We start from the raw sequence: 144,179 nt of genomic DNA on the forward strand, positions 1-144,179 counted from the left end.
TGAGTGGAGAGCAAACTAGGAGAAAGAGAAGGGTAGGAGAGGAAAGCATGTGGGACTAGGGAGATTGAGGCAGTGGAGGAATAGGAGAGAGGACAGAGAGAGAGAGAGAGAGAGAGAGAGAGAGAGAGAGAGAGAGAGAGAGAGAGAGAGAGAGGAGAGAGTAAATCAAAGGCTTCAGATTACCATGGGCCCCATGGTTCCTCCAACCCAATAGCCTGACTGCAGAAAAAAGGGGAGAGAGAGAGAGAGAGAGAGAGAGAGAGAGCATAAAAGAGGGAGCCATTATAGGTTTGAAGAGAAATTTGAACTTAAAGAAATGTCCAGAGACCTACAAGACTGACCCCAACTAACAATTTGAGAAAAAATGGAAAGGCTACCATAAATGCCCTTCCCTGATGAGATCAACAACTAACTTATCCACCATCATGGAGCCCTCATCTAGTAGCTGATGGAAACAAAAGCAAACACCCATAACTAAACATTGAGTCGAAATGGAATCCAGATGCAGAGAGGGAATCCAGATGCAGAATCCAGGCTGCAGAAACACATAGAAGACAGCTTACCTGAACAAGGAAGAACTAATGAACCCCCAGACTGAGAACTGGAAATCCAGCATGGGACTGACTCAGGCCCCCCTGAATATGGGTCTCAGCCAGAAGGACTGAGCAGTCTAAGGGTCTTCATACAGTGGAACCAGGATGTATTCCTGGTGCACAAAAGGACCTTCTGTGCACATCCCCCATGGAGGGATACTCCCTTAACCTAGAGACAGGAGAGAAGTCCTAGTCCCTACTCCAAATGACTTGACAGATTTAGATGACCCCTCCTAGAAGGCATCATCCTACATGTGGAGTGGGGGGATGGGGGAGGGTGGGAGAGGTACATAAGAGGGTGGGAGAGAGGGAAAGAGGGAGGGAGGGAGGGAAGAAGGGAGGGAGAGGGAACTGGGATCAATATGTAAAATAAAAATAAAAAATAAATTAATAAAAAAAAGTCAGAGGATCATAGGAGGGCATAAGAATCATCATCTAAAAACCAAAAATGGAGACCTCAGCAGGAACTGAATTTTCTTGCTTGACCTCATGCTTCTATCCTCTAAAAATGTGATGGACTGACTATCTGGTGCTTAAGCCCCCAGTTTGTGGCATTTGGTCATGCAGCCCAACATAATAAAATGCCATCCTTGATGCACTTACTAACCTATCAGTAACTATGCCCTCCATCTCTCTCCTCCTTTGACCACACTTCCTGCACTTGAGAAATATTCTCTATCTGGGTCTCCACAAGTCTGTAAACTCATGAGGGCTAAGATCTGCCTAGCTTCTCACCTCAGGCACAGTGGCACACAGTGCTCCAAATGTGTCATTCCATGAGACAGCCCAAAGGATGCAAGAAAATAAATCATGAGCTAACTCCGGACAGCACTATAGAAATAGCTCACAACTTTTTGCAGAGTTTGCTGTTTCTCTGTTATTTCAATTGGGAGAATTGATTCGAAAGCATCTCCTAATTTGCTGTCTATAAAGATGGCTTATAGCCTGTAAACAAAACTAACTCATTAGTAGATTATTCTGTGTGACAATCCAGAACAGTTTGATCTCTAAGCCTTCCAGGTGGTTCCATTTTCCTAAGTACTCCCAGTGAGTCATTTGTGTATGAAAGTTTTACAGAAGCTTTGCAGCATTCTGGAATACCTGTCCGCTTTTGCATTGACCTCAACAGTCTCTCACTTTGCTTAACTGGCAAACTGAAACTCCGCATTCAAGGTCATCAGTTTGCAAGAGGAAGAAAGTCTAGGACACAACTCTTCTATATATGAATCCAGGATTTGCTGGAAGGAGAGCATACAGAATTCAGAAGTCCTTGATCTAAATTATAGAACACTTCTCTCCCATTAAAATTGAATGCATACAAATATAAATATTTTACGGTTCTATATAGGAAAAGAAAGGATGGTAGAGAAAGTCCGGGAATTTTTTAGCAGCAATTTTCTATCTTTAAGTGTATCCCAAAGTGTCAACTACTTTATCTAACATCGTTAACATCAGTACATGACATTTCAGCTGTACCAAACTGTCATGTTGAGTCTTTGGGAACTATGAATTGCCAAGTTCATCTGCAGTTCAACCAAATTCCAAGGGCACTGGCTCCATATCTCACCTATGGAGATCCAAGTTACTTCTTTGCAGACATGGATGCCATCTTGATTGACAGGTTGAAACTTGAAGTAAGATAAGGAAAGACATGTCCCTCCTATTGGATCTGCTACACCAAGCCAAAGGGTGATCTTTTCTGTCTAGTCACTAAGTGGTTCTCAACCTGTGGGCCATGACCCCTTTGTGAATCACAATATCAGATATCCTGCAAATCACATGTTTACATTATGATTTATAATAGTAGCAAATCACAGTTATGAAGCAGCAATGAAACAGTTTTATGGGTGGGGGTCACCACAACATGAGGAACTGTATTAATGGGTTGCAGCATCAGGAAGATGGAGATGGTCTAGTGCCTGAGCTAACCAAACATTCAGGAGATAGCAGCAAGCCCCAAATACTTCTGACAGCATCAACGCTTCTGGCTACCCATCTGCATGGAGGCAAGTTCAATGCCAATTATGCCATCATGTAAGACGAAAAGGTGTTCTCCTAGCCAAATACCTCACTCTTTCCCATAACTGGTTTCCTGGCTTCTTCTCACAGTAAGTCTTGGGAAGCAGTTGTCAAGTGTCAAAACTCAGTTAGAGGAGACACTTTCTTTGTGTGAGTGAATCCACACATAGGAATATCAGAGACACATGGGCTAGATTTCCTAATTGTGGCCAAGTCTAAGAATCTATGCAGAGACATAACGCACAACAGTAGGGAACGAAAGGGAGAGAATGGTAAAGAAAGCAATTTTCTAGCACTGGCACACTGCCTACCATGTTTTCAACATGGCTGTTTGTTAATGGTTAACTGCAGCTTCACCCAGCCCTGTTCCAGCCCTGCATCTTTGATCATACATTCCATCACTGATGGAAGATTTTATCTGGGTAGGATACCACCTTCTTAGCCTGACTTTAATAGCCTCAGTGTCTTCATAACTCCTGCATGTATTCTCTAGCCCTGGCTTCGTCTGAGTTCAAGAGTCGTTTATTCAATGGCAGCATCTCTGCTTGCATCTTCTGGAGACATAGAGACAATTTTTAAATTCAACATTTCCAAGCATAAGATCGGGATTTCTTGTTCTGCTTCCAAAAATCTTCCCCTCTTCAATTCCAGTAAAAGGAAAGCCAATGCATGCATCCTATCTTTCTCTTGCTACCCACACCCCAAATCTTTTCATGCACACATCCAATTTGTCTCCTAGACCCATCAGCACATTCTCCAAAGTAGACCAGGAGCTTCTTAATTTATGTCCATCTCTCTGGTTACCCTCCTAATCCTGGCCATCATCATATCTCCCTAGACTGTAATAAACAAGTTGAATGGGTCTCTCTGCTCCCATTCCTGCTTTCCTGTGATCCATTTTCCACCAAGCAGCCAGACGGATATTTTAAAACAAAACTCAAATTCCCCACCAGCTTCTCTCTCATATGAAATCCTGAAGGCTTTTCACAACACTCAGAAAGCATACTTTTTCTTCTGTCTTTGTATCATCTAAGTTCCAACATCTCACTCCAGGCATGCTCCCCTCCTTTCCGGTTCTATCATTATTCTTTTAGTTTGTTCTTTGTTTTAATTAGTGTTATCGCTACCAAGAATATTCAAGAATATTGATACAGCTCTCTCTAGCTTTCAACTACCCAATTCTTTGTCAGCCTTAAGGGTCTCGATATCAATGTTAGCTGCTCAGAAAAGTGTTCCTTGACCACCTTGATGACAATAGCATCCTTCATCGTTTTCATCATTAGACTTGGTGCCCTCACAGAACTTCATCATGGCATGACATGGCACCATCCTCAGGGTCTAGAATGGGACTGGGCTGGTGGTATGCTAGGTGCTCAGCAAATAATTGTTAAATCACTAACAATCCTAGTGATTATCTCTCATAAAATAAGTAAGTTGTAAAAAGACATTCAAGCAACTCTGAGAGACCAGTAGAGTAACATTTGGGACACACAAGGCTCTGACTGGGCTGTCTTTTGTTATCACTTTTGATAAATTCATGCAATATAAAACCTCTTATCCAGCAGATTTTATGAAAAGGTTGGCAAGTTCACATCCTTAAGAGGGAGTCAGCACCAGTCTGAGTTGGGAAATTATTATATTACTTTCCACCAATCACAAATGACTACAAGCTCCTAGATTCACACACACACACACACACACACACACACACACACACACACACACACACACATTATTTGGGAGTTCTGGAGACCAAAAGTCTGGACACGGCTCTTATGAGCTAAATCCAAGGTATCCTCAAGATTACCTATGTTCTTTGGTGAAACTGCAGGGAGCATTTGTCTTCTTGGCTTTTTTTTTTTTTTTTTTTTTTTTTTTAATCTCTCCTTGGACTTTGACCTGGTTTCCGTCTTATAAAAACCCTCAAGGTTACTATAGGCCCATCCACATAATCAAGGATCATCTAATCTCACAGTCCTTAATCACACATCAAAGTCTCTCTTTTAGTATGTCATGGCAATGCCTTCCAGTCCAAAAAAAAAAAAAAACTAAGAAATCCAAGAAGCTTTGTTTATTTGAATTATAACTATCATTTTTTACCATATTAGAAACTTAATTTTTTAAAATTTTAAACTAACAATAATAAACGTAACACATGTTAAACCAATACCCTATAGATCATGAAAGGTAGCTATAGTTTCCAAACTAAAATAAATGAATGGTATAAAAGAACAGCATTGTTCTGCATCCTTGCCAGTCTCTGAAATGTCTGGCCAGACACAGACAGCTAGATTTTCATCAGGCTGTGCATGTAATCTGCTGTGGGATCACACTTCATATAACATTCAAAAAACCCCATCTTAAACCTTAAACCCACGAGAGAACAAGACCTCATGAATCTCTGACGGCGTCTCGGGGGTGCCACAGACTGTCTGCAATTTAAACTCATACACAGTGCTGTTTTTCTTCAAGCTCTCCCATCCTTAACTGGAAAACTTCTGTTTACCCTTTAGAACTCTACTTCTGCTCCCTCCCAAAAAGCATTGCCTGAGCCCAGCAGATGATGCTCACCCTAAGGCCCATAGAAGGGTGGATTCCTTTTCACTCCACCCACCTTGATTGCCTTGTCTCAAAGGAGCTGGTTTTCTGCTTAGGAATCCAAAAACTCACTTCTCCGTGAGCTACACTGGGATTAAAATCATGATCTATCCATCTCTTTGCCCTCACACCAGTCACTCCATCTGACTCCTCTTCCTTCTCTCCTGCAACTGGGATCAGACCTGCGTCCTGGCTGCCAGTGGCTTCAAGCTATTGCAGTTTCTTCTTGGATTTCCCTGATACAGACATTTCTGCTAAGGGTGCCCTTGTATGTTCTATTCCTTTTTTTTTCTACTGCTTTTTAGGAATTATGGATGAAAACACAGACACCTGGGTGCCTGCTGTGGAATATTAATTAGTTGATGATGTGTTGCATTTGTTCATGCTGTGGAACATTTGTTTAATGATGCAAAGTTGTGTTGCTTTTTTATTTTTTTCTGCTGCAGTTGTTCAACTGTGAAGTTGTGTTACTTTGCCTGCCTAAAACACTTGATTGGTCTAATAAAGAGCTGAATGGCCAATAGCTAGAAGGACAGGGATAGGAAGAGCGGGCAGGCAGGGGAAATAAGCAGAAGGAGAAATATGAGAAGAGGATGGAGGAGCAAAAAAATGTAGAAGGGATGGAGGATTCCAGGGGCAACAACCAAGCTACACAGGAAGCCATGGAGAAAGAAGTAAAGGAGAGGGGCAGTGGTGGCGCACACCTTTAATCCCATCGCCCAGGAGGCAGAGGCAATTGGATCTTTGTGAGTTCGAGGCCATCCTGGTCTACAGAGTGAGTTCCAGGAAAGCTACAGAGAAACCCTGTCTTGAAGAAAAAGAAAAAAAAAAAGTAAAGGAGGGACTATAGAATAGAAAAAGGTAAAGCCCAGAGGCAAAACATTGTTAAGAAAAGGTGGCAAGAAATAAGCCAGTGTAAGGCCAGGCACTTATAAGTAAGAATAAGACTCTGTGTATTTATTCAGGAACTGGGTGGGGTCTCCTCAAAGATTAAGGAAAAACAAACAAACTAAAGGGCCTTGGTCAAGAAATGACATCACTCTGGTAAATAGAAACCCGGGTTATTATTCAAGATCTCTCCCTTTCTAGTTTTTCAGCACATTCCTAAAATTTACTTTCCTTCAGTTTGTGAGTGAATTGTCTGGTTGGATATCTCCAACTTCTATTACCAATCCTGCAGCTTGGACTGCATAGCTCCCGTGTTGCAGAATAGCCAACACTAAAGGAAACCCTTTGTCCACGCCTGAGATACCACAAGTGAGGAAGCCCAGCTCTCAGCAAGTAGTTTATCCATGCCCTGCAGCTACTAGAGAAATGAGAGGAAGACCCTTCTAAACTGCTATATTATAATCTCCAGGATAGGGGCAAACCTTGCACACCAGAATGAAGACATTCTACTGTCTCCAGGAAGACATGTGGAAAGTGGGAACTCTTGAGCCTCTTTTGCATCTCTGCATCTGGCCCTCACCCCACCCTCTGGCCACTCACACAGAACATTCACTTCACAAAGACCTGAGAGTTTGATACCTGTCAAGTCAGGTCAAAATCACTGCTGAACCAGTAATAGACCACATTATAGGAGTATAGCAAGATAGTGTGAAAGAAAATCCAAATTAACAAGAGCTTTAAAACTCTAGATATGGCCAGGTGGTGGTGATGCACATCTTTGATACCAGCACTTGGGAGGCAGAGGCAGGCAGGTCTCAGTGAGTTCCAGGCCAGCCTGATCTGCAAAAGACAGCCAAGACTGTTATGCAGAAAAACACTGTCTCAAAAAATAAAATAAGCAAACAAAAGCCCTCTAGATATGATTTTCTCATAATAAGTGAGTCTACTATCTGGAGACTATCAAGAACTCAAACATGACCCAGGTTCCATTTGCCTTTCCACTCCAGTCTCTGTTCCAAGACGACTGCTAGAGCTCCAGCCACCATACCTGTATTCCAGACTATAAAGTGAACAGAAGGGGCCACTCCCTCCCCTAGAGCAGCTTGTCTATACTAGTCCTCCAATACCTCCCACTGTTTCATTACCCAGAATACAGTCTCAGAATCATCTCTCTGCAAGAAGGCTGGAGAACAGAGTCTGAACAGACTGCAATGTGCTTAACTGGAAAAATAAAACAAAAACAACAACAACAACAACAAAAAACCCCAAGGTTCTTACTGAAATAAGATCAGAGCTAGATATGTGTGGGTAACTGGCAGCCTCCAACACAGATGCTTAGGGGAAAACATACCTAAACAAGTGATAGGAAGGGGTCCTCATAGAGAAGGTAGTGGGACAGACACAGTAGAGACAGCTCGTCCATCATCCATAGGACCATAGTTTCATTGCTATGTAGCTTTTAAAAATCAATGTTTTCTCTCTAAAAACGTGGGTAGCTGGGTGGTGATGGCACAAATGTTTAATCCCAGCACTTGGAAGGCAGAGGCAGGTGGAGCTCTATCAGTTCGAGGCCAACCTGGTCTACAGAGTGAGTGATAGGACAGGCTCCAAAGCTACACACACACACACACACACACACACACACACACAAAAACCTGTCTCAAAAAACCAAAATTAATAAAGAAAATTTAAAAAAAAAACATGTATGTTGTGCAATGTATGTGGTTACTTCAAGTCTCATTTTATATGATGCTATCATCCAGGCAGTTTGAAATGTTTTCTCTGTGATGATGTAAATGATGTTAGCCTGCTTCTCTGTGTACCTTCCCTGCTACTCCTTTATGCTGATGCCAGTGTAAACAATGCTGAATCATTTAAATGCTCTGTCCTCCAGTCCCTCACCTGCAAAAGGTAGATAGTAACTCCTATAGGATGTGCAATAATGACAATTAACAAGAGAGTTTGCAAAACACCTATTGCTAAGTCCTGTTCAATAAAGCCTGTCATTATTTCTGCATCTTCATGGGACCTGGACCTCACTGTAAGAACCATGCAAAACCCTCATGTCCAGTGCTCTCTCCCTGGAAACACTGGGGAGAGTAAAGGATTTGTGTCTGCAGTCGTAGATCTGGAAGCTATGGGCAATTCTGAGACAATTGATATTATGGCCCATTCTTCATACTTGAACTATCAGCTGCCTTGTTCCTTTCCTGGCTTCATGACAGCAGCAGAAATGGCAGCTAGGCAGTGTAATGATCCTGTGGTGTTGCTCTAGGAGTTGTGGAAGGCCCAAGCCATTCCCCTAGCATACAGCAATGTTATGAGTGCCAAAGTCCCTTTTTGACTAAAAGTAGTGAAAACAGTGGATATTGTCTGGAGCTAAATCCTGTTTGACAGTGAAAGGCAGGACTCTAGGGCATTAAATGGATTGCCCAAATTTCACCCCAGATTCAAATGGGTGGCAAGAATGAAAGTGGTACCTTCACCATGACATCTGTGCAGGAATGACATCTGTGGGCAGAGCAAATGATGCCAAGCCTAAGGAAATGCCTTGGGGTTAGAATAAAGATTAGTGCCCAGTCTAACTCCCCAGTTACTCCCTCCCCTCTGGGTTCTTTTTTGGTTGGGTTGGTTTGGTTTGGTTTGGTTTGGTTTTCAAAATAGGGTTTCTGTGTGAAACAGTCCTGGCTGTCCTGGAACTCACTCTGTAGACCAGGCTGGCCTCAAACTCACAGAGATCCACCTGCCTCTGCCTCCCAAGTTCTAGGATTAAAGGCGTGTGCCACCATCATGCAGCCCCTCTAGGATTTTTGTCTAAGAAAATATCAAATGAACAAGTATTAAATACAGTGTAGATGACAAATGATAAGTAGATGAATAGATGATAGACAGTCAGATAGATAGATGTAGCTAAATGATAGATATAGATAATAGATAAATAGATATAGATAGATATAGGTAGATGATAGATAAAAGATATGGATAGATGGTAGATATAGATAGATGATAGGTATGCATTAGAGAGAGAGAGATTGATAAGATAGATAATAGACAGACAGGTTCTATAAAAGTATAAATCCAGCCCCTAATAGTGCCATGAAGCAGGGTTTCTGCAGTAGTCTGGTGTACATGAAGCTCCCAAGCTTCTCTCCTCTGCAACATAAATGATTAAACTTGCATGGCAAGCCCCAAGACAAATATCTCTTAAACCTCGCTAATGCAATAACTATATAGAGTAGGACCTTCAAGACACTTCCAGCTCTTGTGGGAGGAAGCAGAGAAAGAATGAAAACATCTCCATGGCTGTCTTAAGCATTCAGACTAACTTCCTCTCTTGTATGGATAGGGTGGGCAAAGGAAGAATTCTGCATGCACTTTGGGGTAGCAAAAATATAGAAAGAAGATATTTGCATATTCCACCCAACAGAGGCAGCCTTGATAGAAACTTCAGATCTCACAGTCTAAGGTACTTGGAGAGCCAAGAGAACTTGATACCATGCTTTTCAAGAACTGGAAAAGAGTGTAAGAAGCAAAATGATATTAGCAAGGTGTGGAATATCATAGAGACCTTTGTTTTCCTTCTACCGTTCTGCTCAAGAATCTTTCAGAATGTAGAACTCTTCTGCCATATTGGCTGTAACAACACAGGAATACATGGAACAGATGACCATCTGGTATACCCAATGAAAAAATGTAAATGCCCCTGTCTCATGCTGGGCCAGCTCAGCACCATTCCCTTCTAAGTGAAGCTTGTTAATAAGACAGCATTCATCTTACTCTAGTGAGTTTATTTTATCACAGACTCACTGAGAAAAAAAAAAAAAGAAAGAAAGCACTGGAACCTACCACAATAAAGTAAATATCAGAAGATAAATGACAATGTTGGAATGGAGTCCACTTAGGGACTCGGCACGGTCAGACACAAACAGTTTCAAGACTATTAGCTGTTAAAGGTTATGCCTTATGTCACCCAAAAGGGTTTCTCCCTAGATTTATAGTGTGATCTCATGGAAGATTTATTGCCATCTTAATTTTTTCCACCATTTTAACTTTATGAACAGTCAGCCTGGAATTTTTCCTTGGTCGTTTAGGAATGAAGAGTTGCTGCTTTTTAAGAAATGCCTTGTGGTGCATTTTTGCAGCTTTAATAGCTTTATTATGACTCAGAAAACAACCAAGCCATCTTCTATGTGCCTGTACAGTGAATTCACTGCCTTTTTCCATTCTGTTTCTTGTCCCAGGAAATTGGCATTAAGGATCGCAGAAGAATCTCCCATGCATTTAACTTCTAATGGGGTTTGGGCAAAGGGCAAATATATCAGAAGTGGCTAGAGGGGAAAGGTGGGCTCCGGTGAGCTCCATGGAGGAGTGTGCATTGACTGACAGCACTACGCTCCATGTCTCCGCCCATCACCCACCCCTGCTGTGATAGGCTGAATCAACCCATCACAAGTACTTACCTGCAAGGTACAATGATCATTTCACTGACTTTTAATTTGGCCATTTGCCTTATTTTGGTTCATGGAATGTGAGCATAGATGACTTCTACTTCATCAAAGCAGAAGTTTTTAACACCTTCTGGATGCTTTGAATCTATTCCTCTTTTGACTGCTGTCTACCATGAGAAAAGCATGCCCAAGGAGAAACAGTTTTCAAATGAGAAGACACATGCAGCAATGGCATGATCATGGGTAAACAGCCAATCTGTAGCTCTCATAGACCCTGTCAAGTGTTGAATGTTACTACAAGCCACTGACCTATTTCAGACTTTTCAGTATTCACATCAAAAAGAGACTGAAACCCCCCTTGCCTCCTCAGACCTATGAATAATCATGACTACTACCCCTACGTTCAGAGTTTTGTTATAGCCCTGGTGGCTTCCCTGTGCGCTCTATAATCTTCATAATTTCTCCCTTCCCTGTGGACTCTTCTTTATAATTTATTTTTATTTTATGTTTGTTGGTGTTTTTCTTCCATGTACATCTGTGTGAGGGTGTCAGAAGCTCTGGAACTGGAGTTACAGACAGGTGTGAGCTGCCATGTGTGTGCTGGTAATTGAACTCAGGTCCTCTGGAAGAGCAGGCAGTACTCTCAACTGTGAAGCCATGTCTCCAGCTCCTGGGCTTTTCTCTTTACCTAAATGTGAAATGCCATTCCTCTTTACTAAAACCTGACTGATAGGTGTCATGCCTAGAATGGTGAAAATTATGATGGATACTAGAGCAATGTTAAGCAAGCACTCCCTAAAAACACACAATCTGTAATGGTATCCATAATCAGGAGAATGGGAGTAGAAAGAAAGGAAGAAAGGAAGAGAAAAGGGATGTGGAGGAAGAAGATGACAGGAAAAGAATAGGAAAACAGAAAGGAGAGGTGGAGAGAGAAAAAGCAAGGTGTTCTTGAGGATTAAGTAGGTACCTTCTCTGTTCTAGAATTTGAACATGATGTCACTCCATCCTCACAACATCCCTACATGCTATTCCTTATGTCCAATTTGTAATGAAGAGCTGGACAAAGAACCTTCTTCAAGGTCACTCAGAAAATCTGCACTGTAGCCTCCAGTGAGAGAGCATCCGTCCAGATGAAATCAGTTGACAACGGCACTATGAGTGATGCAGGATGGTAGCAGCATTTCTATTCACATTGTTGCCCCAGGCACACCAGAATGCTTTATCAGGCGCCAGAAGCACATGAACAATTTGACCGATACCAAGAGATTAGCTAGCCAGCACTTGCTTTCTGTAAATGTGACAGTGTCTAGGTAGCTCCAGACTTCATTGAGAATCGGTGGCTTTTGGAATCATCATAAAACTGACAAACATGAACCCAGTATGAGCATCTATGGTGTGGGGTTCATCTACCACAGGGCAAAAGTGAAGTGAATTGTGGTGCTCTATTTGGGATGGAAAAATAACATATGCCTCTTGTAGGACTTGGCTTCTTGTTTCAAGGTTGTCTTCACAGACATGACTGATGAAGGCTGTCCTTCTGTATATATTGGCTCTTATTGGCTGATGAATAAAACATTTATTGGCCAGCAGCCAGGCAGGAAGTATGGCTACCAGACAAGGAGAAAGATGGGGAGAGGATGCAGAAAGAAGCCATCAGAGCAGATGCCATATAACTGCTGAGGGAGCAAGATTCTCCAGTAAAATAACAACACGTGGAAATACTTAGATTAATGGGAATGGGTTAATAATTAAGAGAGAGCTGGCCAATAAGAAGCCAAGCCACCAGCCAAACAGTTTAATAATTAATATAAGTCTCTGTATGTTTATTTGGGGCAAAACAGCTATGGGACCAGTCAGAATAGAAACTGCAGTCCCCCTTGCACCTGACCACCCAGGCACCTGCTGCCCATTCAGTCAGCTGTTCTGTGATTCAGTTCAAGTAAGACTTTTGGAGGAAGGCACAACTAACCAGCTCTGCATTGTGGTTGTCTCCGCCACATGCTGCCAGACAATGTAGCTGCTCATACCATGATCCAACACTTCTTCAGCCTTAATTTCTTTGGTCCTTTGTTTCTCCTTCCTTTTCTTCTAAGGACTTCTACTATGCATCTGTCATATACTTTCTCTTCAGTTGGAGCCCAGACTCCTCCTGTGACAATGAGGCTGAATGGGGGTAAGGCTGGTGTGGCAGAGGACTTCTGCTGCTCAGGATGGATGCCTGGCCTGAACCCAAGGGGCTGACTTACCAGCTGGCCAGTTGATTTCTCATTACCTCAACATTTTTTAAATTGTGAATGGTGGTGGAGAGACACATGCCACAGTACGCAAGTAGAGATGAGAGGACCACCTGAGGGGTTGATTACTTCCTTCCACTACATGGATCCCATAGGTTGAACTGAGGGCATCAGTCTTGGGGCCACCTCCCCTGCCCTCATTACTTCATCTTTCAAAGTCCTCAGAGTCACACATTGATTACCAAGTCAAAGCATGTAAAAACTCCTCAGTATCGAATAACTATCTGGAACCTAGCTCTTCAGGCTGTGGTAAGAAACAAGTGAGTTAAGGTTAATGCCTGCACTTAGGGAAAGTGGTGGAAATCAGTGCTGTCCTTTGAATACAGCTCCCAACTATGTTAATTTGGTGTTTGTCTTGCTAGTTAGACTTAAATGAAACCCTTGAAAATTCCTGTGTGTGTGTGTGTGTGTGTGTGTGTGTGTGTGTGTGTGTGTGTGTGTGTGTGTGTTTGCTGCTGTGTTTAGAACCCAGGCCTCATTTATGAGACAAGAGCTCTATCCACACCTATGAGAAGGCAAGAATAGGAATCACTTAGCCACCTGGGACTTTGCTCCATTTGGGCTATGAAAACACCTCTTGGGCAGTCAGTCCTGTGGCAAAAAGTCTCATCCCAGACAGCAAGTTCACCCGTTTCACTTAACCTTGTTCACAGCCTTGTTTTTTCCAGAAGCATCTTTTTTGCACCCAGCAGTAACCACTAGGGATACGTCACAGAAGTGCCCCTGCCTCTGAGGAATGCAGACCTGGTGCTTCTGTATCAGGGCTATGCAAATTAAAATGACACGGAGATTTCATCTCACCCCAGTCAGCATGGCAGTCATCAAGAAAAAAAAAAAAAAAAAAAAAAATGAAGCCACTGAGGACTCACTTCCGTGGCCTACTGTCAATCTTCACAATGCATTCCTCTAACCTACACTGTAACTTTGACCCCAGTAGAGTAATCTTGCTTCTCTGGAAAACACAATGATGACAAGAAATGCTGGCAAGGATGTGGAGATAGAATCGTCTCAACACTAGTGCTAAGAATTTAAACTAATATAGCCAATATGGAAAACTGTGGAGGTTGCTCAAAGAACTAAAAGTGAACCCACCATATAACTCAGCCTCACCACTCCTGAGTATTTACACCAAGGACTCTCAGTCAGTATTCCACCAAGATACTTACATATCCGTGTTTATTGTGCCTGGACTATTTGCAACAGCAAGGAATTGGAACCAGGTTATGTGTCCATCAACAGACAAGAGGATAAAAAGTGTGGTGTATATATACACATGGAATTTTATTCACCTATATAGATGAGTGATATTATGGAACTCACCGGAAAATGGATGAAGATGGAGAACGGTGTGTTAAACAAAAAAGTGTAGACTCAAAAAAGACAAACATCACATGTTATCTGGCATGTGAAATCTGGATTCATTCATGTTTATGTATGTGTGTGTGAATATGTATGTGTATGAATGTGTATGTGTGTGTGAATATGTATATGTGTGTATTTGTGTGTGAATGCATGTGTGTGTGCAAATGTTCTGTGTATGTGAATATGTGTGTGTGTGTGTGTGTGTGTGTGTGTGTGTGTAAGTATAGAGGAGAAAGGAAACTAGAGGAGATAAAGGTCTGAAAGGAAGCTAGAAGAAGAATACGAAGGCAAAAGAACGTGTATAACACGAAAGCCTAAGGAGGGACTGTTTGTGGGGAGAAAGGGAAGGGAAGGCCATGTGGGGACAAATAAGAACCAGGTATAATGATCTAGTAACTAGATTCTAGTTGCATGAAAACAAACACACAGTGAAAGCTATTTTTTGTATGCTGGACCAAAACCAAAATTCAATTTTAAGAATTGTTTGGCTTTCATTTTTAAATCTTGATTTTCTTTTTTTGTTTGATTTTTGGGTTTTTTGGTTTTGAGGGTGTTTGCTTGCTTGCTTGTTTTTGAGACAGTGTTTATAGACCAGATTGGCCTTCAACTAAAAAAATCTGCTTGCCTACGCCTCTTAAGGGATTAAAGGTGCACCAGCCCAGCACTACTTTTTGATTTTTTTTTTTTTTTGTTGTTGTTGTTGTTCGTTTTTTGAGACAGGGTTTCTCTGTAGCTTTTGGAGCCTGTCCTGGAACTTGCTCTGTAGACCAGGCTGGCCTTGAACTCACAGAGATCCACCTGTTTCTGCCTCCTGGGTACTGAGAATAAAGGTGTGTGCCACCACTGCCTGGCAGCTGGCCATTCACACCAGCTCATTCCTGACCACCCTCACCTCCCTAGATCCATCTCTCTCCCCAGCCAATGAGCCATTCTGCCTCTCCCTCTCTTCCATCTCCTACCCTGTTCTCTCTCACCACAGTGGTACCTGACCACCCAGCATCAGGGTTCCTGATTGACAGGTGGTACAAGGAGCAAATCTTAATGGCTTTGATTTTTATGCAAAAGATGTCAATTGGGTTCCCTTAGAACTGTATTCTCAACCTGTGAGTCACAAAACCTTTGGGGTCAAACAACCTTTTCCCAGGGGTCACACACCAGTTAGTCTACATTTCAAATATTTAGGTTATGATTCTAACAGTAGAAAAATTACAGTTATGAAGTAGGAACAAAATCCTTTTATGGCTGGGGGGGGGGAGGGGAGGTTCACCACAACATGAAGAACTGTATTAAAGAGTTGCAGCATTAGAAGTTTAAAAAACATTGCCTTACAAGGTATGCTTTTGGAGTCAAGAAAAAACAAACACTTTGCCAACTTGGTCTACAGCTCAAGTTCAACACAATCTCCAAAGCTACAGAGAAACCCTGTCTGGAAAAAATAAAAAATAAATAATAAACAAATAAATAACCTTTTCTTTTTCTTTTGTTGTAGCTTTTTGGATTGTTTGCTGCTTTTACAATACTAGGGCTCGAAGCTGGAGCATTGTACAAGCTAGGCAAATGCTGTACCACTGAGCTGCATCTCTCACCCAGTTTTTAATGTTGTCCGTAGTGCCACGAAGACTGAACACAGGCCCTGGTGTTCTATCATGAGCTTGGTTCCCACCCCAGAAAGAACAGCACCAGCGAAAGAGAGTTTTAGGAGACCCCAGAGATACGAGGACAGTTTGTCCGGTATTGCGATGGTTGATCTTGTTCGCCACCTTGATGAGATTTGGAATCACCATGGAAACAAACCTCTGGGTGTGTCAGAATTTTCTAGGTTAGGTAAACTGATGTATGGGCAGTAGCAGTCTTAGACTGAATAAAAAAGGAGAAAGTGAGCCTAGCAACAAAACACCCCCCCTTCCCTCCCACTCTCTTCCCTTCCCTCTCCCACTTTCTCTTTAGCTCCCCCATTCCCTCCTTCCCCCCCTTCCCTCTGTTTCTCCTTCTCCCTCATCCCTCGGCCCCACGAAGGCAGCCTTCCATTCTCCCTGCCATATACTCCTCTGTGTCTCTGGAGTCCAGTGTGCTTCTCAGATCTCTCCCAGGAAGCCCCTCTGAACTTTCCCAGTCCTCTGTGGTACTGTGATGTGACATGACTGCCTCTCCTGCACAGCAGTGAACACGGGTGTCGATACTGAATGGCTGTCTCCCCTGGAGGCCGTGAACGATAGGTAAGCAGTGTGGCAGCCTTCCAAAATGTGCCGTGTGGGTCCCCCTGCTGTGGAAACAGCTGCCCTAGCCTGATGAGCTTTGCATCCATAGTCGCCTGTTCAAGGCAGTGGCCCCCAAGAGCTTCCTGGCCTCTTAGTACAGCAGTGAACACAGGCCCTGTGGACATCTACAGGCTGCTTGCTTGTAGATCACCTGCCATAACTTCCCAAGATCTGGGCTGTAGACCAAGACTCCCCCTTCCACTCCTGGCCTAATCTCCTTCCCAAGAACGATCATGTGACCATTCAAAGGCTTTGCCCACTCCACCCTCTACCCACATCCCTTTTTTTTTTTTTTTTTTTTTTTTTGAGGTCACCGTGGTTTACATAGAGAGTTCCAAGACAGTCAAGGCTAAGCAGAGAGAGACCTTGTCTCAAAGCAAACAAACAGAAACCTACTTATGCAAATATAAATTCTATCCCTGCCACCCTGCCTCCACAGAAGGAAGCCAACGTGGTTAACACACAGTGTGAAGTCTTAGATCCGGAACAGGGAGGTTCCAGCCAGCTAGCTTTCCCATCACCTGTCACCACAGACCACCTATAACATTTTTGCTGAACATATGACACACATTTACCGTTTCCTCACCACCCTGGCAACCCATGGTCAGCTGGCTTCTGGAGCTGTGGAGTGCCCCGTTGATGATGCACTGCTATTTGTGAGGACAGCTGGCCTTCAGTTCCCCCAAAGATGCACCATTTGACCACCTTTAGCCTTCATCTTACCACTGTGATTTTGTCCACAGCTGTTTGCTCCAAGTCGGGCCTATCTCCCTGCCCTGGTCCTTTTTATAGTCTATTTCAATAAACATTAAAATTATCTAGTTTCCCAATAATTTTTTTTTAACTTATCACAGGTAACAATGCAACATCAGTGGGGCCTGTTGAATGGACAGATGGGAGCAAATCCCAAAACAAAAAGGGGGTTGAATTTGCAGAACACAAAACTGTAATTGTAAGCACCTAACACTCCAACTCCCAGCTCTCTGCTGTTTTTGGAGGAGGCAACCTTGTGCCCCTAAGCAACAGCCCTGTTCCTGCAGGGGAGAGTGATAGATACAGTGACGGTTTATTCCTATACTGCAGGCTCCAGCTCTCAGCTCTGAGGCTGCCAAGCTCTTAAGCGTTTGGGTCAGGAAGCTGCATCTGGTTTCCCGATCAGAGCCCCTCCTTTGTCAAAGCAACACAGACACAACACCCTTCCCGCAGCAGGGCCCTCCAGTCTTCCCAATCTGTCTTAACCTTAATTGGAGTCCTGGGTCTGAGAAGTCTCAGCTGCCCTTGAGACGAAAGCATCCTGGGAGAGAGGCTTTGGTCCAGTTCCTAGGGCCCACCGGCTGTGCTGGCCCGAATCCTGCCTTCAGCTTCCAGCAGGCTGTGAGCCCAGCCAATCCCATAACCCTTGCACTACCTCAGTTTCCCCACCCATAAAACACAGCTCTGGGACTGGGGAACCTTAATGAGCACTGGCCTTTCCTGGATTAATTAACCAGGTGCCGGAAACAGCTGCTGCTGGAAGCTGCATGATTCTTCCAGAGAAAACTAAAGTCTCGCAGGCTGCTGAGCCCTTGACTATCACAAACACCAAGATCTTTGCTCATGTAGATTGCTTTTGCCATCCTGAGGATACCCAGGAAGAAAAAATACTGTAAACAGTATTTGCAGAGTCATGGAACCCTTTCCATTTAAATCATACAACAATTTTCCAAAAGGAAACCACCCCCAGAAGAATGTGTAGGCTCTGTACAGACAGGACAGAACTGGTCTTATTTATGACCCTATTCCCAAGAACAATGATGGTTGTAATTCCTGCTATAAAAAGTAATGATCTTCTATAGATAAAACCATAGATTTACATAGGCTTTGTCAATGCATTTTCCTCTATGCTCTATGCTAAGCCACCCCAAAAAACCAGTTAATTAGGCTTCAAAGAAGTTATTTTGATATGGCCAGTGCCAGAATTGGAACCCAAGAAAAGGGGTCTCCGAAGTCTCAGTTAACTAATGTTCATACTCACTCATTCCCTTCGCTCCAGCCAGGGCAGGGAAGCCACAGCAGGCCTGGCCCAGCTCCAGAGCCAGTTCGAGACTGCAACTGACACCGGGCATTTCTGTGCTATCTACAGCGGCCTTCTGACTGTCCCAGAGCTGACCAGCTGCTTCCTGAATAGCCTAAAACAATCTATGGCCCCTTCGGGAGAAAGGCTGCTCAAACCCTGCTCTGCAGCCCCGCTCCCAGGAACCTCCCATCAGCCCTGGGGACTCCTGCTAGCTACCAGGTTCTGTGGTTACTTGTTCACACAATCACACCCTTTAGTGGGTGCTTTAATTTAATCCTATAAGACTTACGTTATTGCACACCTTCTAATATGACACAATAAGGGGACTGACCCCAACCAAGTGATAGTGTCATCTTTTTATAGATCAAACATGACAATTTCATGAAAAATCAAGCTAACGCTATCGTCTCAGAGTTGGAGAACTGCAGGAGAGGAGAGGAGAGAGCGGCAGGGGCTGTGGCTGGCAGCAAACAGTTAAAAGTGAAGGAGCTCAGGTCCAGACCTGCCCTATGTCTAGGTCAGTGGTTCTCAACCTTCCCAATACTGAGACCCCTTAACGCAGTTCCTCATGCTGTGGTGACCCCAAACGTAAAATGATTCTTGTTGCTACTTCATAACTAATTTTGCTACTGTTATTCATGGTAATATAAACATTTATTTTGGAGCTAGGGTCTAGGGACACCCACCTTACCCTGCTGCCTCGTTTAATAGGGGCATGCTTCACTTTATGGATAGAATCTTGGTAATTTTGAAGATCACTGTCCATCTTCTACTACTACTACTATTACTACGAATGTGTTTGGCCAGGAAAGTACCTACCTATCCCTGCAAAGTAGCACTGACTCAGGCATAGTGGACAAAAGCAGCCCCTGCATTTTAGAACTGTTTAAGGACTGTCCCCTCTTCCCATCAAACAACCCACAGTGTTGAGGTGCTGCCATCAAACTCCCTGGCACCAGTGGTCCCCTGCTTCCCAGAAGACCCATGCACGTGCACTGTGGCATGCCCAATTAAAAACATACCATGCCTCGATCCACAAGCAAAAGAAACGCCCTTTTCACTGAAATAGCCACGTCGTCCACGCTATTGCTGTGGGCTAATGCCATTTACAGGAATAATGAAGCTCTAGCCTAGTGTGGTGAGATGTTACTTTACCCTTCCCACACCTCAAATCTGTGATGCAAATGAGCTGAAATCTTCCATCAAAACTGCCCCTTGTCCTCTAAGTATGTGCCCTTTTAATTTATGTGCCGAATCAGTTGCAGGCTTTTTTCCAACAGTGGTACAGAAAACTGAGGTTGCCTTTAGTCCAAGTCAATTAAACAACCTGGTATATAGTTAGTGCCCACCCCTCTCCTTTGCAAAGGGAAGAACATTTTTTTTAATATGTAAAGTTTTAGCTGAGTCCTGTTTATAACTTTTCTTTGGGAACAAGGTCTTAATCTGTTGTGTTTTCCACTGCCCCTGCTAAAGCATTTACTTGGTAAGCGGGTTCAAAATCCATCACAGCCAATGACAGACATCCACACACAAAAATAGCAAGGCTCGAGTTGAAGATTTTGTTGCCATATTTTGAAACAACTGGCTGAGCAGCTGCTGCTGTTCTCTTAGTTACTTCCATTTTCCCAGAGCCTTAAACACAAGCTGTAACAAATTAAATCGAAATTCCTATATGCTCTTTTCCAGAAAGATCATTATCAGAAAGTGTCACAAAAAAAAGTTGGAATGGGAAAGTAGAAAGGGACATGGCAGAGGAAGACGAGCAGTCCATTCCCTGCACTAGGGGGATTGTTTCATAGCCAGAAGCTATGCAGGTTTGTGCTCTTGGTACAGTATCAATAATACCTAACTACATGAGAAATCCTTCAGAGGACTCCAATATTTTGGAGGCATTTCACACACACACACACACACACACACACACACACACACACACACACACACACACAAAATACTATATATCCTGGTGGAATATCAAAATTGAGAAAAGTATGATTTTTTATCAACATAAAACCATATTACAGAAAGAAAGACTCTGATATGTGAATATATACAAGCAGGTGTCAGGTTTCTCAGTCCACCATGTGAGTCCCATGGATCAAACTCAAGAGTGTCAGGCTTGGCAGCAATCATCTTTACCCTCGGAGCCACATCACTGGCCCTCTCGTTACAAAGTGCAAGGCTGTGCTCACAAATGCCATGTTTTTATTTTAGCTACAAAACTCCACATCTTCTAGTCTTTGTTTTTACCTTCTGGTTTGTTTGGTTTCTTGAGTGTTTGTTTTGTTTTGTTAGTTTTTTGAGGCAGCCTTTTTCCTGGAACTCACTCTATAGATCAAGCTGGCCTTAAACTCACAGAGATCCGCCTGTCTCTGCCTCCAGAGTGCTGGGATTAAAGGCATGTGCCACCACCCAGCTTCTTCTTGCTGGGTGGCCAGTTGGGTTTCCTTGCCCAGGGCACGTCTGTAGCACATGAGAGAAGGAGAAGGGAGAAGATAATCTTTCCAAGTGTGCTTAGTGAAAGCAATGACTCACTGCTAACAATCATATTCGGCCCTATGCAGGAGTTGTCTTGTCAGCCTCTAATCACTTCATGGCAGAGCCCACCCCCATCCCACCCCCCCAAAATTGCTTCAGTCCCTCAGTACAAAACAGGAGACCATCAACCATCATCCAAGATTTGCCTCGTCAGGGCTTCATTACCATGCAAAATCAACACCTTTCTTTTCTCTTTCCTCTCCCCGTTGAGTTCTAATTGCTGTACATTTGTGGATTCAGAGACAGAAACAGAATGACAGGCGTGTGTCACCAACGCAAATGCCTTTGTTTCAGACAAATCATGCCAGTTTCTCTTCTCTGTGTCAGGGAAGGGTCTCTGCAAACTCACCTTAGGAACTAGGGCAAAGGGGGATTCTGGCTACCCAGGGCTCCTAAACACACCCACCCCCCAGGGTTTTCTCCCCAAGGCTGATTTTTACTTCCCTAAAACTGACATCTGCATCTCTTGAAGACATACTTCACTGTCAAGAGTGTGGCTGAATGTTGCTTGCTTGAAATGTTTTCATCTCAGACCGAATTTAGAATCCCCGGCCACCTGTTTATACCGCCAGTCTCCAGCAAAGCAGTCACAGCTCATCTCTGCTATTCACTTCCCAGCTGGAACAGTCAAGGTGATGGGAGATGGAGGTTTAAATTCCATCTAAGCCCTTGCTCCTTTGAGTGTCCCCACTCCAGGGCTCAGCAGAGGAAAACTTGCAGATAGAAAAGCTTAGTCGTGGAAGGGACAGCATTTGGGCTTAGACATATGCTGTGCCTCAGGCTCATAGAAAAGGGTGAGGGACCTAGGATGTATCAGAACTGTCACCAGAGCTCTAGGGACCCATTTTTGCCTCTGAATGTGTGTGTTAGTGCTGGCAAAGACTGGACCAGGTCTCCCCATAATCTCATTTGATTATCTCATTCACTCTTAAGACTGTATCTTTCCAGCTGGGCGGTGGTGTTGCACACCTTTAATCCTAGCACCCAGGAAGCAGAGGCAGGCAGACCTGTGTGAGTTCAAGGTCAGCATAGTCTACAAAGTGAGTCCCAGGTTAGCCAAGGCTACTCAGAGAAACCGTCTTTTAAAAAATTCTTCCCAAATTTGTTGGAGCCTACATTAGCAGTCTCAAACAATGAAGTGCTGCTGGTGGTTTTTCTTTCCCAGCCTGGGCCCGCAGCTGCTTCAAAATAAGCACACGGACACTATATTAGTTATAAAACTGTTAGCCAAATGGCCAGGTCTTCTTACTGGCTTGCTCTGCCTTAATTATTAACTCATTTCTATCAATCTATGTATTTCCATGTGGTCTTTGCTTACCAGGGAGAATGCCTGGGCCTGTAACTCCTTTGGAGGCTACTTTTTGTCTGTCCCTGCCGGGCTCGCTCCACCTACCTTTCCCAGAATTCTCCTCTTCTCCTAGCCCCACCTATCTTTCTGCCTGGTCAATCAGTGTTTTATTCATCAACTAATAAGAGAAACATAGACAGAAGAACATCCCCCATCAATGAGGACATTGTTTTTGAGGTTGAAAGTAAAGAAACCAACTCAGTTGCTGAAGGGGTAAGTTACCAAGAAGATTCTAAAGCATTTTGGTGAAATCCAAGGACACAAATCCAAGGGCAGCTCTTAAGGGGATACAGCAAGCCAACTGTTAGGGAGAGCCTGGGTGCAGCAATCCGAGGTGGACTCAACGATCTGCTTGAAGTCTGCTTCCAGCATCCCTGAGCAGGGCTGGCATCTCAGTCCCTCAGTATTCTCTGTACCAAGGGCATTTGCTTCATAATGTATCCAAACAGGAGAAAATATATAAACAAGTACTTTGTAAATTGTAAAGGGACGTATCAATGGAATCGCACCTAAAGCTATCTCAAATACAATGTAATCTGTTCCAGTGCTTTCTCCTCCAAACTTGGCTCTTCTGCCTTCAGAGCACTGCCCTCCACATGTATGAAGCATCACAGACTGCAAGCCTCCCATTAGAACATATTTTATCTAGGCAGCACATGCATGCTGTATTTCTTTGGCCCAGTGCCTCCTGAGAGTGCACTTCTGTGGAAGTCATCAGCTGCCATTCTTCTCTGTATCTCATTAAAGGCCAAGTTTCCCGTTAATGCACATGAAGACCTCTCATTAGCCATAATGGGAGCTGCACGCCTCACAGAGAAAGATAGCCCCTCACCATTGTGGTATAGATGAGGTTATCGGGATACTCGCCTACCTGATGGGAAAATTAGAACATTCTGAGATGCATGGTTAAATCAAGGAACAAACTAAAACCTTTGTGACTATTTTTAAAATGTATGTGTAGCGCGCGCGCGTGCATGCACGCACACACGCGCGCGCACACACACACACACACACACACACACAATTTTAAAACCTCTACATGGAGAAGGGCAAGAATCTAAACCAAAGAATCACTGGCAGATTGAAATTAGGAATGAGTTGGGCCAATGAGAGCTAAACGACAAGCAAAGGTGAGGAAAGACTATCCAGGACTGTTTGACAAAGTAAGCATCCTTTCCAACTCAAAGATGCCGCTTCTGTATGGCCAGTCTGGGTTCTACCAGTAGCTATGGAGCCAACATTAAGATGCATTATAGGGGGGTGCACATTTTCAAGTCTCAACAAGAATGCCTACAACAGTTACAATGAACAAATTTCCAGGTTCGCTATCCTTTTCATTATCTCCAGAAGTTTGAACCAAGCTCATGCCCAATCCAACAAAAAAGTTCATACACCTGATATGTGAATACCTGTCCAGTAAATGCGCTCTAACACCGGCCTACGCTACAGGACATCACTGCTTCATCACTGTATTGCCAACATGACAGTCTCAGCTGTACATCTGCCCCTACCCAGTGTCTGAGTGGAAGCGAGATGACCTGAAGCACTCTCTAAGGTACCAAGGGCACCCATCTTCCTCTCTTGGGTCTTTTACACAAAGCTCTTCTGACTCCTGGACCAAGTCCAGGGGCAGAGTCTGTCTTCTCTTTTTCTTTCTAATAAGCACCTGATACATAGCAGATTTGATAAATATTTATTACATGAAAAGCAAATAAAAGAATTAGTAAAGGTTAGAACTTTCATGGGGAAAATGTTCAGTGAAAAGGAAAAGGAAATGGGCTATGATTTATTACATTAAGTGGGTTACGAATTGTTTGCTATAAAGACAGGACTTACAGTACCAGCAAATGAAGCTGACCTAAGTTTTCTGCAAACACAAAAAACATGCTATGAACAATGTAGTAACATTTAGAAGGTAGAAAAACTTTATCTCAATCCATGAGAAATCATACTAACGTCTATTATCATAATCACATTTCCACCTCTAAGCTTCAAAAAATGAAATATCCTTTAAACATTTGATCTAAAAATAAGGGATATAAGTCTTATGTCTGGATACTAACCAAAAGATTTGAAATCAGTGATGCTCACCCACAACATAGATTTAATCTAAGTGTACACCAATAGATGAGTGAATAGACATACTATGAAAAATATGTACAATGAACACTATGTGGAAGAAATGCTGTCATTTGTAACATGGATAGAATACCAGAGCATGAATTGCTCTAAGTCACACAGGCCAAATACAGATCAAATGCTATGTGCCCTCGATATTTCTATCTGAAACAATTAAGCTCCTGGAAGCAGATACAGTGATGGAACAAAGTCTGGCAATGTGGGTGGCACAGCATAGGGAGATGATAACCAAATGCTGGGCAGAAGGAGTGTTTTGAAATGTTAGGAAACTTGGTTGCTAAGCACTGAAACATGCTACATCTCAAAATTACAGAGTGGATCCCAACTGTTGTCAGGTTATCAACTATTGGAGGTGATAAATAACATGGTTTGCTTGATGTGGTCATATTATATTCACAAGCCATGCCACTTTATGATATACAAATGCATGTAATTAGTGTAAACATAAATCTTGTATATGGGAGACCAGTGTCTATGTACATGTGCCCAGGCCACTTGGGATGTTCTAAATCTTTCACTGTCTTCCTCCTTTTGAGATGGTGTCTCACAGTCAATTGAAGTTAGGTAGTCAATGAGCCAGGTGATGCCCCTGCCTCCACACCCCACAGCACTGGAAGTTACAGACCATACATGCACCACATTCACTCCTGCCCACTAAGCACCTCTTCAGCACTACACATTTTTATGAAAAAAGGTACTGAAGTTGCTCAAACATGTTGTAGCTCTCTCTGGTATTTAAACATTAATGTAATTAAATGTTAATGTAAAATATACTTTAATTCCTTAGTACTTAGCATTCAATTTTCTATCAGATCAACACACTAGATTTTCCTGCCTGTTTTTAGGTAAATAAATGACTGTTAGATCTTGTACTAAGTTCATGGGCCTTTGCATTTCAAGTTAAAGAAACCACAAATATTTATGAGTGACATTCATTGGTCTGTGAAAACATTTCAGTGTAGTACTGAAACTGAATTCCAGTCTGAAGCTTGTGGTGGTATATTGTTTATGATCTAGTAAAGCTTGCCTGGAGATCAGAATGCAAAGCTAGTCACAGCCACAGAAACCAGGCAGTGGTGGCACACACCTTTAATCTCAGGACTCAGGAGACAGAGGCAGATGGATCCCTGTGAGTTCAAGGCCATCCAGCATTACACTAGAGTGAATCAGTCTAAAAGAGAATCAGTCTAAAAGAGATCACACCTTTAATCCCAGCTCTAGGGAGGTGGAGACTGGAGTGATATGGCTGGGCAGAGAATATAAGGTGTAAGTAGACAGGAACTCAATGCAATCTCAGTCAATCTGACCAGCAGAGCAGTGCAGTCTGGAGCAGCCTGAGGCTCGGTGGATCACCCCTTGGGTCTGAGCATTCACAGAAGTGAGAACTCTCTAGTGGCTGGCCGCTTTGCTTCTCTTCAGCTTGAAGCCCAATATCTGTCTCTGGGTTTGTTCTGTTGATGCTACAGAAGCTATTCCCCAGCACTACATACTGTGACAGAGCTTACTTAGGAATTATTTCTCACAATAGTTCCCAGTAAGAAATCACTGGTCTATTTAGCAAGCATTCATGTTTTACTGACTTAGTGGAATGTAAACATAGGAAGGACATAAGGATCAGAGCTCTAGAAAACACAGGGTCAATACTAGTAAGGTTATCTTACACCATGAAAAGAGCAGTAGTAATAAAGAGGATGTCTGAGCTGACTGTCCTCCATTTCTCTCTGATACCTCAGGAGTAATAAAACTCCAAGTCCAGGCAAATAGAATACAGGGAAACAAATCAAGAGCACTCAGTGTCCTTCCTTCAAATGTCTTAAACAAGGGGCCACCAGGGGCAGGGAGACCAATCTACAGAACATTTCCTTCCCCACCCCCAAATAAGGACTGAGCCCAGGGCTTCCTGCATGATAGGCAAGTTCTCTACCTGTAAGCCTTGCAGAACCCCATTTGAAGACAATTTGGACAGATATTTAAAATTTACAAAAACCTCTTGGCCAACAGGCCCATTTTTAGGAATTTATCCTAGGCAAATAATGACATACAAAACATAGAAGCAAAATTAGAAAACTGGTTGATCTCTAAAATGTTCAAAGTTCTAGAACAGTTTTAAGTTAAAACTCTACCACACCCTTCACTGACTGTTTAGAATATCAATATTCTCACAGATGACTAATTTCTTCACAGCTGGATAATTCTGGGATTTATACAAATGTGGGATCTTCAATACTCTTTCAAATATGTAGCCAGCACACACATGAGCCTCCTGCCTCAGTATCCTCAGCACTGAGATAATTCACAAGTGGGTGTCACCATGCTTTGTGTATAAAATTATTCAAGTATGTTTGTTCCAACACACTATTCTCCTATGTTTTCTTCCTCCGTGTATAACACTCAGTGATAATACAACACTTTGTGGTATAGGAAGATAAAAGTCCTAAAGAAATATACAAAAGATGAATTTGATCATCTGATAAAATGACTTTTTAAAATTCTCCTACTTGGTGTTCTATGAGTATGGAAACTGGTGCCCATCAATTGAAGAAAAAGGATACCTCTGAAGAGTATATGAAGTGCCCACAGGCAAACAGAGCAGAGGATAAGGGAGCCCAGCTGCCCAGAAAAGGAGGTGCGAGGTGGGAGGGGATGGGAGTGGAAGCTTGTGAAAGGACAGATGGACAGCAGTGAATACCACAGAAGCTGAGTGCCTGAAGCCAGAGCTTGTGAAGCCTCTGGCCGAGACCTCTTTCATCTTTTTGGAAATAAAGAACCGAAACAAAACACAAAGGCAAGTGAACAATCAATCAAGGTTTTATTATTGGCCAGAAAGACATTGGAAATCCTCTCCACTGTGCAGCACAGAAATATGTTTCCAAGAGTCACTCTGGTGGAGTCTCAACCATCTTCTCAACTTTCCCTGCAAACTTCCTTTTCTTAGTTATTGTATTCTTGAAGAGCCTGGGCCATGAAGAGCTTGCCTAAGTTTTGGGCAGTGAACTCCTTGATGTTCTGGCAGTAAGTGTTAATCTGGCCTGCATATTTGAAAAAGAGAATCATAATTAATGTTCAACAAACTGCAAAATGGCCTAGAGTGTTGAAACCAAAATCACCTGTATTTTAAGTCAAGAATTCAATAAAGAAAAACAACCCAGTGATATTTTTCCACAGGAGATGTCTTTCGTAAAGAGCCTATCTCCCACTCTTGGCAACATAAAGGAAAAACTCATCAACCACAGGCTGTCCACTGACAGCTGACTATTCAGATCAGCTCCACATTATGTTCAGACAACTGAGAAAACAGCACAGGCTCTCCCCAGTGGGCAGGAGGATTAACAAAATAAAACCACAACCTGCAACTCAACAAGATTCACTTCACCAGGCCCACATGTGAACAGCCACCTTAGTTTGGAATATGACTTTTGGATGTACTAAGAGCCCTTCCTTTGGGTTATAACTAAGCAAGAGTCCAGACCCCTCGAAGGTCTGGGGGGGGGGGGGTTGATGTCAGAAAGCTAGCACAGCTACACATGACTTAAATACAAGCACCACAGACCACTCGAACTTGACCTAAAGCAAGAGCATATGTTTCAGTTCCTCTAGTCTAAAAACTGCAAAACATTTATTTAAAACAAAAACTTTATGACAAATTTAAAACCCATGGCAGTCCCCTATTCCACACATAAATATGGACGGACCACATGACAATTTTTTTTTTTTTAAAAGAGCCCACTGCAAACAGTAAAGGGGCCAGTGAGACTAGCTCACTGTGGAAAAGTGCCTGCAGCCATGGCTGATGAGGAGTTCTATTCCCAGGACCCCCCTGGTGGAAGAGGAGTTTTCACACAAAATACATACAATTATAATCCTAAGAAGAAAACAATGAAAAAAGGTGATGCAATTATTTATACTTATGAGAGAGGAGCTTCCTCATGCAGACAATGCATTGTCCCATAAGACTCTCATGATCCAGGCAGGATAAACCATGACTCTGTAAAGGTCCTAGGGAGATTCCCTTGTATGCCACTGGTCTTTTAGAGTCTTGCCAATGTTCCCATCTCATTTTCAACACAAAGTTCACTGAAAAGCTGCTCCGAATGTAATGTGACATCACAATGTGGCCATCTACTGCACTGATCACAGGTGACTGAACTTTCAATGAGAATACATAATCATGAGCCTGGATGTCACAGGAGTTAGAATGTAAGAACTCAAAAGTCCTATTCATGAAGAAGGACAGCCATTATCAGTCAGTTGAGACTGTAGATCATCTACTATGGGCCACCGTCTCAAGAACTTTGACTTGGAGCCAGGTTGCAATACAAGTTGTAGATACCTGAGGAAGACCATGAATTAACAAAAGGCACAGGGAGCCCGCCTAGCACACAGACTCCTTTACCATGGTGCTCACAGAAACCATCAAGTCTCAGGGTATATTAGAGCTTGAAGGAATCTGATTTTCACCTTCTCGATTAGTAAACTGTAGAAAATGAGCTTTTATGTTTTCACTCTAATAGTTTCCAAAGACACTAGCTGACGGAAGAATCACATTTAACAAAACCTCCATAGAAATATTATAGCCAAGAGCTGGGCAGTGGTGGTACACACCCTAATCCTAGCACTCCGGAGGCCAGCAGGCTACACTGTGGGATCATACATCCACCAAGACAAATGCAGCCACTGAAAGATGCCAAAACTAAGTATCCACTAAGAAGGTTCCTTTCTGCATCACTACAGTAGAAGAAAAGGCAGTATTTTCCTTACATCTAAGTCCTTTGCAGTTCCTCATGAGGAGAGCTGAAAAGGGCTTCAATTACACAGTCTTTTCATTATGAGCTTATAAACCCTTTTTTTAGATTCCCACGAATGGCATCTCACATAAAACCTATTCTGGAAAGCTAATAATGCCAGCTCAAAAGTGTTTATACACATATACCAAGTGAAGCCCTGCAAGGATCCAAGACACAAAGGGGTTACAAATGCTTAGCCACAGAAACTGCAGGTGCTAGACACAAATTAAACTCTTCCATTTATAAACACTACTTTTTACAACTCATTATCTATGAATCCCTGAAGAAAACAAGAAGCCACATGTGTCCCCATGGCTAGCAATACCTGCAATGAGCAGTGAATCCATCCTGGCAGGGGCCTGGTGGGGCTTGAAGAGTTTGGAGAGGTCCTCCTCGGGGAGCGGGGGCTCCCCTCGACTCTGGCGCTGCATATTTTCCTGTTGGCGACGCTGCTGATACTAAATTAAAAGGGGAAATGATTTAGTTACTTTTATTAATCAAGAAAACAAAGACCCTGCATGTGTGTGTGCACACACGTACATAGACACCCAGCAAACCTGGCAGCTCTGAATTCCAAACAGAGTTTCCATAAATGACAGTTCTTAGTAACTGGCTTCTGTGACGCTCAATGGAGCAGTGATATAGAGAGCTCATTTTCCATCAACTCCAGTTTCACTGTGTGCTCTAAGAGGTTACTACTGCTTCAGAGGGCAGCCTTGGCGGCAAAGGGCCTTAGAGAATTATGATTCACCATTGATGAGTTAACACTTTGGACAAAGGGTTTATTCATCCCAACATTAACAACCCACTAACAAACTACTGACCCAGAATAACATCAACAGTAAGAAAACCATCAAGGTAATTCTGCTGCAGCTGCCTTCTTGTTACTCTATTGTTCCTCATGCTCATCTGTGTCTAGCTCATACCACCTCACACATCCTTCTAAAACACATACTCTGAATGCCTAACTGTAAGGGTGGTAGTAATACACTCAAAGACAGTGACTAGAATAAACCCATATGCCAATTACAATGAAGACAGTAAACTTTTAGATGGCTTATTACAGCAGCAAATTTAAGGTCAAGTAATGCAGACCACTGTGGAATAACACATGCTTCCAGTGCTTGGATCCCTAAGAAAACCAGTGGGAATTATTGTTCTAAAGAAGCACAACTGGCTTTGCTTTGCAGAGGTCTCACCATACAGGAGAAGGGACACTAGAACAAACCGAAAAGGGATTCTGAACAGTGTCTGTCACAAATCACAAACATCAATGTGAGACTTCAGTATACTAAAACAATGAATTCATTTAGTGTACTGACACCCCATGTGAGTCCTTTCCCTGCTGAAAAACAAGCAAGAAAATGAAACAAAGCCGGGGTCCCATCCTCTCTCTGCTAAACTGATACTATCAGTTTATCAGACACTATCCACTGTATGTTCTGTTTAAAAAAACTTTACAGTGTTCTCCATTCAAACGTGGAGAAACCATGTATTTTAAATTCACTATATATGTGAACTGATGCTAAGAGTCTTTTAAATACAACACTCTCAGAACTACTAACTGTGCTTAGCACAGTGTGTTTAACAACACTTGGTATGTAGTACATTTTAGCAGAATGGTCATATTTAAACACCATTTTCACAGATAAACATTCTGAAGTCAATTTACCTATGAATCAAAGGATAAGAACATTTTAGAGTATTACAGAAGTATTACAAGACAACACAAAAGCCATGTGACCATCAGGTAACACGATAAAGAAAAGGTTAAATGCACAAAGGCCATGAATGTACATGTGAGAATATTTGGGCAATCCTAGGGTTTTTATCTGTACTATACTATCTATTTCACAGCAGTTGGTCTATTATTTCCTATCAAAATCACTTGCTCTTAATCACAATTGCTCAGTTTTTAAATGAACTGAAGATTGCTAAGTATGCCGCAATGAGCCACTACCAAACCAATTACAGTTAGTGAAGAAATGAGCTGTGACACTGTGACTCTCTTCTGCCTCTGATTTTCTCAATAATGTATCACCTATTTGCATAACCTTGGCATTAGACTCTGAGCCAAACAGAACTGCTCCATAGGTCAGGTATTTTAAGTACAAGTGTAAACAAGTAAGACTCTATAAAGACTATTCTCTTAAGACATGAGAGTCATTAGGTTAGCAGAAGCACTGTCCCCACAGTCCTGCAGGACGCCTGAAGCATGTGTTCTACAGTGGATGGCAGCTGAGTTCTCCATGCTCACCTGATGTTTCTGCTGCTGCTGTTTACTGGTGTTCCTCATGTATGTGTTGTATTTGATTATGTCCTGGCTCATCTCATCCACCCGGTCCATCAGCAACTGGAGATTCTTCCCCAAATGATTGCTGAAAAGCAAAGCGCATTGACATGTCATTCTTCAGGTTCCTACTTTCAGTGTGCTCTCAACGGTTCTGAGATGTTAACCAAACCTGCCTTTTGTTAAAGGAATGAGCCCATATGCATATAGAAGCAGGGTAGCCAATAGTGAGAGCTTGTTACTAAGCTTCCCAGTCAACCTCAAGCATAACCTCATGAGTGTCTGTGCTAGTTCTGTTTCTGACTGTCAAACACAGGGATGAGGGCCAGAACTGTTCAGAATATCTAGTCAGACATCTATAATGGGCATTTTTTAAAAAGCCAAGTGTAACTTAAATTCTGTACTCCTGAACTTTTTTCCTTAAAACCTTTCCCTCATGCCCCCCGGGACTTCAAATTAGTAGTCACCAAAAAAAACCATGTAAACAATTAAAGTTCCTTAAACTGCAGTTTTTGTCAGCCAGGGTCTAAACGCAAGTCCAGCATTTGCTATGCACAGCAGATAAAGACCATTCAGAGAATCCTGGTAGGTAGTCTTTCATACTCCTTTCTCTTTTCAGAAACTTTCGTGCAGTTCAGTTACTAATATTTTCTTAAGGGATGTTATGATCAACAGAATGACCACAATACTCGCCACTGCTGCTTGCAATCATCATCGCTACTTCAAGGAAGCCTGAACAACTGATAGGCACATATATTCCAACAGCACTGACTGACAACCAGTACTCCCATTCACTAAATTCAGACAGACATTTGCTAAAGTGTATTACAGGGCAGTCTCAGCCATAGGAAACAGAGAGACAGCAATGAATCAGACACACATGCTCTCCATCTTCACTGGACCTGTAACTGCAGAGAGCTGAAGAGATGCCTTAAACAGTATGTCGGAATATCTCTGAGAAAATGACAGGCAGAAAACAGAGGATTAGGAGTAATCTATGCCCAAAAAAAAAAAAAAAAAAAAAACGTTGCAGAGAAAAGATAAGTACAAGTGATGAAGGCTTGAGACCGGCAAGAAATAGGCATTTCAAAGTCCACTTGATTTAAAAGCAAAAACCACCCAAGGAGCCCAGAGGTCACGTAGTTTGTATGAATGAATCTTCTCTACAATGTGAAAGTGTCCCAGCCAATTAACGACTAACCTAACCTACCTCCTTTAAAATGATTAGCACAACGAAATTATGTTCATTTTAAAAACACTGAATTGAACCAGGTGTGTTGGTGCAGTCTTTAATCCCAGAACTTGGGAGGCAGAGGTAGGAAGATCTCAAGAGTTCAAGGCCAGCCTGGTCTACAGAGTAAGTTCCATCCAGAACAGACAGGACTAAACAGAGAAACCATGTCTTGAAAAACCAAACTAAACAAAACAAAACCAGGAATAGTGATGTGTGCCATCCCAGAGAAAAATGCCCTTAGCCTGAGCAAGCCCAGCCACAGTGACCACGAACTCCTGCTTTACAGAAATGGGGTGTCACAGGGGGCCAGAGTGCTGGTGCTCCATTTCCTGTCTCAGCTGCCAACTGGTTGAGGAAGAAGCTGGCTGGGAAGCTTGGGACCAAATCAAAGTAAATCTAACTCAATTATGGATCCCATCTGTAACCAGAAAATTATAAAGTTTGGGTTCTTTCTTAAATGGTACTGTAATAGAATGTGTGCACACATGTAAATAAATTTACGTTTTAATCATAGTCAAGCGATTCTTAAACAACCTTGACTCATTGAGTTCACCTGCCTAATCTCTATCCCCTTCCTCTCCCCATTTCTTTCCTCTTCTTTTCTTCCTACAGGGTGTCATGGAGCCCAAGCTGGTCTCATACTTGCTGTCAATGAGGCTAACCCTGTACCAACCTCCCCTACCTTCTTGCCACTATCTCCATAGTGCTGGTATTTTATACATGTGTCACCACACCTGGCTTCAGGTGCTACTTTAATACTAATACTTAATTCACATTCATAGTATTCCATTGAAATTTTGAACCACTTTTTAACTTGAAAAATATTTCTTCTCTGAGCATTGGGTATTTGTTGCTGTTTTCTAATTTCTTAATAGTTTGATTTTAATCCAGCCAGACTCAAGTGTTTGGGCATATGGTGCAAGATGAGGAATGAGAGGGATTTTTTTTTTTTCCTAGTATCTAACCAAATGTCCAGAACCAGTGATTAGTCACATTGCTTCCCAAATAATTCAGAATTAATTTAACAATACTGCATCTCACACTCCTTCTTTCAACACGTACTGGGGCCATACTTTCCCTGCCAGTCACTCCCTTAGACAGTAACAATTAATCCATAAGATATTACTGCACTTAACACATTGTACCGAGAAGAAAGTAAAGAGATAAGTGTGCACAAGTGGTTAAGTGCTGTAACAGATGTACAACAGATGCCTATAAAAGATGGTTTGGTAGGAAAAAGTGAGACCCTCCCAGATTATCTGACAACTAAATTTGAGGTTTTTTGAAAAGGAGATGGTGGCAGGCAGGCAAGAAGAGTGGAAAAGCATACTTCAGATACTGGGAAGCAGTGTGCTGGGACCCCAGTGTGGAAAAGGAACACTGAATAGCTCAGCAGGCCAGGAGAACACACTTGGAAATGGGGACGTGAGCATTATGGCAGGTAGGAACCATGTTACAAGGACCAGAGCAAGTTCTATGACAGTACAGAGGTGGGTAGCAGATACAATACAGACCTCTGTAATCCTGGGCTCCAGTCTAAAGACAATCAAAGACTTTAAAGGAACGTCTGCATTTAGCAAGGTAACTATTTTTAAAAGAGGAAAGGAAGCTGGGTGGTGGTGCACACCTTTAATCCTAGCACTCGGGAGGCAGAAGCAGGCAAATCTCTGTGAGTTCCAGGCCAGCCTAGTCTACAGAGTGAGTTCTAGGACAGCCAGGTCTATTTCACAGAGAAACCCTGTGAAAACTAAAAATAAATAAATAAATAAAAATTAAAAATAGCAAAGGGTTAGAATTAGGATGTTAAAAAATTGAGAAAAAAAAAAGGCAGTAAGTTTTAACACCAAAATGAGTTAAGGAAAGATATGGAAGTTTAGGCATAAAGTAGAAATTCTTGAAATAAGATGAACTCCCTTCAGTGTGCATATGGGAGCCAGAGCAAGCAAGTACTGACAGTGGGGGGTTGCATAGGAAACGGCATGGTGAGTAAAAGTACCCTTACTAATGAATGGATCCAAAGAAGAGTCCCATGAGGAATTAACCAACAGTACTCAGTGAGGAGCCGAGGCATCCAGGACACAGGAACAAGCCAGTTGTTGAAGGTCTGGTGAGAGCTGTCTGAGGGTTTTCAGTGTTGTGAAGAGACACCACTATCATCATGACAGGGAGCGTGGCAGCGTGCAGGCAGACACGGTGCTGGAGCTGAGAGCGCTGCATCTTGCAGACAACAGGAGTTGACTGTGTCACTGGGCAGGGGTACACTGAGCATAGGAAACCTCAATACCCACCACCACAGTGACCCTGCAATAAAGCCACACCTCCTCACAGGGCCACTCCCTATAAGATTATGGGGGCCAATTACATTCAAACCACCACAAGCTCCAACAACATACAATGGACAGAACATTATAGTGTGAGGTAATGGGAAATGAGGAAATAAAGACAGTGATAGAAAACCCTATCAAGAAATTTACACACAAAACAAGGAAGAGGTGAAAAGTTAAACAGCATAAAGGTTATTTTTTCTGTAAAAGGGAAAGCCTGGCAATGACAGTAACGTAGGAATGATATGAAATGAAAATCTAAGCAGAAGGGCAACACTGGAGTCCCTCAAGTTGGTGAGGCCAAGGCAGAATTGCCTAGGGGCCAAATATTTTAATGGTGAAAGAAAAGAACTAAGTCAAGGCTTAGAAATACCATTCAGACAACTGCTTGCTAAGTAAAACACTCACTATCTTAAGTGCAGAGGACAGGGGAAGAACATATCTATTCACGCAGCAGAAGTTACCGCCAAACACAGAGAGAAGCTATCATGCATAATTGGACCTTCAGTTTTGGAGACTGGCTACACTCACTTCAGCAATAAGAAAGCTCAAATAACCCTTTCTGAGGCTGGAGAGCTAGCTCACTGGTTAAGAGTATGTGCTTTTCTTGATGAGGACTCACATTCAGTTCCCAACACCCAAGTAGGGTGGCTGATAACCACCTGTCTCTCAACTTCCCAGCACCTGAGCATACACCTAAACGTGCACACGCACACGCGCACACACACACACACACACACACACACACACGGGGGGGGGGGGGACCTAAAACCACCTCCCAAATTCCTAAATCTTCCTTTCGACTAATTTCTCTCAACTGTTAAACCATGTGCTACAAAGTATAGTATATGCAATTACAGTGAAAGAAGACTGCCGGAACTAAGGACATACAGACTTTAAAAATACTGCAACATACGACAGTGGTCTTTAGAAACACAAGCAGGCAGAAACACTCAAAAAAAAACATACAATGTAAAGGCACCAACAATTAACAATTCATACCCATTCCAGATACCATTCAGAGAAAATCAGTTCCATCGCCAGAAGCCATTTTCCTGGGCAATCTTTTCAGTACTGCTTTCGCCAGTATACAGAAAGAGGGGAGTTTCTGTAATACAGCTCTGCCTTTTATTGCCAAGGAAACAAAGAGCTGAAAATAGATAACTTAAACAGATGTGAACCTAGACAGTGTGAAGTCGGCTCTCACCCCAGCATCGGTTCATGCTTATCATCCCGAATATAGGACACTTACCCCTAGTTTACTGTCTAAAAGAAGGAATTGCATTGTTTTTCAACTGGGCTCTACAAATGTTAAAACTAACAAAGACTGATTTAAAATGTCCATCTAGTAAAATGCACAAGACTAAGACTCTAAACAAAAGACATGCGCAAAAAGGCTGAATTAACTGTAACTACAAGAACTGATCCTGGAAGAGAAAATAAACCTATTATCGAAGGAAGGAACTGTGTAACAAAAGCTTCTAGATGGTTCTAATGGGAGGGAGCGAGGGAGGGAGGGATGGAGGGGTACACATCCAAGCATCAGTGTGTTATACTACCAATGTCAGCAATTAATAAGGATGTACAAAATGTACATTATGGTATTTGAAGGCAGTGTGATCGCCTGGCTCTATAGAACAGATCACAGGGACAGGATAGGCATTATTTCCCACCTCAGAACACTAATTTACCCTTTAAACAAGTTTGCAGGTAAAGTAAAGGCCTCTCTTTCAAAATCACAACAATAGAGACAATAAAACCTTAATAAAATAGCATGGTGGGACTTTTGGGGATAGGGCAAGCTAGGATAATATTCTTGGCTACTACAATTGTTACTTGAACAAACAGAAATTACAGACAGGCTCACTGGTGGCCTGACAGCTGCATAAAAGCTATGTTGTTTTGTATGCTCAATACAGAAAGCCAAGGAAGAGAAGGTGAGAATACACAACTATGTACTAACACATCAAACTGTAATCTCACATGGTTTATAGTGGGTTCTTAGCATGACTCTTTAAACACAGGTATAACAAGTACTTTTGTTTAAAAAAAAAAAATTATCTTCTCAGACAGATGTAAGCACTGTTATAAAAGAAGCTTTGTGGGCTGGGGAGATTGGCTGCTCTTCCAGAGGTCCTGACTTCAATTCCCAGGAAATACATGATGGCTCACAACCACCTGTAAAGATCTGGTGCCCTCTTCTAGCCTGCAGGCCACATGCAGACAAAATATGCATACAAAATAAATATATAATTAAAAGATCAATAAAAGTAGCTTTGTGACTAAACAGTACACTCTTGGGTTCCTTGAAACCTGGATGTGTCATTTACCATTCTGGTTATCAGGGTGTCCATCATGTTACCCTTCAAGCCTTTACCGTGGCCTTTGTGATGGATTAATGTGATGGATGGGTTACCTGAATTACAGTGCTGCCCACGGAGAACACAAAGCCTTTTATTTTTCTTACAAATGATAACAATAAATCTGATAAATAACTGAAGTTCTGCTCTAAACTGATTGCATAAGACAATACACCTTACTGCCCACCTCAAGTTAATCGGAGGTCAGCTGCCCCTTGTCCCCACAGCTTATCATATCCGAAACACAGCTGGCTCGCCTTCCTTTTTCCCCTCCCAATAACCTATGAACGGGTGGTGTAGTTTGCAGGTTAAATTCATGTCTAAAAGACTTCTCAGAAGGTGCTGAAGGGAAGAGGGGAGGTCCTGAGTCTCCTCAGAGGAGATGTCAGGCACTGGGGGCTGACCTACTAGGGGCAGCATGGGGCCCTGTGGGAAGAAAAGTAAGAAGCAGGAGTACTTTCTGAAGAGATTCTGACAGCTAGAGCGGGCCAGGGTGACTGGTTGTGCTGGAATCATGTGTATGCTGCACCGCCCCCCCAACCCAAGAACAGGCTCCTTTTAGCATTTGTCTCATTCCCTGGGATCTGGTGGGCAATGTTGGATACAAAACCAGGGCTGGAGAAACAGAAATGAAGGTCAAAATCCCTACCTTCATCCTGCAAGCTAATACCTAAACCCTCATGTCTGGGGTGCCTGAGATGTCCAGAATGCATGTGGACAGTGAGAATCAGCTGTGCAAACTGACAACTAAAATGCATGAGACTGAGACCATCCCACTTTCCTTCTGATGTGACGGGAGAGGCTGGGCCAGTTGTGCTGGTGCAGTCATCCCAGTGGATGGAAATTATATCAATCAAGAGTCTTACTGCACTTGTATTTTTTGTATTCAAGTTTGCATGGTTTCTAATAAAGGATTCAAACCTGAGGAAGGGAGGGAGGGAGGTTGGTTGAGAGAAGGAAGGAAGGAAGGAAGGAAGGGAGGGAGGGAGGGAGGGAGGGAGGGAGGGAGGGAGGGAGGAAGGAAGGAAGGAAGGAAGGAAGGAAGGAAGGAAGGAAGGAAGGAAGGAAGGGACCTTAGCTAGGTTGTAAATGTTGAAGGGGAAACTGTTTCTTCCAGTCAAATGATTATCATTTTACAATTTAAGTCTACTGATGTTCCACAAAGGAAAATCACTAAAGAGAAAGGATATTTAAGAGAAGCTGTTTTTGAATTTACTAACATTTCTCCCACGAGGACTGGGACCTGGCCTGGAGTAGTCACTCAACAACAGTCATTTGCCTAGCATGTGTGAGGTCGTGCAGTCAATCCCTTTAACTACAAAAAGGGGAGGGGTGGGGGCAAGAAATTAGGGAAGTCAGGAAATAAACAATAATTTCAGAAACACAGCAAAATTAAAAATACTATCTTGCCAATTCGACAGCTAAACAGTGACACTAGAGGAAACTGCATCCTTGCTGCAACTTCTAAAACAGCAGAAGCCAGTGTCAGGATCAGAAATGCTAAGTGTGATCAACTGCGCTAATACCTGGAAGTCTATGCTTGAAAAGCCTCCATCGGAACAAGGGCAGCTGCAGTCAAGTGAAGACCTCTCTCTCCTAGTGAACAATATACAGACTCAGAGCACAGCATGAGGCTCAGGGATCGGGTACAGCAAACAGTATCAGACTAAATTTCAGAGCCCTCCCTGGCCCTTACCCTCTCAGTAAAGAAGGCAGCCCAGGGCTCTTACAACAGTGATCAAAGAGGGTTTCACAAGGGTCATAACAGGGCTAGACAAACATTATACACTATTACACGTATCTCTGTAACCTCCAAGTGTTCTTCAGTAATTTCTCATGTTTCACAAAACTGATTTCATAAAAGCAAGATCCTTATAGAAGGAAGGGCTGCTTACCTGCTAGCAAGGCTGAGCAGTTCGTGTTTATCTGCTACGGCTGACTTCTTCTCAAGCTCCCACATTAGGACATTGATGAGATGGGAATTCTTAATCACAATTGGCACTTCCTCAAACATGTGCTCGAAGGTGATGCTTGCCTTTTTCAACCTGTGAAGTAAGTTACAAACACTTGAGGCTGATGGTCAGAACTGAAAAGCAAATTGACTATTTCATACATTTTACAATGTTACAGGCGGTGATTTGAGTAACTCTGAAAATGATCTGAATCTGAGCTGTAAGCCTGAAAATGAGGTCTTTGGCAAAAGAAACTACTCATCCTCTGAAATCAGGAGCTCTCAAGTTTCCAATGACACTGAAATGTCACCGTGAATTGTGACACAATCTACACTTATAGCAGCTAGAAAAGGGCCATGCTCTTTACACTTCTGGAAAGTTACAGCCAAGTCCCAGGAGATGCCACACCAAGTGCAGAACACAGCTTCTCCTAGGTTAGCTGCAGCTCCACACTCACAACTAGTCACGAGTCAGCTTTTCTTTCAAAAACCTACATATGTGACTTTTAGGAGCCAATTGGGAAAGCAGAGATGAAGTGTCCACCATGAAGTTTCATACGAAGTAAGAACTTTCACAGTAACAGAAGACTTCTAAATATACTTACTCCCATGCCACAAAGTGGATCACACAACAGTTAATGTGCTGTGTACCTGTTACCCCTAAGTTTCCAGCAAGCCCCTTTTTTCTCTGAATCCTTGAAAGGTTTAGGTCTATTCCACTTCCTCATGAAACAGGCCATGTGGTGCAGAAGCAGGCTACAGCCACTCTTCTCTCTCCTTTTATTCCACCACTTCTAAAGGGCTTCAAATATGGTGGCTAATTAATTCCCACTAACTGAAGTCACCAAGTAAACACAGCAGATGAGACTTTCCATACAGAATCGTTTAAACACGGAAAGGGAGAAAGCAAGTGGCATTTGCACAATGCAGAAGTATTTTCATCCACACGGAGATGGCATTACCATAGCCCAATACATGACTAACTGAAATCCTAAAAGAAACACAAGTCCTTTACAACGTGCCTCATGGGCCTAGAACACTTACGCTTCGGGGGAGAAGTCCTTCTCTTTACAAACTTCCATCAGTTTAGGAGTCAGTCTGTATGCCTTCAGTGACAGAGATCCTTGGGCAGTTTTTATGGGATCTCAAAAAAGAAAAAGAAAGACATTACTGAGAATACCATCACTACTAGTTCTCATACAGCACTAATTCTAGGCACACTGTTACTTATCATATAAGCTTTAAAATATGAAGACCAAATTAAATAATCAGGACATAATTTGAAGCTGACTAAACCCAGCATAACTTCCACTTTCAAACAAAAACTAGGTGGGATACCTTCAAATTCATCCCTCAACAAGAACCAGTAAACTTGGTGAAAATTAAATATGTGATAATGTTCCATAGATCTTGCATAGATAGGAAAAAAATACTCATGAATATTAAACATAGAAAATCTCTGTGTACACTTATACAGCCCTTCAGTCAATAAACTGAAAACAAATAGCCCTGGGAACAAAGCGTATCATCCCAGTGAGTGCTGTCCACAGTTCTTCACTAAAGCAGATGTAAAAACAAAACCACTCCATCCAAGCGCTATCACAACGTGTCGCTTCAGTTTTACAGAAACAAAGTTTGTCAAAACTGACTGCTTGAACACTCAGCAAGGAAGGGAGCTTAGCACTTGCTACACGATAACGGCTCTGGTGTGCCAACGCTTGCCTAAAACCTGTGTCAACATTCATGTTGTCTGAAATTCAACACAGTGAAACTTTTAGCAATAGGTGATAAAATGAAAACCAAAATAGATTGAAGCAAGTGGAAAATTCATCAAGGTCTGATGATGCAATGTTTCCAGCCAATATAAGTGCACTTTAACAACTTGTTCTCTCTGTAATCCAATTGCTAACACACTGAAACAATTTCAGGGCAGCTCATAAGATTGATCGTATTCATTAGTATTTTTTCTGACAGATACTCAGGACGTTACATTTACTTCTCAGCTGGAAACTATATGCAAGTCTGCCAGATATGGCAAACTGTGAGTGTTTGGGAAGGGGGAGGCTATAAAGCTGTTAAATTGCCTACGGTTCTGATATAGCACAGAACATCTGGTCTGGAGAGCTTGAGGAAACACCATTAAATAGGCCGAAAGAAAAAAAATCTTTGTGCTAAGAAACAGTCCAGGTTTTGTATGCTGCTGTCAGAGGTTTAAAAAAAAAAAAAAAAGAAAAAAGAAAAAAGAAAGAAAGAGAAAAAGAAAAGGAAAACTTGGCACGCTGTATTATGATTGGTCAGTCACGTACGGAACCAGACACGCCAGCAATCGGAGTTTGTTAGACATCTGGTCTTATTCCACCAGCCCCTGCAAGGAGGGAGGGAGAGGAGGAAAAAAATTGAAGCAGCTACTCCAGCATTCCAAAATGTACACATCAGGGCTCTGATAGCAAGAAAAATAAACAGAAAGAAGGAAACCCTGTCTAGACGGAGCTGCTGCTGAGGCTGCTGCAGAACGGGGCTGATATTTACTTGCGAAGGCCTGCCAGGGCTGCTCCACGAGTCAGAAAGACAGAAAGCAAAAATAGCAGTAATAATATTACGGGAGGAAAAGAATAATAAAGGAGCCTCCTACTAACCGTAAATGAGAACGACGGATTCTTCAATGGCGTGCTGGTAACTGAACTGAGAATCCAGAAGTGCCCGGGTAACAAACGAGCCATAATACGTGGACTGATACCAGCCCACATGGAGGTGATCGATGTTGACATGGCGGAGGCTGCGCATCATCTCCATCTGATACTGGACTAGATGATGTAACAGAGGGCAAGTAAAAGAAGCAAAAGTAAATAAATAAATGAATGAATGAATAAAAATAAACAAATGAAAACCCCAAGCATTTAAGGATGCCCCAAACATTAAAAATAAACCTTTTTTCATTTACACAAAAGGAGAACAAAGTTTTCAAATCACTTCAAATAACTGGTCTTTCCCTTTTTTCTTTAACAAAAACACCAAGTTAATAAATGTCCTGTTCTAATCAAGAAATTGTTAGTTGTAGTCCCTACTTCCCTTTTGAAAGCTCTAAAAACAATTTACAATTATCAGACTGTATCATTTCATCCAATTGATGGTTGAGACTGGTTATCTCTGTCTCCTTCACATGCAACTTTGGAACTAAGAACTAAATCCATCAAGAAAACTAAGGGGAAACAATTACCACACCATTTACACAGGAACCAGACACAGGCTATAACGGCTTCAATATAAGAATTCATTTTTGCCTTCATCTAGTGCCCCCTACTGCATCTACTTTACTTGTCTTTTAAAAAGCATTCTCTTCTCTTTGTATTCATTTGTGTTAACAGATGATATTTTATTAGACTGGTTGTATTTTAATAGTATATATACAATGAAAGGTCCAACAGTGTTTCCTTTTGCTGAATTAATGAAATATATATATAATTTAAAGCAGTGATACTAAAAAAAAGAGGTACACATGACATTAAAAAGCAATATAAAATTAGGGAAATGGCTCAGAGGTTAAGAAAAGTGAGTCTAGCTATCAGGGTCCACATCAGACAGCTCGAAACCACCTTTACCTCCACCTCTGGGGAGTACTAGATGCCTGCATCTTGGCTCTGCAGGTGCGTGCACACACGCGCGCGTGCACACACACACACACACACACACAGACAAATAAATAAAAATAAATCTTTTATAATAAGCATTACAGCCTAATGCACACCAAAGGTAAAATAAAGGGGAAAGTTTTATAGTCAACATATAGTCCAAGCTATGGAACAGCATAGCCATAACTGGTTGACCTTGAACCTGACAACTTTATTTTCAAAACTTGACTATGTTTTACCAAGAATTGTATTACTGCTATTCCTCTGGCCATAACACTATGGTTTCAAAAAGAAAAGACTCACATCACAACGTTTTTCAACATCTGTTATTAGGCAACGAAATTATAGATTTTATATCAAGGAGTAGGAGATGATTGAAAACTCTTCACCTACTAAAAACTGCAGAAGAGACCCAGACAGAGTGCTCCTATCACTACCTGCAAGGACCAAATTTCAATTCCAGTAATCTGCAACATGTGGATGCTGTGCTGCTGTCAAGATGCACATGGATACAGACAACTCTCTTCAAAGTGAGCTCATTCTTCATTATCCTCTGACTTGTATTACTTCTTTTGTTCTTTTTTTAAGAGTGCGGTGGAGGAGCTGGAGAAATGGCTCAGCAGTTTAGTGCACTTGTTACTCCCACCTGTATTTAGTTCCCAGCACCCACATGGCAGTTTACAACCATCTGTAACTCCAGTTCCATGGATCTTCTACCTCCATGGGCACCAGGCATTCAAATGGTGCATATACATACATCCACCCAAAACACCCATATACACCCAAAAAAGCAAAGAGAGTGACAAAGAAAGTAATACTAATATACTGCTCGATTTTATAAATTCTGTATATTTTTTTTCAACCTTATAAATAATATGTGAAAACAAAGCCCTATAACCATGTTACATTCTGGACCACAGTTAAAAACACCACAACTAAGCTGGAGGCATAGCTTGCTCAATGATAGAGCATGGGAAGCCCCCAGTTCAATACCTAATTAACCTAAAAAGAAAAACAGTAATTTAACAAGCTGCAACTAAATCAATAATCTTATATCAAGTCCTTTTGTCTTAGTATCATCTCTTTCTGTAATGTAAGAGACACCCCATAATTCCTTAACAGCAAACTTAACAGATTCTCCCTCAACAACCCAAATCATTCCTTTGGTCTCTAGCCATACTCTTAAGTTAATGTAAACTTATTTGAGGAATTTTAAGCAAATTTAACTTACAAATACATGCCTTAATACTATCAGTAAAATGGAAGCTAAAATGAAATTTCCTAGATTGTTTTACAATGAAAGTGAAAAGGGGATGGAGGACTTATCAAATAATCAACAGAACAAATACCATTAAACAAACACACAAACACCAATACTTGAAAAACTTCTGTCAGTGAGTGGCTGAGCCTTAGCCTGAGAGGGTTAGCATCTACCACACATCTGCTAGTTAAGTGGCCAAGTCTTAGTGCCATCTACTAACTTAGAAGAGTAGAAAAAAGATGAAGTGTTCCTGCCAGTCTTAACATTTTCCCTGTGGGGATTGTGCTGTCTCTGATCTTTAGTTTTCTCATTTCTAAAGACATCTGAGAACTTAGCTAGGCCTCCACATTGTTCATTGGACATGCTAATTATAAACAATGACTTGTCTATTAGTTAAAGCAGGCATGCATTAGTACTTTAAGCAAAATGCATTTTGGGGGAAAATAGTCTATAAGCTTGCTAAGATTCCCTCAAATAGCTTGGATAAAATGGATTTTACAAGAGCATTTTAGAATATGTCACAGAGTTTTAAAATATTGCAAGATCAGTAGCAAAACTAGCAAGTCCAGCTCCCCTACTCTTCTTACACCATAGGACCTCCAATAAGACCAATAAAGATGAAGCCCTTCTCTATACTAGAAGAGGCAGAGACACAAGCCCCCAGACTGCTGGATGTATAAACAAGCCTGGGGGCTAAGAGACCTGATTATCAAGGGAGGGCCTCTGAACCACAAAGAGCTAAGATTCTGGAAGATCCTTCACAAGTCACCTAACTACTTTAAATAAATATAAAAGTGAAAGAGCAAAGACAAGTGAATGAACTAAACTGCTTTTAGAAATTCCAAAGTGGGCCAGATATGATGGTGCATGCCTGTAATCCCAACACTTGGGATAGAGACAAGCGGATCGACTGCCACAGTTGAAGGCCATCCTGATCTCTGTATAGAGATTTACATAGAAAACCCAAAACATCCCAGTAATTTCACACTATACAACAAAGTCTGTGCTTGGTCCAGGCTGTACAAAGTGTCTTTAACATGAGATGGCTGTACTGTGAGGCTGAGGCAGAGGCCCCATCCAAAGCATGTGCTATCTGAGAAAGGTCACTTGGAGTCAACTCAGAAAATGATGTTTCTACCATATACAAGGGAGGAACCAGACAGCTCACAAACAGCCATGTGAACTGAGTCTATCTGCAGACATTTAAGGACTGTCCTGGTTCTCAGGTTGACAGAAACATGTGGTCCTTATGTCCCCACTTAGCTTTTTTTCCTCCCACCCTAATTTTCAAACTGCTTGTTGCTAAAACTAAGTACAAGTAAGTAAACAGTAGAAAGCACCACTAAATTCTCAAGACAAAAGCAACACTCCCAGCAGCCACCATCAGTCAACTCAATTAAGGTGACACAGCAGCCGGCACCCATTTACGTGCTCACTGTAGAGACACAAGGAAACCAATCATGAAGTGGTGACGTGACCATTACAGTAAGCTTTACACTGTTAATAACAAGAACGGTCATTTTAGATTTTGATTGCTAGGTTAACACCACTACTTTTGTGGCTGTGTTAAGTTCATCAGAAGTAGGCAGATAAGATGAGCACATAATCCACAGATAAAAAGAGAAGCATCAGGATGTATGGATGTGGCCAAGTTCTTGCCCACAGCTCTGGGAAACATGACAGAATTCAAACTCACATCTAGCCATTCCTATGTAGGGAGTAGCTCACAACAGAAGGAAGAAAACCAAACCCAAAGGAAGCAAAAGGAAAAAAGAAAAGGAGCCCTTAATAGACAGCCATAACTCATCACTGCTGCACTAATGCAGACCAGTGAAGCAACAAGCTGCCAACTTCTCAAAGCTGGTCATGGCTGGACACTTCCATCTTGGGTGACAATTTCTCTACTTAAGAGAAGCAGTGGAAGCAGTCGACCAATGGTATTCACTTCTGAATTAATGGCTTGGGGATCCTGGGAATTTTCCAAGGAAAAATGACAACGGGAAAATACTGCAGAGGAGGGACTACTTTTAAATTGACAATAATGTTCAACAGAAGGGCTTAGAATTTCATTACAAGAAGTCTGGGGAAGAAGTTTTAAAATATTCTTAAAACCAAACACTCAGACTGGAGAGTTACCTCTGCAGGGAAGGGGACCTGCTGCCAAGCCCGATGGCAACTAAGTTCTATCCCTGGGACCCTCAAGGTGAAAGGAGAGAAACAATGGACCCCTGAAGTTGTCCTCTGATGTCCACTCTCACACATTCCTAGTCCTCCACACAATAAATAAAATGTGATTCGCTTTTTTTAAAGCAAGGCTAGTCTCTAACCACCTGAAAAGAAGCAGCAAGCAGCAAATACATGTTGCAGACAAACTGGTGGCTATTACTAAGCCAAGTCAGGTTACCAATACAAAACCTGCACCCAGATATAAGGGAGGCAGTGCCCTAATATGAAGCAGCTTATTATTACATGGGTTGAAGCTTCACAAATCACTTCAACCTCTACCATCATCTTAACCACCTAGGCCTTGTCGAGCAACAGAGAACCTCATGGCAGCACTAGCAGCTGCTCCAGGGCCTCAGGCGGACTGCCCAGTAACTACTCTTTTAAAAGCCCACATCCCAGTGCTTTCTTTTATTTTGAAATCCAGGAACCCTGAAAACAAAATTATCTTCTACTGGCCTGCTCTGTCTGGAGTGACTCTGGCAGCCTACCATATGGACAAGAGGACTGCCCACTCTAGAACAACTAACCATCTCCTTCACAGTCACTTCCTTGCTAGACCCCTTTTATATCCATTTTCAAAACCGTTTATTGTGTATGTGTGTACATGTAAAAGTCAAGCAGCTGGCTCTCCTCCTCCACCATTCAGGTTCTGAGGACTAAGCTCAGGTCACTGAGTGGGTACCCACTGAGATGCTTGTGAAACAGTCCTTCACTGGTGAACAGGGACAGGTGACTGTGCCAGGATGAGCTAATTCTCATAAATAAAGCTGCAGCACAACTGAAATAAAAACTAGAGGTCTGTCTAGCAGATTGGGAGAAAGAAGTGTACTGATGTATTACTAGGGAACTTTTGAAGGCCAAAATAATCTGAATTTTAAAAAATTGAAAAACAATTTAAAGGCCTACTATCTCAATTACAACATTACATAAAATAAATCCAAGTTTAAAGATGTATTATACATGATTCAAAAACACTCACAGATAAAGCCTGGATGGGAAAGGGTACATTTAGGTATGAAAAAAAGAAATCATCCCTTACTAATCATTTACTAGTCCAACTTCCCAAGTGGTCTGCACATTATCTAACTCAGAGTAACTGTAACAAGCTAATCATAATTGTGGAAATGTTTTCACAAAAGCCATCTACCACAGCTTTAACCAATTTGCTTTTACACTCTAACTCAAACCTAGGCAGCAAGCCGCTCACTCATAGACCCTTTCTGGGGAACATGGAGTAGATGACATCTGACATACCAGAAGCAACAAAGAGAAGCCACACGGCTTCTCGTGCTTGAGATAACTCTAACAAAGCACGACCAGTAAGAAGTTAAGTGGTCAGACTACTACCAAAGGCTTTTAGGTGCCAACATAAATGCAAAATCAGGCTCCAATTTTGAAACTTGGGTCAAGATTGAGTTGTCATTAAACACTGGCTCAGATCAAGCAGGGACATAGCAATGAAGCACATACTCCATAGAAAAGAAAAACAGAATATGCAAATAGCTTTCTTTAAAAACATGCAAAGCCATATAATAGCCCTGTAACAAACTAGTGATTTCAACAAATTCCGTCAAAGTGTAATGGACAAAAGCCTCCTCTCTGACCAGGCACTGTGGCCCAGAGAGCACTGAAGAAAACAATGACAAGCCTCTTTCCCGCAGCACAGGGGGGTGCTGAGGAGCATCACAGGCTGAGTGTTTAGCAAGACAAACTTTTTATTCTGTGCTTTCCTTTTCATACTGAGATTCTCTGCCAAGCCGCACATACGTTCCAGGCAATGTTCAAAGCTAGGAGCAGATGTAGATTTAAGCAAACAGAATGTGCATTTGAAAGAAGAATTAAATACAGTCTACTTTGGGTGGGGAGAATTATGGAATACACAGATTTCTCAAAAGTTCCATAGTCTCTTCACCCTGTCTGTATCATGAATTTGTCCCTTGTTTCAATTAACACATCTGTTATTAATGCCACTCCTGTGACGGCTTGTGAATTTTGGTAATGGTTCAAATTTTCACAATGAAGTGTTCAATATAAAGTTCTTCTTTATCTAAAAACTACTCTGTCCTCTTTAAAAGAATTAATGACAAAATACTTACTGCCTTTGTCCTGAGTGGTCAGATATACTGCTTAAACTGATTATGGGGACAAGGAAATAAAAGGTAAGGTGAGAGGTGGGGTGATGACTCTATTTGTTATAACTACTGAAACATTTTTTGAGGGGGTATTGGTGTGTGTTTAAGCAGTTGTCCATGAAACAGAAGAAAGTAAAAGAAAATCCTATCTTTATCCTGTAACATGCAATGTCATCATAATCAGGTCATAAAATATAGTCAATACAATGTATTTCTTTAAGGTTATGAAAACACATTCACTTAGTAAACACAAAGGCACTAGGAAGTTAATTGCATGTTACTTGACATCTGTGTACGAAGTTAATTTCCCTACACAGGAGCAGGGACACTATTCTTCACTCCATGAAAAACTATTACAAAATGACTCTAGAATGGTATATGAAAGACCAAATGATAATCTACTTTACATTTACAGCCATCTATGAGGGGCTGACTACTTTAGTGTGATTATAAAACTAAGGGCTATTCTGAAGAATGGAACGTTGAAAAATATTGATAAAAAGGCAAATTATCAGAAAATTGTCTGTGTATGTTCATGTTCTACCCAAATCCACAAAGTAGCCCATGCTAAATTCTATACAATAACCAATAGTATTATGACAAGAAGTCTGAATTGGCAAAGAGAAGGCAGAAACTAGAACTAGAGTGAACAGAGTCGTGAACAGAGTCATTCATACATGAGGAATTCTAGGCTCTTGGCATTCCAGCTATCAAAAATTTACACTGTTCAACAGGACAGAAAAAAAACACCATCTCAAAGTAGAAGATTTTACCTAGCCCTACAATTGCCTAGCCCTACAGAGACTTCAATGAAAACTATCATGCATGGTTTTAAGAAATGGACATGGCGGTGGCTCATACCTTTAATCCCAGCATTCTGTGAGGTAGAGGTCAGCCTAGTCTACAGAGTGAGTTGCAGGACAGCAAGAGCTACAGAAAAACTCTTTAAAAAAAAAAAAAAAAAAAAAAAAGACACTTAGTCCTGCAATAAAAGCATCAGACTTGCCATTCCTGTAACTCTGTGTGTGTGTGTGTGTGTGTGTGTGTGGTTTTTTTTTTTTTTTTTTTTTAATGTGCAGGGCAAGAATGGGGCCATGAGTATTTTTCAAAATAACAACAATAGTGTATACTGGGGGTAAGGGATAAACATGAGGGGGAAAAAAAAATGGCTGTCAAGACCCAGGCTGCTGCCAAAGACCATGTCTGGGTCCGTGGTCCTACTGCAGGGGAGGTTTGTGTTGACCTCTGTGACACAACCTGTGGCCTTAGTGTACAGGAGCTAAGCTACTGCCAGAGCCATCTGGATCTGAGTTCCCAAGGCTTCCACCCAGAGTCAGGATGTCGACCAGGCTGAGCTGCTGCTTGGGGCCATGTCTGGGGCCATGGTCCAGCTGCAGCTGGGGTCTATGTAGTTGTCTGTGGCTCCTGTCATTTCAGGGGGCCAAAGGAACCATGCCAGATGAAACCAGAGGGCCATGCTGAGAAGGCCCTGCCCTTTGATAGGCCCAGGGAAAGCTGACTCCTGATTTCGGGAACACTGGTCCCACCCCTCAGCACAGGAGAGGATGAACCAACCCTGAGGGTATGGGTGTAAGGGAACTGGTTCCACCCTTTTGCCTGAGGTAGGTGGCCCCAGTGGCCTGGACTGACCAATGATACTACCCAGGCCTATAGCCAGGCCTTCGGTTGGTCCACCCTAACATCTATGCATCCAGGACCTGTGAAGGGATTGGTCCTGTGGAACAATACCCACAGGTTCTCCATGACTTGGGGCAGCCATAGGATCTTCCAGAGGGCTTCCAGTGAGAATCCAGTGATGATGGTGTGCCCGAAACCAGAGGTCTTGAGCCAGACCACTGATATACCAGTAAAGCTGACTGGACAAAGGATATACTATATGACACACCTCAGTTCCCAATGCCACCTGGACAAATGAAGAGGTGTCAGAGAGGCGGAAATGAAGGAGATAATGAAGAGGTTTTTCTTTGGTTTGGCTTAGTTTGTGGTCTGTTTTTCTTTTTCTTGCTTGCTTGCTTTGGGTTTTTACATTTTTCTTTTGTGAAGGGGCACTACAGGGATGGGGAGGGGAGGGTATAGGGGGACTGGAAGGGGTGCGTTGTGGGTGCCCATAAAGATGGCTGCACTCTATCTTGGCACAAGGACAGAGTTCAAAGCTGTCAGCAAATCACAAGACCTAAAGGTCAAAGGTGTGGCTACAGAAGGATGTTTCGGCCATCTTAGTCTAAATAACAACAGACCTGAATCTGAGGTATGGCTACTCCTGACCTCAAAGCTAGGGAATAAGAAGTTTAGAGCTAAGGTGTAGTTATTGAACCTGTAAGAATGGAAAATTTTAGCCTAACTCTCCCTAGACTATGCCCCCTAGCAGTGAGTAGGCAAAAGGTCACATTTTTGACTGTTTACAACAGGGCTGTTTACGACATCACTTGTGAGTGAGTGAACACAAGAAATGAGCCTTGTCACTCTACCCAGAAGCCCTAGCGAAAGCAGACTTCCTGGGCCAATTGCGGGCTTGGATAGTTCAAATTGATTGGTCCACACTGGATGTTATGAGATGATTGGTTTATGATGCATGGGCTTTGCTGCAACCCTATAAAAGCTATCTAAACCCTGTACCCAGGGTTCCCAGTCCTCTACCCCACGTGGAGTACGGCTGCAGACCCCAGTGCGCTGGAATATAAAAGACCTCATGCTTTTGCATCGAGACCGCTTCTCGTGAGTGATTTGGGGGGGCCGCCTTTCCTGAGTCAGGGCATGAGGGCCCACACCCTCTGCGGGTCTTTCAAAACCTTGAGTGAGGACAAAAAATAAATGTGTGGCATTTCAGTATTGACTGACCTGCCCTCCTGACCTTTATTCTGTCTCTCTCTCTTTCTCTCTATTATCTATAGATAGCCTTTCCCTCATCCACACTCCCCCACTCAGGTACAGACTTGGGAGTCGCCCTGCAAAGACTGCTCCCGACAGTGTGTGACGTGAAATTCCCAAAGAATCAATAAAGAAGTTAAAAAATAGCTGTCAAAATGAATCAAAGGTTTCATCCTACCTATATGGACCCATGCATTGATTTCAAACTCCAATTCTACAAACAAAACAAAAACCAGAGTGGGACACACCAGTGAAAAACATACCAAATAAAAAAGCTAGGGCTGCTGGCAGTTCACAGAAGGCTGGTGGCAGTTGACCCACTCACACAATCACTTTCCTTAGTTGGCAGCCCCTTCTCTAGGCGCTGAAGACTGGCGTCTTTTAGAAAGTGCACTCACTCCTCGATCTGTATGATCTGTATCGACAAGTTCAGAAGCTAACTTTCCATGTAAATGGCCTCTGCTGAGCCAACACCACATAGTTCACAGTGACCATCACCCCCACCCTGCAGTGCGCTGCTTCCGGCTTCGTCTTCAGTGCTAACACTGTGAGCCAGCACTCTATCACCCCTTCCCTAGCTTATACAGCCAAATACATTGGGATAAGAAGTCACTTTTTTCTACAGCTACAATCACTTCAACGCTTAGGGGAAAATTAGTGGCATGGGAAAATACTCATTCGTGGAGGATGGATCTGTCAGGACACAGTGGCCGTCTGGAGACAACTGGGGCAACTCCTAAAGCAATGGCTAAAACAGCAACAGCTCCTTGCTCTCCTGAGGAGAAAGATCTAAAAGTTTGGGTTTTTTAAAATATCTTTTTCCTATTATTTTCTTCTGGTTCTCTTGGTAGCACTAGTGATAGCACTAGGACACTCTGCGCCTAAAGTAGTAAAGAGGGTTAAATAGGATAATTAATGCCAAGTCTGCTATTACAAATCACCTCACAAAGAAATCAGGAGCTTTGTAATGGTCACCTGGTGGTTGGAAATATTTGGAATCAAGGAACTAGTACTTACCTGGGTTCAAAATTAAACATTTTGGAAAACTGAGTTTGATTAATTTTGACAGCCGGGTACTGTATGAAGTCCTGATTTACCATTTCTATATTGGGAACACAGACCATAGAAGGGCAAAGGAGATTGTACCTGACCACAAAAGACAAAGCATGATTTCATTGACATTCATCTCATGAAATTAAATTCATGTGTGTAAGTATGAATGTGACCAAGAAACAATCTACAATGAGAAAGATTACAAAAGGAAAAATACTTCTAGGTGTTAAAACTATAAGCTAATTATATTCTATACAATAAAGAACAGATTCAATAAAGAGAGAGACAAGCTCCAGAAATTAGATTTCAGGAATAGGTAATCTTGAGTGTTCTATTACTGCTATGCATGTGACAGTATAATTACGTTGTACTACACAAGTTTCTCCAGATTCCATTTTAAGTCTTTAAAAAAAGAGGAAATAAACCCCTGCCTCCAAGAAATGACTAAAAACCATTGGTATGGGAGGGGCAAGAGGTGCCAGCACACTAACGTCTGGGTGGCCCCCCTCAAAGGCCTGGGCAGGGGCTCCTTGGGAATGCCGACCATACAAAGAACTAACTCAAGGAGAAATGGCACTCAACTTTACAAAGTGCCATGTTTGGCTAAGGAGCTGATCCATCACTGCAAGTTTAACCGTCCAATTCTTTAAACGTTAAGATTTATATTGTAAAGCTGTTGTAAAAACAGTAATATGAGCCCAGCTGTGGAGCACTCGGGAGGCAGAGGCAGGTGCATCTCTGCAAATTTGAGGCCAGCCAGGTCTACAAAGCAAGTTCCAGGGCTACAATTTTTGAAAAGCATCAACTGTATGTAGCCTAACGAAAGAGAAACTGGCAAAACTGGAAAGTAACAGTACTACTGTCACAGAAACTATGGAAAGAGAAAATAATTTCCTATGGGTTAGCTGAACAAGAAAACCATTTCCATTCCCATAGTGTGTCTCCACCTCATTCCTTGCACATTCTGCTTCATCCAAACATTTTTGTGGGATAAGGAACACAGAACTTCGTGCTGAGACAAATGGTCAAACAGAGATCTTTCAGAACGACTCACAAAAGACAGTAATGTCTTTTTTAACAGTAATGTCTTTTTTAACATGTTTCATTTCCTGTTCAGATACTGTTTTAGGAGACAGGGTCAGTCCCCAACCCAGGAGTCCTTGGTCTGGGATTTCAGCTTAAATTTCTCCAAACACATACATATGACTTCTGTGAAGGAGGGCCTAAAGCTCTCACACATTCTCAAAGAGGCTTAAGAGTCAAAAGACTTGAACAGGTGCTAAGAACAAGGCTGAGTGGTCGGGGCTCTTAGGAAAGCCTGTCCTCTGTGGGGGCAGGAAGCATGGTGGAGTCTAAGTGTGAGGCAGTTGTCCATCCAGTTAGTGAACAGCTGCAAGTAGCATGGGCCAGCACTGAGCTGGCCAAAGACAGGCCAGGGGTTCCAAGAAAATACTAACCATCAGCTAGCCATAAGCAGGTACCTCCCCAGAAGAACACACCTTCCACCAACCAAGCTCGGTGGAGACCACACTCAACCATTCTATGGTCCAGGTAAACATTTCCCATGGTAGAGAGGAAAGAAACACACACACACACACCCTCCTGACAGGGCTGAGACCAGAGCTGGCTCACGAGGGCTGTTGTCCACTCGTGTGGAAAACATGCACAGACACAACTACCATAGGTAGAACATGCATGATTTTTTTCCTGCTGCCATGAACATTATTTCATTGCATTGCATTGCAAGAATCATTCTCAAAATGATGCACTCATCTTACCCTGCAGCATGTTTACAGCGACTTCTAAAACTGTTTAGTGACACCTATCTGCACAGCTGTCCTTACACAGTCTGAAACTCACATGGATACTTTTCCATAAGGCCCTTTTGGCCACAGTGTGCTGGGAAGCAAATGCTACTGAAAGTCAAGGAAATGACTGGAGGAATGTGCTGGAAACTACAAAAGAGACCAAGGAGCTCACTGTTCTATGTTCCTGCTCCATGTTCAGAAAAGAATTCAGTTAGTGACAAGGACAGGAATAAACCAAAAACCACAAATGTATACACAAGCAAGCATAATTAAGCATTCAGCACGGGTATTTGTCCCTGCAGCCACACAATGAGCAGTTTATCCCAATCGCATTGTGAAGATGTCCCAGATGCAGAGCAAGCAGTGCAGGATACAGGACACAGTGTTTCAAAGCAGCCTCTTCTGAAAAAGAAGGGCATCTTTTCCCTCCAAAAAAACTGCACTGCTCAGGCACCGAGGGGCTCCTGCGCTTCCTCCTTATAATAGGAATCAGAATTAGAGAGAGAGGGAGGGGGAGGGAGGGAGAAAAGGAGAGAGGGGAAGAGAGAGAGAGAGAGAGAGAGAGAGAGAGAGAGAGAGAGAGAGAGAGAGAGAGAGATTGAGAGAGAGAGAACACGAGACCCAAGCATTCATTCTTTCATATGTTCACCCAGAGCTCAAGGGTGGAGGCCTGCTAGGTGTAGAGAAGCATAGACATGGCGGCATTTAGTGAAGGAAAATAAAACACACAGGGGGTGGCAGCCAGCAATCAAGGACCCCTCAGATGCTGATGGACAGTATATACACAGTTCTCCAGGCCATGAAGGTGAACAAGCTGCCTGACAGGAGCAACCAGGAATTAACACTTCCAAGTCAAAGGCTTGCATTGCCCTGGCAAAGTTACTACCATATGAGAAAATAGCTGCAGTCTAAGCAAACAAGAGGCTTAGGATGCAACACTGTCATTAAATAAGGTAGAAGAAAATGCCCAAATGACCAGACTCTCCCCTAAAAACAGTTTTAACTCGTGTACCCAATTTATGCAATGAAAAAATGATTTGGTTTGATGCTTTTACACTGTGACAGTGACAACAGTAAACAGTCTTTGGCAGCTGCCACCTTTGCTGGGGTGTAAAGTAAAAACCGTAAGAGTTAAAGCAAGGGCCAAATAAGTAAACAGAATTTTGGTTGCTTCTTAGAATCAACTAGTTCTTACTTCGCTAATAATGCACAGAAATAAATGGAAAGGGGGCAGTTTTTTTATTAACTGTTTTAGAACCCTGGCAACCACAAATACAGTGAGAATGAAAACACGGCACACACGAGTGGTCCCAGGTCGGCAAAGGGAGGGCAGCAACAGGAATTAGTTTTAGAACTGACAAGACAGTTATGGGATGTAGCTCTGTAACAGAATGTGTGTTTGGAATCTGTAAAGTACACATAAGCAAGTGTACACACACCATACCCATACATACCAAAGATACCAATTTTAGACTAAGACAAAACCAAGTAGCTTATGGGAGTTCTCCACACTGACTACCCTGAAGGGCCACTCACAAAGTATCAATAAGCTAGGTATGAATTCAAGGTTATCCTGGGCTACACAGTGAGAGCCATAAGCTATATAATAAAACCCTGGTGAGGGAAGGAGGAAGGGAATGACTATCAACCAACCAATCATACAAACATCAGTAATTACCTCAGGGTTAGTCTCCTTTCAGATAAAGTAGCATTTCTTAAGCTTTCATCATCTGTGGACCTTTAGTTGGGCACTCATAGAAACTGAATTTCTTAAATTGCCGCTTCAATTTGGATTGCATAAGGAATAGTGGTTGCTTGCAAAGCTCTTTACTGGGATTAAGAGAGGAATCCATCAACAGGAAGTGTTGGTCACTGCTAGGGGATACTGGATAAATAACAGCCAATCATGGTGACTTCATACTGATTGTCTAAGGAGCAGGATAAAACTAAAAATTCATATTTTAATTGGGGAAAATATGCAGATCAGATCTGATCCTTGACTTAATTAAGCAGTGGGAGCTACTTGCACTCTGCCACAGAATTTAGATATTATTTAAAAAAAAAAAAAAAAAGTCAAGCAATCTCATCAACTTTGTCCTCTATAAGTAAAAATTACCACAGCTCACTTCCAAGTGGAAACACTTATTTGGGCACTGTATGTTTAGCTAACGGATACCACCTTATTTGAAAGAATGTGGGGGTGGCTTTACTGGCATTAAATGTGCCATAAATATAGGGGAAAACTTAACTCTGTTGTAACCTCCTCACAATGAATGAATGAATCTGGAAAAAAAGAACGCTTATTGACCAAACATTTGCTTTCAGTATTTCTTTCTACAATTAAAATAGAAAGCATGATGCTATTTCACTGAGTCTAAAACTCAGTAGAGTACGACAAGGAAAGGCAAACAATTTTAATCTGACAACTAGGGAGTGAAGACTGCTGCCATAATTCAGATACAAAGAATTTCCCAGAAGGTTCAGGTGCCTAAGACTTGGTTTCCAGCTGATGGGCATCTTCAAAAGGACTGGATCTAGTTGGTGTCTTACTCCCTTGCTGGATTCACAATATGGAGTCACTGAGAGGTAGTGAATAGGGGGAAGCGTGGCTGGAGGTAGTAGGTGCAGGCACTAGAAATTATACAGGGTCTGTCTACATTTCCCAATGCCAGGAAATAAACAACTTGGCTCTGCCTCCCCACCTGGAAACAATGGAGTCAAGTTACTGTGGCAAAGACCTCTGAATCCATCAGTCAACAAAAATCTTCCCTCCTTTTAAGCTATGCCAGATGTTTATGTCAGAGTAACATGAGACTGACTATGAGAGATGTTCCAGAAGCTGTTCCTTGTAGAGGAAGTATATGAGGGCATATTGTGGTATCATGCTCCCTTCTAAAAACACAACTGTGCCATCTGAGCTGGTTCCAACATACTATTCTGCAGTCATGTATCACAGCTCATATTAACATACTAAAACCTCTTCTCTAGAATCACAGGTTTTCCATAAGAACTACTCTGCACAGAAACAACACGTGTTCAACCTAACTGTGGATCTGAGTGCATGTGTACGTTTCTGTGTATTTACTAGTGTGCTTTTTGCATATTAGACAATATTATTCTATCACCAGTTTGTAAAGGAAATGACATGGCTGCTCTGCTTTCTCCCAAAACATATTTTTCACTAACTTTGTAACCAATTTCAAACATTCATAGCATTGTTGGGGAATATTATTTTCAGGTGTGTTACTTTTGTTTAGGTTGCATTAGTTTGACTCTGTGAAGCTGCCTGTCTAAAACACCTGATGATCTAATAAAGAGCTAAATGGCCAATAGCAAGGCAAGGAGAGAGGATAAATAGGAGAAAGGAGGAAGGGGAGGAGGATGTCAGGGGCCAGCCATCCAGCCACCCACAAAGTAAGAAGGAAAGTAAGATATACAGAAGTAAGAAAGATAAAAGCCCAGAGGGAAAAAGTAGATGGGTTAATTTAAGAAAAGCTGGCTAGCAACAAGCCAAGCTAAGGCCAAACACTCCTAAGTAATAGTAAGACTCCCTGTGTGATTTATTTGGGAGCTGGGTGGAGGGCCCCTGGAAAAGAGAAAAGTAAAACATCACACTACATAACATGATTTGTGTGTGCAGAAGTCCTGCTCTGAATGTAGTCTGGCAAAGAGACTTCTTATCTTTAGAGAAAGGACTCATCAATTAGAGAATAATTCTTTAGAAAATGTAAGAAAACCTTGCTTGATTTACAAATGCCAAATGTCACCACAACTTGCTTTTAAATCATACAAACATTTTGATGGCACTATGCCACAACTTAACAATGTTTTACAACTAAACCAAAGCTCTGTGGGAGAGCAAATGACTAAATGAGTCAATAAAACCTATCTTCAGACATTTGTTATTGTAATTTCTGTTCATATTTCTCTTTATCAATTGCAGTCACACAATACATCCTCATTCTCAGAAGATGCAGATTCACATACCATTTTTGAACAAGGTTTCACAACATGGGCAATGACGACGTTTTGTTCATTCTTTCTGGGGTTGGGACGGGGTAGGAGCTGAATACACTTTTCAGACTGTACCATCAAAAATATTTTCAAGCTGGGCAGTTGTGGTGCACTCTTTTAATCCCAGCACTCAGGAGGCAGAGGCAAGTGGATCCCTGTGAGTTCGAGGACAGCCTGGTCTACAGAGTGAGTTCCAGGACAGGCTCCAAAACTGCACAGAAAAACCCCCCACCCCACCACCACCCAAAAAAAAAAAAAAAAAAAAAAAAAATTTCCAAATTGCCTAATCTCTCAAGGCAAGTAATTCTCAGTTTGTCTTGAGAATACTAATTTATACACATCAGAGTTGCATCCAAGTGTCACGTTATTTTGAGACAATAATTTCACTATTTTGATGCCTAAATGGTCCACTGTGATACATTTTTGAGATGGGACTATGAACACAACAACAAAAAAAGGTAAAGGCAATGAAATATGTAAGTAGAAGCAGTCTTTCTAATTGAGTGTCCTAGTGCAGTGCTATATACTAACCAAATAAAGGGGGGAGGGGTCATTAGACCACAAACCTGAACCAACAGGACAGTGGTAATGTACACACAGTCAAAAGAAAGGCTAGCCATGTGCTGCTCATCTTCAATGACTTCAATGACTTTGCTTGCAAAGTCCCTTCTGTCTGCAAAGGACCCCCCAGCCCTGTGTGCCATGTGCTTTGGGAAAGGTGTCTCACGATGCTCTACTACTGCTTTGCCTTTACTTTTCTACATATGTTATGTTGTTAACAACACTAGGTAGATGGCCCCCAGAAACAGTGGATTCTTTAGTAATACCTTCCTAAAAAATGCAGATGAATTCTGGAGTAGCTATTTTTATGGTATCCAATAATAACAATAACACTTACAAAAGTATTCAATGATTAAGACTATCAAGAGGAAAAATTCCTGCATGCAATCTAAAATACTGTGATGACTTCAAGCTTTCACAAATATCAATATGAATTATATATGAAACTTTCAAGATTTAGAACAGATGAATAGGCATTATAAAAGCTATTTCTACCTTCTCCCCCCCCCCCAGAAAAACACACTGTGGGAAAATTGAGGTTTCAGATATGTTAATGTCCAGAATATTGATTCACTGAACTCAGACAAAACAGCAGCTCCCACCACCACCATTATCTATGATGAAAGTTAAAATAACAGTATAACTCTCATCCAAAATGTGTGCATCGTAGGAGGGAGAAGGGAACACACAATGGCAGTTAAAATGTGTTTTAATCACAATAGGACAGAAGTTCTAAAATGCCTGGGTTTCAATATATTTTCTGTCCTAAGATCCTGGGTTCAGCGCTTACCTGACAAAAGTAATACTGTGTGGTAAATTATATGCACACAGTTAAATGGAACTTCCACACACTGAGAGCAACAAGACGCAAGGGAAAATGTAGGCACTAAGAAAGGTTCCATTCACTATATGCCTGCATTTTTCTCAATTTCCTATATAAGGCAGATGTCCATTTGCCCATACGATAAGAGCCTGACAACCATAACTCAAGGCTAGACTTTTCAAACTGCCAAGACCAAGTTATTTCCAATACACTGTAGTAATGTTTATACCTAGTGACCGATATCCTTTGAATAGAATGCAGAGTAAAGCTATAATTCAAACTCCCATGATCATCAAAAAATTAACTGGGAATGCTGTAGCACAACTACCAACACTCAGGAAGATGGGGCAAGATTATTTCAAGTTCAAGTTCAAGGCAAGACATATTATTGTTAATGTGGCCATTTCTAGGACAGGCTTTTACAACAGACTCCCTGGTAGTCTGGTTTTCAGTCTTTCTGTTCCCTCTTCAACGATGTTCCCTGAGCCACAGATGCAAGAACTGTGGTATCCATTGGGGCTGGGCTCCCCCACAGTCTGTTGATCTCTGCATTCTGTCCAGTTATGGAAAATGGTGCCTGTATGGACAGCAGTACAGTACTACTAAAGCAAGGCCTTGTTTTAAGCTCACATTAATCAACAGATGTTATAACAAAAACGAACACATACAAACCCAAAGGCTGAGGGGAAGTCTTTGATCATCAAGTGCCTGCTGTTCAAACATGAGTTCAGACTTTTCAGCACCAAAGTAAAAAGTCAGGTGTGGTAGCATAAAAACAGACAAAGTAGTATGGCAATATGGGACTGTAATCCTAATCAGACTGGCATCTTAACCAAACCAGTGAGCTCCAGGTACAGTGAGAGACACTATCTCAAAAAATAAGATCCAGGAAGTCACCCAACACCAATGCTTGGCCTTCACACACATTCGCCCATATGTGCACACATCCAAATCAATATCCCATACACAAATATGAGTCAATTAATGTGTAATGACAAAATGTCAGTAAAATATAATATATGCATACCTTCAATATTAATGGTAAGGATGATTTCATTTACAGGAGAATGTGTGATTTATTTAAAACATACACAAAACATGCAAAATATGAAACTTTTTAAAAGCTTAGATGAAATGCAAACTAAAAACTCTTGTATTCAAGACAATACAAAACATGGTCTGCAGAGATGGCTTATCAGTTAAGAACAATGACTGCTCTTCCAGAGGACCTAGGTTCACCTCACAGCATCCATAACCGTCTGTAACTCTAGTCGTAGGGGACCCAATGTCCTTCTCTAACCTCCATGGACACCAGGAATACACATGGTACACAGGCATACCGACAGACAAAATACTCATACACATTAAAACAATTTAAGACAATACAAGACATAGTTTCCTAAGTTCTCTAAAATATTTTCTAATAATCGTATCATTCAAAAATCATCTAAAAAAATGAAAAACCAAGCAGGGACTCAAAGTTCAGCTACAGTACATTCTCTAGTCATAGTTTAAAGAGACAGACGGGAAAAAGCAAGAGCAATGCAATACAGAAGTAGTACAAGAGGTAAACTGGACATCCTGTGGATCTTCAGCAGGTGGATCTGCAGAAGAGAAATTCAGAATCTTAAAGGCTATATTTAGATCAAAAAGCATAAAAGTGAGGTCCACCCACTGCAGAATTACCCATTACAGGGAGGATAGATACAGCCAGGATACTCTTCTAGCAAAGGTCAAATTAGTATCAGCTGAAGGCTGAGTAAACAAAGTACTGGCAATATGAAAAGACTGTTTCCTCAAGTACTTCACTGGGTAAGAAACACTGGCAATCAAGTCAAGACAGAGATCAAAAGACAAATTTAAGGAGAGTAGGGAGGTGGCTCGGTCTATAAAGGACTTGCTATGTAATCAAGAGGACCCAGATCCTGGTCCCAAGCACCCATGTCAAAGGCAGAGCACTATGGTCCATGTGTGTTTCCCCAGTGCTGAGAGACAGGCAGATCCTGAAGCTTACAGCGAAGCTCAAAAACTGAACTGGAGTAAGACTGACAAGCCACCCAATCTCAGCTTCTGGACTCCACACATCCACACCACATCCATGCACTGACACAAAAACATCATATAAGAGAGGCTATCTTATTTGATGCAATGGAAAGTAAGTTAAATTATTTGTGTTGTAACTATTGTTTCTCTCCTTTTTTATATGCCTACATTTTAGAGACTATTACATAAGAATTTCTCACCACCAGATGAAAGACTCACAACACATAAGTAAAAAGTACTGCTTGCTCTGCCCTGTATGTAACAAAAACATTCGCCTTTCACACAAAAGTAAAATGAGTTTATTAAGGGTATTTAGAGTAATACCCCTTACTTCTATCCAGCACATTAATCAAGAGAACATAGACAATGAAGTGCTCGCTCTATTACGTGGTTTGCTATGGTTGTGACCCATGAAGTTTTTCCTAGAGAACTCTGCTTAGAAGATAATCATCTGACACTAAATTATGACTAGCACACCCAGTGCTGGTACAGAGAAAAATCAATTAAAGTTACACAAATGTTAAAGATCAAAACATTGAGGGTACCTACCACCTACAATAATGTTTTACAGATGTCTTCATAAAACAAAACTTTCAACAAACATCTGTGCTATCAGGAACGGTGGTAAATAAAGCCATATCCCACACACTGAGCAGAATGACTTTTCGTTCTTACAACACTTCATACAACAAATTTATTTCAATAGTACAGCATAGCACAGCTGACTGCGTACCTACTTACTTCCATTGTGGACTTCACTTGTATGTTAATCTTCTTGGGCTATCAATACATAACAAAGCACCATGGACAGAGTGGCTTACACAATAGGTGTTTATTTTCTCACAGTTCTGGATTCTGAAAAGTTCAAGATCAAAGCATAAAGGTCTGGTGCAGGACTCTTTTGGCTTACAGGTGGCCTTCTGGTAAGTCACAATCTCATCAAACACTAGTGACCTTCCAACAGTCCATCTCCACAAGCCATCACATTGTAGGTTAGGGTGCTAAAGAGGACACAAACATTGAATCTACAACTTGAATTTAATTCTCTCTACACTGACTGTATGTGAGTAACATCAGTTAGTTTTATTAAACCATAACTTCTATGAAATGATAATATCAATATTCATAGAAAGGATTATATTTGAAAACATTACAAGCTGGCAAAGTGAAAACACTATCTCTGTTCATCATGAAGATGCCACTCACTAAATTCTAAATGTCACTTCATCACATACTGATTTCTAAAACCAAGGCAAGTTAAAGATGGTCAATTTTTCCTTAACTATGTGCTTTTATAGACACAGAATGATTTATTTAGTTTAGAAAAAAGATAGTAAAAGTACCAGTAACTTCCCATGTATTTATGTTGATCCTCCAAACAGATCCAGTACTGGGAAGTAGTTACTGTCCCCATTTTTCAAAAGAAAAAATGAAGAGCTACCCAATATAAATGAACAATTTCCATTTCTAGAAAGGATCAACACAAATCCAAAGCCCTCCATTCGCTGGGGGAGAGGGGGGAACTGTTGAGTTTTATTCTTAATTTATTGGGTTTTTTGTTTTTTTGTTTTTGTTTTTGTTTTGTTTTGTTTTTTGTAGGTGCACAAGTGTTAAGTATGGGAAACAGTCTCCACATATCGCAGTACCCACGGGAAAGTAGGACGCTAACTCATGTACTTGGCTGTCTCCATCCACCTTTACATGGACTCCAGGAACTGAACTAAGGTCTCCAAGTTTACATGGCAAGCACCTCCTACCAGCTCAGACATCTTCTTACCGCTGTCTTGTATTTAAGTCCAAAGAGAAACTCTTGCAGTACAATCGCTTTTGAGAGGACCAAGATGAAACAAGGTAGAATTACCACATGGAAAGTTCCACAGACAAGGGCTTTCCCAAAAAGTATTGATTAAAAATAGGAAGAGAATCATTAATATATCTAAAGCAAGCTGTTTCTGCTGGACCCTCTAAAAGAGACTTACAAGAATCACAATTCTAAAGCAGCGTTTCCAGGAGGAACTTATCTGTAGGTATCTATCCTATCCTATCCTAACTAATAGAGTGCTGCACTTCTGCATTTCTTCCTAGCTATATAGCTGTTGTTGTTTTTTTTTAAAAATAAGGCACAGTCCTCAATAAAATTGCTAACTTTTGCTGAGAAGAAAAAAAAAAAAAAAAAAAAAAAAAAAGACAAAGAAATGTGGAATACGTGCGACCTTTTCCAGACTCAGAATTATGACCAGCGCTAAAAATCTAAAGACTGAAGGAAACAGATAAGAAAATACATCCTTTCAACTGTACACATACACTGGAAAACATGCACAGCATGAAAGCAACACAGCACTTTATAATGTTTATAAGTCAATATCCTGCTTGAGTAAGCAAATCCAAAATGCGCTCAATTAACAAATGTTTTACATTGTTAAATTAACAAGAACGATTTATCATTTTTTGAGAAGGATATGTAAATCATACTTTGACACACACTCACTGGGAACATTTCCTTAAAAAGATTTTCCAGCACTTTTCATGCAGTCACACCACTTCCTCCTGTCTGTTTAGAGTATTCTTGAAAGTCTGTGTTCTCAACAGTGTGTGATAAGCACTGACCAGAAGGGGGCTGAAAGAGAAGCAGAGCATCTGGTGAGGCATGTTACACGCCCCAGAACCACATCTGCTGCTGAGGTCGGGACCCAGCAAGAGCTGCAAGTCTCCATGTACAACAGTGGAGCATAATGCAGGATAAAAATGAGGAAGCGTGTTCCATAGAGCACTTTCTTTTTTCCTTGGCAGTGTGCTAACAACTGAGGCTTCCAGAGAACAAGGAGCAACATTCCTGCAAATTCCTTCATAGCATGTTGCTACTCCATGCTGCTGACTACACCCCTCAATGCTACTCTTGTCTTGTGATTCATCTATTTTGCCCATTTTGTTGTTCTGAAAAGAATCTGGAATAGAAAACACAAACAAACTGGAAAACTGAGGAAGTCAGGGTGAGATGGCATTACTAAAGCACAAAAGGCCAACCAAGCCCAGCCGCCCTTCTCCACTAACCTCCAGCTTTCAATGTTGTGCCAAAAACAGCAACAAGAAAAATCTATGCCTGCTGTAGTATAAATTGCCTTAAAGTTTTGACACCTTTAAGAGTCCCAACTGTGCCATGAAAGGTTCCCCAACAAGGAACGATCTGCACAGTGGGAGAAGAGCCCACTTAGATTTCCTGACAGCTGTGAAGGCCCAGTCTCCTAGAGTAACAGATATCACGTGCAGACTAGAAACTACTCAGAATGTTGTTTCCATCACCTCACACCATCAGCCACTTCCATTACTGCTCAGGAGAAAAGACAAGGAATTACCCTATATTCGAGTATAGCAAGATCCACTGACAGAAGAAAAAAAGGGAAACCCACCACCTAACACAAGAATGAGTTCATGAACAACTTCTAATCTTCTACAACTAGGATGAACAACTGGTTTTATTTTTTTTTTGAGGGGGGGGGGCTAGTCTATACAAACTTAGGAAGCATATTTTGGAATTCAGCTTCTGAATGAAACATTACAGCCTAAAACATGAAAAAGGATATGGCTCGGTTGGCATGCTGCCTACCTAGCAAGCATTTGGGGGTGGGGGAGCCTCTGGGTTTGCTCTCCAGCACCATAGAAAACTATGTTGCTGTAACACCAGCACTTGGGAGGTGATAGCAAGAAGATCAGGCTCTAGGAAAGGCTGTGATGCCACTCTAACTTTTTCTGCTTGGCTAATTTACCACCCTTGAAAGTTATCACAGGTAACATTTTCTGAGAAGCATTTATCAATGCCTTTATTTCTGTAATTCCTTTTACGTCGTTTTGCCTTGTATATCAGTTGGTTGTCATTTTCACTGTAGCTTCTTGAAGGCAAGGATTGTGTCGTCTTTCAAGGCCAGAGAAACTCAGACTCTACTTACAAAACTGGTTTTTAAATGCAGTCTCTCGACACCTGCTTTAGGCACTGAAGGGGAATGGTGGATAAGTGAAAATGGAAGAGATTTGTCCAAGACAGCAATGACTGGTGAGGCAATTCAGAATGGCTAAAAAGAATCAACATGCAAGTAGGAAAAAAACGCCACAACTTTACATGTGTGTGACATCAGAATGATCAGAGAATTAATTCTAGAAGATACCTGAGGCAAGGTGAGGAATAGTGAAATATGTGCTGCAGAGCAGCTTCATCCACAAGGAGACTGCAAATCTGCATCCCAGCTGCCTCAACTCTGGAGCTCCAGCAAAAAAATACAACCTCAGGTCGGCATCATAAGCAACTGCCATGATTTATACTGTGTGTTATGTAAGACACGTATGATATAAGTAAGTTACCCAACTACTTTATGTTTTCTTTTTTTCTACCTGGTCCCTTTTTAAAGTTGAAAGGTCAAAAAGAAATTCATTTGGGCATTCTTACGGGGCTTAAAAACTATAGTTTCTCATTGATGCATTCATTTCTAAAAGAGTATCAAATCTGCTAAAAATAATAAAAATGAGGTTTGTCAAGTTATTTATGTATGATGATATGATTCCTCTTAAAGATACCCACAAAGTCACAAAAGCAAGTATTCATTCACATAAAAGAATCTAACATGGTAGACTAACTTACACCTGTAATTTTACCAAATCCACAGGCTCATGCAAGACAACTGCCAGAAGTTCAAGGCCAGCCTGGATTAGATGGCTAGTTTCAGGTCAGCCTTAGCTACCAGACTAACCTCAGTGAGATCCTGCAAATGAACAAGCAAATACAGAAAAACAAACCCAGTGAATTTACAACGATCCAGACATCATTTTAAGCTGATCCAAGTTTTAGCTATGGCCTGCATATCCTCATGACACAAGCTAGCTAACAGTTTTAGAAGGCCAAGAGATGTGTTCTGACTATAGCATAAATACAAGACAATAGATAGAGCAGGGCATAGTGACACATGCCTTTAATCCCAGCACTCAGTAGGGGGAGGTAAGTAGATCTCCGTTGAATTCAAAGCCAGCCTGATCTAAATATTGAGTTCCAGAACAGCCAGGGTTACATAAAGAGACCCTATCTCAAAAACAAAAGAACAGTAAACAAAGAAAAAAAATGTACAGTAACAAATTCCATATTTAATAGCCCAATTTATCTCATAGTTCTCGTTTTAATCTATATGTTATTCATGAGTGGAAAAAAAAAAAAAAACCTAAAGCAATTCAATGGAAAAGTTCAAAGAGTTTCACAACAAGCAACTCCTTAACAAAGAAAGCACAAACGAATAAGAACCTTCCGTGGAACACACTCATGCTAACCACCTGGCACTCATAATTAAGACAAAGCTGTAAAATTATCAACTACATGAGACAATTTTACCATACAAGTGTCTTGACATGCAGCACTTTTTAAAAAATCTGGAAATTCCACATAAAAAGTAAGAACAACCCAGCTGTATTCTGAGGAGAGAATGAATATATTCATATTAAAGGACACAGCAATAAAAATGAATGAACCAGAGAAGATGAGCCTAACAAATGTTAATGCTAAGGCCAAGAGACGACACAGAAAAGATACATATTTATAAAATTCAAAACCAAACAAATTCATAATGCATGTAAACATAGTTGGCACAACCAAAAAGATGAAATGCCATAGATATCAAAATGCCTGTTAGTTCTAACAGAAAAACAAGTAGACTATGATCCATCAAGAACACTCAAGGAGAGTCTGTGGTAGTACTATCATGCTCTATTTCTTGACCAAGGTAGTGGTTATGGAGATGTGTGCTTTCTAATTATCCTCTAAGCTCTGCATTTGTTTTATGTGCTTCTCCTCCAAATATCTTTTGCAATAAAAAATACTTTTAAATGGGGTATTTTTAAGTGATACAAAGATCTTAAAACTAATGGACAAACTATATCTCAGTTTCCTATAAACAATGTATAAACGGTATAGCTGCTTTGGGAGAGAACCTGGCAGTTCCTTAAGTACATGTACTTACCATATCACCCTTATCCTAGGAATACACTAAAGAGAAATGAAGACACACTATCCACACAATCTTGTACTAACAAAAGCTTACAGCTGCACTGAATACAACAGCCAAATGCCCAACAAGTGGTGACTACACAAAGGATAACACGTGCATATAAAGAAATTCTATCTGGTCCTAATAAGACATCCCATCTCCGAGTTCTGTTTGAGTTATTTTGAGAAGCTGACATTTGGATAAACCTTGAAAATGTTACACTCAATCAGAGAAGCAAGACACACTAGAACAAATGCTGTATGATCATCTCTACATGAAATAAATAAAAGCAAATTCACAGTATGAGAAATTAGACTTGACATTATCAGAGAATGAAAGGAAAATAAGAAGTTATTTTTTTAGTAAGTACATTATTCTTTAGTAAGTAGAGAATTTCTGTTTGGAATGACTAGAAAGTTAATAGAAATGATTACTACAACAGCATAAATATAATCATTATCAATTAATTGCATTCTAAAAACTTTGTTTTTCAAAAAACAAAGCATTTAATAAAAAATAATGAAGTACTGACGGGCACTAATACCAGGAAAGAATTCTGAAAATATGTCAAGTGAAAGAAAGCAATCATGAAGGAATGCGGCTACATAACATTCCACAAAGTATACAAAATGGACATCTATGGCAGTAAGGAGTGGGTTAACACTCAGTGAGGGAGGACAGAAGGCCAGGAGATAGACGGGCACAGCTGAAGATAACAAAGCTGCTTTTGGGTGTGTCAAAAAAGGGTTGACTCTGGCTGTATTCGTTTGTGAAAACTCACTTTGGATGAAATAGGTAAGCTGCATAATAAAAGAATGTGTTATAAAATGCACATAGCTGATTATAAAGAATATAGCACAACAAATTGTATTTTTAAATGCCTATATAATTTCAAATTAAATAAGCATATCTATGAGCTGAATGCATATACAAATTTTTTATTTCACTGAACAATTATAATAGGTATTTTTAGAACTAAGGCTAAAGAAACTAATCATATTAAACAACTCAGTTGACGTGATTTATCTGAATTCATTAACAGCACAGCATTAAAGGCCAGAATCATTCCATCACTACACAGAATAAAGAACTGAAACCTATGTGGTCTCAGATACAGAGAGAGAAGGAGGAGGGAGGGAAGAAGGGAGGGAGGGAGGGAGGGAGGGAGGGAGGGAGGGAGGGAACAGAGAGAGACAGAGACAGAGAGGAAGAGATATCCTTTTACTGAACAGATTTCCTGTATTTAGTGGCACCAAAAGGAAAACACATGCAACATGATGCAGCCCAGAAAAACCAGACTCTCTCATCCTAAAAAATGCCATGCCTACCCCCACATATATGCTAATATATTTCCCTGTAACTTTAGTATCTGTTTAAAACAATTTTGTTCACAGGTGTTTTTAAAGATCAATCATGTCCATCATTTAAGATCCCAAGCCCAGGTCTTTCTCCATGATGAACTTCTGTCCACTCTTGTTTCCTAATATTCTATTTGCCTGGAGTGAACAGAAGGAGTTTCCCTACAACAAACCTCTAATGAACCACGAACAGCTATTATAGAAATCAGAGGGCATTACTGAAAATATGAACATGAAAGAGTGAAACCGAAGGGTTAATGCCATTCAAAGGAAAAAACTACTCTTCCTTTATCCGTTCATCCCTTTCTTCATTCCTCAATCCCTGTATCCAATACCACCAAAAACACTGAGAAATAAGCTAGGAAACCCCCGTGAAGATGTAATGTTCTTGGTTGAGGTGAACTCTGAAAAGGCCCTGGGAAGTAAGTCTAGAAAGGGAGAACTTGTTTTATCAATCCTTCCAGGTTGCTGTAGTATTACTTTGATCCTACTACCATTTCTAGGCTCGAATTACAGTAGACTCTAATTATAAGCTATTTTTTCTCAGTATATTGGGGGGGTCTTATAGACACAGCAAATATTCACAGATTAGTTCTGTTTTGTAATCATTTTAAATATAACAGAGTTAATAGAAACAGGTATGAAGTGATTGAAGAAGTTACATGAAGTAAGAGAGTAAGTGGTCCATCCCTCTTCACACAGTGAAGAGTCTGATAAGCAAAGTGAAAGCCTCCCACATCCCAGGGCTTAGTTCAGACAAACTCCCTGCAAATGTCTGACACCAGTGTGTCTGGAGAGAACACTCGGCCTCACAATGGTCATCCAGTAAGCTGTGCCCTGCTGTTATAGAGCTAAACACCTCTCCAACCTGCTATAATCTTGGGGGCAGGGGATTCCTAAGAGCAAGCAGTCACTCTTAGAAGAAGAATGGCTTTCCTTGTCACCCCACAAGCAACAACACATTTGTAAGCTGTGTCCTTAACTCAGAGATACCACACTTCAAACTGTTAATAATGATATCATGTAACTGCTGCTCAAGCCAAAACGCCACCCTTAGTGTATGCTCACTCCCCAAGCCCTAAGTGTGAGTTTGTTTGTGGCGGTGGAAACACTAAAAGGACACTCCAAATGTTCCCATTCTCAAGTGTCTGTTCTTTTAGTCTTTTAACATGGATTGAATCTTCACCTCACATGCTTTGTATTCTGTAATCTGAACTGTCTCAATAAAGGAGGGGGGGGGGAGTCTTCTAGAAGCAGGGTCCTTCTAGCTGGAAAAGAGGACAAAAAACATGTTCAGTCTCTATGCTGATTTTCAGGTATGACAGATACAGTTACCTTGGAAACTATTCTACTTGGAGCAGACATCTCTTACCAGCTGCCTTATTCTAGTCAGGACTTCCTGTGACCATTGGGCAGATAAGAGCCAACCTTCTACACCCTCCACAGAAATCCTCCCTAGCACTACCCACCTTTACCTATTGGAGCAAAGTAAAAACAGACAGTGTAAACAAACAAAGACATATATAATAGCCCCCCAATCTGTACAAGCATTATTTACACTAGAATTGGCATGCCTTCCTGAGGAAGAACCATCCCACTGTTGGCACAACCACTATCAACCCTAAGCACAGCTCTCACCTAAGGGGTAAGAGAGAATGCAGTCTGAGCCAAATGAGTGACCATGGTCCAGAAATACTGGTCACCATGTTACTGTTACATGTGACTGTTGCATGTCATCACTGCTCTAATTCTCTATGGACATTCCTTGCTGTGCTTACATGTTACGATTACAGAACAAAAGAAAGACATGTGCCAACACTATTTCCACATACAGTGGTGGGGACAGACGGATGGGCCACAGCAAAGTAGGCAGGGCTAGAATGGGTTCCAGAGACTATATGACATTCTTTACTTTGGGGTCTGTGGAAGTCAGTACCATGGGTTAAATACTGACTGTGAACTCTGAAGGGAGGGGGAAAAAAAAAAAGATAGCCCAAGATATTAAGTTTGGGACTGACTCTGGAACACTGCAACTGTACGTGAAATTGCATCCCAGTGAGTCATCAATCAGCCTTGCAGAATCTTCAGACAGATTTGGTTTGTTTTGTTTTTTTGTTTTTTTGTTTTTCTGGGAACCTCAGCCAACTTCAGTTACCAAATCACTATCCCTGTTAACAGTACAAAGTGATAGTTGCCCTGCTTTACTGATTACTGTTCATCTCTCACTGTGTCTAGTTCAGCACAGTCATGGACACTAAATACACACACACATATATATTCAATGTTAAGCATGGGTTCGGATATTTACAAGAGACTTGGCATGTATCCTCCACAGACAAAGAAGTATTGTGTAGTGGTATCTTGTTCCGCCAACAGATTTAAGGTACTGGCCTTAGGGTGTGGCTTCAGTGTGAGGACAGACATGATCCCTTGTAAGGAAGAAGAGGGGCCTCCCAGTTTCCTTCCCTCTCTGCCCCTCCTATCTCTCCCTCTCCTCCCCCTCCCTCCCTCCCTCCCCCCTCTCTCTCTCTCGGTCTGAGCACTGTAACAGGGGCATAAGACTACCTTGGCTATTTACCTTCATTGTGAGTGGTCCTCAAATATTTCTTATTCTCTTATTTGGGCACTCATGGACTTCCTTAATCCGCCCTCATTTTGGCGTGCAATAAAAGGCCAGTTATGGTGATGAAACACTGACAGGAATTGCTGAAGAAAGAGGAGGCAGAAGGACCACGAGTTTGAGGCCAGTCTGGTCTATAGTGTCAAGTATGTGATATGCAGACTCCCTAAAGCAGTAAAAGTTTAACACAATTCCAGTAACATGAAATAGATGAAAAGACATAAGGAGAAAAGAACCATTCACTTATACATTATAAGCCCTTCCCCAAGAGCCCTTTAAATGAAAAAAATTACTAACAGCATATATTTTCACAGACTTGATCACCCAAAAGAAGAAGCAACAATATGGTAAAGATCAATTAAACATTTTGATACAATGAAAAGACTACCTAGCCTTTTAAATTAAAAAAAAAAAAAAAAAAAAAAGTAAATACTATTTTAAAATCTAACTTACCTAGAACTTAAAACACCTGGAATGTTTTTGCAAAATGAGTGTCTAAGGCTTTAATTAAAGCTGGATTCTGTAGAACAATTGCCAAGCAATCAGGAAAATTACAATCTGTCCTTTCTCACTGCTTCATTATATTTACACCTCAGACCATGGCACTAAACATTGACTTAAAGAACTGTGTTCCTGAAATTATACTCAGTGAATTCATTCTCCAGTTAAAATGCCAGTGTCAAGGAAGAAAATCAAATCGGGTACCAGGGGCTCTAGAGTCCAGGAGGCTTCTACCAAGCCAGTCTTCAGCCACATCCTCAGCTCACTTTGAACTGAGCCCCTGCACGTTGGTAACATGCACACAGACCTTCAGACTGGGCTGCGCTCAATTCTCTAGCTTTCCTTAACCAATTCCAACCCAAACTTCTCTATTTACCTAGAGACCAAAGCAGTCAAAACCCAATCCTTTCTTCATCTAAGACAGCATGATTCTGACAGCTCCCAGGGGTAGATGTGCAAGGACCACCACACACTGGGGATTTTCCACTTTCATCAGCACCATTATTTAAACCCTGGCACACACTGTGACAATCTGAGTTCCCCCAGACTGCACTCCTAATTAGCCCCAAATCAATACAGTTGTCTTTGCTCTGGAGAAGAATAGCAGCTGTGAGATACCAAGAGAACATCAGGCTTTCAACTGGCATTGATAACCTACTGGGAATTTATCTTCCTTAAACAACCCAAGTTCTTCAATCTAGCATGAAACTTAACTTTGTAGAAATAAAAAATATTCTATATAACTTTCTGCTCAGGAAATAAGATGGAGATGATATCTATGTCCAAATAACTTTGCAGAGAAGATTTAAGATCTAAATATTTAAATACTCAGAGTGTATGTCCAAAAAATACACAATTAAGCAGAAATGTTGCCTCATGAGCACTAAGACATTAGAACCTTCTGTGACACTGATAGAGTAGTATCTAAAGACATCAAAACACCCAAAAAACCAAAACCATAATGCTTAATTTGGAAAAAAAAAACTGTATTTTTAATTCTTTAATGATTTTTATGATGGAAAAGTTTAACAGCTGCCTATTCATGACTGTAAATACAGGGTTAGGCATGCATGTGGAAATGAGAGGCCAGTGTGAACAGATACTAATTCCATAGAATTTCCCCCCTAGGTTGCATAACACTATTTCAACACTGTTAAATACAGACCAGTTTAAGTATAGAGTCCCTCTAGGGTACCGAAGAGCACTGCTGCCTTGACTCTCCTGGCTTCTAGGTAGTGTTAGTCACTGTGGACTCCCCTCCAGTTCTGCTACCTACACCACCTCAGCAGAGAGAAGCAAAGGAAACCCACTTTTTATCAGACAAGTTCTCAATCAAACTGAAATTACTAAAATGAAGGGTCAGGGAGATAGTTGAGGTAAAACTCTTCCCAAGCAAGCCTGATGATATAAATGCAATTCCCAAAGTCCACACCAGGAGAAGTGATTCCTGAAAGTTGTCCTCTGCCTTGATACATGCACCATGGCACATCCATACACCTGCTTACATATACACACGCACACTTAATAACATTAACAAAGAGACTGCAATTATAGATGATCATAGCCTAGTCTAAACTGGAACCGCTGCCCCTATACACAAACCACAGTGAAGATATGAGATTCCTGATGCACATTACTACACTCACCTTCACCAAGAATCATTCTCTTAACCTGCCTGTCTTCATCACACTAAAATGGTTAATGACTTATATTCCTTCCGTTGGGGCAAAACCTTTACTTATTCTTTTAAAAAAACAAAAAGCCATTATCTTGTTTAAAAACCTTCTAAAGCTCAACTTGCTCTGATTATTTTTGAATTATACAATGTGAATTAATCTACTCAGCAAGTCTTGGGTCTGAAATCTGGTAATTACTATCTCCACCGATTAAGTTAAATTATGCCCCAGTGGAAGACAGAGTTTGTATAGTTCAATACGTCTGGGCACATGTGCCCAGTCTCCCTTCCCTCCCACCCCCACCCCAGTCTCTGTGTGTGTGTATGTGTGTATACCAGTCATTGCCTCAATTGTTTACCTGTGTTCTTTCTTTCTTTCTTAACCTCCAGAACAACCCAAAGGACAGCTTCATCATGATCAAACTCAGATCAGCTAAATATCCTAATCTCGAGAACAACCCAAGGATAAACAGTATTATCATGATCAAACTAAGATCACAGTTAAATGCACTTTAGTGAACTAGGAAGGTCTGAGTTCACATTCTAAGTAATTTATAATAGCAATTTTATAATGTTAAACTGATACAAGTATGACACACTTATTACTCAAGAAGGTAAATCATATATATTTTATTCAAAAATTTCCAATCTTTAAAAGCCTAGCTCACAATTCAAATTAGCTCACAAGTCAATTACTCAACAGCTACACTTCACTACACTACACTACACTCAACAGCCCATCTCCACTGCCCCAACACTAATAATCTAACCGATCTTCCCAAATCCACAGCTTTAATTTATGCAAATCTGAACATTCTCATGACACAAAAGGCCTTCACAGCCATCCCCTGGCAAATGTTAACAGCCAAAGCCCAAGTCCTGATTTGGGGGGTGGGGCGAAAAGGGAGAGACATACACACCTTTAATCCCAACAATGAACAACTTTTTTTAATTTTTATTTTATATGCATTGGTGTTTTGCCATGGATGTTGGGTCCCCTGGACCTGGAGTCACAGGCAGCTGTGATCTGTCATGTGGGTGCTGGGAATTGAACCCAGGTCCTCAGGAAGAACAGCCAATGCTCTTAACCACTAATTCTCCAGCCCCCAGTGGGTAATTTTTAAATGGAAACAATGAAACAGAAGACAAAACATCTGAGTCTCCAGTGGCCAAAGATGATGATGGTTTTAGCTCCAGAGTTAACAGCCCCTGAACCACCAAGGAAGAAGGAAAGCAAACAGAAAAATAGCTTTTGCCTGGTAGCAGCAATGGCTGCAGAAACAGAAAACTACAGCCACTTACCAATCTCCTGCAGTTTTCATGCACTTTGCTTGGTTTTGTTTTGAAACCACATAGCCCTGGAATTAGCTATACAGTCCACACTGGCCTTCAACTCAAAGAGTCACTTGGCTCTGCCTCCAAGTGCTGGAGTTAAATATGTGCCACAACATGTCCAGCCCTGTCATGTTTTGTAAGAAAAATTCTGTCTCTGTTTCATTTGCTACCAAAAAAAAAAAAAAAAAAAAAAAAAAAGGAAAAAGAAATGTTACATGCAAGCATGGCTTATTGTTTCTGTTCCTAGTGGGTCAACCTGAAGGCTTTTCTGAGAGGAAGAAAACCAAAAAGCAATGTGCTGCCTGGAAACATCCATAAGACAAGCTGCCATAGACTACAGAAGTTAGAATGAGTGTGCCTGAGGTTCAGAGAGTCCACTTATATTGCAAAAGCTAGGTTAACATGGCATTGGGACTTTTAAAAGGGGGGGGGGAATCACTATCAATTTACTTATAAATTATAAGCTTCCCCAAGTTGAATCCACTCTTCTAAAATATAGGGTATATGAAAAAGATTCAACCAACTATCTTTAATCATAGGACTTCTGGACTACATATATTGTCAAAAGCTTTAATAAGGTGTACTACACATCTGAGAAGAATGTGAAATTGAGAGAATCACAACAACAACAAAAAAAAACTGCTTAATTACAAATAAGTTTAAAACAAAGGGAGCTGCTGGAATTCATTCCTGTCAGACTGAAAATAGGGAACACTAACCTTCCTGCGTGCCAAGTTCTACCACCTTTGCATGTTTGCCGCTTATACTCTCCCCCTTTCCACTCAACAGATACTTTATTTAGCAAGAATTCATTCTACTGTTCTACACACAAGGGAAACCATAAATAAGTGTCAGCCCATGTTCAACGAGAACCCGATCTAGCAGAAGTGAGTAATAACTGAAAAGATAGGATCTGACAGTCCTCATAATGTTTATTAATTATGGAGTGCTTTTCATGTATCCGCAGGTCTTTGATATTCCTCCCACAAAGACATGGAATTTAAACCCCGACCTGAGTGCAGGCTGACTTTAGATAAGTATGGGAAAAGAAAAACACTAAATGTTCAGTGGAGAAACCTAACAGGCACAGCCAAAACCACATGACCAAGTGGCCATAAACTGTTGGTGTGTGCTAAGAAGCACTGCTCAGCACGGGAGCAATAAGGAGGAAACCTTCACTGCTTTCTCCACCAAATCCAAATCTCAACACAGCCATGAGAAAACAAACTCAAACTGGCAAACGTACAAAATAACTGATAAAGATGAATATGTCAACTGGGCGCTGGTGGCACACGACTTCAATCCCAGCACTCGGGAGGCAGAGGTGGGCAGAGCTCTGTGAGTTTGAGGCCAGCCTGGTCTACAGAGAGTTCCAGGACAGGCTCCAAAGCTATACAGGGAAACCCTGTCTCGAAAAACAAGAAAATAAATATATGTATCAATATATTGCACAGACTAGAGGACACATGAGATATGACGACTAAATATGACAATATCCTAGGCTAGACCCTGTAATAGTTTTATAAAGGACAGAGAAAGCTTGAAATATCTAATTATAACACCCTGATGATTTTTTAGTTGAGTGGGATCTTGAGCTGTTAACTTGCTGACCATGTCCTCTAGGGCCCAGTGATAAGTGAATCAATATAAGGACCCGTGACCCTCTATGGATCTTTACATGTAGCCATCACTGTGGAGTTATTTCTACCTGTACCTACAGCACTTTTGGAGATCCTCGTGGGAATATCAAGTTCAAGGCCAGCCTGTGCTATACAGTGAGATGCTATCTCCAACACCCCCAAAAACAAACAAGTCAGAAAATAGAGTGTCTCCATGTTGGGGGGGGGGGGGGGATGAACATTTAAGAAAAGCTGACTAAAGGCTACATACACCAGGAATGTACTATCTTTGCAACCTCTGTAAATCCAATTTCAGATAAGACTTTCAATGCATGTACGCACCACTGTACGATTTGTGAGAGCATGCAGCCAAGACTTGCCCCTGGGCTGTGTGTTGGGACTTGGGGTCTGGGAAAACATCTAAACTGAGTCCTGAAATAGAAGCAGGAGTTAATGAGCTGGGAGGGGTCACAACGATCAGGAGATCAGGAACAAGGTAGACCTTGGATCAGCACAGCTGGTGCAGAAAGGGGAGAAATGAGGTAAGAACAGCAAGCTCTGTCTTCAAGACCCACCTCGAATCCCAGGTGGACCAACCATAGCAACCTCCTTCAGTCGTCAACTCGTGTCTCACATCTGTCACACGATCATGTAATAAAGACATCTTACTTCTGGCAGTCCACAATCAGAAATACTTACTACAAAATCTGAAACCTTCTTCCCCCTGGCTGTGGTAGTTGTGCTAGGGATCAAGCCCAGACCTTGATGCATGTAGGTCAAACATTACCAATAAGAGTGTCTTATCCAGTGCTCAAAATCCTTTAGAAATTTCAGAGTTGGGGTTTGGAGTAAGGATACTAAGTCTGTAATATCTATGTAAACATTCACAAAACACACACACCTCCAAGATCCACTTGTGATCCTAAAGCATTTAAAATTAAGGGTCAACCTGGACTGCCTTCTGCCATGTTTTTCCTATTTAAATCTTACCTCTACAAATGGACTGAAGTAGCAGTAAGCAAGCAAATCTTACAGATTAAACAGATACTTGCTAAGTGTTCAACAGAATATTTGGTATATGGCAATGATTATCATGGCTAATGATTATCACTGCTTAGAATGTCAGCATTATCAATACCTTTATGAACAAGACAATACAGATAACATCCTTCCTAGCTAACCTCTAGGGCCAGGTCTTTTACTCTGCATCCATCTATCCCAGTTTAAAAGGCAGAGGAGGTTTCTTTCTAACAGCTAGTTCCTAACAGTACTTTGTTCCATACTCCAAGAGTAGGATTAATCAAAAGATATCAGGACATCCCTGGAACCGATAACCAAACAATGAAGAAGAGCTATATTACAGGGAAACCAAGAGTGATTCTAAACCTTTAGTATTTGATGGGAAATGTCATTCTGTAAATATGTTTCTCAGACTGGTTAATAAATAAAACACTGTTGGCCAATAGGAAAGCAAGATAGGAGGGACTAGGAGACTAGGAGGAAAGAGGAAATAGTAAGGAGGAGTCAACATGGAGAGACTGGGAAGACCAGACGTCGGCCTCACTCTGACCACGTGGAAATATTTAGATTAATAGAAATGGGTTAATACTTAAGACAGAGCTAGTGGGTAAGAAACAAGTAACTGGCCAACAGTGTTATATCAAATACAGAGTCTCAGTGTGTTATTTGGGGCTGGCATGACTTTAGGGCCGGCAAGGGGGGGGGGGGGGAACCTTACTCATTACAAGTATTTCCTCTCCTATTTTTTAACTGAAGGCCTCTAGCTCTGCCTTATCCTTTCTTCCATCTCCCTAGTATTCATTCACCTATGGTTAGCTATTTCATCCAAGCTCTCCTGTTCCTTCTGATGTCCCTCTACAAGCCACACAGGATAGTGTGCTGGCTTCACACTATCACACCTGTGCTACAGGATAAAAACTGACACTACTTCAAGACTGTACTTCATTTTCAAATCTTCTAGAACTGACTCTGCCTATTTTTTTCAGTCTATTACAAAAGCAAAGCTCTGCTTCAACTGACATACATGTTCCTTCCTACTCTAAGTCTGTCTTTTGTTGAGTCCATCTTCTTGATACAACAAGTTATATAGGACAAGTTAAAATAAAGCCCTACTTTCAAAAAGAAGAATAGAGCTTAGTAAGCAATCTTTCCAATATTCAAGTCTATTAGCTAGTCTTCATTTTTCCTCCTTTTTTCTAATCAAAGAAAACAAAAGTTATACTGGATGTAATCCCATATATTACTTTTACCACCAAGAACAAATCAAGAATTTACATTTTTAAATGTTTTTGACCAGGCTTAAGTTATATGGGGAAATAGAAACTTAGAGGTAAAACTATAGCCGTTATATCAGGGTACTCAAATATCAAAACAGTAACAATTAGTGATAATGTGAATAAATGTACAAAGTGTATCATACATAAATGTTAGATTGCTGAATAACTATTGTTACTGCTATGCTAATAATACAGTACCTTGAATTATTGTTTCCGGTCCCTCCCTTCTTTACTCAAAATAAATATCTTTCCAAACTAAAGCTGTAACATATATAACAAATAAACATTAAATATTAGCCATAAGACTATTTCTATGATAAAGAAAATTAATGGAAGGGAATTCTGATGGTTTTGATGAGTAAAATTTCATTTACTAACATTAAGCTAACTAAAGTTTAAAGATTTCAGGTTCAAAGGCAAAGCCAGGCAATTTATCAAGCAAATTAAGTCCTGTGATTAGTATAATTCAGTCATTATGGCCAAAGCGGTTAAAAATCATTCCCTAAGTTCTTGAAGATGTTCATCAAAACCACTTAGCAGCTGGGAGGGAAAGCAGAGCACAGCAGTGCCTTCCCAAAACATGAGATACGTGTTTTAAATGCATATACTTATATCAAACAATAATTAATTGAATTATACCAGTCATCCTTTCAGCATTCCCTACCACATGAAGTGTAATTATGATCTAAGCAGAGACTGCAGAGATCAGATGAACCTGATATTCAGTAGCTTTCAAGTCTTTGTGGAATGGTTTGGTTGTTCTAAGGTTCTAGCTGTTGAACTTGCACCTCCTCCAAATTTTGGCTTGGCCAGAATTTTTGTGTGTGTGTGTGTGGGGGGGGGATGAATTTGCAATGAAAAAAAATTTTGGTCTAAATCACAAGATGACAAGAAACCTTGGCAATTTAAAGAGACAAGCCTTGAAATAATATTGTGATCAAAGTATCAAGCAGCCTAATAGAAGCCAGGTGGCTTGGTCTTATCATATATGGTCCTTATTACCACGTTGCACTATTTAACCTACTTCCTGGTGTCAACAACAACTTTCTGTTATTAATTCCTCCCAGTTATGGATCTGCTTAAGTAACCGTGTTTTCTGATAAGACAACTCTGTTTGCAAAATAAAAATAAATATAAATAAAAAAGAGTGGATCTATTTTGAATGTTTCAACTGGAGCATGGTTGGTAAACCTCAGAAGCCACAGAGACTTTGTACTATTGGCCATCTACTCAAGGCTATGTTAATTCCTAAGGAGGTACCAGATGACCATGGTTAGCACAGTTTCGTAAGGGCTCACATGCATAAAAAGCAAACATAAGCACAAAAGCCTGCTTTATAATCCTAAATATTAAAATAAGAGATGTCTATACTCACAAAGGTGTCGGCTTACTCCAAATACAACTTCATTCAAAAGGTTCCCCGTTGGTACAACTTGTAAGGTTTGAAGCAATAAACGAGGAAATTTGGGAAATTTGCTTTAGAGCATAATTAGGCTCCAAAAAGATTTCACTAAAATGAAGTTTTAAGTGTCAGTGGTTATATCTACCTTATCATTTGTGCCAAAGACTGGAGCAGCAAGAAGGACTTAAAAGGAAACCATTGTTTTATCTGCCTTCTTTCACTAACTCAACCCCATCCTGAAAATCACTGGTAAAAACAAGCCATTAGTAAGATTCATCAACAAAACAGGGTGAGGGGCTGGCTGAAGAACAGTAATGAGTGAATGGCCTTTTGGTCTGGCTATGGGGGTTTTAGGTGTTGGACTAGTCTGCCTCAAGCACAGGTTCAGGACATCCAAAAGGGACTGTGAGAGCTATTGGTGTTACAGATCTCCATTTTACACAAAGACACTTACACTAGCTTCAACGCCAGTTGCCACGGCTCAGTGTGTCATGAGTGGCACCCAGTGTTCACGCAGATTCCTTACAGCTGAGGAATCCTTTTCCTTCCCCTGCTTTCTCTTCTTTCATTCTGTTTACCCAGATGGCAGAAGCAGCAGATTGGGAGCATTGCACAACATATCACTTCACCATACTGTGTACTCGGTAAAGAAGGAAATTCACATGACAGGCTTTATCAGTACTGTCTGCTCAATTCATCTGCAAAGCAATGGATTCTAGAAAGCCTTGCCATCAGGCAGCCACCCACTTATACTAAGTCAAACTATCTATTCACACTATTTGGAAATGCAGTTCCTGGCATTTAATAAGGACTCACCCTACTCAGCTCATTCTACACTTCAATTAGTTTCTCTGTTCGAGGCTAGGCTGACTTTCAGCAACTGTGTTGTTGAATGCCTGAGCTGACTTGATTCAACCACCACTAATTCATGATTAAAGCAAAGCTTAGTGCTGCCCTGTATTTTTAATGTCTATGGAACATACACACAAACTTACTAAATTTTCTGACATCTAGGTTAAATTCTACAACCATCTGGCTTCAGCTGCCAATAGTAAATGATAACTGGAAGCAATGTTTTAGGTGAACACATCATGCCTATAAGCCTGCATCACTCTCGACAACGATGCTGACAAAGCAGCAGGACCACTCCAGCTCTCCTCAACTGCATCCCAGTGCTCAGGCCTGTGAGATGGGGCTTCCAGCACTACTAATTCAGCCTTGTGCTTCTACTTCCTCAATCTCCTACTTGCTAAAGACTCAGGAAAGTATCTGTTCTGATTTATATTACAAATGTGAAAACTAGTTGGAGGAAAGATGACAGCAGGTGGCAAATCTAGAACGGCAGCCAGAACTACTGAGAAGCTCAGTGTGGACTTCCTTTCATAGGCTGGCAATGAAAATTTCTTCGAGAAATTTTCCCAGGTGAAAACTATAATTTCCCATAACTAGCTACTAGTATTTTTTTCTAATCAATGTTCTGTAGGAGAAGACAATCTAAAAAGAAATACAAAGCTAGACTCTGAGAAAACAATAGCAATCTCACTGCCACTCACATCCAGTATCTGCTAAAGCAGTAGGAAGCACCAGACAGTCACTAAGATCCAAGTATGCCACCAATGCCTTTCCTATACTATCCCTTTCCTTATTGCACTAGAATAAACAACTAGTACCTGTCAAGGCTTTACTGCACTAATGTTCATCTAATCCTTCATCTTGTTCTAGTTTGAATCTTCCTAATGTTTTATTTCAGCAATATTTTTGGGGGGGTTGAGTTGAACTGTTGATAGAAGTAAATCAAATTATACAATTTTAAGGAGAAATAATTTCACAACACCGAGAACTTTAGTAATACACTTCGAAAACTATGTAAAAGAACAGCTGGTATTATATCTCCTGTTTGTAATCCTAGCACCCAGGAAGTAGAGACAGGAGGATGATGAATTTGAGAAGATCTTTAGCTACATTAAGATTTCTAGGCCAGCCTAATAAGATGCTGCCTCAAAAGGCAAGCAACAATAAAAACTCATAAAATACATATAAAGCATTGGGAATTGTTACCAAATGAGGCTAAAATAAGAAGCAAAATATATGTCTAGCAATAAATGCAAGGGTGATCCAATATTTTAAAATTTTCAAGAACAAATTATTTTGTTACATATAGAATTGTTTTAAATCACAGAATTGATGATGCTGATCTTTGCAAATATATTTTTCATTCCCCAAGTCATCCTCCTACTTCTTTATAAATGACAGACAGATAGGAGCTAGGTTGTTCATTGTTCACTTCATCAGTCTTTACTTCGTACTTCTCTGATTTACTAACTTCATCTATTAGGCTTCCTCATGCTTCAAGCCTAATGTGCTGCTTACAACAGCTAGGTAAGCTGTATTGTTTCTATATAGTTTTCATTCAAATATCAACCAGTTTAATGAGATGGGGGGAGGGATGAAAATATAAATGGAGCTCAGAAACTATCCAGCCTAAGGACAACTGGCAGAAGTCCAGCTGGTGCTACTGCTGTCAGCCTTGCAGCCTGCTCAGGCTAATGGCAGGTCACAAATCCCAAGAGCCTCACTAGGCTCTGCAGCAAGACTCCCACTGCCATGGTTGCTGGCTCTAAAGTTAAGTTACCTGCCACCAAACACTACAGCATCACCACCTATCTAGTTCTGTAACATGGACATATTTCTACAAAGACTGCTGAAATAAACATACAATCCTCTCCCTATTCAAGTAGAGGCTGTCTGCACATTAAAACATGTCTGAATGTTAGATGGTAGAGGAAGCAACGGTAAGTGCACAGGGGTACGGCCAGGAAGTGATCCAGGGTGTCTAAATCTGTACCATGAAACTAGGTCAAAACAAACATTGCTTTTGTGTTTCACTACATTGGAAAGAAGATTAAATGTATCAAGTGAAAGTTACCGATTTTAAAAAGGCAATAAATAATACTTATGTTGGAAACGGTAGAATATACAAAGCTTACTCAGAGCAGTCTCAAGTAGACAGGATATGAAGAACTATAAAAATTGCAGAGAAAGGTTAATTTACAAAGAGATCTCATATCCTTGATTGAGATATCTCGAAAATGCAACATTAGCATCAAGAACATCAAATCTAATTATAATTAACCTAGCAATATATAAAATTCACAGATTGGGTAATATATTTAATTGGAAGACTGAAATTAGCCAAGACTTCTGGGCAAAATTCGAAACGAGCTTAAACTTGTTTCTCAGGAAACGGTTTATAGAAAAACAAAAATAACAAGAACCTTTGCTTACATATCCTAATTGTAGCTTTTTGACATTTTAATTGGTATTAAATAGTTCATTCTTAAGGGTTATCAGCTTGAAGTTTAGTAATAATTCATATATCTTCACCTAGAGTTGTTGTGGGTCAAAAGCAAAACAGGTTTTATTTAATTAAAACTTAAACCACTGGGAACGGTAATTAAGGATTACGTTTTTAGACTTGGGAAACAAGAATTTTAAATACTATTTAAGTGCTATATCCACCTGTAATTTTCAAATCTTACAGTATTACTTTAAGTCTGCACAAAATTCAAACAGGTTTTCCTTGGCTTCTTTCCAAACCATAGCACTTACGCTTTGGGGACCACTGGAGGACGGGTAAAGCGCTTTCAGTTTCTTTAAGCAGAGAACCTTCCACGTGGACCACATTTTCAATAGCGCATCCTACTTCACACTGCTGTTTCTCAACTCATTTTTTAAAAGTGAAATTTAAAACATGAAATAAACCCAATGACACTTGAGAAAGTTTTAAAATGAAGCCAGATTTTGTCCACACTTATTTCTGAAAAACTCAAAAGGAACAACAACAACAAAAGGCCTGAATATACTGAGATTTCAGTTTCACATTTAGATCGTCTCATTTTCTAATCACCTTAACGAACCAAAAATGAAACATATCATTAAAGTCTAAATCACAAACAGCTTGTCTGAATGATCAAAATAGTTTGGTATGGCATTAATCTAAATCTGCTCTGAAGTCACCGGAAAATCATTAACTATTTAACATTTCAAACCTTACCGAGAGTAACAAAAACAAAAAACAACCAGGAGAATTATAGTTTAGTATATAATCCAGTAGTTGCCTGCACAGACAATATGAAAATGAATGATTTATTAAATATTTAAAATGTATTAAACATTTTACTAAGTATTAAGTTGAGCTATCTATCTGTCTTATGAACTAAAATTCCCACAAACTTGACACTAGCAGGGTCACTTGCTTATTCCAATATGCCTCTAAAAAGCATCTGTACAGTGTACTACAGGAGCAGCCCCATCTGAACTAAGTACTGAACTAAGGAATGCAACTTTTTCAGAATAAATCAAATGATCACATTAGTTTACTCTTTATTTCTTGAGATGTCTGCACTACTTACTATGACCCACAAATGTGGATAACTAGGATACATTAAGAACATGTTGTCTTCCTCAACATTTACTTAAAATTCCAACTGACATTTACCTACAAATTCAAACTTCACTTCTGTGAGGTCATCCCAAACAAGAAACCACACTGATATCTGATCATTCCTACCATTTTCTCCACCTCCTTCCACACGTGTCAATTATACCTCAAACTTTATTATTTATACATTTGTCTCTCCTACATAAAACCTTTCACAGCTATAACAGGATTTGCAATCTTTCTATCTTTTATCACTATCTATACAATGTCATTTTCGCATAAATGGTGAAATAAATTACTGTAGGCAATCATTTTCCCCCCTGAAACGTATGAAGCATTTTATCATGCTTGTACCTGCATATTTGAGGTCACTAAATAAAGGTCCCTATCTTTCCAACAAGCTTCAATCATACCCATCAAAGTGTCTAATATTTCTGTCAAGAAAAGAATCGTCTAATGTTTCTACCAAGAAAAAAAAATTGTAACAAAATAAGCAGATTCTTTTAGAATGAATCTACTGAAAAAAACCACAGTGATTACTAACTACAGATAGGCGAATCAACAAAATAATAAGCAAACAGCCCATCTCTCCACAAAATGTCTCCATCTGTCTGAAAATTACGGACCGTGCTCAGATTCCTGACCACACTCTGGATTCTGAGGCAACACAGACAGAAGGAGCCCTTCCTCTAGGTTTCGAGCAGTTCCGGCTCGGGTTTGTGAACAGGCAACAAGTCATTAAGCCAGGACTGTGTCCACTGTAGAGCCTGGACTCCTACAGAGAGCGAGAACAGCAAAGCACCCACCCAACCCAGATTTCAATCTCCCTAAACCCAGCCATACAAACAGCACCTGACTGTGAAAAGATACTCTCAAAGCATCTTATTTTCATTAAGGTTTGCTTTTTGTGTGGTTTCTTTCTTTCTTTTTTCCTTTTTTTTTTTTTCCCTGAAAGGTCCATTTAGAGGTCCCCAGCACTTTCTGTTTGAACTTCTTTTTTTTTTTTTTTTTTTTAAGATAATCCTGCAAAACAGTCTGTACTAATATTTCTTAAATTAACACTGAACTTTTAACAAAGAAAACAATTTTGCCACAACAAAAATTACCCAAAGAAACTACGGGTCTCATGCATCGTGCAGACTTGTGGAATAGACAGCAGACCAGTCCAAGTGGTTTCCCTACCACCTTCCCCACTTCCTTAGTAAGATCAGTTTTAGAGGCTGATGACCACTCTATGACTAACCTAAGACAAGCAAAATTAAAACTTTGTCCATTCCAAATATAAAAAATATGAATTTGGCTCTGAAGCAGAGAAGATAAGCTTTCTATATCACCTGCAATATTAAATTGATTTAGTCTGCTGGAAAACAAGACAGTGAGTTACTGAATCTGTACTTAATTCAGTGCACTTTATGATATATTTAAGGAATTCAGTTGTATAAAACAGGATCTGAATCTTATCAGATGAAAATATTTTTCGCTGTTAGCAAGCCTCGGGTTGTATGTCTGAGAAAACAAATCAGTTTCCAGCTCTAGGCTTGATAACAGTGCCCCCTAATGGGAGATCTAACTTGAGGGGTTTTTACTCACATTTTTAAAAACAAATTCTCTAATGAATGAGTTACCCCACTTTCATCAAAAAGCAAGCTCTCTAAAAAGTTTAGCAAAATCTGGACACTCAAAGAGTTACCTACGTTGAACTTTAAAAAAAAAAAAAAAAAAAAAAAAAAAAACTGTGACTAACAGAAACGAAAGACATTTCTAGGATTTACATTATCATTCCTATAATACAATCAAAGGAAACACTAGGCAAACAATTTTATCCTAAGAAAACTTTCTTCACGATTCTGTACTCACTAAATGAGCAATCAACACCTGCTAAATGCAAGGCAACAGAGAATCCAGTAGGAATTGGGTCACAGGTTATTGTCACAGGAACTTCATGCAGTCAGCTGACAACTATGAACACCCCTACCCTGTTATCTACAGTTGGTTCCTCTAAATGCAACAACTCGATTTTCTTTAAAAGAAAAGGCACTAAAATTACAGCAAAACCTATCTACTGTGATACTTCCCAGGGTTGCCAATGAAATAAATCCAGTAATATTAGAATGTCATTTTGGTGTTCACAATCCATTCTAAATTTGGGTAATACTAAGTGTGACATTCAGGAGAAATAAGCATTGAACAACCACCACCAAACACATTTAAAATAAAGAGAGTATAACCTTACTTTTTATTCAAACAAGATACAGAGAATAAGGAGTAAGAAAGCTGTATTATCGGTCAAAAATTTTCAAAGAGCCAAAACAGGTTCCTAATAGTTTATGCAAAGACCCACATGATTACTGTTAACTGTAGTAGGAATGTAGCCACAAATACATAAACAAATAGGCAATCTTCCAATAAGACTATTTACAACAGCAAGCACACAGGTCAGTTTGCCAACCCAGTTTAAAACACTTACAATATTCTATTTGTACCACATATTAAAATTCCTCACTTTACAGGAGACACCAAACAAAACAAAAAACCAAGCCCATAAGCCTACAAAAAAAACTTAAGAAACCCAAATTACATAATTACCATAACTATTAAATACTTGGGTGGCAGAAGAAAAGATCTTTCTCTTAATAAATACGGATTTAAGAGGACAATGAATAAGAAAAATCAAGACACAAAATAACCCACATCTACAACTATTCTAAGATACCCAAACACAGTAATAAACTTTACTTTTATTTGTTTGACAAGAAAATCTGAAGATTATTAAGAGAATAAATGGGTTTAGGTAACTGGACCTAAAATTCAAGCATATCACCCAAGACTATGAAAAATATAAAGTGTTATGTTACAATTTCACATGTATGATCAAAGTATTGAATCTCATTAGTTCTTTGTGTTTGTGTTGTAGGTACATGTCTGCACACACGGAGACCAGGTCAGTGCCAGGTGTCTTCACCAATGACTCTGCCTTATAATTGGAGGAGCCTCTCACTGAACTTGGGGCTCCTCAATTCTGCTTCACAGGCTGACGGTGAAGTACAGGGACCTTCCTCCCTCCTCCCCATGCCCTTGCCCTGAGACTGGGGTTACAGACAAGCACCACAGAGCTGGAGAGCTAACCTGTCTTCTCAATGCAGGTGGCAGGACCTTTAAGGCTGAGTCACCTTCCCAGCCCTTCATTAGTTCTTAAAGGTAAACCAAGAGATTTGAACTTGTTTTAGATTTCTGATATGGAATCACCCTGTTTTACATCCAATGTATTTTAATATCTGACACACTTCAGTCTCCTAATGCAGCAAATAGGGCTGATAAAAATTACAACCTCTGCAGAACAGGATATAATGACCAGGATTTAAAAGTTATTAGTATTACCAAATGCTAAGTAAAGTCTCTTATCTTGATGCTCTTAAAGCCTTAAACAAGCTTCTTAAAGTACATGTGACCTAGTTAGTAGTTATCTCAAATTCATAATACATGAACTTCCAATGATCAAGTTCTAAATTAATAGTAACACTTTGTACAGCATAACTGGACTACAGATTATTTCTTTACATTCTAAAAAATTTATTAAAAAAATAGTAACTACCCACCAAAACCAGGTAACTGCATTATATGTTGTGAGATGGTTACTACTCTCTTCATTTGCAAGAGAAAACAACTCTATCAACAACTGCTTGTCCCTAGTCCTAAAACAGTGAGTATTAAATTACAACTAAGCATCTCCAGATATGCTGAATAGAGAAACACATCTCATAGTGATACCACTATGAGACTGCACACAAATCCCAATAGTAACCCTATCAGAGGTGTTTAAAGTTTACAGTAATCCAGATGAAAACAGGCCTGTTTAAAAACAGGGAAAAAATGCATAATGGACAGAAGTTTACAAAAGGACACACAAGCAGTCAGATGTCTGAAACAAAAAGTAGGTACATGGTTTTTCAGAGGTAATTAAGTTGATGGAAACTATTCCCAGACTAATGACAATAACATGAAACCAGCCTCTGCAATAATATATTTTACAGTTATAATATACTCACATTACTTCTCTAAGAGGCTAAATACAATATCGACATTTTATTAAGTTAAAAGCAACTGGCTAAAAGTTGTATTAAAATCATGTAAGACAAACAAGATGGCACAGTAGGGAAAACGTTTACCATGCAAGCCTAGCAACCCAAGATCGATCTCCATGGAAAGGCAAAACTGACCTCTAACCCACAAACATGCTTTTTTAAGTTACATTTGGGAGGCAAAGGCAGACGGATCTCCATAAGTTTAAGGTCACCCTGGTCTACAGACCAGGAAAGCCAAAGCTACATAGAGAAACCATGCCTCAAAAAACAAAATAAAAAGTTTTATTTAAAATAAATGGATGAGAAGAAAACTACCCAATTTACAACATCGTAAATACAATATTTAGAAATAAACTTAACCAAGGAGACAAAAGACTTTTTATCACTACCCACGGTTACCGACATCCTAAATTCTAATATTTTTATAAACATTTTAATACGTCTAAAATGCAGGCTGGAGAGGTGACTCAGCAGTTAAGAGCACTAGCTGCTACTCTTCTAAAGGACCTGAGTTAAATTCTTGGCAACCAGACGGTGGCTCACAACCATCTATAATGGGATCTTATGCCCCTTCTCGTGTGCAAACATACATGTAGACAGAGCACTCACTCATATACATAAAATATATGAATAAATAAATCTCTTTTTTTTTTAGTCTAAATAGTGTCACAGACTTAAGAGAGAAAAACAAAACTGAAAAGCTCACACTTTGTGAATGTAAAAATGCCTAACAGCTGGTTGAGGTAGTACAGGCCTTTAATCCTAGCATAAGGAAGGCAGAGGTAAGAGGATGTCTGAGTTTCAGGACAGGCTGGTCCAAAGGCATCACAAAGCTAAGTAACCTAAGGCATGTTCTTGCATTGATGAGCCAACCTGACTCCATCTTAATATTAGAAGCCATCTATTACATGGTCAAAATATGTTCATTCCTATGTTCTATAAAACTTGGATTTGACCAGGTCTTTTCTGGAATTTGACATGTCCCACAATCTATATCTTAACCTACACTCTGACAAGATGCTCCACCAAAAAAACTTTGAAATGTTCAGCAAAGTTCCTACATAACCAAAATACCTCTGGAAATGCCAGCCCTTGAAAGCCCCTAGCCCTGCAGTTTTCTTTGTCTATCTGTTTTGTTTGACTATATAAGCCCACTGCCTCCTGGGTGTTCAATGCTGTTTTCTGATAGACAGCCCTGTCTGACCAAAGAATTTGGGTAGTGGGCTTTACTCTCATTATCTGGGATTAAAGTATGAGGACAGACCTTTGAACCAGAGTAACAATACAAAGTCTGGAAGTCAACCCCTAGCATTATATTATATGCTGTCAAATTATCAACACTGATGCCTGAAGCACTCAATGGGAAAGGAAGAATCTTCTCCAAAGCCAGGCAATCTAGGTCCTTCCTATACCTACAAAAGTGAACTCGAAATGTATAAATACCTCAACTTAGTATTTAAAACCGTAAAGCTCCTAGAAGGAACAGGAAAAAAATTTATATTAAATTTGTTAAGTTTCTTCAAACTTGACTAAAAGCTCATGCAACAAAAAGTGAAAGACAAGATTATCCAAAGGGGTGAAGGGGAGAAAAGGCAGCCCACAGAAGAATACAAATGATTACCCAGTGAGGAATTAATAACTACAAAGATTTGCAAATTGACAAAAAAAAAATCCAATTTTAAAATGGGAAAAGGACTTGAATAATCTTTTTTCCAAAAGCTATTCAAACCATCCAGTAGAATAGGCCCTCTGTATCCACAGGAACCACAACTAACAATCCAACCAATTTCAGATCAAGTATGGTGGGAAAGAGCTTGTGTATATATTGAACACTTAAAGACTCTCTTCATTATTTCCTCAGTAAACTACTTTTAACAACTACTCACATATTAGGCAAATGAGTAAAGTGATGACTTCACGTATATAGAAGGGTGTTCGTAGTTTGCATGTAAATAATGTACTGTTTGACATAAAAAGAATTAAGCATACAAGAAATTTTATATTTAAGGAGGAGTCCTAGAACCAATCCCTAATGGAAAACAAGGGATGAATAGATATGAAAAGTGGCGTAGCATCAATGTTCATCAAGAAGGTAACATGCAGGCCACTGAGAGAAAATTTATCAGTACCCAGGATTGGACCCCGAAGTCTACAATACCAACCTGCCAGACAAGGTGTGCCTGCTGGTGCAACAGCGGCATCAGAACTATGGGAAACCAAGAGCTTTATGATTCCATCCAAGGTAACTAGTTCTACAAACCTGGTCAAAAGCCCAAGGCTTTGGGTGGGTGCCTGCTACTATTGCTAAATGGCCATGCTGTCAAACTATCTTCAAAATACTTATGTCTATACCCAGAGATTAATGTTACTGTCAACCTTGACCAGAAAAGCCTCTTTCTGCAGTGGGCAGTGATGTAGAGGCATAACTGGTGAGGTGCTAAGAAAAGATAATTCAGGGTCAGCCTAAAATGGGGTATCTAAATCCAACCCCCTACAAATATACAAGGTTGAGAAAACATCATAAAAGGCAGAAAGAGTAGAAGAGCTGGAGGGTGAGTCTGAGTAAGAGTGCTATGAAATGCTATCTTCTTAACATAGGCACTGCACTCATGAACTCACTGAAACTATGGGTACCTGCAAGATCAAGGCAACAAGATCCGTCAACTTTCCAGCTGGTGGCATTAAATGGACCCAGTGGGCCACCAAAAGAAAAAAAAAAATAATTAAATAAAATAAAACAATTAATAGCCAAGAAGGTAAATAATGTGCTGAAGTGGTAGAGTAGGATCTGGGAGTAGGTCTGATCAAGATACATTGTATAAACACATGTAATTGTCAAGGAATAAATAAAAGATAGTTTTGGTTGGAGAAATGACTCAGAATTAGAGTTTGGTTTCCAATACCCACATCAGGTGACTCAACCACCTATCACTCCAGCTGCAGAGGATACAACACACCCACATACATACATGTGCGCGCGCGCACACGCGCGCGCACACACACACAGTGCACACACACATAATAAAAAGTCTTAAGAAATCCTATCATATGTATGCTACAACACAGATAAAACTTGACCTCAAAGTCTGCATGATTTAACTTATTGATTATTTAAAAGACAAACAGAAAGCCCTACAGAACAATGGTTGTCAGTGGTAAGCGATATAGAAAGGTTAATGGTGTCACTTTTATGACAAACTTCTATAGATCAACTGACAACATGCATAATTTCACATTTTTCAAAAAAAAAGTTATGATAAAAAAATTGGTCATAGACTATACGCAACCATTTTTAATTTTAAAACCATATATAAACTGTGTTCTAAGAGTTCACAAAAGTGAAAAGTGAAAAATTATTTTCAACTATTTTTAAAACAGAAATCTTTAAGGATGTTGAGTTTGTGTCTGGTATAATCTTTTAACTACAGGATAATATTCCTAAAGCATCTAGCAATATCATCTCTTCTTAAATACTTCAAAACAGAAGAGAATAGATGTCAAACAGAACAAAGTAATGAACTTTATTACAAATTCTCATTGCATAGAACATGCATTTTCCAAAACTCCCAACAGCATATAATCAAGTTACACTGGAAAATGTGTTAACTTGTATATATGGTAAAGACGTACCTGACGCCAGTCTGCACACTTACCTTCATCAAAGTCAGCATCATCTTCTGTGTGCTGGGGGAATGGGAAACAGTTGGTAATCTCTAGTCGATCTTCCACAACCAGACCCAGGAGCACTCCTTGAACAACCTCAGTTCCTTGTCCTTCTTCTTGATAATGTTTGATTATCTTTAATACTACCTAAAAGGAAATACAAAAGACAACTTAAACGCCATACTAGTCTATGTTTTACTTATTTCTAAGGAAAAGAACAAAAAGCTACCTGTGAGTTTCCACAACCAAAAAATTACATATTAAGACTCAACAAATTTTGTCTTACAAACCATTTTCTTTAAACTTATATAAATAAATGAGGTTCCTGGATAGTTAATCCTACTAATGAGATCACTAAGTCTTTGTTAAAACAAAATAAACAGATATCAGAAAACAGGTGAGCTTTATGTAGACGTTTAGAAGAAAGCTCGTTATCTATATATGCACAGAGGAATGTTAATGACTAGAATCTAGCATGTTTTCACAAAGAAGCCTGTCAGAATAACAAAAGAAAGGAAGGCAGAAGAAGGCTATTAAGGATCTAAACAAGCAGGTTGCAACTAAGCATAGACTAGACTACCTCATATTCCTTCCAGCATTCCTGAACCAGCCCATTTGGTTCCTTATAGAGACCAGGGACACGAAGATGAAAGTTTCTGTCCCACCAGGTTCTGCCACCCTTCAGCCCCAAATAAGCACACAGAGACATATTAAACTGTTGGCAGATGGCTAGGGCTTCTTACTTGTTAGCTCTCCTAATTAACCCATAACTACTAATCTATGTATTACTACATGGCCTTATCTTATCAGCGAACACCTGGTGCATCCCATCTTCCTGGTCTCTACATGGCATCTCTTCCCATCCTCTCTGACCCCACCCCTACCCCCAGCATCCTCCTAGTCTCCTAATCCCGCATACCTTCCTGCCTCTACAAGCTGAGCAGTGTTTTATTCATCAACCAATAAGAAAAACATATATACAGAAGGACATTCCCCATCAGGGGCACTTAACCATACAACATCCCCAAAAGAGACAGGAGATCATAGAGGTCCGATTAGCTGCTAAATAAAATCAGCATATAATAAATAAGTTAAGTAGGGGAATTACAGAGAGAGATTAAAACCCTGTGATGAGGGTTAACTGACTTCAATAAATTCCTCTCTCTGGAAAAGCCCTCAAAACAAGTACCTGTTAAACAGCAAAGGATTTCCAGGTAATGGAGCATTGGCCTTCCATGCAAAGATAAAACTGGGTATCAACAGTGTTCATTTCAACAAATAAAATGTCAAACTTAAGGATAAATGATCTACAGCATTCAAGGCTGACCAAAATATAAATTCAAGAAAGACTCCATCACCAAAGTAATAAATGCACGATCTTGCCATTTCAACCTGATGAAAGGAAGCATTCAAAAATAAATCAAAGCATCTTTATCAAACCATCATTTGAAACAGCATGGTCTTCCTGCTGTCCAACTGTTAATGGTATAACTGGGAATGTACCCCAGACTCTTGTGGTCAGTGCTGTGCCTCAACTGGTGATAGTATTTCTGGAGGTTGCATCTAACTGGAGGACACTGGTCCCTGGGAGCATGGCTTGAAATTTATACCTGGCCCCAAGTTCCTTCCTTTCAGTGTTTCCCTGCCTTCATGAGAACAGTCTCCTAGTTCACCTTGTCCATCCTTCTGTCACCGTGATAAGGATCTACTCAAACACATGGGGCACACAACCAAAATGAACCATCTGAAAACACGATCCAAAGAAAAACTTACTTTTCAATTGCTTTTCTCTGGTGTTTGTCACAGCAATGTGAAGTAATACACAATGTTTGTTTTGTGTTGCTGTGGCAAGCTGCCTGACAAACCACTTAAAGGAGAAATTACTTCAATTCAGTTTTAGGGGTTCCAGCCCATGTTTTTGAAGAAAGGGAGGCAGAGCATCATGGTGGACAGCACAGTGGAGTTGCCTGAGCAATGACTCCATGGCAGCAAATCGAGAAACACAAGAATGGATCAGGAAAAACTACAGCCCTTCCAAGCAGGCCCGCAGATACCAATTCCTCCAGCCAAGCCCCACCACAGAAGTCTCCACGTCTTCCCAATAACACCATCAAAGTATGACTCAAACAGAGGAGTGACTAAGTCAGAGCTCCCATGACCCAATCACTTCCCAAAGGCTATCAGGTGACAAATCAGCTTCCAACACAAAAGCTTTGGAAAGAGACTTTGTACTTAAACCATAAGAATATTAAAGGTAACAACAACTCTTTTACTCAAGCAATATAATGGAAATCCTTCACAAACTTGAAATTAAGACTTGCTTTCTAGGGAAACCTACATTCATCTCTAGAATGTGTACTTTTGTCCTGTAATATTTCATCCCAATTCCTTACTTGGTGCATGCCTTTAATCCCATCACTGAGTTCAAGGCCAGCCTAGTCTATGTTTTCATGAGTTTCCAAGTTTTAAAACAAGTCTCTTACTCAAATATGTGAGAGGGTTCCACACCAAGCAAGTCTCCCAGTTCTCCCACCACCACCTGAACGTCTCAGATTTCAAGGCAATTCCACACGACCGGAAGTTAGCAGCAGACCCCGACAGTTAAGGCCTCCATCCTACAACACCAACAGACCATAAACCAGGGATCCCCACAACACCCTTCTCAGGTTTAACCACCAGCTGTAACAGGCTTATACAACTCAGGGAAACACATTACTTAGCTGGTTTCAAAAGAGAAAGTCAAACGAAGAAAAGGACAGTGCAAGGGGCCAAAGCAGGAATAGTGGCTGAGCCTACCACTCCTCCTGGGCCTCAAACTATTGAGTTCCATTCACTCAGCAAGGCTGGCATCTTTAGTACTTTTTTAAATTTTATCTTAATAAATTAGACTCATCTCCTCCAACTTACCCAACTCCTTCCCAGAAGTCCAACCACTCTTTGTGGAGCCCAAGCGAATCCTGGGTCACCTCATTAACATAAACTCCTGTGGGATCAGAGAACTGAGTAGGAACAAAAGCCATTCCTGTCACCCAACGCCCTAAAAGTGTAGACGCAATGGAACAGAAATTGGGAACAAGAACTGAACACACTCAGGACCCAAAACACTCAATACTCTTTTAAAACTTTCAAGTCCTTAAAATTAACCAAGGCCCCCCCAAAACTAGTGTTGATAGTTTCAGTCAGAAACTGAAATTGGTAAATTCTGACAATATTTCTCTTAACAATAATGAATGTGCTATGTGCCAGCATAAGCTACATTCATATGAAAAATAACTATTTTCCAAAATGAAAATATTTACTCAGTATTTTAAAATACTATATTCAGAACAGAAGAATCTAACTGTTTGCATTTTCAAGTCTTTTTAATGTCTTGCTTTGTAAAAAGCAGATGAATTACCATGTCTGCCTTTGTGCTCAGTCTTTTAACAGTTATCACTGAGCATCTGAAACCTCTACTGACTACTCATGAAAGAACATACAAAACACTGGGAAGGAGTTTATAGATTATTAAAAGTTTGATGCCAGACACTTTTAAAACAATATCTAAAATGTTAATGACAATAAAGAAAACAGATCATGATTATAGTTTGTGAAAAATAATTATAAGCCAGGTAGTGGTGGTACACACCTTTAATCCCAGCACTTGGGAGGCATGGGCAGGAGGATCTCTGTGACGACAACCTGGGCTACACAGAGAAACCCTGTCTCGAAACAAAAGGGACATGGAAAACAACACCTTTGGGACACTTTAAATAAAACAACACCTGCCTTTCATAACATACATGTTTTATTTTTCTTTAAATTTATATATATTGAATATTTGCCTGCATCTATGTCTGTACACAACATATATCCCTAGTGCCTGAACTGAAGGCCAGAGAAGGTGCTGAACCCCCTGGAAAGAGAGTTAGAGATACTTGTGAACTGCCATGTGGATTCTAGGAACCAAATCTGGGCCCTTTGCAAGAGCAGCTAATCCAGGACAGCTAATCTGTCCAGCCCCAGGAAATTATTTTAAGGACATCAAAAACATCTAGAGATTATGGAGTACAATGCCTAAGATCCCAGAGTTCAGGAACAGAAGCTGAAAGATCACAAATTGGAGGCATACTAAGCCACTTAGTGAGACTATCAAAGCAGTGCTTGCCTAGGTGTGTTCAACTCCTAGTATGAATAGATGGGAGGGAAATATGTGTACATGTTACTTGTGCGTATGTTTTCAGGGCTGATCACTTGGAACTGGAGGACCATTGGTATGTTCTTCCCTGGGGAGAACTATTCAGCACTCTTAAGGTTCCTTAGTTGCCTATAGTTCTTTGTTTGTGTAGGGCATCTCTTTTTGACACAGTAATCCTACAATTCTATTCCCAGGCACCATGCACAAACATCTGCAAATTATCAGATAATATGCACATGGACATACATACCACCACTGTGAAAGACATAACTGGAATACAGAGACTGGCTTTCAACAGCAAATGGCCTTTTAAGAGAAGCCTGACCTGTGCTAACTATAAATCTGCAAACAAGCAATTCAACTCCACTGTAATAAACACTCAAAAGGAGGTAGGGCAGTTAAGTGGACAGTGGTGCTGCACTTGCCTATCACATCCATGGCCAAGGTTCCATCTGTTACCAGCAAAGATCTGATTAGAAAATAAGCTAAAAGTAATAAAAAGTCAACATGCACCAGGAAAAACAGGTTTCTGACTATCCTTGAAAAAAAACCCAATGACGCCTCAGTAGTTCAAAGTTTTAAGACTACAGTACCCATCGTTTGTAGCCATTATAAAGCAGAGTTTGTGGGGAGTGTGAAGGTCTCAACTAGTACTGTTCAGCTAAAGTAGGTGAACACTGAATTACTCATTCATCTTTTTAGACAACTAACAGAGGAAAAAAAAAAAATCACTAAAATCATTAAGATATTTTAACCAGCAAAACTAACTTAAAAAGTAAATCTGGTGGAACTAAGTGATCACTTTATCTTATTCGTCAGGGTTGTATTAAATATTACACTAGTTAGGGGAAAAGCTACACCCTAAACTGGATATGAAAATTGTTTTTTTACAGTACATCTCTAGCTTCTTGTGAAGAACACATCCCCACTGTTTACTACCTATCAGCACTATAGGAAAATGGGGGAAGGTGGAGATTACTTACCTTTAGAAAACTGAAGTTTCATAAAGAGAAAGCACAAGCCCTGGGATGTCACACTTCAACTGTACAGCAGCAGCAAACTGCTGCAAAAATTCCTTAACATTCAGCCTCAACCCAGCACTCATCTCACAGACCACACTCCACACCTGAGCAGTGCTACTGTACTGGCAGTACTGTGACATTCGGCATAGGAAAGTGATGCTTTATCCACTTCCACTTGACTTTGGCTGGTTTTTTGAGATTAAGAGGTCTTCTCCAAAAACAACTCCACTCCACCTATATTCACCCCTGCCTTTGCCTTCCAAGTACTGGGTTATAGACCACTCCTACTAGTTCTTTTTTGGAGAGAGAGGGAGAGGGAGGGAAGGAGGGAGGGGCGGAGGGAGTAAGGGGGCAGAGAGAGGGAGAGAGAGAGAACTGGAGTTACATACCACTATAAGCTACTCATTATGTGTGCTGGGAACTGAACTACATACAGTGCAAGATTAAAGCAAGTGCTTAACCACTGGGCCATCACTCCAGACCCCCACGCTTAGCTATTTAGACTTTAGAATCAATTTATGTCACAAAAATAAAGTTTGTCAAAATACGTCAACTCAACAGGTGTGAACTAGTAGCTGTGTGGCTACCAAGACCCTGGCTCTCTCCAGCAGCCCCACTGCTGCTTATAGATAGATATATCCCTTCCACTGAGGAGACGACTCCCTTCATTCCCTAAGCTTTAATTCTATTCTGCACAGTATATTTTTTGGAGGAGTGAAAAGAAATCCACTCCCACAGCAAGGTCCTTCTTTAAATCCCAAGCTCTCTAAGACATTTGGCTCTTTTTTTACATCTGTATTTAAAAATCATGAGTGCAACTAAGCCAGGAATGAGGGTACAGGTCAATAATTCTAGCACTTGGGAAGTGGAGGCAGGAGCTCAGGAGCACGAGGCCAGCCTGGGCTATACAGCAAGCTTGGTTAGAATCACCCTGCTCTTCATTACACACTGTCTCAAAAAATAAAAAATAAGAGAGTGCTAAGCTACTTTACTCAAAATATTCTGCATTGGTTATATACAGGCAATTCTCACTTAAAAGATCACCATCCTCGCTAACTAAAGTTCATAGTGATGTCTACTCTAAAAGTTCCTTAATACACAGTACTTAATACATGAGTACTACTCGGCTGATAACCTGAAGACAAATGGATGGAACTAGAAAAAATCACCCTGAGATAACCCAAACCCAGAAGGACAAATATGGTATGTACTCACTCATAAGTGGATATTAGCTACAAAAAATAACCATGCTACAATCCACAGAGGCTAGGTAACAAGGTTGCCTAAGTGGGGAAAGAATGGATCTCCCTGCAAAGGAAAAACAGAAGAGATCTCCTGGCCTGGGGGGGGGGGGGCAGGTGGGGATGGTTGGGGGTGGATGGAGGGGAAGAGTACTGAAAGAGATGACTGGAAAGGGGGTACATTTTGGGATCAGATAGAAACCTGATGCAAGGAAAATCCCTACAAATATACAATAGTAGATGCATAGTCTGAACTAGCCATCTCCTGTGATCAGACTATGCCATCAGAGCCTTCATCCACTAACTGATGAAAACAGATACAGAGCCACAGCCAAATATTAACCCAAGGAACCCTAATGAAGAAAGAGAGGACGGATTGTAGGAGTCAGAGGGGTCAAGGACATCCCAAGGATACCCACAGAAACAATCTGAGCTCACAGGAACTCAGAGTCAGAACTAACAACCAAGTAGCCTACAAGCACCTGACCAAAGCCCTCTACACATACGTGATAGTTGTGTAGCTTAGTCTACTCCTGGGACTCTTGACAATGGGAGCAGAGGCTGTCTCTAACACTTTGGCTGGCTCTTGGGAACTTATTCCTCATACTGGATTGCCTCACCCAGCCTTAATACAAGGGGAGTGGCCTAGTCTTACCGCATCTTGATGTGCCATGCTTTCTTGACTCCCCTGGGAGTCACTCCCAGAGGAGTGAATTGGGGGGGGGGGGGCAGTGAGGGCATGGTACAAAGATGAAGTGAGAGAGGGAATGGGAGGAAAAAACGTGGCCAGGATGTAAGGTAAGTTAATTTAACTAAAAAGAAGGGTTCCTTAGAAGCTTAAAGCAGCCCAAGCTGCATGGGGCACCTGTGGTTGAAAAACTCAGGCAAGATGCACAATTCCTTTGCTGGGATTCTGCAGCTTCTGGACAGTAAGGCCCACAGTATGCCCTTCTCGCATCAATCTGTCTCAAAGAACAGCTATTACTGTTGAAGGGTTTTACTCTCAAAGAAGCTGTAATGTCACAAAATCTCCCTTTAACATACTCTGTAAAGTCAGTATCTAGACTTTCACTTAATCCTGGCTTCTTTCACTGCCAGATCTGTGACCTTGACAGTTTCTTATTTGGTTAAGCCTAGACCATGTTTTCTAATACTGAACAAAGAAGGTAGTTATTGCCAAAATGTAAATTCAAAAAGCAGAAAGCTGCATAAGTCTTAAATTTAACACATTTTACAGCTCAAGTGGGATAGGAGTTCCACTTTACTCTTTGTGGTTTAAGTCATTGCTGTTGTGATGTGAATGAAACATAAGTAACTTCAATGGTGGGGGTAGTTATTGCCCCTGACAAAATGAGATTGGTCACAATGCTCCACTGTGGCTCATCAATATCACCTCTATAATATTTCACTTTGAAAGAACACGTTCATGATTATTCTCTTGGATCTAATGCTCACCTACGGTTCACATTTTTAAAGTTAAATCAATTAACTGCTGTGAAAAAGAGAACAGAGTAACAGTCCTCTCCTCCTACAATTGTCACAGAGAGCATAATGGTACAACCAAATGCTCACAAATACAAGACAATTACATGTTAACCAACAAGATGCTTAACTCACCGGTTTTTATATCTCATCTAACAATTACCTGTAATTTTTTTTTCCCAAGTGTAGCTGGATGGTAATTATTCTAAAGTAAAATTAGTGACAGAAAGGCTTACCTGGAACAAAAGTTATCTTCTCTTATACAAAGCAATACATTAATAAATAACATTCCAGAACTGTTACAAAATGTCCTAAAATACTGCAGTACATTCAGGCGCACTGACCACTAGAAAGGCCATTCTGGAGTCTGGAGGCGCTAAGATTATCAAATGCTTCAGTACTTACTAAAGTAGGCCCAGGAGAAAGGTAGGAACCATTTTAAAAAGAGTAATTAATTATGGCTGTCTGGGAAAGATGAATGAGGAACAGGTGGTTCAGTTTCTTTACCTGCACATTTTTTTCTCATGGTCTGTGTTCTATGTGCACATATTAATTATTAATTAACAGACCTGTTTCCAACATGTGAAAATATACTATAAAGGCATGGTGGCACAAGCCTTTAATCACTCAAGATACACAGAAGAAGAAGGTGGACTGCGCTTAGGCCCAGCCTACTCTACAAAGAGAGTTCCAGAATAGCCAGGTTACCCAGGGTATACTACAGTAAGCTCATAAGGTTTATCTTCCTATTCATAGAGTACTTCCAAAGGAGCTGATGTGTATGCATGCCCAAAGGGAGGGCTTTCTTCTCTCCAAAAAGGAGAGGAATTTAAACATCACACAGGGAAGTGAGTTTGCTTTGGGCGTAATGGTGATTTTCCATAGGGTTTTCGTTTTCAGGCTACGGCTATCCAATAAGAAAGTTTACTCAACAGCACTGTCTATGACAGCCAACTAGACAAAATAGCTTATAAGACAGTTTATGTGAGGTTTCTGCAATAGATGGGAAAGGAAGGAATGTTAGAAAGGAAAGCATGACTCAGAGAGCTAGGAAGTGACCTTCAGAGATTCTAAGGAAACCATCTAGAACTCATCAAACATGTTCAGATGCTTGGGTGACGAAGGCATGACTGGAATCCTAATAACAGAAACCAACTGCATCAATGCAACAGTAGTACTAATATGAACACTTAGTTTTAAAAGTAGAGTACAATTTTTTCAGAATAGGAGCACTGAGCTGGCAAGGGAGCCAATGAGTAGAGTGGGATACTCTGCAGGTGGGAGACTAAACGGCCCTGTCTGACCAGAGGAAAGCAGTGCAGCAGCGTGCCCAGCAAGACCAGAACTGACTCACCTTTAACTCACTCACTTCAACTCTGTGTTCTTACTTAAAACCAGGAAAATGCTTCCCAAGTTTGAAGAGTGTGAGCCAACCCAAATTCATTTCTCCAAAATTCCCTTACAATAGTGTATCGAGCTTTTCTTCATAAAAACTGTGTTTTATGGATTGTGTCACAGGTAAGCACCTACCGCTTACATAATGAAAGTAGCTGTAGATGGGACTAAGAGAAAGCAAACCTCACACAATCAACAGGATCCAATGTGTACTAATGAGAGCTGGGAGAAAATGAAGCGCATCAGTCTTTATAATAAAAACCCAGAGTCAGATATTAGGGGGTGAAAGCTCAGATATCAGAGCAGCAGAGCAGTCAGCCACTAGAGCGACCTTTTACATCTACTGAATCCTCAGACCAAAAGGGTGATTCTGTCTCTATGAACCCTCAGACTGAATGCTCTGGGCTCCTGTCTCCTCCCGCCCTATATTCATTCCTCTCTCTGCCCAAACATGTCACTCCCGTCTCCACCTCCCTAGTGCTGGGATTAAAGGTGTGTGCCACCACTGTCTGGCCTCTATGGCTAACTAGTGTGGCTAGCTCCACACTCTGATCTTCAGGCAAGCTTTACTTGTTAAACCACAAACAAAATATCACCACAATAAAATAAAATGCTAAACCAGCATTGGCGGCACATGCCTTTAATCCCAGCACTGGGGTAGGCAGAAGCAGATGAATCTCAGTGAGTTAGAGGCCAGCATGGTCCACAAAGCGAGTTCCAGGACAGTTTACAAAGCTACAAAGAAACCCTGTCTCGAAAAACAGAGAAAGAAAGAGGGAGGGAGGGAGAGAGGAAGGGAGGAAGATGCTAAAATAAGTATGAAGGTAATATTCCAACGCAAGTGGGAAAAGCTTCGCATTTTGACTATATTTAGCCGAATTACCACTATACTACACTGGCATATGTAGGATCCATTTCAGACCTTTTAGTTTTAGTGAAATAAAACATGTCATCAGTAAGATGGGTGTGTAAGCTACATTGCACTCTGCTCTTTCATCATCAGAAAAAGGAAACATAATCAGATCTCACATAACTGCTAAAACCAGGCATCTCGATCTTCCCAATGCTAAGACCCTTTAATACAGTTGTTCATGTTGTGGTGACCTCCAACCATAAAATTATTTTCACTGCTATTTCATAACTATAATTTTGCTACTGTTACAAATCATAGTGTAAATATCTGTTTTCCAAAGGGCCACTTGGCCCCCCAAAGGGGTTGTGACTCACAGACTGAGAACCACTCTTCTAAATAGAAATTATTTCTGCACTTTAGCATATATCAAGACCCATAATCTATCTGTATTTTAGTTTTCTCACTTATAGGAGAATGGCTGTCATTTCTACCTGAGAGCTACTAAATTCACTCAACACTATAATATATAAAGCTAGCTTTATAATGTACTCCTTATAATTTTCTGACCTTACCATGGTATGAAAGCAGTCAAAAATTAACCCTGTAATTCTGAATTTTGTTTGGATTAATGACACGAAGTACAGTACTTCTAATACTAGCTAGCAGCAGGCACCCCGACCCCCACGTGTGCGCAAGCGAGTGAGCAATGATGGTAGACCCATGACTTTCAACTCCCACTCCTTCCCCCTCCACCCCACACGCTGGGACTACAGATGTGCGCCACCATTCCCGGCTGAGACACAGTTCTATGTACAACGTGCCCACTTTACCATAGGTTTGTGTAGGGGTGAGGCCGCTGTGAAGGAACACAGGTATACTACACTTGGAAAAGGAGCTGCAGAAGATAGCTCATTTGGTAAAGTGCCTTGCCACACAAGCTTGAGGAGACCCTCAACTCCTCAGCTCTCATCTGAAAAAGAAAGCCAGGCATGGTGCTGGCGTCTGTCACCCTAGTCCTAAGGAGGAAAATAGAGCTGGATTCCTGTAACTCAAGCCAGTCAGGCAGCATAACTATCTGCAAGTCCCAGGTCCGCCTCAGAGGCCCAGTTTTAAATATGAAGAGGACAAACTGCCTGGGAGAAAAGACTCCAATGGTCTTATCCGGCACTGCACTCCACATTCTGCACCAACCTGACAGACAAGCCATGCCTACTTGTCACAGCATAAAGGGTTTTCATAGTCCAAACAATACATGATACTCCTCACTCCCATCTGAATATATCAGGTAAGCCAGGCTGATAAGGTCTAACTTTATCAGGACCACGGAGCCTTTAAACACTGGGCTATTAAAAAAAAAAAAAATCAAATTTCATGTCAATCCCAACAAACTCAATTGTATTCTGAAGTGAAATTACTAATGATTTCCACTTACATACTGCACGGCCTGCTACAATCCCAATTTTCACATGAACTCTAAAATCCCTATGACAAGTGTCTTAGCTACTGGGAAATTCCTAGAAAACTGCTGAGAGGAAAGTGTGCTTTTGACAAAAGGCAGGGAGGAAGTCTTTTTCTTTTGTGGTTTTCTTTTTGCGGGGAGGGGGAGATCTTAGCCCCAGGTGGCCTCAGACAGAGTCTGGCTGCTTGTGCCTCACTAGCGCAGGGGGTAAAGCCGCGTGCCAGCCTGCTGGATGATGCTCCTGACGCCTAGAAACACACATCATTTTAGGTCCACATCTTTTCTGTCCCATCCGTTTCCTTATCCCGAGCTTCCACAGACGCCCTAGTTCGTGAACCTTACCCAGAAATATACTTAGGGCTATTTCCTATGGCTTTTGATTGCTCAGACTCAACATTGCCTAAGGGTCTAGCCCAGTTCCGCAATTCCCGGTAAAGTGCAGACCCTCTTGCTCGAAAGCACCGTGACATAGTGAGTCCCCCTGAGACGCACTTGTCCAAAGCCTCCTCGGGAGGCCGGGGCGTCCGTTCCCTTCCCCCTTTCTCCCCTTCCTAGGGCCCTAACGGCCCTAAACTCTTCTCATCACAACTGTCACCTGGCTGTGACCAGCTCTGTCTCCCTCTCCTGAGCGTCTAAAAGCAAGACCGGGCGAACGTGCCACACACCCCTACCCCGGCCCCTGTGCTCAGCACCCGGCTCCCTCCTGGGAAAGCATGGAAGGCTGTGGTGTCTCTCGAGCCACAGTGGACTCGAAGGAGAAGGGTGCTGCCGAGTGGAAAGCGCGCTCAGCCTCCTCGCGCCGACGCGGGCCCGGGGCCGACACCCGCACTCACCAGGCCGTCGATCTGCACCTGCTTCACGGCTGAGTCTCCAGAGCCGCCTTTGCCCTTGCCCTTCCCCACCGCGCCGCCCGCGGAGCCGGACGAGGCGGCGGTGGGGCCGGTGCCTTCCTTGCGCGACGCCATGTTCCCGGCCAGACAGGAAGAAAGAGAAGCGTGGGACACCGGAAGCGGAAGGACGTCGTCGGAGGGCTAAGGGGCGGGGCCTGGAAGAGTGGCCAGGGTGCGGCCACGCCTCCCCGTGCTTTCCCCTCTTCCTGTGGGCCGCGGTAGCCCCGCGCTTGCGCGTTACGTGCCCGGCCGATCCTTCCAGTCCGTGGTCTGGGATCATCTGCTTACTACTTAAAACCCAAGTACGCTATTTAAATGTGGATTTACGCTCCATTAGGCAGACGGCTATAACAATAGAGCTCGCACTTCTGCATAGTTGCCAACGCAAAAATGCTTTTACTTCTGATTTAATTCCCACTCCTTTCACCACGTGTCAAGGAGGCTTGAGACAACATCACATGTCAATTAGTGGCTCTTGGAGTTGCTTGCCTTGTGAAGTTTTAGATTGCAGTCTCCAACCTCTGAGAACATACAGAAAATACTTAAACCGTGGTTAACTTTGCAGTCTCCAGGATACTTACTTGAGTAAAATACCAAAGTTATTTTATGTAGAGTTGTAGTGTTGAAGTTGATGTAATGGTAAGCATTCAGAACGTATGCCCTACAAATCATGCTGACCTGTGACATTGCAAGAAATACATTATCAAGTGTGCAAACTATTGCATCAGTGATAGCAAGCCATTTTAAGTAATTCTCAACATTCAAGTGACTTTTCTCCTGTTCCTTATTTTTGCAGTATCCCTTCATTCAGTAATCAGAAATCATGAAATGGTCACACCATGGCAAATCTTATTGTACCCTTATGTTCTGATTTTGTTGTTGCTATTATTTGGGGTCTGTTATACATCAAGCTGACAACAGAAATTGTTGACACCTGAAATTCTACTAATGATTCAATGGCCACTTTTTCAAGCCTATAAGAAATACTAACAAAACAGACCATCTCCAGGACCACAGAGAAAATCTCCACACGCTATCAAAGGTGGATCATAGAGGAGTTTTACTAGCAATCAGTAGCAGGGATGTAAAATGCAAAACTAAACCTTCACAAAAAATTAAATGGGAGTTAAACTGCAGGGTAGGCCAGGTGGTGGTAACGCACACCTTTGATCCCAGCACTCGGGAGGCAGAGGCAGGTGGATTTCTGTGAGTTTGAGGCCAGCCTGGTCTACAGAGTGAGTTCAGGGCAGCCAAGGCTATGAAGAGAGACCCTGTCCCCCCACCAAAAAGAAAAAAGAAAAGAAAAAGCAGTATCTTCCTGATGAAGGAAAAGCTACAAAAAGTACAGTAGACAGTTTGGCAGAAAGTAGGAAGGCCAGAAGGGAAGTGTCTGTCCTCAACAGTTAGAAATAAATTGCCACCAGGCTTGGTGGTACATACCTTTAATCCCAGTGAGGCAGGCAGATCTCTGTGGGTTCGAGGCCTATTCTATATAGTGACTTTCAGAAAATCCAGGGCTACAAAAAAAAAAACAAAAAACAAAAACTCTTTCTCAAAAAACCTAAAGCCTAAATAAAGAAACAAAGTGGCAACCCAGGAACATATAACTATCAATAATAATAATAATAATAATAACAATAATTCCTTGCAACATAAAGGAAGACATTCCTAAAGAAAGAACATTGACATAATTTGTTATCATATAACCAATTTTATTTTCCTCTTTACTGTAAATAGATTGTTTTCTCATACAAGATATCCTCCCTGAACTCCTCCAAGTTTTTCCCACCTCCCTCCCTTCCTGATCCACTCCTTTTCTGTCTGTCATTAGAAAAGAGCAGGCTTCTATAAGATAACAACCAGATAGGATAAAATAAAATACAATGAAATAAAACAAAAACCCACCATCTTGAAGCTGGACAAGGCAAACCAACAGAAGGAAAAGAACCCAAGAGAAGGCACGAGAATCAGAGGCCCAGTCGTTCACATATTCAGGAGTCCCATAAAAACACTAAACTGGCTGGGCAGTGGTGGTGCACTCCTTTAATCCCGGGACTCAGGAGGCAGAGGCAGGTGGAGCTCCGTGAGTTCGCAGCCAGCCTGGTCTATACAGAGCTAGTTCCAGGACAGGCTTCAAAGCTACAGAGAAACCCTTTCTTGAGAAACAAAAACAAACAAACAAACAAAAACACCTAAACTGGAAGCTACACATGGTAGACCCAGTGCAGACCCCTTCAAGTCCTCTGATGGCTGCTGCTGCTTCAGACTCTGTGCCTTCATATTGTTGGGAAGCTCCACCTAGTCCCACTCCTTTCATTCCAGACCCCATCCCTAAGGCCTGCCATCCACAACTCCTCCCTGGAACCACTCAAGACCACCTAAGGCTGTTTAAGACCTGGCCCATAGATCTGCCACGTGATCTCATGCTCCTTTCCTGAGAGCCACCAGGGGTTGATTTGCTCTGTTTATTAAATCTGGATTTATTAATTTGGTTTGATGTGACTTATTGCATCCATGGCGGAGGAAGCCAATATTACCACGTATGAGCTTTGCTCAGCTGATTTAGAGATTTGTTCTCCACGTGTCCTCTGTCCCCTGTGACTCTTTCTGCTTCCTTTTCCATGGGGTTCTCTGAATTTTGACAGGAGGGATTATATAGAGGCATCCCTTTTTAGAGCTGTGTGTTCCAAGGTCTCTCTCTGTCTCCGGTGCGTGCGCGCGCATGCACGTGTGTGTGTGTATGTGTGTGTGTGTGTGTGTGTGTGTGTTTGTATGTGTTGTGTGTGTATGTGTGTTGTGTGTGTGTGTATTTGTGTGTATGTGCGTGTGTTGTGTGTGTCTGTGTGTTGTGTGTGTTTGTGCATCTCTGTATTTGTTCTTGTCTTCTGCAGGAGTAAGCTTCTCTGGTGATGACTGAATAAGTCACTGATCTATGAATATAGTAGACTGTCATTAGGATTTATTTTATTTCTCTCTCATACCTAGTTCAGGGCCACTGCAGATGTGTGATTTCTGCCTGAGGACAGGAAGCACACACAGCCTGCCTTATCTGAAAGGAAAAGTGAAACAAAACAAAACAACAACAAGAACCACTGAAAAACCATAGTCTAACTGGTTTTACAGAATCGCACAACCTAGTGAAGGCCAGGCTGTGGGCTTCAGTCTGTGCCTGAAAACCAGCCGTATAGAGCCACCTGCTTTCTGTTCTTCAGCTAAGACTAACTGAAACCCCTTTCAAACCAATAAAATCAAAGAATAGAAACACTGAAGATGGGTCAAATGATGCTTTTCACATCACAGCACAGCATGCCACTTAACACTGTGGAGTTCCTTTTTTCTTTCTTTTTTATTTTTTTATTTTTTTAATTCTTTGTGCAGCCTTGGCTGTCCTGGAACTAGCTCTGTAGACCAGGCTGGCCTCAAACTCACAAAGATCCGTCTGCCTCCTGAGTGCTGGGTTTAAAGGTGTACGCCACTACTGCCCAGCTAAGGACCAGTTTTTTATGCAATAATAATGCATCTACTAAAACATCAGCTGAGCACTCCTTCAGGGGATCACAAGTAACAAGAGCACAGGAGGATGTAGCAAGTCGGCCTTCCAACGCTACTCATGAGAAGCATCAGAAACCCTCTCTTCTTAGATGAGAGGAAATGTTAATAATTTCTAACTCCACCCCTTTCCTAAGAGAATAATACAGGGCCATCACAATTCATGAGCTAAGTCTAAGATATGAAAAAAGGAAGAACAAAAGACACTGTGTTGACCAGAAATCAGTCACTTTTCCAAGCTCAGATAGTCAATTTAAGAGGAAGCAAGGATCTGGGCGTAGTGGTGCGTGCCTTTTAATGGTTTCACTCAAGAGGTAGGGGCAGGGAGTTCTCAGTGAGTTCAAGGCTGGTGTGATCTACATAGTGAGTTACAGGTCAGCAGGGGCTACACAGTGAGACTATCAGAACGAGAGAAAGAAAGAAAGAAAGGAGGGAGGGAGGGAGAGAGGGAGGGAGGGAGGGGAAGCAAAGAAAAGGAAGGGAAGGGAAAGGAAAGGAAGAGAACACATGCATATGTACAGGCACACACACACACACACACACACACACACACACACACACACAATCACAGCTCCTTAAAATATCTTTAGATATATGAGCATATTTGTGCCCCCAAAAGGCTTCTGGCTTTTAAAAAGCAAAAGGCAACTAAAGGGAGGAAGGACGACTTGGTTTTGGCTCACAGTCTGAGAGAACTCCCTGTAATAGATGCCCTGGTGACAGGCAGTTCCCTGGTGGCTGCTGTATGGTTTGGGATTCTTCAGGTCTTTACACCTCAGTGGGACAGTTGAAAAGCAGCAAGGCCAGACTAAAATTCCTCAAAGACCACCACTAATGACCTTCAGGTCCATCATCTAGAGGTTCCAGAACTTCCAAAACCACATCATCCACTGGAGACCAAGTATTCAAACATGTTAGCCCATGGGGAAATTTTATATTCAAACAACACCCATCACAGGAAAAGTCTCCCCTTTGCTCGCCGTGGTGTCAGTTTAACCCATGTACCTCCTTCTCTTTCCAATGTGTAATATAGGAATGTATGCTTGAAAGTTTGAGTGATTTTTTTTCAATGCTATAGAAGGACCAGTAGGGAGAGTAAGCAAGAACCACTAAAAAGAAAACAATATTCAGTTCCACGACACTCAGCGTGTGGCCATTTTCTATAAGTTTGCTAAAATAATAATCTTTAAAATGACACTTGACCTTTTCATCTCAGTGTGTTGATTTATGACTTACTGACTAGTATTAAAACAAATTGAGCTTGCATTGAGAAAATTTTAAAGAGTCTAAGTGTGAGCTTCCTTTGTAGACTATCATGTAATTAATACCTCATCTTGATGTAATTCAATTATTATTACCAGACTTTGTAATAATATTCTACTGGATTAATAAGGCACATTTATTTTCTTGCCTCCAGGAGTTCAGTTTCTACCCCAAAGTCCTCCTGCTGCTTAAAAACATACAGGGAACTGTAAGTGAAAAGTTGGCTTTAACATCTTCCTCTACATAAATAAACAGTGGTGTTAGAAAAGCCTTCTTAAGCTGTAATCTGAGATAAATTTCAATCCTTAAACTCATCTAAGGAGCAGCACTAATATTTGCTTACCTGGAGTAATTTCATAAGGGCTCATTAATCTCTAAAATGCTCTGATGGGTTAAAATGATCTCTCCCTTACAGGGTGAACTCTTGACCCATTTCACTTATGATGTAATTAAACTTCAAATAGCAACATGTTTCCATCAAATCAAAACGTTTTTCTTACTGCAGCTGCTTCATTTTTAACAGGGAAAATTAAAAATGGCTGCTACTTCTGAGCCCTTCATTCTTCTCTCTACTAGATCCCCCACACCTTTATAGAATAAAATTAAAGGTTCTGTAGTGAAATTCCAATGGCTAGTACTATCCAAACCATATCAGAAAATTGAATTTCGTTCAGTTTGCTAAACACGCAGTAATCTTGTATGATTTTGTTCAAATAGAATGTCTACTCTAATTGTATAGTCACCAGACAAGAGTTGTTTGATAACTAATTCCAGGAAGTCTAGTTTTGGAAGTTAGAATTAAAATGTTCTATACTGCAAGGTAGCTCCTTAAGCAGGAGGTAAACAACCAAGTAGTAGCAGTAGTTGTTGCTGTTGTTGTTGTAGCTTCTAGAACTCCCTGAAACTCCTCACTGCTGGAGCAAACAGAGTTCATCAGCTGCGTGCCTTTAATCCCAGCACCCAAGAGGCAGAGGCAGGTGGATCCTGGTCTACAGAGTGAGTTCCAGGACAGACTTCAAAGCTACAGAGAAACCCTGTCTCAAAAAACAAAACAGAAGACTCTCAGACAAGCCAAACAAGAGATTCAGACTAAATGAGGCACTTCAAAGGACACTTTCCAACTTGCTGAGCTGCCTGCAGGCTGTGCAGTGTGTTCCAGGTCCTTGGCTTTTGTGACCAGTCACCCATGCTGGGGGGTGGGGGGCTTGGTGATACAGCTGTCTTGGAGTCATTTCTGCCCCTGTAAGTAACCCCTCACTCGTATTTCTGTAAGTAACTGCCATAAAACTCATTGGTTCACCAAGTTGGATTTTGGTGGTATACATATTTTGGTATGTCATAGGTTCCCTATCTGGGATGAGTAGATAATGTACATTGTGTCTCTCCTGGAACATTCTGCCACACAACAGGAGTTAATACCATATACTTATTGTTCTACTTGTTGTATAATTGACATTGGTAATTTTAAAAATGTTTCACCTTTATATTTAATCTTAATAACACCATCAGATGGGTAAGAAATTCCACAATCAGAGAGTCCATATGGATTCCATCCTACAGAACAAAATATTTCTGTATAGGACTATCTCTCTATCCAGTAAAAGGTTTAGTAGAACCTCAGTATGTAGCAGTTTACCTAACTTGCTTTAAAATGCAATTTATTTAGCTAAATTATTTATTTAGAGAGAATTATTTAGAGAGAATTTCAGCTGCATAATTTAGGATAAAAGCAATATTCTTCTTGCATTAATGCCATGTTAACAAATGTTTATACATATTTAAATAAAAATACAAGGCAGATAACATCACATTAGCTATGTTACATGCATCCCTTGATGTCCACGAAATTAAATAAAATTATACTAGCATTCATGAGTGAAACAAAATAACCTTTATGAACTGAAGTTAATGTTTACCTATTCCATTCCAGTTAGACTATGAATCTTTCATGAAATAGTCCTAGTTGGGTATTAGTCACACCTTCCAAGAATAAATCATTCTCATGTCACCTCAGCTTCATCAAACTTTCATGAAGTAAAAAGCCTTCCAAGACCATGCACAATAACATCACTTTATAAATTATATTTGATGCAGACACAATAATGAACATAAAGAGTGTCTAATAAGGAAAGAAAAACAATTTCTCCCCACTTCAGCTAAATGTAAATGGCTTGCGTGGGAAGTACACAGTGCAGCAACCCAAGACTAAGTTAAGTGTGGTAATGTTAAGGTATTATTGTTCTTGTCACTATAAAATCACATTTTTCAGAGAATGCTGTAGCTTTTTCAATGATATCACAATAGTTTTCCAAAAGAATGTGTTTTTAACATAAACTTATATCCTCATAGTTTATTGAACAATGGAAATATTTAGCTTCTACCTTGGTTGTGACCAAATATTGACTTGCCATTAGTTCTAGGTCATTCCTTTGGCATTTGGGTAAAGATGTTTTACGTAGACTGCCTAATGGAAACATCATATTGGATCAACTGCAAAAGATCAGTCAGGAATACTAATGAGCATAGTGATGACTTGGAAAAATGTTCATAATAAGTGCCTTTCTGTCTGAATACTATATATACTACCAGCCTGGTAGTTCCTTAGTAGGTGGGTGGAAGTTGAAACCAAAAGTCAGATCTTAGGCAAGAGACACAGACAAGAGAACTTCACACAAATTTTATTATAGTATTAACTGTTCTATTTTACTATCATTGACAGTTCCCTCCTGTGACTGATTTATGAGTTAAAGTTTATCGTAAGCCTGTATCTATGGGAAAAGACACAGGCTATATAACATTCACTACTAGCCACTTTCAGGTGCTCCCAGAAAAGTAGAAGAACTTAAAACTACTGTAGAATGTCTCTCCAGCAAAACTAGCTCTGAACCAGACATGGCAATCTGAAGCAAGCACACTAAGACTATTGTTTTCTGCATATCTGGGGGTCATGTTTAAAAAATATTAATAGAAAATTATTTCAAACTTGATAATCACTGCTCTACCATGCTTTTGCACTTTTGTAAGAAGAGTAAATGTGCAAATTGTTGGGCAAACATAGAACTTTAAAAAGACTATGCAAAAACAAAAAACAACAAAAACCATAGAATATGATTCAGGTTCTTCATGATGTCCACATCATCTTTAAAACTAAAAGGTGTCCAGAAGTGAAGTCTAGATTGAAAGGTGTGAGCTTTTTTTTTTTTTTTTTTTTTTTTTCTTGCTTTTAGTGCTTTACTAGGCTGGGACGATATTTGTTTGTGATGAGAATACATTTAGGACAAGGGGTGTGCATATAAGGAAAGATTAAAGTAGAAAATAGTGAGCAATTATGCAAAATCCAACCCTACTACAGTTTCTCAAGACATCAAATTTCTAATTTTATTTTCAGTTAAATGAAAGCAGCCATTTCAGGGAAGAGTTGGGATTCAGGTCAGGGCTAACTTTTCAGAATAACAGTTCCAATTCCATAAGCCTATAAATTGAAATAAAAAGCCAAATGCAAGCAATACATTTCAATCACATTATAAGTTATTTTAAAAAATGGTTCTTTCAATCTTTGGCCAAAACTAGATCTGGGATAGATTCCAGGCAGAGACAAAAATGCAAAATCCATACTCTCCATTCTTTGATTATTTTACCTTAAAATGGATACCCCATATGGTTAATCAAATTTGAAAATGTCTGGTTCATCTTCTCCATTTAGTCAAATTGACTAAGTAACTTCTAAATTATTTAAATTAGGTGTGTCTTCCTATTTTTAACCCAGTATGTATTTTTCTTGCGTCAGAAACTATGGGCAGAAAAAACGTCTATAAAATTGAGTCAGCTTCCAATTGGTTTGGAGAGGGATCTGGGCACAGCTGTGCTGCTGTCATCCAGCTCAAATAATCCAGGTTAGTGATAGGATTAGACTTCCAACTCAACAGACATTGGGAAAACAAAAGTCGGGAATTCTTCTGAAACACCAGGTCACTTAGGAAAGGATTCAGGATGAGGAGATACAAATAGCGGCTCTGTAATTGGCCTGACAGGAACGAAGACATTCTTTTGTGTCCCTCAGCTGCAACAACTGACCCCAGAATATTTCCCTGGGGAATCTCATGCTGGGAGAAGGAAAAGATTCAAACGACCCTTTTACAGGAGTCACATATCGGATATCCTGCGTATCAGATTCATGAAAGTTATAAAGTAGCAATGAAAATAATTTTATGGTTGATGGTTATTGTTAGGATAAATCCTGGTGAACCTTGGCGCATTCCAAGGCAAGCACCAAGGAGGAGAAGAAGGGGGAGGGAGGGAGGAGACCTAGGAGACCAAAGAGGAGAGTAAGTGGGCGGAGACCTTTCAAGGGGTCCTTTGCACCTGGGCTGACCAGAGTACTGCCTGAGTGCATCCTGCCAGGTGAGGGCAGCCTAATGCCTGAGTCCTTATAATCACAATATGAGGAACTTTATTGAAGAGTCACAGTATTAGGAAGGTTTGAGGCCCCCTGGGCTAGATGTTCATATCCATGCTTACCTATCTAAACCTTCACTTCAGGACCTCAGAGACTGACTTCAGTAGTGGCTGCTCGTTGGACGTCTTTGGTTCTCCCTTTAGCCATATTAAGCAAGTCTTTCCACTGTTAATTTGGCTGTCTTTTTGTTTGTTTGTTTGTTTTGTTTTAATAATTTGTTTTACAACCCAGCCATTTAAAATATCTTTACATCAATAAACAGAACAACTTGGCTACAAGAATCAGAAGTGACTTATCTCAGAGAGGGTATATTTGTAGTTGGATGCAAATATTTTTGAAGAATATTTGTACCAAATTATGGTTTTGTTAGAAGCATTTTGATTTATCTATTTTTACCCATTAAAACTGTAAAACAAGTATCTTGTGTTCATTTTATGGATTAGAGGTCCTCACTCACTGTGTCTGCCATGCCGAATTACAGCTGTTTATCTTGCAAATAATTTGGTTGTTTTAATTGGGTTCTCCAGAAAGGTTTATGGGGAAGGCCGGGAGGTGGGCAACAGACCTTTTTACCATGACACGTAGCTCTTTGAGGGGGTCAGTTCTTGGGGTGTGGTAAAATACCTGCGAACACCAGACAGTGTGAGTTCCAGACACTGAGGAACCACGTGGTCCCTAACAAAAGTGTTTTGCTTCCTTAAAGATTAGTAACCACAGCTGGGCGGCGGCCGTGGTGCACGTTTTCAATCCCAGCGCTCGGGAGGCAGAGGCAGGAGGATCACTGTGAGTTCGAGGCCAGCCTGGTCTACAGAGCGAGTCTACAGAGACAGAGAAACCCTGTCTCGAAAAACAAAACAAACAAACCCAAACAAACAAACAAAAATGACTAGCAAGCAGTCAAACTTCCCGAGTCAAGGCTGTCCAACACTGGCTCCTTTTGCTCTCTTGGAAATTACAAGCATTCACGGATGAAACACGGCAAATGGCAAACTGCAGAGTATCTGGATCGATGGTGTCATCATTGGTTAGGTTATTTTCATATTACTAGCGTTTTAGAGACTTCTTATGGGTCAGGCAACAAGCTACACAAAGCAAGAAGGTTTACATTACAGCTCACAACCACCATCAAGTTTTACAGGCAGAATGCTTGTGCTTGGAGGTGGGAATGGGCGTGCCCTTCACAGTGACGTCACCGGAGAGCGAGGCGGGGCGTGTGCTTCCGAGCTGAGGACGCTTCGGTTCCGGGTCACACGGGAGTGCGGAAGCGAGGCTGGCGCCGCCGGTTCTGAGAACGGTGGCTTAAGCGGGCATGAAGATCACCAGGCAGAAACACGCCAAGAAGCATCTTGGCTTCTTCCGCAACAACTTCGGAGTCCGTGAGCCCTACCAGATCCTTCTGGATGGCACTTTCTGCCAGGCGGCGCTGCGGGGTCGCATCCAGCTGCGGGACCAGCTGCCCCGCTACCTGATGGGGGAGACCCAGCTGTGCACCACGAGGTGGACCTGCGGGGCGGGGTCGCGGGTGTGGACGGGGACTCTGGAGGTGCAGGCGGGCGGATGAGTCTGTTACCGCCCACGGTTACTGACAAGTAGTCCAGGCGGGTGGTACTGACTGGGCCCTGCGAATGTTCCCTGTTGTCCGTGCGCAAATCGAAACGAGTATTTTGTGGCAGGCAGGCCTGGCTTTTGACCCTGGTCCCAGTCTTAACGAGCTGTGTGATTTCAGGCAAGAAATGGCGTTAATTGTGAAGTACAGGGAATAACTTCTTAAAAGTTGATGTAGCGTCAGGTGAGATATTGTGTACATAGGACATTTTTCAGAATACAAAAGCTACCTCCCTTTCTTTAGTGGTTGGTACCTTATCTTCAATTCCTAGGGAAAGAAGTTAAGACTGAGGATTGAAACTTTTGCCCAAGTTCATTTATAAGCACCAACCAATGTCAAGCGCCGTTCCAGACACTGAGGACAGTTAGAGGGCAGGACAAAGGCCCAGCCTTCATGGGCTGTAAAGTGTATAAAGTCAACTCTCAATGGCTGTTTCCATGCCGTATCCGTGCCTTCTCACTTCGTGTAAGTGAGGATACTTAATCCCAGCACCCGGGAGGCAGAGACAGATGGATCGCCGTGAGTTTGAGGCCAGCTTGGTCTACAGAGCGAGTTCCAGGACAGCCAGGGATACACCAACTATCTAAAAAAAAAAAAAAAAAAAAAAAAAAAAAAAAAAAAAGAATGTAACTTGGGGGGGATTTTTCTTTCTTTCCTGAGACAGGGTTTCTCTGTGTACCCCTGGCCATCATGGAACTTGCTCTGTAAACTTGGCTGGCCTCAAACTCATATCTAACTGCCTCTGTGCTGGGATTAAAGGTCTGTGTCACCACCAACCAGCTACTTAGGGAATTTTTCAAGCAACATAAAGTAGAATGATGCAGCAAAATATTGATACCCAGCATTTGCAGATACCTGTATGCTCACTCATTCTTGTTGATCCATCTCTTGCCTACCTTCTAACTCTAGAGTTAGAGCATCTACTCTTCATTCTTTATTGTCTATCAGCTGTTTGTTTTTTATTTGTTCTTCTCCCATACAATACATCCCAAGTGCAGTTTCCCTCCCTCTGCTCCTCCCAGTTCTCCCCACACCTCCCCCTCCCCCACGTCCTCTCCTTCTGTTTCCCTTCAAGAAAGAGCAGACCTCCGAGGGATATGAACCATATCCCTCGCATAACAAGATACATTAAGACTAGGCACAAACCGTCATATCAGCCTGGGTGAGGCAACCCAGTAGGAGGAAAGGGTTCCATGAGCAGGCAAAAGAGTCAGAGATACCTCCATTCCCACTGTTAGAAGTCCCATAAAAACACCAAACTAATGACTATATGCACAGGATCTAGCACAGACCCATGTAGGCCCTGTGATTGCTCCTTCAGTCTCTGTGAGCAGCTATGAGCCCTTCATGGTTGATTCTGTGTGCCATGTTCTCCTGGGTGTCCTCAACCCCTCTGGCTCCTGCAATTATGAAGAATGTTTTTTTAAAAATCAGGATTTAAACAAGCAGCACAAATTGCTTTGGATTCTATGTTAGTATATTTTGAAGTTGTAACAGCAACCTGGAGACCCCTTCAAGCATCTGGAAGGCTTACTGTATCTGTCACCTCTATAAAGGTGAAGCTTTGAGGATGTTAGAAATTAATTCAGTTTATCACCTAGCTTCAGGAGTGATTTGAAATTAAGCAATAACATGTGAGAAGTGAGCACTTTTCATGCTTCCTGTGCTCACAAGTGCCCTGTAAATTCTGACATTGATATTCGTTCTGCTTGGGGTGTCTTATTTTTCAAGTCTTCATTTAAGAAGAAAAGGCAACCATGCTATAAATTCAAGTTTCAGTGGCATAGTTTTCCATTTTAAAAACTTGAGTATAGTGTTTCTGCTTGCTTTGTATCAACAGAAGGAATACATCAGCTGTGATTATGAGCTTCTTGTGACTTTTTTTTCCCACCAGATGTGTGTTAAAGGAGTTAGAAACACTGGGGAAGGAATTATATGGAGCCAAACTGATTGCACAGAAATGCCAGGTTCGAAATTGTCGTCATTTCAAGAGTGCAGTGAGTGGATCAGACTGTCTCCTGTCCATGGTGGATGAGGGAAATCCTCATCATTATTTTGTGGCAACACAGGTGATGTTACTTTTTAAAACCACAATTCTAACTGTTTCTATGTATACTTCACATGGAACTATTTATAAATCAGGAAAAATGAGTGGCAGGGATAAGGTAGTGTTGGAATTTTATTTATTTATTGGGACCTGTTAGACAAGGATTCTATCACTTAGCTATAATCCAGTTCCATGGTTGGACTTTTAAATGAAGCCAATAAAGACAGTTACTTGAACATGTAAGGAGAAAGCCTTAAGTACATGGAATTTCTTCTTCTAGAAGTTTCCTTCTAGAGGATGAGGAATTGTTGCAGTAATGGGCTGATTGATGCATGTTCACTGGGGTGGGGCAGGGCAGAGCACAGTCTCTGCATTCTGTATTCTTAACTGTTTTTTATGTTCCTGAATTCATGCTCTTCCTCAAAAAGTCATGGTACATATCCTTTAAGACTTCAGGCTGGGTGTTGGTTGGTGGCATACGCCTTTAATTCCAGCACTTGGGAGGCAGAGGCTGGTGAATCCCTGTGATTTCGAGGCCAGCCTGGTCTACAGAGCTACTTCCAGAATAGCTTTTAAAGCCACAGAGAGAAACCCTGTCTCAAAAAACAAAAAGACTAGCTTCATAGCTTCAGGAGGCTGGAGAGATGGATAAGTGGTTAAGAGCACTGACTGGGGTTCAGTTCCCAACACCCTCTTTTGGCCTCCAAAGCCATACATGTAGCACACAGATATATACACATGTAAACATCTGTACACATAAAATAAATAAACCTTAAGAAGGCTAGCAACACATGGAATGTGGAAGGCATTTAAAGGCTGGGAGGCAAAAGGAGAGGCTATCTGGGTTGAGACTAATACACATGCAGATTTGCTCAACCGTACTTTCGATAATTTCTGTGTCAGCTTACCACTCCAGCTTCTTCCCACATTGATGTTTCTAGCAAATATTTTATTATAAAAACAAGAGAAACTTCCTAGTACATTAACTTTTGCATTGGTTGATAGTTGAAGGCCCCAGAGAATTGACCAATCTACCCTAGACTGCTGTTGCCCACCTCTCTTCATTGTAGTTTTTGAGTTTCTTGTCCTCTATCATGAGATGTGCCTTGATTAACAAAACATACCGATCTGAGAAATAAAGTCCAGTCTCTTTTTTTCCATATAGCCTTACTGAACCTCTTATAAACTTATCAGGTACTAAGCTCGATTGAGAAACTAAATCCATTTTCTTTTTAATAGGATCAGAATTTGTCTATGAAAATAAAGAAAGCTCCTGGAATTCCTCTCATGTTCATTATTCAGAACACGATAGTCCTAGACAAGCCTTCTCCCAGGACAGTGGCCTTTGTGAAGGCGGTGGAGTCAGGCCAGCTGGTCTCAGTGCACGAGAAAGAAAGTATCAAGCAACTAAAGGAGGAGCAAGGCCTAGTGAGGAACCCTGAAAAGAGGAGGAGGAAGAGGAAAAAGAAGGTGGGCGGCCCCAATCCCCTCAGCTGCTTGAAGAAAAAGAAGAAAACCCCAGACACAAAGTCGCCTGCTTTAGAAAAGAAGAGGAAAAGGAAAAGAATCCGGAACAGATCTACCCCAAAAGTGCCTTCTGAGCAGCAGGGAGTATCCACAGCATGATGCGTGCTGTGGGTTCTCTAGAAGGCAGTGTAAAAACTACTGAAACTTTTTACAGCAAAGGACTAAACCTATTTTTGTAAATTCATTCTGGCACATACACTTTTGCTTAAAATTAAAGAGTGGTTGGGTTTCTTTATCAACATTCATCTTCAGTTGTTTTGAGAGGTGCTTTTTAAATTATTATAGTATTGTCTGCTGTCTCTCCACCGCCATCTCCCACATGGTATGTATATGTGTAATGTGTACATAAGTATGTGTTTGCATAGATGCATGAGCTTGTGTGTATATGTGTGTGTGAGAGAGAGACTGTCTCTGTTTGTTCATGAAGAGGCCAGAGGTCAACATGAGCTGTTGTCCCCTTCTATCATACCCTACCTTTATTTTTTGAGACAGGGTCTCTTGCAGAACCACTAACTTGCCAGTTAAGTAATACTGGTTGGCCATTATCGCCCAGAGATTCTCCTATCCCTTCTTTGGTGCTGTGATCCCCAGCATGCACTGCTGAACTTGACTTTTGTATGAGTCCTGGGATCTGAACTCAGCTCCTAATGCTAGTGTGGCAGGTAGTTACCTCCGTCTCCCTAGCACCCTATGTGATAGTTTTAAAGATCGGTCCTAAGGCCAGTGAGATGGTTCAATGGGTAAAGATACACGCTGCCTGGTGTGATGACCAAATTAACCCCTGAGACCACATGGTGGGAGGAGAGAGCTGACTCCCACAAGTTGTCTTCTGACCACCTGCATACCTGTAATAAGAACAGGTGAATTTACTTTGTAAAGGTCAGTGCTCAGGGGGAAAAAGGGACAAACCTAACCCCATTATTTTGTACAGTTAATATATGGCAATAAAAGTTCTGAAGGAGTTCTCAAAGGCAAAAGTAATTCCTTGAACCATACAAACCCTTCCGCATTCATTGGCTGACTTCCCATCTCCAAATTATGCAAAATCACACTACCTTTTGCCCTCAACAGATTGGAAGTCATGCTCATACACCTTCCAGTTTTCTAATATATAAATAAGTGTTATTTATATGTCACAAATTCATTTTTGGCATTGTTCATTGAATAAAACAGCATGTAGGGTGACTGAATTTGCTACATTGCTGTTCCTGAAACTAATAGCATTGTTAATTGTCTTCTGCATTGCTGAGTAACATAGCAAAGCCCTCACAAACTGATTTCCCGTATAGTTACACTCACCAGATAGTACCAAGTCATTTTTTCCCACAAAATATTTGGCTGTGTTCTACTGACATCCTCCAGTGTTGCTGGGTTTTCTACTGAGTTACAATGTGCCTTTCTCCAGAGAACTGTCTTGTTGATTTCCCAGACTTAATAACCATATATGTGTGTGTGTGTGTGTGTGTGTGTATGTATGGTATTCTCTTGTAATAAATCATAGAGCATTGCAGGATTCCATATTTTGAGAATCTGTATCTACTGCCTATATTACAACAACATGATTCTTAGCTGAGAGTCATGTCAAATTTCTTAACTCTTGTTTACATATTGTCCTGAGGAAAACCTGCCATTTTTCAGCCCGGAGTGTTCATTATGGTGTTGATTTTTGTTTTTAATAGCTGATCTGAATACTACCACTCAATGGCAAGAATCTGAAGTAATGATCTAAAACTGGTTATCCTGTTTAAATACTCAAATTATTCAATTCAATTAGGAATATTATGTCTGGGTCTATGTAAAATAAGATGGTTGTGATTTGACAAGATTAATAATAGTTTTCATGTGTAGGTAGAATGAAAAGTCTAAATCTTTAAAATGTTTTAAAATAGCCATTTTTATTATACTAACATCCTAAAAATTTTTAGTTTAGATGTAAATGGAGGAAAAGAAGGATTGGTTACACTCTTCCAAAACTATCAAAGAGCCCTAGCCCTCCTCCACAGAGATGGGGGAGGGTGTTGAGGGACCATTCCTGGTACTGTAAGCTCTGCTAACCACCTAGACCCAGGCAGTAGATGCACATGGAGAGTTTATTATCAATGGCTCCCTAAATTGACATAGCAGTGAACAACCTTTTCCATATCTGTACTCACACCTGTAAACTTAAGGTTCCTAACTTTGATCACAGAAGCCTCTCTGCAATAAATGATGGTGAACACAGAGACTCATGACTCCCCAAGATGCAGCCATGACAGTTGTGGGCCCAGTTCTAAAGGAGACATTATTACCATTCCTTCCATGCTCAGGGAACATTACAGAAGAGGCCTCAGGAACTGTACTAAGAGACAGAAGATGGGGTGAGGGACTGCAAAATGCCATTTGTTTTTCTAGACTGGGCACAATCACCGCAATTATTACCTCAAAACTGGTTACCTATCCTGGGCCCACCTAAGATGGGCCTTATTCATAGTCATGGGTTGGGGGAGGGGCTTGTGGAGCCCACCATTTACTTCTGAACCATTTGCTACAGATAGAATCTTAGAGAGGGGGAATCACTTTCATTGTGTACCCACTCTGAGGCCCCGTGCTTGAGTGGCTAGCTTCAAACAGAAGGTCTTGTGGGTCACAAGAAGAGATTTGTGGACAGGGGAGGCTATGGGCAAGGATGGTAGGAGTATGGAAGGCGAGAGTTAGCACTGTCCATTTATCAATTTTGTAAAATTGTCTAAGCACAATTTAAATTTGTTTTAAAAAATCCTGGCTAATTATAGTACATCTCAGTTTGGTTTCAGAGTACCCAGCATGTAATGTTAACGTAACCTTTTAAAAGTACTGCCACCCAAACACTACTTCATTATCGGAACATGGGTATTGTCTGCTAGGAGAGAACAAAATGAGTAACTATACCAACAGCCCCTGCAAATTTGAAGCGAAAGGTTGAAGAGTCTATGCCAAGTCTATTCACATGACATTTGCATTTTTCTAAATAAAGATCCTACCTGTTCCTCTACAACTGCTAATTCTGCCACATGGAAAAGATATCTGTGACCAGGATGTTGTATCTTACCAGCTGAGGTGAAGTCTAGGCATTGCTATGCTCTTTATATAATTCTTGATTAATTAATTTGTGTTTTTATATACTTTTTAAATTTTATTAATTTATTTTTTGCATTCATATCCCAGTTCCCCCTCCCTCCTCTCCTCCCACTCTCCGCTCTTCTCCACCCCACTTCCCATCTGCTCCTCAGAGAGGGTAAGGCCTCCCCTAGGAAGTCTATTAAGTCTGTCCCATCATCTTGTTGAGGCAGGACCAAGGCACCTCTCCACCACTCACACCCCTGTGTCTAGGCTGAGCAAGGCATCTCTCCATATAGAATGGGCTGCGCTACATCAGTTTGTGCATTAGAGTTAGATCTTTGACCCACTACCAATGGCCTGAGTAATTTGTGCAAACCATAGATTTAGATACTAAATTTGTTCTTTAAGAGAATTTGTGTGTGTGTGGGGGGGAGAGGCTATAGAAATAATTCAGAGGTTAAGATCACTGGCTGCTCCTCCAGGGGTCGAGTTCAATTCCCAGCAACCACATAGTGGCTCACAGCCATCTGTAGTGAGATCTGGTGCCCTGCATTGCAGGTATACATGCAGGCAGAACACTGTATGCATGATAAATAAGCAAAACTTAAGAGAGAGAGTTTGTGGTTTAGTGGAATATATGAACAAGACCAGATTTGGGAAGATGTGGTGTTACAGTGCTTGCCAAGCATTGGGAGACAAGAATTCATCTCCTGCAACACACACTCACACACACACACACACACACAGACACACTCACACACTGACACACACACACTCTCTCTCATGTAAGACACACTCAGAACAGAATAACATTTATTTTAATAGCAATGTAACAAGTACTTCTTATTCTAGAAACCTTATAAAGCAGAGCTTTAACTAATGTAGACAAAAATAGTAAGACTGCTTACTATAGCTGCCATTGCTTAAGCTCCAAATACCAGTTAGTCTACATTTCAGCTTGTTAATTGGGTCCAATTACTAGTCCCCCATTCACCTGGGGAGTGATCAGGCGATAGAGGAACTGAGTTGTAAGTCGTCTTGAGTTCAGTAAGTGCAACAGGTTTGTGAGCTCCCTACTGTTTCCCCTGTATTCCAGAATTTATAATTGTTAGACACATTTAGAAAGTGCATGTGTCATCATTCATATTGTCTTCCAGACTTAAGAGTCACTAGGCTAGGTAAAGTGAAGCGGAAGCAGTTGGGATTTCTCCTCTCATGAGAAAAGTAAATCAAGCCAGGTGGTGGTGGCACCCGGCTTTAATCCCAACACCCGTGAGGCAGAGGCAGGTGGCTTTCAGAGTTCAAGGTCAGCTTGGTCTAGGGAGTGAGTTCCAGGACAGCCTCCAAAACCACAGAGAAACTCTGTTTCAAAAACAAACAAAATGAGAGGGGGGGGGGGGGTAAAAGCTAAGCCCTCAATTGGCAGAGTAGCCGAGGTCCCCACCAAGGCTGCATGCTTGAGTAAGGCAGATGTAGTGATTTAGTGAGAGTAGACAGGCAAAGGAGAACGAAGAATCCACCATATTCAATACAGTAAAATACTAAATTCTTAACACATATAGATGCAAAAGAGATGCAATGAGAGAACAATCAACAAAACTGTGGTGCCTAAGCAAACCTTTTCTCCTTTATATTTTTTCTCTCATTTATTTGTCATAGGAAGGAGAATTCTGATTGACAATCATGTTGTTATTTTTTTCCCTCCTGATCTAATGCAGAGGTTTTAATAGGCCAATCCTGCTCTTTGGAGCTTGGGTAAAGCAATCAACTCTCCCTAAACGACAATGGAGACTGTCCAGGGACAGTTGACCAAACAAACCCAAAGGGAGTTACCAATATCAAGACAGTCAAAGACAGCCCAGGCTAACGTCACACCTGACACTTGTCTTCACAAGTTGTGAAACACTGTCTGGACTGTTTCTTCCCTTCAGAATCCCTCTTAGTTGCCAGGTAAAAAGGCAAGCAGTAGAACGAGAGAGAACACGTAGGTTGTAAAGGGTATGTGTGGAAAAGTAGAACAATGACTAACACTAAAAAGACCACACAGCAACTAAAACTGGGCACAGACTATAAACAGACACCATTACAAAGAAACTTGCAAATGGCTAACGAGCACATGCAAAGATTCTCCACATTTTTAGCCACCAGAGAAGTGGAAATTACATTGTGATGAGGTGTCACCTCACACATAGTAGGACAGCTATAATCAGACAAAAAATAGCAAGTGAAAAGGAAAAAAATCAGAAACATTATGTATTACTAATGTAATTTTAAAATGGTACAGCTCACTTGCAAAAGAGTCCAGCAGGTTTTCAAATGATTATACATTCATTTGCAACATTATCTGGAAGATTCACGCCTAGGTATATGTTTCAGAGAAATTAAACAGATGTCAAAATAAAACTTACATTGCAAAAATGCACTGTGGCATTATTATTAATAATAAAATGGGAACATCACAAATGTCCACCAATGGACAAGTGAAACAAGATGAAATGGAGTACTGCATGGCAGTAAAAAAAAGAAATAAAAATAGCTGAACAGTGGTGACACATGCCTTTAATCCCAGCTCTCAGAAGGCAGAGGCAGGCAGATTTCTGTGAATTCAAGGCCAGTCTGATCTACAAATTGAGTTCCAGGATAGGCTCCAAAGCTACACAGAGAAACTCTGTCTCAACAGCCCGCCCCCAGAAACAAAAATAAAAATATATACTGTGGGATGTTTGAGCCTTGAAAACTTTCTAACTGGAAGAAACCTAAGAATCAAGTATTGTATGACTACATTTCTATGAAACATGCAGAATAAGCAAATCTATAGTAAAAAAGAAGAGATTATTGGTTGCTAGGGCAAAGGAAAAGGTACAGGTAAGAGAAAAAGAGGCAGAATTTCTTTTGTGGATAATGAAGAGTAAAGTTGGTTGTACTGACTGATGTATTGTCATGAGAATATGTTAACACCATTTGATCTTGTATACATAGTGATTAATCATCTATTAAATGAATTATATATTGGTAAAGCTGCTTGAAAAATGTACCCATGCAAAGCACAGTTTACAAACGTATCCATGAATTAGTAGAGAAACCAAGAGTGCTGAACAAAATATGCTTTGTGCTTTGGATGCTAAAGACGAAAAGAGAATATAACCATTGTTTTTGGTTTCTTTCAAGGAGAAAAAAAGTTCTGAAGATCTATTTGTGTTTTAATATATCATTTCTTTTCTTCCTGGGAATTAATCTCTGGCAGCCTAATGTTCACTGTCTTGTGCTTAACACGGTCAGAAAGCTACCATCTGTTTCATTCACTCTCCAGAATGTTACAGATTAACACACAGGTAAGAATGGCTAGAAAGATAAATCCTGCAAACACTTCAAATTTTACACAATCATGTTACAACAGTGTTTTGACCAGCTTGATGTGAAAGTGATAATTCTGCTTCCATGGGGACGTTCTATCTCCAGAATTGAATTAGCAAATGTAAACCTTTCAGTGATGAGCAACAGAGCAGGGTGCAGCTGAAGCAACCATACACACACTAGCCTGTCACAGGAGACTTGGGCACGAAGTGAATGTTTGAGAACATCATTGAGATTTAGGCACCTGTGTTCATGTCCTGTTCCATCTGAGCCTCCTTAGAATGATGGCAAACTAGATGGCTGGGCAGGCAGGGAGCAGCTCTGACCATAGCAGCTCTGGGTTTGATTGGGTTTTTATTCCCTGCATTAATACTTTCAAACACTTCTAACCAGGATGGTTTTGAAGTTCAAAGATGTATCTTCTCCTCCTTCTTTTTCCTTCTTCCTGATGCTTGTGTTAGTTAGCTTTTCTCTTCTGGGACAAGAAATAGGAGATGAACCACTTATAAAAGAGGAAATATTTATTTTGGCTCATGGTTTCAGAGGTTTCTGCCCACATCTGTTCAGCCTTGTTGCTCAGGCCCATGGAAGCCCAATATGTAATGGTGGGACTATATGACAGAGGCTGTTCTCCTCATGGCAACCAGTAAGTCAAAGGAAAGGAAGTGGGTAGGATCTCAGTATCTTCTTCCAAGGGCATGCACCTCCTACTAGGCTGTGCCTTCCAGTAGCACCTGTAACATTGTCCTTTAAACCAAACTATATCCTCATCGTCTTATTACTCTAATGATACTATAATGTCTTACACTATAATGATATACTATAAATGATAGCATTTTGGCACATATTTAATGAATTTGCTGAATGTTGAATGAATCAAACTGGCTTAGATGAAATTTACCATCATCAGTATTACTGGGTCTCCAGGCTTTATAACTCACGACTATCTGGATTACAGTGTTGATATTCCCTGTGGTGTAAAAATCATAGCCATCCTCACATGGCTTGTCCATTCCACTAACACATAGATCAGCTCCTCCACCCTGATGCCAAAACTCATTGACATTTGGAAATGACCAGCAGTTTAAAAAATTATACTAAATGTATCACTGTATCTAAAAATAGAGCACATGTGGGAAGGATAGGAAAGGAATTGGAGGGAGGGAATGGGAAAGGGATTTGATCAAAACTTATATAAATGTATGATATTCTCAAACAACATAAAAAGAAGCTAAAGAAATTTCCATCTTTGTGTGAAGGAGGTCATACTTAGAAATATGCTGACTAGCAAAATATCATATATCCTAACTGAAACCTTACTGTGTGAAACTCTAAAAGTTACCCTTCCTTGCCACTCTACCTTGTGGATGTCTGAGTGGTGTGTGTGTGTGTGTGTGTGTGTGTGTGTGTGTGTGTGTGTGTGTGTGTGTGTTCCACATGTTGTGCAACAATACTTTTCCCAAAGAGATCCAACACATACACATATTCACTCCAGATAGGAATCCCACAACAGACCAAAGTACAGATACTACCAAAGTCCAACTTTACAGTAAATAACATCACAGTTACTTACAGGAGTATAGTTGGGGGGTTATTTATAAGAGCAGAAATGACTCAAAGACAACTTTATCACCAAATCCCATCCCAACATGGGTGACAGCTCACAAAATCTGGGATCCTAAAGCACGCAAATAGCCTGCAAATAGCTCAACAGGGTGAAGAGTGTCCTGTCTCAGTGCCTTAGTTGGTCTAAACCTCTTCCAGGCAGCTCTGCTCGTTTCTGTTTCTTCTGAACAATTTGACTTGTCCCAGAGTCTTCTTTGTAGTTTTGCTAATTTGAGAATTGTCTTTGCAGCTTGAGTTATCTGAGCATCTGTCTTTCCAGATTGGTTTGTCTGAGAGTGACTCTCTGCCCTCTTTACTGCTTACCCTGGCAGGGCGGGGGTGGGGGTAGTTAATCTGATCAATTTCAGGAACTTCCTGAAGATATTGAGTTGTTCAGCTTCTGTTCACTGAAGGTTGACTATTACAGTCTCAGAGAAAACTTTCATACAACACCATAGCACATAAAATATGGATAACTGGGGCTGGAGAGATAGTTCAGTGGTTAAGGCACTGCTTGCTCTTCCAAAGGTTCTGAGTTCAATTCTCAGCAAACACATGGCATCTCACAACCATCTGTAATGAGATCTGGTGCCTTCCTCTGGCCTGCAGGCATACATGCAGGCAGAACTCTGTGTACATAATAAATAATTAAATCTTAAAATTTAAAACAAAAGCAAAACACGGATTATTTTGTGGAAGCCCTTGCACTCTGCTTTGCCCAAGCAATTCTGAAACTATTTAGAGTGATCATCTCTACTTTTATCTATGTTTAAGAAGACAGTGTCTTTCCTCCATACTTCTATCAACTAAAAATGATTGATGAGTGAGCTGTCATCTGGCCAGCATCTGATTCTTACCTTTCTTGATGCATCATTATCCATTGCTGTGTCACACACCTGTTCTGTACTCTTGAGATGACAGCAACCCACATTTCTCAGTTCAGCCAGTGAAGGGGACCCCCGCATAGCTGGGGGCCATCCTTCCAGACCCTGGCTAAGGTACAAACCACACCCAAACACCTGCTTTCACAGACAGGTCCTTTCCTAACTGGGGAAGAAAAGTTAAAGTGGCTGCTTTCTGACTCAGGCAGAAAACAGCAGCAAATGACCTTTAAGAGGACAAGAAGGGGATGTCTGTGTTAGAGTGGGCTAGGATGCAGTGGCAAAAGAGATGGGGGATGAGGGAGAAGGGGAAGGAGACAAGGGAAAGGAGGCAGGGGTATTTGTCCCAGAGGGTCAAAGAGATGACTCTGGATGGAGAGGAGACAGATGTGCCAAATAGGCAAATGGCAGTTGATAAAGGTAAAAGTGGAAACCTGCGTTAAGATGAAGTGTTTCATTTTAATTAGGTACATTAATTAGGTGAGCCAGTGGGGGCTTCTGATTGCTGGCCCTTGGTAGTCAGCCTGAGGAGAAGGAAGTGGCCAAATAAGGGAATGGACCTTGGTGGGGAGCTTGAGGAATGTAAACTTATGGTTTCTAACAAGGCAGAGAAGAGCAAGGCCTGTATAGTCTCTTAAAGGGACTAGTGTCCCTTCAACCAGAAAGTACTATTACTTTTGTCCCTGTTATGTTCATGCCCTTCTGAGGATTTTATAGCAAAAGGGAAAACAAGGTGTAAGAATAAATAAATTAATAAATTAATAAAATTATTAAAATAATAAATAATTAATTTTTAAAAAGGGGGGAGGATAAGGAAATGACAGAATCTGGACAAGGATAAAGAAAGTCAGAAATCATACTGTGGTGGCTAACATTATGCTGCCGGCTACCTTATGTGTAAAAGTTTTAACTTTTCATGCTTAAGAGAACTATAAAGCAACGATGGACTTCCAAATGTTAAGGGCTCTTAAGGGTTGATCCTTGTAATTACCCGGTCTTGTACAATTTTAACAGAACGATTGTTTCGGCCAGGTAATAATAGGTTGCAAGGCCAACCTCTGTTCCGCTTCTGTAAACAAAAACCTTGTTTTTCCGTGAGAGGACCTTCTGCTTGCACTAGACCAGAATGTGACTTTGTGTTCTTTGCCTTTCTAAACCCCTGACTGAGTGGCTCCGGGCTACATTCGGGAATTCCGAGTCACCAGTGAAGACCTGGCACCAGTAAATGGATAAAAGTGTCTTATTTGTTAGAATTTATTGATGGTTACACGGGTAAATCTCTGACCCACCTGTAACAGCACCTTTAAAATCAGGCGCAGAAGGAGAACACTGAGACACAAAGCATTCCGCCCAACTGTACAAGAGAATCATGGGAAACCAAATAAATGGCCAACCAAAGGAGTGCTGTACCTTTAACTGGGGGTGGGGTCCAGGCACTTGCTTAATTCAAATATTCTCCAGGTATTTTCCTTTCTCTCTCTCTCTCTCTCTCTCTCTCTCTCTCTCTCTCTCTCTCTCTCTCTCTCTCTCTCTTTCTTTCTTTTTTGTTTTTTGGGATAGGGTTTCTCAGTAGCTTTGGAGCCTGTCCTGGAACTCACTCTATAGACCAGATTGGCCTCGAACTCAGAGAGATCCGCCTTCCTCTGCCTCCTGAGTGCTGGGACTAAAGGTGTGCACCACCACTGCTCAGCTCTCCAGGTATTTTTCAATGGGCAGCCTGGCTGGAATCTTTGGGGTAGCACCAAAGAACTCGAGGTGGAGAATTTCAGTTTTCTCATGTGCACTGTAAAATTAATACAGACTGTAAATGAGGAAGTACCTGCCTCCTAGGGCATAATGAACATATAATCATACTGGACCACTGTGGGGTATCCCCTTTCCCTGTCCTCCACCGGGTAGAGACGGCAAGAGGCAGTAGCAGCAACAGAAAGCTTTGTACGAGGCCCATAAGTATGAACAGAAACAGCTCTCTGGGAGACAGACTTCTGTGAATCAGCTCTCCTTTATTCCAGAGTATAGGAAATATATAGGATCGGGACCCCTGTGAATAAACCCTAATTTGCATTGAGTGTCATGCTCCTATCACAAGGCTTAGCTTGTGGCAGCAGGGTCCTATCAAAATGGCTCAAGCATGTACCTAATTACCATATGGGTCATCAAGGGAAGAACATTTGCAGGGAACTGTGTCAAGGGGCACCCCTGAGATAAGTCAGGCATCCTGGGCCTAGAGAATTCCTCCAGGTAGGGCTAGGAAGAGAGCAGGAAATGTTGCTGTGGGGAGGGAATCCTCCATGTTGAATAGCTCAGAGAAAGCTGCCAGGCTACCATGCACTGCAACCTCTGATCAGCAGGGCCTTCCAGCAAAACACTATATAGTCATTAACATTCATTTTAGTTGACATTTTAAATGATACAAAAAGTATTCATTTGCATCTGTTCAGTTCCCTTTCCCCCTCCCAGCATGCTTACCTGGACCCCATATTTCTAAGGCAGACCTGGCCCTGCCTTCCTTCTGAGGGCATTATGAGTCACAGAAGCATTCCTGGGCTCTTAGCTGCAAAGTTGTCTCTCACAAAAACCTCCTAAAACTTTAAAATGGCCATCTTTAGGAGGACGGCTTGGCTATGGACTACTCTAAAAGCTCCCAACTGATTCTAATGCAGTATCAGGGTTCAAAAACACTGAGTGAACACATTTTTGGCAAGCCTAAAAGTCATTTGTAGATTATATGAAAACTTTGATTTCTGAGTCTTACTTTGAGGCTCTGAGGGAGGACCTTTACCAAATTGCATTTTTAGCACAGTGCCTCATGATCAGCACAAGCTGGGAACCTGTTAGAAGTGCAAAATTGCAAGCCCTACTTCACCACTAGTCTTAGTCTCTGGGAAGGAGTCCAAGAACCCCATCTCTCTCTCTCTCTCTCTCTCTCTCTCTCTCTCTCTCTCTCTCTCTCTCTCTCTCTCTCTGTGTGTGTGTGTGTGTGTGTGTGTGTGTGTGTGCGCGCGCGCATAGATGCCTGGAGAAGTCAATAAGGGCATAGAGTCCTCCTAGAGCTAGAGTTACAGGTAATTATGAGCCAACAGGTGCCACTGAGCCATCTCTCCAGCACTGAGGAGAGATGTGATTGCCACTCGACTCTTGGCTATCTGAAGTTTAAGAGCCACCTGGATACATTAGCCTATAATATAAAACAAGATCTAAAAGAGGCAATGGCATTTGGAAAAATCACCATAATTGTAACAGTTCTGGTTTGGGCCAAATGTCAGCTGCAGATCCAAAGTACAAGATCTGTCTCAGACAAACCAACTCCATCAGGCATAAGGAGAGGCAAACCTTCCTAGGGACACTTAAAGACCATTCCCACAGCCATCAGCTAAGAAAACACACAGCGATCCCCACACACACACACACACCCTTGTTATCGAGCTATTCTGAAGTGAAAGAAAATAACTCATGTAAACATGTCATTTCAGTGTCTGGCATGTAAATATTTAGTCACCTACAAGAATTATTTTTATTAAAGCAATGCATTGTAGACACTAGGCATAATTGGATTAGGAAATAGAACCTGGACGTTTCTGGGTTTTATGCTTATATATATGAGCTATACTAAATTAATGTTTGGGTAGTAAGCAAGCTAAGGGTAAATTTTGATTGTTTTCCTCTTGGAGCTATTGGGTTGTTATAGGAGCCTTAAAAAGACTTTTCTAATTAAATTACCTCATCTTCCATTTTTCCATTTTGATAGTGCTTTCCCACAGAATTTAAGCTTGGCATTTTATGCCTCTGTAGCTGCATTACTTAGAATTCGTTTCCATTCCAAATAATAGGCACAAAGACAATTGCTCCAAGTACGTCAATTACATCACTGCTAAATGACAAACCGTCCCAAGCCTTGAACAACAACCTTTAGGATTGCTGCCTGTGTTCACTGAACCTCACCTGGCTGGCTATTGAGTTGTGGCATTTGAGCAAACTGCTTTTCACTGAAGGTCATGTGAGGATTCCTGCCAGAAGGAGAGAAGGAGTGAAGCATTGGGGACTACCTGGGGGGGTCAAAGGAACCCCATTAAAGGCATGATATGTGAGTTCTTGTATTCTCTTCAATAGTTTCTTTATGAAATACTAGATAAGGTCAGGAGGCCAGGGTGTTTACCGGCTAGTGGTCCCTTGTAAGCAAACCATGCGGATACTAGTAGGCTTCGAAAAAGGCTGGACTGTATCAGAAACCCCCAAGGCCAAGATCTCAGCACAAAGGAGATTTATTTGCCCCAGAGCGACAGATAAGAGAATAAGATGGGATAGAGGACAAAGGAGAAAGGGAAGGGAACAAGGGAGGGGGTATTTGTCCCAGTGGTCAAAGGACTGCCTCTGGATGGAGAGGAGACTAACTTGACACATAGGAAAATGGTGGTTTATAAAGGTAAATGGGAAACCCTCATGTTAGCATGAGGTGTTTAATTTTAACTGGGCAACTTAATTAGGTGAGCCCAAGGGGGCTTTTGATTGCTGGACTTCAATACTTTGATAGTAGGAACTTAGTAGTCAGCCTCGGGAGGAGGAAGTGGCCAAATAAAGAGATAGACCTCTTGTGGCTAGCTTTAAGACTGTAATCTAACAGCAAGGCAGAGGAGATGGGGGAGAAGGGTAAGGACTGGCAAAGCCATGCATATGCCACCATGGCCTAGCGACACAGCAGTTTCTTGAAAAGAAAAATGACAGTGTGCTTTTATACCAGCCCACCTTGTATTCAGGTCATTCTGAATACTAAGAATGATGTGCAATGATTTGTACCCAGCCTTCTCCAGACTATGATTTAATACATACTTGTTGCTTTAAAATAATCAGTCTATAAAACACTGGTTCTTCACTTTCCTATGGACAAAAAGATGATTCAAATTTGTTTAACACCGGGACTCTTCTTGGAGGCAGCCAGTTATGGCACCAGTATTCTTTCTGTCTGACTCATTGGCCTCAATAAGCATTTTTTATTAGTATATTTATTTATTGTTGGGGGAGGAATACATGGAGAGGGTCCCTGTGACCTTCAGAGACATGCAGAGCAAAGGTCTGAGGGAGGCAAGAAGACAGTCCAAGTTCAACACGGCTTAGTAGCCAGTGTCAGTTCAAACTTTGAAAGCCTGACCCTGAGTGGTTTATTTTAGGCATATTTAAGTACAGCAAAAATTTGGTGAAAACTTTTCTGGTGATAAATTAACTCAACCCCACATGCACAACACAGCATAAATGAATCTCTTTGAGGAACAAAGTAAACTAAATAAAGTTGGATAAAGCCGAGTGGTAGTGGCACACACCTTTAATCTTAGCACTGGGGAGGCAGAGGCAGGCAGAGCTCTGTGTTTTCAAGGCTAGCCTGGGCGAAAGTGAGTTCCAGGACAGGCTCCAAAGCTTAGAAACCATGTCTCAAAAAACAAAAATAAAACAAACAAATAAACAAAAAGAATCTAATCACATAGGCAGAATTAATGAAGCTGATTCTATACCTATTACTCTATACCTATTACAAATGCTGCATTATAAAACCAGTTGTAGTAAGTCTATGGGTAGATGAGAACTCTCATACATTGACGACAGAAATATGAAGCAACACTCCAAATCATTTAGAGTTGCTTAAAAAGCTAAACATTCATAAGACCCCTCAGTGATGGGGGAGAGATAGGGAAATGTCTTCATACAAGAGCCTTGCACTTTATTCATTGTCACTAAAACCTAGGGACAACCTTGGTCCATACTTAGGTAAACGAGTGACCAGTTCTGCTATATCCAGGTAATGAAATATGATTCAGCAATAGAAAGAAATGAGTTATTGGTTGTTGCAGGTGACCCTGCTTGGACAACCCTTGGGGGAGGGGTGAGAAGATGCAGCACCAATGACTCAGGCAAAATTCTTGGCTGCCTACCCCCCCCCCCCAACCCTACTTCTACCTGGAGTTACTCAGGTGTGATAAAATTCAGGAGGGAAGAGGGATTGTGGTTTCAGTTGAGGAGTGCAACTTTAAGAAAATAACGCACACAGTTACTTCCACCATCAAAGGGATATGTACAGCTTGCAATTAAGTGTAACTTCAAAGAATTCATTACTTTTGTATTCTGATGCCTGCAACTGCACAATCTGAAAGGGATAGATCTATTTAGGAAAATGCCTCTCTCTCAGCATTATCTGATACTGACTCGGGCAAGTATCAAGTCACAGTCTATTAGACACAAAAGGACTAAAAGAAGTTGCTTCCATAATGCAAAATGATGTATTCTGGAACCAGGGAAATGATAAAATTCCATACGAATGTTCTGTTCTGGTAAAAGATTAACAGTCTCCAGACCCAGGACTTTGCTCTCATTAATTACCATGTAGGTTTACGAATTTCAGGAGAACCAATGATTTTCCTGAAGGAGGGCTGTGATCCTATGGTTGTGAGAACAAAGAATCCCCAGGACAGAATAGACTGGTGGAGTTAAGGGGAACAGGAAGAAATCGGCCAGGTTGAGACCACATTGGAAACAATAGGAAACCATTTTGGAAAGTACATTGAACTTACATGAATGGTGGTTTAAATTATATTTTCAGTTCTGAGGAGTATGGGTAGGAGATGAGGATGGCTACTGGAGATGTTTAGTCTGACTAGGACATTGACTGATTGTGTCCCGAAGTGAGAATCCATCACTGTGGTATGGAAAAGAACGATCTGAGATAGGTGTGGTACTGTCTCTTCTTTAGGATAATATTCTGAGGAAGAGAAGAGAGTCTTGGAGGAGGTTCAAGTTTTTGTTGTTGTTGTTGTTTTTGGTTTTGGTTTTTGGTTTTTCGAGAAGGTTTCTTTGTATTGCTTTGGAGCCTGTCCTGGAACTAGCTCTGTAGATCAGGCTGGCCTGGGACTCACAAATTCACATATATCTGCCTGCCTCTGCCTCCCAAGTGCTGGGATTAAAGGTGTGGGCCACCAAGGCCCAGCCAAGGTTCAAGAATTTTTTTAAACTTACTTGTGAGTTGTGTTAACAGCTGGATCCAGCCTCTTTGTGTGACTTCATCCACCTTGGTGTCTTTTGGTCCACACCCCATCTTCCTACCATAGATCATTGTGTTAGTTTGGGTCTCAGGGAGGGTTGCTGACAAGTCAGCAAAATAGCCTGTCATTTTCAGTCTTAAGAGGTAAAAGTGTAGCAATGGCAAATGCTGGCTTGGTCTTAGGGAGGTTTACGCCTTTGAGGCTAGGAACACAATGTGGGTGTGTGAACGGAGAGGTAATGAGCTGCGAAGATGACCCAGTTGGTCAAGTGTTTGCCATGGAATCATACGCTTAATTCTCAGGTCCTGTGTAAGAGCTGGGTACTGCACTGTTTAAATGGAGCCCCGTGCTGCGACGGCACAGACAGGAAGATCCTGGGAGCTTGCTGGTCACCTGTCTAGCATAATCAGGAAGCTCCAGGTTCAGCGAGGGGCCCTGCCTCGAAATATAAAGTGGACAGTCCTCGAAATATAAAGTGGAAGTGACTGAGGAAGACATATGCTGCTGACCTCCCTTGTCTGTATGCATGCACCCTACACATATATGAACTGCCCTCCACCCCCTAAGAAAAGGTGGAGAGAGGCATTACCCAAAGGATGAAAGTAATTCGTCATAAGAAAATTATACAAAGGCATTCATTACATTCAAACTCTTTAGGAAAGATGGGGTTTTGAATCAGTATAAAATGATACAAGGAAGTCAAGTTACTACAAAACGAAGAACGGGTTTAGAATTCCTAAGTACTCTTGCATTTGGCGCCACCTGCTGGCTTGTGTCTGTTTTGTCTCCCTTGGAACTGGCGTCTCTTTTCCCTCCAAGCAGATGCTAAACTAGACTGATACAATGAAAGGTGCTAAATGGTAGTGTCCCAAGCAACGGAAGCACAAGGCTGTCATCATTCTGAGTCTTCTGTACCTTGGGGCTTGTGGCCATCTCCTGGTTAATTAGAGCTCACATTTCCTTGGCTGTTATTGGAGCAAGGAGCCAAGGTCATAAAGATCCATCTGCTGCCTCTTCGCCGTTTGAGATAGGAAAACGGTTCTATTTCTTACACTTTAGTTGACCCTTCCCCCCTCATCATCACCAGGAGATATGACACCACCTTGACCTCTTTCAAAGGGGCACAAGCTGGGAGCCAGGATTCTAATCTATGCATTGGATTCAAGGTGTCATAATATAGCTTGTGTTTTTTCTGGATTACTTTGATAATCAAGAAAGAAAAAACACACTTAGACAACAAATGATCTCTATGGTTTGATCCCTGTCTTGAAGCTTTCTCTCCACTTTAGTTCAGTGGAGTTAAACTGAAGGATTAATCTACCGTTATTTGTAGGTGCAGTAGTTTATCGAAATGCATAGTTCCACGGTGACAACATTTTGTCTCTTATCTTCCTGTGAATAACCATAAGGAAAGTCATGACATCAATGCAGGTGAAGACATGGAATTTATTTTCAGTAGGACTTTTATCTTCTTAGCGCAAAGTTATTTTAAAAAAAAGTTAAGCTAAATGAACTAAATTTTGACATATAGTATTTGGCTTCAAAGCTAAAATTTGGTTTGGTAATATTTTCACAGTGGTCCACGTGTCGTCAGGATCTCTAGAGCACTGGTTCTCAACACATGGGCCCAACCCCCATTGGAGTCACTAAGTTCATTGGAAAACAGATACTTATATTGCGATTCATAACAGTAGCAAAATTATAGTTATGAAGAAGTAGTAACAGAAATAATTTCATGGTTTAGGAGTCACCACAACATGAGGAACTGTATTAAAGGGTCGCAGCATTAGGAAGGTTGAGAACCACTGGTCTGAAGGCTTCCTAAGAGTCTCTGGCCTTAAGTCCCCACTGGAAGGCCAAAGGGGCTGGGTTCTGTGTAGGCAAAAGATGGCAGCAGCAGAGTAGTTGAGTTCATACAAGAAGGGCAGATGAACTCGACTGCAGGACATGAAGGCACCAAGGAAAAGCCCTCCCTTCCCTACATCCAGGCCTTAGGGGAAAGTGCCACCCTCACTTAGGGTGGGTCTTTCCATCTTATACAATCTACTTAAGAACAGCCCTCAAACGTATGCTCAGAGGCTGGTTTCATGGGTGATTTTAGATCTTGTCCAGTTAACCGTCATGATTAATCAGCATCGAAAGTAATGGTGATACGGTAACAAATATGCAGTAATTAGCTTTCCTGAAAACAAACCCAGATGTAGGGTTTGCCCATTACTATGATGTAAATACTTTCCTGGTGGCTTTTCCAAATTACCATGTGATGTCACTGAACAGGAACAGAAAAGAGATGCAAATATCTTTCCAAAGCTCCTGCAAGCAGGTTCTAGGAAGCATTGTGTATGCCAGTGCATGATGAACCCTGCCTATGTCTGATGTTGTCCTTGGGTTTATTAGGCAGCTACTGTACAGGGAAAAAGAGCTAAACATATGCAACTTTTGTGAGATGAAGAGAAGATGAAAACAAACATGATTAAAATAATAACAATGAAGCTGGGCATTGGTGGTGCACACCTTTAATCCCAGCACTCAGGAGGCAGAGGCAGGAGGATCTCTGTGAGTTCGAGGCCAGCCTGGTCTACAGAGCAAATTCCAGAATAGGCTTCAAAGCTACACAGAGAAAAACTAAAAACTAATAAAAATAATAATAATAACAATGAGGAAAGAAATGATGTGTAGGAAGAGAAACAGGACAGGTCAGGAAAAGGGTTTGTGAGAGAGTGAGAGATATGTCATGTTAAACAATGTGGGATTTTTTCTTCTTTTAAACTTCATAATGGTACTGGAGCAATAAGCATCCAACAGAAGCCATGCTTTGAATTTTGAGTGTTTCCTTGGGCTAGACATATACAGCATGCAGCACTCTAGGTTGTTGGGTTGTAACTCCTTCCTAGGCCATAGTTAAGAGAGTGAATGGCTCATAGCCTACATTGTCTTGTGTTATTAAGCTGCAGATATCTATTGGTTAGGTATAGTGAGTGCATTTTCAGCTTAGGTTATTTTCAATTTATAATGCACTTATTACAACAAAAATCATGCCACACACAAGAAATATCTATTTGTAGTGAGATATTCACCTTGTCCGCAACTGTGACATAGACCACACCCATGGGGGGTGGAGACAGGGCCTGATGTGACCTGGGGGAACTAAGGTGGAGGAGGGGGCTTGGAGAGCTCTGGCTTGCAGGTGCTTCTGAATCTTGGGGATTCTGGTAGAACCACCAACCAGGATATTGTCATGGATCTGTGACTTGTCTAGCTTAGCATCTCAAAGGGCCTTTTCTACAGGGTCCAAGGTGCCTCTGAACAGGTGAGTATTTAATTCTTCAAATCGAGCACAGGCAATGGACGTATAGAAATCGATTCCCTCATAGAGAGAATCAATCTCAATACTGGCCTGGGTGCTGGAGGAGAGGGTGCGCTTTGCCCATTCACAGGCAGTATACAGACGCCCGACAGCTCTCCTGTTCTCACTGATGTCCTTCTTGTGCCTTCTCTTAAACTCAGCAATGAAATGGTTGACCATTCTGTTATCAAAGTCTTCTCCACCCACGTGGGTGTCTCCAGCTGTTGTTTTGACTTCAAAAATTCCATCCTCAACAATGAGGATTGACACATCAAAAGTACCACCTCCCAAGTCAAAAATCAACACATTCCTTTCAGCGCCAACCTTCTTATCTAGCCCATAAGCAATAGCAGCAGCAGTTGGTTCACTGATAATTCGAAGCACATTGAGGCCAGCAATGGTTTCCGCATCTTTTGTTGCCTGTTGCTGAGAATCGGTGAAGTAGGCTGGCACTGTGACCACAGCATTAGTAACAGGCTTGCCGAGATAGGCTTCTGCAATTTCCTTCATTTTAGTCAGAACCATAGAGAACACCTCCTCTGGGTAGAAACTATTATTCTCTCTTCCTAGTTAGCATGCAGACTTAAGCTTTCCAGCTTAGGACAACTCTATTGTAAACCCCCATTTCGACTTCACCCTAGGACTACAGTTAGGTCTTAAGTTTGTATGTTCTCGATTTTCCTTTTCTTAGAGTACACTTGTTATTCACTATTTTTTGTGTATCTAGCCCAAATCTTTTCTTTAGACTGAAAGGGGAATTGTAGTGAAATATTCACCTTGTCCGCACCTGTGGTATAGACCATGCCCAAGGGGGGTGGAGACAGGGCCTGACCTGACCTGGGGGAACTAAGGTGGAGGAGAGGGCTCGGAGAGCTCTCTTGCATGCAGCACGGGGCAGGAGCACTTCCAGAGGCATCCTTGGGATCAGGAACCTGCTGGTGCTCATCTGTCTATGCTGTGAGTTATTTCTCCCTGAATAAACATCTATTCGGTCTATTTGTTTCTCCTGATCCTTATTAAACATTAATATCTTTAATGTCAGACTCTGAGGTTTCTAGGGAGAAGCCTTTTACAATTTTAAGAGACATGGTCCTTGGCTGAGTGTGGAGGCACACGCCTATAACGTCAGTACTCAGGAGGCAGAGGCAAGCAGATCTCTGAGTTTGAGGCCAACTTGATCTACAGAATGAGTTCCAGGATAGCCAGGACTACACAAAGAAATGCTATCCTGAAAAATGAGAAGGGGGGGCGAAGGGGGAGAGAGAGAGGATCTAACTTATATCGTGGTACAAAGAATAGTGGAAATCTCAGTCCTGTGTCAGTGTTATGAGGGGGCCACAGATGCAGTGACTTCTTTTGGGGTGGGGTAGAATGGGAAAGATCAAGATTTCCAAAGGTCACAAAACCGTAGCCACATAGACAGCTAGCTCATTGTTCTACGGCTGAAAAGGGAGCAGAGCCTAAATTATTGTAAATTTATGTGGATTATGTCACAATAATCCAGAGAAAAACTCTTATTAGAAAAATCTAATATACTCTAAGCACAGTATTCCACTTCCTGAGTGAGAACTTGAATACTTTACATCCACAGGAAGCTCTAAGTATTCCTCTTTACACTTGTCAGAAACATTTTTGTTTTTCAAATTCACCCGTGTACGCGGATAGTTTAACACTGGGGGTGGGGGCGGGGCCGGGGAGAAAGGCTTGCTGGGAATCCTAGTAGCTGTCTGAACTCTAAAGAGGTAGAGCTGGCTCTGTGAGGAGAAGTCTGAGTGGATGCCTGCCCATTATGTAAATTAGGTGTGGGTGCCCCACCATGGCTTAACATTCAGGACCGAGTCATTTTCAAGCAGTTCTGTCTTAGGAGTTACTGGATGGTACAGACTGAAGCCAGTTCAAAGTGTCCAGATAAAGGGACAGTTCTACTGGATGACACCAGAGTGTCTTCCTCAAATGGATGGAGCCTGAGTAGCTGGGCTCCATGATGGCCAGCAATTAGGAATCCAAGACAGCCACTCTTCATCCACAGCTCCCCTTAGCAGGTTCAGGGCTCCCGCCTCTGTGTTCCTTGCATGTATTGAGTTCTTTCACCCACGTCTAGCTGGCCCCTCGCCTCGGCTTTGCTTGCCACGCCACCTACAATGGCATCTCTAGCCTCTGAGTTTGTACCACTGTACAAAACCAAGGGGACCTGTGTTCACATATTTGGAAGGGGCACTTGATTGTCCGTCCTTGGTCCAACCAGCTGTATCATGGGGAAATGGTAATTGTCCCTCCAGGGCAGACACCAACTGAGATTCTAGCTTCAATTGCTTGCTCCACTACAAGTAGTAGAGACCTCACTCTCAGCGCAGCTCCAAAAGCATTGGTGATATGCAAAGGTGTGTGTGTGTGTGTGTGTGTGTGTGCGCGTGCGCGCGCACACACACACACACACACACACACACACACACACACACGCACTTTCCTGTAAACCTGCATCTATCTGCCTGTGATATCAGTTACCTAGTGGCTGGGCTTAAAGAAGGGCGGCCTGGCATCCTGAAGCCTGAACTAGGCCGTACATTGATCCTTTTGTCTGTAATGACAATAAAGATCGTCATCGCCTTCTGGACCTCAACAGAAGCCATGCCACATGCTACTTTTGTCTTTTTGTCAGTAAATCAGAATCTTCTGTTAGTCACCAGTGCTGTCTGGGGGCTGACCTAGCGCTGTTAGTGGTGGGCCGAGTAGAAGGGGCCTGTACTCCAGTCTACAGTCAAACTTTGCTTGGCCAACAAGGTGAGTGATGCTCTATCAGGTAATAGAACCACAGGGGTTAACCTCTTAAAAATTAGTTTAGTTGGAAGTGCACCCCTTTAATCCCAGCTCTTGGGAGGCAAAGGCAGGTGGATCTCTGTGAGGCCAGCCTGGTCTGAAGAGTGAGTTCCAGGACAGCTAAGGCAGTTACACAAAGAAACCCTGTCTTGCAAAATTAACAAAAAAAAAAAAAAAAAAAAAAAAAAAAAAAAGGAAAAAATTATTTTAAATTTTAGTTTAGATAGAATAGACAAGAGTCTCACTGTGAATAGCCTGGAAGTCTCTAGACTAGCCTGGAACTCTAGCACTGTATCCCAATTTCTGGGTTTAAAGGTATGTTCCATTTTGCCTAGCAACTTTTTTTTTCTGAGTTAGGTGTCTCATTTAATCATCCAAGGAAGAGATCCTCATTTTAACAAAAACCTCAACCAGGCCCCCTGAACATGGGTGTCAGTTGGGAGGCTTGGGCAGTCTATGGGGCCTCTGGTAGTAAAACCAGTATTTATCCCTCATGCACGAATAGGTTGTGGGAGCCCACTCCCTGTGGAGGGTTACTCTCTCAGCCTCGGTCCTACTCCAAATGATGTGACAGAAGTTGATGATCCCCCATAGGAGGTTGGGAGTGAAAGGGAACTGGGATTGGTATATAAAATAAGATTGTTTTTAATTTAAATAAAAATTAAATTTAAAAAAGCCTCAAGTAATGTGCCTATGATTCCTTAGCTGGAAGTGATGATTCAGATTTGGACCTGGGGACAGTTATTAATGTGCATACACTTCAAGACACTTCAGGTAGTCTCAGTGTCTGGGGCTTCTAAGTGCTCTCAGTATTTTTCCTGGGGTAGGAATTGAAAAGTCCATGGAGATGCTCCCTTTCCATTTGCATTGATTTGTTTATACTTCAGACTAATCAGCAAGCAGGATTTTTTTTGTTTGTTTGTTTTTCCAGGTAGGGTTTCTCTGTAGCTCGGGAGCCTGTCCTGGAACTTGCACCTATAGACAAGGCTGGCCTCAAACTCACAGAGGCCTACCTGCAAGCAAGATTTTTAACCAAGAAGACCTTAAGCAGAGGGTCTGTGAGAGTCACAGCATCTTCATCATCAACATACACAGCTTATCTCTCAGAAGAAGACAGCAGGCTTTAGAACACTCTGCTTCAGTGTTTTGAACATTTATTTAGATAAGAGTGATTCTGAACCCCGAGCCCATTAGTCCAGAGGCCGTGTGATGGTCAGGGAGTCCATGAGACTATGAAGTAGCTGTGATCTGTCAATTACCATCTGCTCATTGGTACAAGAAAACAAAAAGGAACTTACTGTATTGGCGTGGAGAAGGTGGGGCATTAGGCTCCTTATAGGATATGGATGTGCCTAAAGGTCTCAGCCAAGATGTCCTAAATTCAGCCCTTGTAACACTTGTAGTTTCCTTTACATTAAGAGAGTTGACCATGTCATCCAATATTCTATAATGTCCCTCAGATGAATTCTCATTAAAGTATGCTGTTGCCCCACAGTCACATTCTTACTGTGAATTTATGGTCCGTAAGCTCCTACACATAAAAGGGTTTCTATGTTCTATGTGCTGCTGAAACACTGTTGCCCAAGCACTTTGGCATGTGGTGGACATTTGTAGTGGATGTTATTTGTAGTGGACATTTGTAGAAGACCAGATAAAAGGAAGAGAGGTGACTTTACTAGCAACCCGAGAGAGAGTCGTTCTCTCTGGCAACTTTGGAAAGCTTTTCAATTGCCAGAGTCCTTACTTCTAGGGTTAAATCTCTGTAAAATGTCTAAAGCTCTGGCCATCAGAAGAGGAATCTGTCCCTGTGGCATCATTTTATGACTTGGTACTGGGTACAAAGTCATTTATTCTCCGTTACTTTGTGAATTCACAAACTGAACCTCTGACTTCCGTCTCTCTTTCTCTTTTTCACACATATCCATAATAACTTCTCTCACAATGGTTTATGTACCATATGTGTTATCTACCATGAAGTCAAATTGAATTTCATTTCATTTCCATGTAAATTGTTATCAGAAGTGAAATTTATTCGGGTAATCATGAATTTTCTAATAGATTTTAGTCTCAACGATAGCAATCTTATTGTACACAAGTCTGTGTGTTTTAGAAGCATGCCATTATCTAAGTTATACTTTAGATTGGTGTTGTAAGGAGAAAAGGCGAC

The 144,179-nt window shown here is 41.2% G+C and overlaps 3 protein-coding genes across 3 annotated transcripts in view; 1 reads left to right on the forward strand and 2 right to left on the reverse strand.

The window, feature by feature from the left end:
• Positions 1-27,329: 27,329 nt before the first annotated feature.
• On the reverse strand, positions 27,330-105,569 carry Eif3h (eukaryotic translation initiation factor 3 subunit H). Its single transcript, XM_051202476.1, has 8 exons — positions 105,402-105,569; positions 92,930-93,086; positions 42,124-42,291; positions 40,532-40,631; positions 39,432-39,581; positions 31,586-31,706; positions 29,654-29,786; positions 27,330-27,573 (listed from the first exon to the last, which is right to left on the reverse strand). Exons 1-8 carry the CDS (start codon positions 105,531-105,533, stop codon positions 27,476-27,478), a joined length of 1,059 nt encoding a protein of 352 aa, XP_051058433.1. The 5' UTR covers positions 105,534-105,569; the 3' UTR covers positions 27,330-27,475.
• A 10,415-nt stretch (positions 105,570-115,984) lies between these two features.
• On the forward strand, positions 115,985-120,147 carry Utp23 (UTP23 small subunit processome component). Its single transcript, XM_051202550.1, has 3 exons — positions 115,985-116,223; positions 118,227-118,401; positions 119,619-120,147. Exons 1-3 carry the CDS (start codon positions 116,036-116,038, stop codon positions 120,003-120,005), a joined length of 750 nt encoding a protein of 249 aa, XP_051058507.1. The 5' UTR covers positions 115,985-116,035; the 3' UTR covers positions 120,006-120,147.
• Positions 120,148-138,922: 18,775 nt separating this feature from the next.
• The window catches only part of LOC127235248 (heat shock cognate 71 kDa protein-like), a 16,023-nt gene continuing 10,766 nt past the window's right edge, over positions 138,923-144,179 (reverse strand). The window contains 1 exon segment of the mRNA XM_051202477.1: positions 138,923-139,761. Coding sequence (XP_051058434.1) covers positions 138,923-139,761 — 839 coding nt within the window.

This window comes from Phodopus roborovskii, unplaced genomic scaffold (assembly GCF_943737965.1).
Source record: "Phodopus roborovskii unplaced genomic scaffold, PHOROB, whole genome shotgun sequence".
Taxonomy (NCBI): domain Eukaryota; kingdom Metazoa; phylum Chordata; class Mammalia; order Rodentia; family Cricetidae; genus Phodopus; species Phodopus roborovskii.

Coding starts and splice junctions, on each gene's coding strand:
- Eif3h (XM_051202476.1), bottom strand. CDS start 105,533: ATGGCGTCGCGCAAGGAAGGCACCGGCCCCACCGCCGCCTCGTCCGGC. Junction 42,292..92,929: donor TGATGCTGACTTTGATGAAG/GTAAGTGTGCAG, acceptor TACATCATCTAG/TCCAGTATCAGATGGAGATG. Junction 29,787..31,585: donor AGCAGCAGCAGAAACATCAG/GTGAGCATGGAG, acceptor CTTTTAATTTAG/TATCAGCAGCGTCGCCAACA.
- Utp23 (XM_051202550.1), top strand. CDS start 116,036: ATGAAGATCACCAGGCAGAAACACGCCAAGAAGCATCTTGGCTTCTTC. Junction 116,224..118,226: donor ACCCAGCTGTGCACCACGAG/GTGGACCTGCGG, acceptor TTTTCCCACCAG/ATGTGTGTTAAAGGAGTTAG. Junction 118,402..119,618: donor ATTATTTTGTGGCAACACAG/GTGATGTTACTT, acceptor TCTTTTTAATAG/GATCAGAATTTGTCTATGAA.